The 144,179-nt window shown below is 39.8% G+C and overlaps 3 protein-coding genes across 6 annotated transcripts; 2 read left to right on the plus strand and 1 right to left on the minus strand.

Annotated features, from left to right (window-relative positions):
- Window positions 1-6,581: 6,581 nt before the first annotated feature.
- On the plus strand, window positions 6,582-64,209 carry axl.S (AXL receptor tyrosine kinase S homeolog). Its single transcript, XM_018233328.2, has 20 exons — window positions 6,582-6,901; window positions 21,522-21,723; window positions 23,249-23,349; window positions 23,440-23,622; window positions 27,698-27,778; window positions 33,631-33,746; window positions 40,837-41,032; window positions 43,060-43,199; window positions 43,678-43,816; window positions 47,075-47,101; window positions 47,588-47,723; window positions 47,814-47,905; window positions 50,764-50,859; window positions 52,846-52,923; window positions 53,667-53,759; window positions 58,998-59,119; window positions 59,469-59,578; window positions 59,715-59,874; window positions 60,594-60,730; window positions 63,234-64,209. The coding sequence occupies exons 1-20, from the start codon at window positions 6,838-6,840 to the stop codon at window positions 63,631-63,633; spliced, it is 2,673 nt and encodes an 890-aa protein (XP_018088817.1). The 5' UTR covers window positions 6,582-6,837; the 3' UTR covers window positions 63,634-64,209.
- A 9,556-nt stretch (window positions 64,210-73,765) lies between these two features.
- On the minus strand, window positions 73,766-84,442 carry LOC108700578 (olfactomedin). Its single transcript, XM_041575313.1, has 5 exons — window positions 84,392-84,442; window positions 80,318-80,470; window positions 77,914-78,129; window positions 76,959-77,112; window positions 73,766-74,963 (listed from the first exon to the last, which is right to left on the minus strand). Exons 1-5 carry the CDS (start codon window positions 84,440-84,442, stop codon window positions 74,140-74,142), a joined length of 1,398 nt encoding a protein of 465 aa, XP_041431247.1. The 3' UTR covers window positions 73,766-74,139.
- A 5,443-nt stretch (window positions 84,443-89,885) lies between these two features.
- Window positions 89,886-113,485, plus strand: hnrnpul1.S (heterogeneous nuclear ribonucleoprotein U-like 1 S homeolog). Of its 4 annotated transcripts, none has more exons than XM_041575315.1 (15): window positions 89,886-90,119; window positions 96,367-96,516; window positions 97,348-97,492; window positions 97,943-98,016; window positions 98,611-98,750; window positions 98,837-98,936; window positions 100,134-100,246; window positions 100,470-100,727; window positions 103,341-103,463; window positions 104,442-104,570; window positions 104,790-104,958; window positions 108,568-108,906; window positions 110,906-111,117; window positions 111,204-111,374; window positions 112,168-113,485. In XM_041575315.1, the coding sequence occupies exons 1-15, from the start codon at window positions 89,996-89,998 to the stop codon at window positions 112,369-112,371; spliced, it is 2,451 nt and encodes an 816-aa protein (XP_041431249.1). In that variant the 5' UTR covers window positions 89,886-89,995; the 3' UTR covers window positions 112,372-113,485. The 4 variants fall into 4 exon arrangements, with proteins under 4 accessions (XP_041431249.1, XP_018088819.1, XP_041431248.1 ...); XM_018233330.2 differs by having other exon boundaries at window positions 89,887-90,080; XM_041575314.1 differs by having other exon boundaries at window positions 89,888-90,119; window positions 111,201-111,374.
- The last annotated feature ends 30,694 nt before the right edge of the window (window positions 113,486-144,179 follow it).

Here is a 144,179-nt window from a genome sequence, read left to right on the forward strand (position 1 = left end):
ATAAGGGGATCATATAATAATCTCTCTAATGCTATATTTACCAGTAGGTCTTTCCAGCTGACACAAGGTCACCCATTCCGATTAGAAGAAAAGAGGTTCCACCTAAATATTCAGAAAGGGTTTTTTTTACAGTGAGAGCTGTGAAGATGTGGAATGATCTCCCTGAATCAGTGGTACAGGCTGATACATTAGATAGCTTTAAGAAGGGGTTGGATGGCTTTTTAGCAAGAAAGGGAATACAGGGTTATGAAAGATAGCTCATAGTACAAGTTGATCCAGGTCCCATTGCCATTTTGTAGTCAAGAACACATTTTTCTCCCTCTAAGGCAAAATGGAGAGGTTTCAGGTGGGTTTTTTTTTTTTTGCCTTTCTCTGGATCAACTAGCAGTTAGGCAGGTTAAAATAAAGTTCAAATGTTGACTTATGTCTTTTTCAACCTAACTTACTATGTTACTATGACTGCATCTACTCAATTATTTGCTCCTCATTCAATGGGATTTTCTATCCTGCCAGATATTATCCGGAAGGCCCTATACATTGGCCAATAAACTGCTGACTCGTTCTAGAGGGGCAGTTTTGGCAGGTATTATTGGACCTTTTGTGGCCATCCTAACTTTTAGCACTATGTACCAATTCCCTATATGTACTTTTTTTCCCCAACTCCAACCTTTGTCCATGTGCTTTATTCTTTATTTCATAATGCACAATCATTAAGGTTGATGGGCCACACTTCACTTTGTTGTTCCCAGGCTAAGCCCACCAGTCATCACAGGAGTCTGACATAGAATGAGCATTTCTTTTCAGCAGGAAGTATAGAGAGACAGTTAAGGGCATTTGAACCACTGAAGTTGACCAATGGGGCTCTAGTTGACCACATGCTCCTGATATATTTTGATAGCAAACGCAGATTTAAAAACACCTAATTCATTATGTAAGATGTAAGATGTTATCTGTAGTTCATAGTACCATTCTTTTCTACAACTTGTGTTATACACATGGTACAAGAAGCCCCTCAAAATATTTTGTGTTCACATATTTGAGATGTGTCTCATACTTTGCACCTGTGTGCATTCATTTTCATTCTCCGAGTTGTATGTGTATCTAAAACCTCTTTGATTGGTCAAAAGTGGCTGTCTACTTTTTTGGGTTCACTTTTGACAAGTTTTCCATCACCCCATCACAGCTAGGTTTAGGACTTAAAAGGCATGTTAATCTTCACCCAAAAATATAATTCAAAATCCTATCACATTAGTCAAGCAAAATGAACTTTAATTACACAATATAAATTATTTGAATCTTGTTTCCTTCAGTCTGGGAATTCATAATTATAGCAAGCTGGCAGGAGCCATTTTGTCGACACTGTTATTAAGACAAGTCTTGTATCATCTCAGAATCTTGTTTGTGCACCAGAATGGGGGACCTGATGTCCATCCCCATGCCCTGGCTACACAATTAAATGGTGAAGAGAACGGGGGAATGTGGGGAGAGCAGTGACACCTAGGAAGTGCTGAATGGAAATTGAAAGTAATTGTCTGCCTAAGGCATAGAGGAGGGGCAGACAATATTTGATTGACAGCTGAGATTTTTAAATGAGTTTACAACAGCTAGGAATGCTTTAATAAAAAATAGAAATTGGTTTTCATGTTTAATTTGAAAAGGACTTTAATTATACAGATTTTTGTTTCGGGGTGACAGGTCCACTTTAAAATACATTTGCAAAAAGTTGCCATTATAATGATGCTTCTTCTAGAATTCCAACATCATTGTAGGTGCAAAGAGCATTGAATGTGACACAATTAAACTGTGCCTGGTACAACTGCAGCTGCTTTGCCAAAATGCATGCAATTGAGTGTGTGCTTTGTTGCAATTGGACACAGTTGAGCTAAATATTTTCAAAGTCCAGCAGGTGTAATTTTCGGTGTTTCACATGAGTGATGTGTGCATCCTATTCTTTTGTTGTAACTGCACTGACGATTGTCAAAGGGTGTATCAGGAACCTTAGAGACACCGCCTGGTCAGGAGTTGGCAGTAGCTTCATGATTCCCGTGTGTTAATAAGCGCAATATCGCTTGATTTGGAACAGAAGGCAAGCAGGATGGACTGAGCACAACTATATGGATGTGCACTTTTTGACGTAAGTAGCTTAAAGGGGAAGGAAACCCGCTGGGCAAATGCCCCTAACTTGTTACTTACCCTTCTGCGCAGGTCCAGTCCAGGGAGTTCACAGACGACATCTTCTTCCACGCGATCTTCTTCCTGCTGTGAACGGCGCATGCACAGTAGGATCATTTCGCATGCGCATGCGCCAAAACGCCGTTCACAGCAGGAAGAAGATCGCGTGGAAGAAGATGTCGTCTGTGAACTCCCTGGACTCCCTGGACTGGACCTGCGCAGAAGGGTAAGTAACAAGTTAGTGGGGTGGGGGGTTTGCGCCGACTAGGTTTCCTTCCCCTTTAAATGAAAGTGGTTTTATGTGCAACTGACTGTGGGGAAAAACGCAAGTTGCCACTGCTCTTGCAGTTGTAGATGAGCCCTATGTACTCCTAGGCTAATGGCACACATTACTGTTTCTCCACTGCCTTATATTATAAGAAATAATAATAATAATACCCAGTAAACATTCTGTCAGCGGTGTAAATGCACAACTGAACATTTTTTATATCACAATATAAGGCTGATTTGTAAATAAATCAGATTATTGGTACATTGCAACCAGCACTATTAGCATCAGAATTTAATAATCATCCCCATAGCATCAGTTTATATGACAGACAACCCTCATTTTCTGCTGATTTGCAATGACCCCCAAGCTTTGCTTCTTAATGACTGCTCAAAGCACACTGAGCATGTGCGTGTCGTAGACACTCCTAACAAGATCCAAGATGGGAAACTCCTCTGATAAGTTTGAAGGCCTGGATCATTACTACTATAGAGATGCTGAACCTTTAGGCTTGTTCAATAAGTTTAGTTCATGTTAGGGTTTAATTTTATTTTAAACAAAACCCACCCAAAGTCATAGCCATAGCCAAATATTTTTCATCTGATCTTTACGGTAACTTTTAGTATGTTAGAATGGCCAATTATAATCAACTTTGCAATTGTTTTTAATTGTTTATTTTTTATAGTTTTATCGTTATTTGCCTTTTTCTTCTGACTCTTTCCAGCTTTCAAATGGGCGTCGCTGACCCCTTCTAAAAAACAAATGCTCTGTGAGGCTACAAATGTATTATTAATCCTACTTTTTATTACTCATCTTTCTATTCAGGCCTCTCCTATTCATATTCCAGTCTCTTATTCAGAGCAATGCGTGGTTGCTAGGGGAATATGGACCCTAGCCACCAGATTGCTTAAAATGCAAATTGAAGAGCTGCTGAATAAAAAGCTAAATAACTAAAAAACCTCAAATATTAAAAAACGAAAACCAATTGCAAATTGTCTCAGAATATCACTCTCTACATCACATTAACAGTTATCTCAAAGGCGAACAAACCTTTTAAGGATTAAAATTGCTTTGTGCATAATTTAATTTATTTTTTTGATCCCCCCTATGGTAACATATCATCCTTATATTGTTCCTGGAAAAAAAAAAATATCAAGTTCTACTTTAGGGTAAGGCCACACTGGGCGTTTTGAGGACCAATCTCCCCAAACGCCTTCCCTCACTCTGCGCTGGCTAAAATACATAAACGCCGCCATTAATCACACGCAGCGATTAATTTTTCGGAAGTTGCCAGAAGTTTCCTCGTGAGGCAACTTCGGGCGACTTCGGAAAACGAACCGCCGCGTATGATTGGCGCTGGTGTTTTTTCATTTTAGCCGGCGCAGAGTGAGGGAAGGTGTTTGGTCACTTAGGTATGGTAAAACATTCTACATTCTAGCTTGCACTATTGCAGCTGATCTATTGGCAATAAAATGCCTCAGTAGCTTTCCTTCTCCTTTAACTGTGGCATTGAATTGTACTATTGCTATCCCAATGTTTGCCACACAGAGATTTATATCTAAACGCCTATGTCTAGCTTAAAAGAAACAAGGTTTCGAAGTGGAGTGGCTCGGTGGGAGGAGGCTGAGCTGAAATTCTGCATCTTGCAGTTTATGAAAATGCTTCTGTTCAATTTTTGCAGTGTCAGGAGGATGCCACTAATGAAATTGACTACAGGAACAGGTTGAATTGGGCAGTTTGGGAGAGAATTCAGGAGAGAAGTAGAGCGGACTCCATGTGGGACTGTGTTAACGTTCCACTGAGGCAAAAACTCATGCGAATGATGTATAACCTCTCTAAAGTGTGTTTTAAAACATTAAAGGTGATCCGTCACCCAAATAAATTATTCATAATTCTATTTTATCACATTAGTCAAGCAAAATTAACTTTAATTGCACTATATCAATTATTTGAATCTTGTTTCCTCCAGTCTGGGAATTTATAATTATAGCAAGCCATTTTGTGGACACTGTTATTAAGACAAGCCTTGTATCATCTGAGAATCTTGTTTGTGCACCAGAATGGGGGACCTGATGTCCATCCCCATGCCCTGGCTACACAATTAAACGGTGAAGAGAACGCTGGAAAATGGGGAGAGCAGCGATTTCTAGGAAGTGCTGAATGGAAAGTGAAAGTAATTGTCTGCCCCGCCTCTATGCTCAGGGCATAGAGGAGGGGCAGACAATATTTGATTGACAGCTGAGATGTTTAAATGAGCTTACAACAGCTATGAAAGCGTCAATAAAAAATATAAATTGGGTTTCATGTTTAATTTGAAAAGGACTTTTACTATACAGCTTTTTGTGTCTGGGTGACAGGTCCACTTTAAATAAATGACAGAAAGCTATAATGAATGTCTATTAGGGCATTAACAGTTTAGTGTTAACATGCATGTTTTTTATTGAATCTTTTGCTGTGCATCTGATGTTCTTGTGGGGCAGATGGTCATCATGTGCAAATAATGATTAAAGGAAAGTGTTGTGGTCATATGGGTTGAATGATCAGCATAAATATAATCATACACGCATATGAATCTACAAAGAAACAATTACATCTTTATATAATGGGCCCATACATATGAAGGAATTCCCCTGGAGCTTTAAGAACAATTTTGAAGCATCCTGGAATGAAATAATCATGTCCTATGTCTCAACATGTCTCCCCTACACTGCTTTTGTCTATACAAAATGGTTTATTTCCCAAATATGGAAGGGGGGGGAAAGCAAATTTTGGCATCTTGTTTTGTTACTGCACACCATTCAATGTGGATTGGCCTGACTGCAAGGGCACAAGTAGCAAATTGTCCACTTTCTTCCGGCTGCTTTTTTTACACAGGTAGAGGAAAGCGGATCTGTTTTCATTCGCTCAATCCTGTAACTCCATTAGTATCAGCCTACACCTGTGTAAGAAATGCAGCTGAAGGAAAGCAGACAATATATAACATGTGCCCTTGCTCTAAAGCAATGGTCCCCAACTAGGGTTGCCACCTTTTATAAAAAAATTTACCGGCTGCTGGGGGCGGGGCCTCAAAGGGGCAGGACGTGACGTCAAAAGGGGCGGTACGTGATGTCAAAAGGGGTGGGGCTATGCCACGGACGCCAGAAGAGGCAAAAAAAAGGTAAGTTGCAGGGGATTGGGGGGCGATTGGGGGCAGGCCGAGGGGTCCTTTTGATCGTATTACAAATTTACCGGCAGTTACATTGCAGGGAAATTTGTAATAACGGCCCCGGCCTTGGCAGGTATTTTACCGGCAACCCTATCCCCAACCAGTAGCTTGTGAGCAACAGGAGCTTATTTTTGAATTCTGGGCTTGGAGGCAAGTTTTGGTTGTGAGCCTCAATGTAGGTTGAAAATCCATATAGGGGCTACCAAATGGCCAATCACAGCACTTATGTGGCACCCCAAGAACATTCTTCCTGCTTGTGTTGCTCCCCAACTCCATTTACTTCTGAAAGGTTGGGGATCCCTGCTCTAAAGGAAAATGCCATTATCCTTGACTGTCTCAAAAATGTATGGGCTGCACTTTCCTGAACTTCTGTTCTGTCAGAATAGTGAGAGCAAGGTAATATTCCTTCCACAATAGTGAGCCACATTACACTACTATCTGAATGATTCATACACCACACCCCAGCCTATTATTGTCCAGCTATAAACCCAAATTGGTGAGTAATCTGGTTGCTCTGTTGTCAATTTGGATGAAAGATCTTATGCTAACACACCCCTACAGTTCTTAGCTCCTTTAACAAGTCTGGATTGTAATGTTCTTGCACAGGGATTCCCATTGTACTATCTATTACCTTTACACTATTTTAGTTCAGACTCTGTAATCTTTCTTTGTTCATATCTGCCTTTGACTAAACACCCAGGAATGCAAAAACATATACAATCACTTTGTTATGATAAGAAGCTTTTTTTTGTGTGCCGTAATGTGCAGAAGAGTATAGAACTGCCTACATTCATCTCCCATTGTTTTGCCTATCTCCTTTACTTTTGTCTTGCTTTCTTAAATATCGTCTGCCCATTTCAGCATTTGTTTAGCCTCTCCTCCCTCCCTCTATGGTGGGATGAACTATTGGTATGGAATGCCTTCCCCTCCCTATTGTGCACAGTGCAAGAGAGTGTAAGTGAGTCACACACAGAATCAGAGTTCAGCCTTCTTACTAGCCCTCGACTCTCCCCCAGTCTCTCACACACACTCACTTATTCTGACTTTTCTTTGCAGAAAGAAATCTTTTCCTCATCTCATGGCCATCAAATCTTAGTTCTATACTGTTGCTTTAACTGGAGGGGGGTTTTCAGGAGTTCTGTACTTTTGGATTACATGGGAAGTTAGTGGTGCTTGTGTTCTCTGTGCCGGGATGGAACACATGCCTGCAGTATTGGTGTTACTGGCAATACTTGGAGCTGCCTTTGGAGAATACGGTGAGTGCAATTCTATTACCTCCCCCTATAATGAGTCCATAGGAAGGCACCTGCTTTACCTTTCTACTGATGAAAAAACAGGACACCTTTTTTTTCTTTTCTTATACACACAAACACAAGAGACCTCTCTGTCTACTGATTCAAATATATGAACACATCTATCTTCTCTGCACTTCTAATACACAGACATCCTTGCACTTGCCTTGCTACTCCTCAAATACACAGGTGTCCTGAACCTATCTCTTCTAATACACAGTCAAAAGGCCACCTTTTCTAAAAAAAAAACTAAAACAACTCGATTTTCCTGTTTTTCTAGTGGACAGTCTTCATGGATAAATACGCCCTAATACAATGATACCAGGAGGAAACTAATTTAGTTTCTTTACTATATATAAATCTATAAAGTTTTAAAAAAAAAATCTATAAATATATACATTTTCTTTAATATATACGTTTTTCCTGCTGAAGCTACAAGAATATGATAACCTTAATACACTGACCACAGGACATGCACTTTTCACATTCTCTGCATATATGGACTTCAACACATCAAGACTCATCTCTCACCTCCTCTTAACCACAGACATCAGGGTACCTGCCTCTCACCTACTCCTCGTACAAACACATGAGGGTACTGACCTCTTACCTTATATAGTGTACAGATATCAAAATGTCTTTCTATAGGTTCCCTTATTACACAGATGACAAGGTACATTTTGGTCTCTGTATCCTACTCCTATTACAGATGGATCAGGTATCCTCTCTGTATGTCTGAATGTGTTAGATCACAGCAGGGTATACAAATGTCTTACTCTTTAAATGAAAACATCAAGACGCCTATCTCATCCCTCCTCCTCACCTATTTGTTCTTCTAAGAGATAATACTCCCTTATATACAGTTGTTTTCTACTTAAGGGTATTGGCAGACTGGGAGATTAGTCGCCCAGAGCTAAATCTCCCCTACTTCGCGCAACTAATCTCCCCAAATGCCTTTCCATCAACAGGAATACGAAGTACCGGCGGGATGGCATACATTTCCGAAGTTGCCTCACGAGGAAAATTCTAGCAACTTCCCGTCATCCCGTTGGCGATTTGTATTCATGCAGACGGGAAGGCATTTTGGGGAGATTAGTTGCCCCGAAGTAGGGGAGATTTGCCGCTGGGCGACTGCCACTACCCTTATAGTTTTCCAAAAATCGAAAGACATTTGGAATCAGATTCCTCTGTTCCAGAAATCTGCTTGTGTCATCAGCTTTATACACAGATGGCATACCCAGTTCTCCCATTATCTTGCAGGCGGGAAGGCATTTTTGGGAGATTAGTTGCCTGAAGTAGGGGAGATTTGTCGATGGGCGACTAATCTCCCCATCTGTCACTAACCTTAAAGTTTTCCAAAAATCTAGACTCCTCTGTTCCAGAAATCTGCTTTTGTCAACAGCTTTATACACAGATGGCATACCCACTTCTCCCATGTATACTGTATACACTAGAGCCTGTAGTTTACATTTTCTAGGGAATGGCATGAAAATGGCATAAATTCCAGGAAAACATAATGTCTGGGGAAAAAAAGATACTGTATACAATAGAGCCCATAGTTTACATTTTCTTGGGGATGGCATGAAAATGGCATAAATTCCAGGAGAGCATATAATATCTGGGGGGAAAAAGACACTGTATTCCTCTATGTTGACCACAAAAAATTGCCACAATTTCGTAAAAATGAAAAAAAATTAAAAATGTTTTTGAATTTCGTTACAACGTTTAATGAAGGAAGTGCCGGGTTTTCAGTACCAGTTCTTGGGATACATTGGGCTCAACAAATCATGTAATATATTCCCTTTTCCTTCCCTCTAAACTTTTAGCTCATTGCTCACATCAAAATGTCACGTTACCCATCTTTCTCTGTTTAGGGTGACATTATAATAATGATTCCAGTTGTAATTCTTGGTCATTGCTATTTTGGTATTTGCTACTGTATCTGCTGATAAATAAGACTTTTAATGAACTAAAATGTGTCAAACGGATGCCCTACACAAGCACGTGATGTGGAAGGAGTTGGAGGTTTGCTGGGTCACTTCCACATTTAATTCTTAAAGGGATACTGTCATGGGAAAAAAACATTTTTTTAAAATAAATCAGTTAATAGTGCTGCTCCAGCAGAATTCTGCACTGAAATCCATTTCTCAAAAGAGCAAACTGATTTTTTTATATTCAATTTTGAAATCTGACATGGGGCTAGACATATTGGCAATTTCCCAGCTGCCCCAAGTCATGTGACTTGTGCTCTGATAAACTTCAGTCACTCTTTACTGCTGTACTGCAAGTTGGAGTGATATCACCCCCTCCCTTTTTCCCCCTAGCAGCTAAACAAAAGAACAATAGGAAGGTAACCAGATAGCAGCTCCCTAACACAAGATAACAGCTGCCTGGTAGATCTAAGAACGACACTCAATAGTAAAACCCATGTCCCACTGAGACACATTCAGTTACATTGAGAAGGAAAAACAGCAGCCTGCCAGAAAGCATTTCTCTCCTAAAGTGCAGGCACAAGTCACATGACATGGGGCAGATGGGAAATTGACAAAATGTCTAGCCCCATGTCAGATTTCAAAATTGAATATAAAAAAATCTGTTTGCTCTTTTGAGAAATGGATTTCAGTGCAGAATTCTGCTGGAGCAGCGCTATTAACTGATGTGTTTTTTAAAAAAAACATGTTTTACGATGACTTTAACTAAAAGTCACAACTTGTTTTCATAAATGCTTTGTGTTTTGTAAACAAAGTCTTCTTTGTAATACGTTTACATTACCTATGCAGTATTAAGAGGATTTTTGCTCTTTTTGAATCGTTCACAAGTTTAGGGTTTAGCAGGTTTTACATGCCCACTGACAAAGTAAAATTGAAAAGGTAATTTGTGGAGCACAGGAGTACATTTACTAGGAGAATTTAGGAGAGGAGGTAAAAGTATGTTAGTGGGGGGAATAGTAAAGGTAAAGTTAAGTTAGAATAGTGTGTTCTTAGGACAAAATCACACATCAGAATGTCACGTTTCCTATCTTTCTCTGTTTAGGGTGACATTATATTATGATTAAAGTTGTGATTCTTCATGGCCATTTTGGTTCCTTGATACTGTATCTGCTTTGATAAATAAGACTGTTACCAGCTTACATTGTTTACAAAGTGTCCAACGGGTGCACTACACAAGCAAGTTTTTGTGGAGGAAGGAGTAGGAAGATTGCTGGGTCGCTTCCACATTCAATTTATAACTAAAATTAACATTTTGCTTTGAGTTGGTTCTCAGAAATGCTTCATAAGTGTTTTGTAAACAAAGTCTTCTCTGTAATTGATTAAGTATGCAATTTAAAGGGGAAGTAAAGTCTAAAATAGAATAAGGCTAGAAATGCTGTATTTTGTATGCTAAATATAAACATGAACTTACTGCACCACAAGCCTAATCAAACAAATAATTTATGCTTTCAAAGTTGGCCACAGGGGGTCACCATCTTGTAACTTTGTTAAAGGGGTTGTTCACCTTCAAACAACTAGTTGGTTTCAGATAGATCACCAGAAATAACGACTTTTTCCAATGACTTTCCATTTTCTATGTGTGACGGTTTTTCTAATATTGAAGTGTAAAGTGTCATTTCTCTCCTTCTGAAGCAGCTCTGGGAGGGGGGGTCGCCGATCCTGTAAACTGTTCTAAATGGATACCTTTAGTTGATACATTTCTTATCTTTGTCCCTGCTGAGCAGAATCTCTGGGTTTCATTACAAGCAGCTGTTAGACTTGATACAATAGTTGCTAATACTCCAGAGATGCTGCTGAGAAATGGATCAACTCAATGTTGCAAAATTGTAACAGTTTAGAGTCTGCACCTGAATTACTGAGCTGCCAGACTCAAACACCACAGACACAAATATTCAAATTTAAACTTAGATTTTGGGAAAAAACATAAAAAATAAATAATGGAAAGTATTTGAATTTAGTCTTTATTTCTGGGGAACAATCTAAAAACAACTGAATTGAAAAAAGTGTTTGGAAGGTGAACAACCCCTTTAAACATCTTTGCAAGACCAAGACTGTGCACATGCTCAGTGTGGTCTGGGCTGCTTAGGGATCGTCATAAATTATCAAAACAGCACAAGTCAAATAATATCTTCCAGAAGCCGATACAGCAAAACTGATTAATAATCAGAATATACAGACTGCACTGGGTCCTGTGTTGTCATGTAATCTAATGTGGATTTTATAGTTTTTGTATTGTTTAATACAAACTTTCTCCAACTCCACAGAACCAGTGACTGCAGCAAAATAATCCTCCAAATAGAATCTCAGTTTATCTGATTAAATCTGGCTCCATGATCTTTATCCCTGCAGCTGGAGTTGGAAGCAGTAAAGGGGATGTAAAGGCAAAAATAAAATCCAATACAAATCACTACACAGTCGCCGACTGCTCTACAGGGTAACAAACAAAGCTGCTTGAGTTCTGGAAAGTAAGGCGGGGGCTCCCCCTGCTGTTCATAAGTATGATTGTTTACCTGCCCAGCAGTTAGGGACCGTCTGACAATTCCTATCCACAGCAGTAAATGAACGGAGAATTTCACTGCATACAGACAGGTTTTTATAAAAAAACAGTACACATTTTATAATTAAAGTATATTGGACATAGGTTTCTTTTTCATTAAAGAAGGTAAAATGTGATTTTATTTTTTTGCCTTTAAATGCCCTTTAAAGAGGTATTTTGCTCTTTTAGATCCTCATAACATTCTATAACAAGTTTCGTTAAAGTGGAGCACATGAGTAACTTTACTTGAGGAGTTTCTACAATCAGTAACAATGGGGGGGGGCACTGTAATATGTAGGAGAGGAGGTAAAGCTAGTTCAGCAGAGCACAGTGTGCTATAAGGAAAACATCACAATGCCCAGGTACAAGCCAGCAGTAGTTTTAAACTTGAGCTTTCAGCATCCTTTGCTAAATAGTCCTGGGATGTTGAATTGTATTGCTCATTGTGACATATGCTCTAATCTATTATGTTTTCTGTTATATTCACCCTCCCCTGTGGGTGAAACTTTGAAAGGTTGAACTTGATCGATTAGTGTCTTTTTACCCCAAATGACAATGTTACAATGTAATTGTATAACCATTGGTTGATGTGTGGGGTCCGCAAATGAGCATTGTGAACAATTTCTTTTTTTGATCAGATAGTTACAAGAGACCAAAACATATATATATGAATCAGCCAATGAACTAATATAATCGTCATAATCATGTGGGTGGAGTCATCACCAGCCAACCCCGGAACAAGGTTCTACATATCTACTGTCTGTTCAGTGAGATCAGTGTACATTTATAATTTAAATTCAAACAGGCTGATCTGTCCACGGGGAATTGGAGGTTTGTTCAAAATTTTAACGCATTTGTGCCGCCAGTTTAATGGTTCAATGGCATTATTTTGACTGGGTGGGCCAGAGGCTCATAGGCCTCTATGAAACATTAGGTAGATGCCCCCCTTTTTTGATTGTTCTCAAACACAGAAGCTTAAATATAGAGGAAGCAATAAACAATGTGACTGCATGGCACCTCTAAAGAAAAACAATCACAAAAAAACCTATACTTTCGAGACATTTATCCCTGTGAAGTACAATGTTTCTTGGATGAGAAATTAATAATAAATTCCTCCTCCTTTTAGATGTAAGCAAGCTGTGTTTAATAGCTTTTTGACTAGAGCAGTTCCTGTTTATTCCCAGGGGAGCAGGAATTCTGGAAATATTTGATTATTTGTTAACTTTGCTGCAGAACTATAGTTAACTTGATTGGGTTAATATTACACTGGTTCTATCTCTATTTCTACACTGGTTCTATCTCAGCAAAAACGTCTGTGATTTGATTTCTGAACAAATATGTATAAAATGTCTATGTTATATAAAATAAATTGTGATGGTACTCCTGTACCGGGCCTGGGCCTAAAGGGGACTGTGCTGCACCAAAGCCGTGCCGCCTCTTCCGAAGTCCCGAACTGCCGAAGTCCCGAAGCCGTGAAAGGAGCCAAAGATGAAATCCCAAAGCAGCGAAAAGACCTGAAGTCACGAAAAGAGTCGAATTTTAAGTTCCGAAGCCATGAAAAGACCCAAAGCCACGAAAAGAGCCGAACTTAAAATCCAGAAGCCGCGAAAAGACCCAAAGTCACGAAAAGAGCTGAACTTGAAGCCGTGAAAAGACACAAAGTCACGAAAGTCCTGAAGCCACAAGTTAAGTTCTACTGAACACCAATGTGTGTTGTTTTCTTTTTTTAAACCACTAGCCACCAATGTATTATTTTAATACTCTCCAAGAGAGTTGTCGTTAAACAAGAACAGGCAAAACCGCAGGTTAAAGGAAAACTATACCCCCAAAATGAACACTTAAGCAACAGATAGTTCATATCATATTAAGTGACATATTAAAGAATCTTACCAAACTGGAATATATATTTAAGTAAATATTGCCCTTTTACATCTCTTGCCTTGAGCCACCATTTCGTGATGGTCTCTGTGCTGTCTCAGAGATCACCTGACCAGAAATACTACAACTCTAACTGTAACAGGAAGAAGTGTGGAAGCAAAAGACACAACTCTGTCTGTTAATTGGCTCATGTGACCTAACATGTAGGGTTTGTTGGTATGTTTGTGAGTACAGTGAATCCTACGATCTCAAGGGGCGGCCCTTATTTTTTAAAATGGCAATTTTCTATTTATGATTACCCAATGGCACATACTACTAGAAAAGTATATTATTATGAAAATGGTTTATTTACATGAAGCAGGGTTTTACACATGAGCTGTTTTATGCAATATCTTTTTATAGAGACCTACATTGTTTGGGGGGTATAGTTTTCCTTTAACTGCTCAAACTTCTGTGTTTATTGTCAGCACTACAAGATAAGATTAAGTTTAACTGTTCAAACACAGCAGTTTGAGCAGTTAACCTGCAGTTTTGCCTGTTCTTGTTTAACTACAACTCTCTTGGATATTATTGCTGCACCCACGGCGGAGATGCTAACAAGAATTCGGCTACAGAAACGTTCTGCCTTTAAAGGTTACAGTCATACCCAATTATACATTGGAATTATTTTAATACTCAATAGGCCCCTGCCACCAATGTTTTTTTAAAAAAAAATATTCTCTGAGGCCCCAATGCTTTTTTTTAACTTGTGTGGGGGGCCCTGGCTCCAACATTTTTTTTAACTTATGGGGGGGCCCTGACCACCAATGATTTTTAAAAAAACTTTTATGGGGGGCCCTGTTACCAATGTTTTTTTTATTAACTTATAAGGGGGCCCTGACCATCAATGGCTTTTTATAACTTTTGTGTGGCAGGGGTTTACCATTTGCAGCGCTGATATCTGTGTACTCTTTCAACTGTGGTGTGGGTGAGCGGGATCTGGGGTGGGGCTTACAGGCTGGGGTGGGCGGAGCCCAGGGCCCCCCAAAAATGTTATTGTACATGGGCCCCCGTGATTTCTAATGGCAGCCTTGTGCAGGGTCGGACTGGGGGGCCTGGGGCCCACCGGGACTGCTGTCCAGGGCCCCCCAGCCCCTGCCTCCCCTTGCTGCTGCACCAGCGCCGGCTCCCCTTTGGCGTTGTCCCATGCCGGCGCGCATGCGCAGACGGCACCCGTGCCGACGAGAATGCGCAGACAGCGCATCGCGCCGGCTACGTTTTTTTTTTTTTTAACTATTACGATTGGGGGTCTGGCCCGGCGGGGCCCCTTGAAGGTCGGGGCCCACCGGGTATTTTCCCGGTGTCCCGCCGGGCCAGTCCGACACTGGCCTTGTGTACCACCCACCTTGACCTTAATTATTCATATCATTTTTTTAAGAGGGTCTCATTGCAACCTGCTCTTAATTTGCAAATCTGAATTAACCGCATAAACAGGGGGCAGGTGGAGAGAAGTTTACTTGCCTCCCTACTTCTACCCCTTACCAATACAATGCTGACAAATGCAATTAGAGTTGTATTTCTAGGGGAAGTGGCAGGTTTCATAGTGCAGAGACCTGTGAAAATTTGTAACCAGTAGAACACAATATGTAAAGTGCAAATAAATGGCCTTTATTTGCACTTTACACACCATGTTTTGTAATGTAAATGATCCCTCGTGTATCCTAATTTTAATTGAGAGTGTGAGAAAGACCAGTTTCTACAACAACGCTCTAAATTAGAAGACTGAAACTCACATTAATAGCCTACCGGTGGACGGGTCTAAAAATATACACATGTATCAGCCATAGCTAATGCTAAAGATCCTCCTTCTAACCGGAATGTGCAGGAGAGGAGGGCTCTGACATCATTCGTCAATGGTGAAAGCATCACCATTCTGCTAGTGGATAAAGAAAAATGCACAGTAGTGCTAAACACGTACGACTGTTCTTCAATGTAGCCACACTATTCAGTGATTCGTCATACTAGTGGTTGCAAGCAAAAAGGTATAAACTGCTTGCAACAGCTTAAAAAGAATAATGTCACCTGTGCAGCTTTTTATGGACAAGATGGTTGTAGGTTATGATGATACATCATTTTCACACGTATACTATAGGAGTAATTGAGAAAATCACTGAAAAGTATAACCCCCTCGGCAAAAAAACAAATCTCAACCTAGAACAAGTTCTTTTACTGGACTGTATGTTTTAACACAACATTATGATGAAAACATGGCTTCAAGGGTTCACTGTTGTTATATTCTACATGCAAGGGACTAATACAGAATCATTGATTAAGATATGTCGATGACACTTGCGTTAAAATTCGGAAACATGAGGGTCCAGCCTTCACCGACCACATAAACTCAGTGGACAAGAACACAAAGTTTAGCAATGATGATGTGAAAATCAACAAACTGTCATTTTTGAACTGTGAAATCTACACCAAAGAGCAGAATTCTGAATATTGAAGTGTGCATGAAACCCACCCATACTCAGTGTCGGACTGGCCCACCAGGATACCAGGAAAACTCCTGGTGGGCCCAGGTGTCAGTGGACCTCTTGTTTCAAAACATTTGGCCTATTTCATGGTCATTCCCTATTTCTTTATGCTTAATAATGGGAGAATATTGTAAGTAGATATAAAAGACTAGAAGAATAAAGAGGTTGAGTTAGTAGAGGAGGAATAATAGTTTGGAAAGGTCCACTGTCTAAGGTTCTCTGGTGGGCTCATGGTTTTAGGTTTTCTGGTGGGCCCAAGGTCTAAGAGTTTCTGGTGGGCTCCTGACATCCCAGTCCGACACTGCTCATACTGATCAGTATTTGGTGTTGCTGTTATTCCTATCAAAGGTATACTTGGGGTTATCAGAATCTACACTACTGGGTTGAAACTATAAATGCCTTAACTAAGCGCAAGAAATACAAAGGTCTCAAAGGAGTTTTGAAAACTGTGCCTTTGACCGTGCTCTTGTCAAAACAGCATCTAGGAAAAGCACAAATGCCCGTCCAATACACAAAAGGGAGGCAAAGAGAATTTTCAACAAACTTTACATTTAAACAACATACTAAGGCAGAAACTGACACACACATGACCCAAGGGCTAAGCACAAACAAAGTAATATGGTATATGCTGTCTAGTGTAGTGAACAGATCTATACATTGGGAAAACAAAACAACTTGCTCATTAAGCAAATGGTCCAACATAGGGGGCTAAATCCACAGGACATGAGTCTGCAGTCTATCTACAGCTAAAGGAAAAGAGACACTCTTTTGAGGAGAGCAATATGCATATTGTGGGTGAAGGAGATGGTTTGAAAGACATATGAAGAATGCAATTTATGATAAACTCCAGCAGCCATCCATAATCAGAAGAGGGGACAGTACTGCTTGTCAACTTCATACTATACACATTAACATTTTTACCTAAGCTGTACAGATAAATACAAACTGAGTAAGGTCATTGGTATGTTTTGTTTTTGGCCTGACAGCAATTCATGATATTTAACCAGAGGCTTATTACCCAGATATTAGGGGGCCACATGCTGAAATTATTAACTTCAGTTATAAAGTTGGAAACATACAGTATAGGGCTAGAAAAAGTCTTTTGCACTCCCTTCCACCCCAATTAACATACAGTTTGCAATTTAGAGTGCACTGTACCTCCCAACATGCCCCGAATCCACTCTGGCAATATCCAGTTTCTCATAGCCACCTTTGGATAATCCCCAACCATTTGAGGGTCCATGAATTGGGGCTGCCCTGCCTAAATAGGGGCAATGTTAGTGAATTAATATGTTGTAACACAAATGTAGCAGTGTTGAGAGAAAACAGTGTTTTGGGGAAGCAAGTTTTATCACTATATGTTCTCCAAAACTGAAAGCAGATCCTGGACTGCCATGTACACATCGCTATAAGATATCATAAGGTTACTAATTCTAAATGACAGCTTTTCCAGCTCAGCCAGTTAAGCTGATACTTTTTGTGGTTATGTGGGGAAATACATTCCCTGGTACATATATCATCACATCTGCTTTTGTCTAGACTGGTAAGGTGCTAATAGATTTGAGGAAAGTCAAATGTAATTCCAATATTTGATCTGTGTCCATAGTGTTCAAAGTTTAACATCTGGAGAGGTGAAATTATTTAAAGGTTAATTTTTAGATTCTGTTCAATATTGTGGTTTGGAGCACTCTGAGTAATATTAGCATGATTTATTCAGGAGCAGATCTTGCCAAACAAAAATATTTATTTTTTTACAGTGCAATGAGCAGAAAGCTTGGCAGTGGTGTTGTAGCAGTTTGGTCTACACAGGCTTTCTAAAGAGTGCCTTATAAATGAGTACTTTATAGAGATATAAATAGCTGGCTGACAGATTGTGTAAAAAAAGAGTAAGTCTTAATGATATGTTTAGACCAGAGCTATAAGTGGTATGCCACAGGGTTCTGTTTATTGGCTAACATTATTAAATCTATTTTTGAATGGCTTGCAAGTTGGTATTGAAGTGAGTGTAATGTATATGTGTCTTACAGAGACTCAGTACTGTATAAAGCAATGGACAGGGGCAGACCCTATGATTGCCAGGGGGCATGAGTGTAAGGGGGGGTCCAGTGAGTAGTTTCAATAGATCTTGGTAGAATTGGTCAACTTACCAATATTTAGGGGCCCTTAATTGAATTTGCTGTGGGGCCCAGTAACACCTAGTTATGCGGCCTTACGGAGGGGGGCGAGGCCCGGCTGCGCATCACGCACCAGGGCCTGCCCCCCTCTAGGATCGCTACTGGGTTTATCCCCTAGTTATTTACCCTTTAGAGTAAATCAGTTGAAAATTAAAGGGATTCTGTCATGATTTTTATGGTGTAGTTTTTATTCCTAACCCAACATGTGTATTTTTTTTAGTTGTAATATTGGTGTGTTGGCAGTAGTGATGTGCAGGTCGTGTAAAACCCGAACCCGCCCTCCCTCCGCCCGCACCCACCCGAGCCTGCCTGGCAGCTTGATCACCACAAGGGTGCTAACCCCCGACATCTCTCCTTGTTGGGGTCAAAAACTGCTCGCTAAAATAATCTGCCACTATTTTTCGCTCCTACAACGGCTATAACATAATCTCCTACCAGGACCCAGGAAAAGGGACATAGCTGCCTGGGTGAATCAAAGGACCTCTTAGGTGTCCAAATACAGGGGAAACAGGGGAGTAAAACATACCTAAACTTCAGGGTTCTCTATATAACAAAATAGATCACACAATCCTTGAAATGACTCAAGACTCAGATTTTTTCATGTAATGGAATGAATATTCTGTATGCTAGATGTTCTTGTTTGTATCATGATGATGATTCGCATGATTTCGGCCGAGGTGAAATGGTGCTCTGCACATCCACATTTGCTGCATGCACACTTACTTTTCCCCAATTAACTGGCACCTGAGTTGGAAGGTGATTGCTCTATTGTTTAGCTATTGGTCCTTTTCTCTGTCCATCTTAGATTCCCTTCTCCCAATGGCCCCTTTTGCCTTAAATAGTGGCTTCCCCTTCCCCTCCTTGGCCTAGCTGGCTTCTGTTTGTTCGGTTCCTGCTAAAGCTTTATTCATGATTGCTACTCTGGTTTTGACTCCTGCCTGCCTTTTGATTCCAATCCTGTCCATGTTTGATACTCTGGTTTTGACTCCTGTCTGCCTTCTGACTCGGATCCCGCATAAGCTTTGTCCGTATTGGCCTCCGACTCTTATCCGTGCTGCCTGTCCCAAACTTTGCCTGGCCATTGACTTTGATTCTGCCTTCTCCTTATCTGTACTGTGAGTATCCCAGACGTGTTCAGATTCCCTGTTGATTCTACAGCAGAAAGTCCAACGCCTCAAAAGGGCGTCGGTGAAGACCAGGGTCATCAGGGGTGACTTTGTTCACTGAAAAGTGCTTCCTAGCAGTCTCCTTGGGTTCCTTGTTAACTAGCATTACAATAAGAAAATTAAATCTATTTATGAATATCACATTTACATATTGAAAGTGTCAGAGGAACTCGATTGGCAACTAAGGAAAAAGGAACTAAATTGGCAATTACAGAGTTTACATCTTTATGGGAAGCAGTATTGAGCAAATTTTTTACATTTTCTTCATAGTAAATGATAATGTGTCATACTCATCACAAACAAGAAATAAAACATAGCACATTGTAGAAGAGTGCTGAGTATCTCAGCCTGCAATGGCATATTCTTCTAGCATGCCAACCAAGTGAGGGACACGTTTGTTCCCTTATTCATAGACAATTGGACAGTGATGACTTGGGAGTGAGTCAATGGCTTTCACTAACTGCCAGGAAAAGAACATAGAGCCAAAGAAGTCAGACTCCATTCAGTCTGATAGGAGCCAGCAAGCCAAAACCAGGGATTATTAGTTCAGAAGTCCAGTCCTAACAGAGTAAAGCTATTCAAGGACACTGACCTATGGTTGCTGCATCTCTGACCTGACCTATTAGTGGGAATTTCTGTAATGGTGGACAACTTCTTATATAATGTCCTTCAATCAGGAAATAGTATACAATGTTGAGAGAAATATATGTGTTGTAAAAATTCTATATATTTTCATACATTTCTACAAAACTTTATTTGAAATTTGTAATTTGGAAAACTGTTATCTACACTGAGGGATATAAAAATGCACTAGATCTGCCCACATGTTGTACAAGTGACAGAGTCTTCTTTTCTGATTTAAGGGCAGGGACACAAGGTCTTCTTCTGGGAGACTTATAGACAATAGTGAAAATTGGCTGTGCTTAGACACTACTTGTGTGTTAGCAGAGGGAATTATCAGTATTGTCTATGGCAGGGTATTTTTTTTTGCCATTTTGTAGCTGCAACTGTTATCTAGGTGTGAATTCTGTCTGTTTGTATCCAGTTTTGATCCTTGCCTGACTATTCTGAACTCTGCCAATCCTGACCCTTGCCTGCCTGACTATTCTGAGCTCTACCGATATTGACCCTTACCTGTCTGACTATTCTTTGCAAGCTGTCTGTACTGACCCCAGTCTGATTGATCCTGCTTTAACTCCGCCTGTACCGACCCCAGCCTGCCTGACTACGCTTTTCGTCTATCCCCTGAACCGTGCCTTCCATCCAAAACCTTTGAAATGCACATGCCCCTTTGCTCGTTCAGAACATCTGCTTTGCTCCTCTCAAGTTAAGACCTGGTGGCATCTGAGTCCTAGAGGCGGCTGCTACAGGCGGAAGATTGAGCTGTGACCAGGGAGCTTAGCACTTGTTCTGAATTTAGGGAGCCATATGTGACAGGAAGTTGGATGCCTTATGGCCTGATGCATTTCGGACCACTCCAGTCCTTATTCATAGGCATTATGCAAAAAGCTCACACACTGGAATAAATACAAAATTGATAACATCACATGACAATCACAACCAATGACAAGCTTAGAGCAAATAAAGGATGAAGTTTTAACTATATATATATGCATATGTGTGCAGGGAATTGTGGGGTTTGGAGAATGCAGGCTGAGGACAGCTGGCTATTGATACAAAGTAACAGTAGTAAGCCAGCTCAGCAAAGTAGTCAGACAGATCAGCAGGAGAACAGGGGGCGAGGCTTAGGGAACTGTCAGAAGCCATTAAAAATCATGAAAAGTCTTTATATTTTTAATTGATATGCATTGCAAAGTTGCTTGAAATTATGTTTACTTTTCAAAAAGCTTAAGTTATGTTTTTGTGGAGTTCCCCTTTCACCTTCCCGTGCCTCCTCACATGGCCATGAATGCTGTCACCAGCAGTAATAAGTGGCTTCAATTCATGCTTTATCTCTTTCAGGCACATCATCGACAGGTATCATCAAGCAGTTTTGCACCAAATGTTAATAAGTCTCTTGATCTTGTTTGTCTTGTGGGACATTGGCTTCAGTTCTAAGTGCACAGCTGTTGTTTCCCAGAAAGGAAATTAAAATCAGTCACAACCGGGAAACTGATTCCTCATTGCCAGCAAAATATTCCAAAAAATATACACAATATTATATAGTATTGTCAGGGAAATGAAATACAACATACATACATAGATATAGGTTATATTTAGGTTAGATATAGGTTCTATTTTCCTTCAGCCTTTCTTGATTCTGTGTTCGGAAATAATATGCACGCTATTCAATAACATTAAATATCTTCTGTTTGTTGTCTAGATTATCATTTTATGGAAAATCCCTCAAATATCACATCCTCTCTGGGAAAAGACATAGTTCTCAGGTGCAGTGTGAAAGTACAAGAGATTTTTCCTGATGTGGAATGGTTGCATAATGGAGAGCTTTTAGGATTTGCTGATATTAATCAGATCCAGATGCCACTGGATGAAGAAGAAGAATGGCTCGCCATCAGTGAATTGAGGTTAGTGGTGGAATGTCACTACTATGGCACAAAAACACCTGAGTACAGGAATTAGATGATGTTCTCTACTTCTATATTACTTGACATTTTAATTAGTGTATAAGTAGTTATATAAGTAAAATTTTAAAGCACTCAATAGTAAAGCCTAGCCTCATGTTTTAACAAATAATTAAACATGAACAAATGTCCCATTTAATTTGTTCTGGGCTGTGTGCACAAAAAATGTATTTGTGTGCAGGTTAAAATAAGTACAAAATTATGCATTTTCGCACATGATTCTATATGCATATCATTATTTATTACTGGGGCAGATTGATCAAGTGTCTAATTTCCAATTTGAAAAACTTCGAAATTTGAATTCAGAAAGATCAACTGAAATTAAATCGAAATTTTTGTGTGTTTTACGAATCAAAGTAATCGGGCATTCGATTCATTCGATTCCCAAAAAAACTTACATTTTTCAAAGTCCACCAATTGACTCCAAATAGGTTCTAGGAGGTCCCCTATAGGCTAAAACAGCAATATGGCAGATTTTGGCAGAGACAGTACATGATAAATTTCAAAATTCGAATTTTAGATTTTATTTCAAATTCGAATAGAAATTGGACTATTCCCATTGTCGAAGTACACAAAAATTAGCTCGAAATTCAAATTTTTTAATTAAAATTTTCACTTCGACCTTTGATAAATCTGCCCCATAATGTTGGTGCTTTATTAATATTTGTTAATAAAAAATAGTATATGTGCCTATACATATATATACTGTATTTATATATATATATATATATACAGTATATATATATATATATATATATATATATATATATATATATATAATAGCAGACATTGCGCTTCAGAGGGGGTGATAATAAAATACTTTTACTTTATTCACCTTAAGACCTGTGAGTGCAACTTCTTACAACTGCTATATATATATATATATATATATATATATATATATATATATATATATATATATATATATATATATATATATATATATATATATATATTCCTGTGCCATGTTGGATAAAGGCTTTATTGTTTTAAACAAAACCCCTGGAGTGTGCTACTACATTCTACTACATTTGTTTGCACATATACCTGTATATATATAATTCAATTATTATGTTCTTAACATATTTAGCATGAGAGGAGGGCATACTGTAAGTTAGAGCTGTCCTTTTGGCATATTTGCTTATCCACAAACAAAAAGTTTTTTTTGGTAATTATTGCTTTAAGTCTTATTACTTCTGTATATTTATAACCACTGCGATTGAAATATTTTTAGAACTTTTAAAGAAGTCATTTTGTTAAGTCGATAGTTGCTTCCTGTACCTTCTCCTTAGAAATAATAAATACCATGTCAAGAAGCCAATCATGGACCCACAGATGTAAGAGAAATGTTAATGGATAAGATATAATGGATGTAAACAGATTTTAGGATTCAGGTTGTCAATCACAGGCCATGAAATAGCTCAAACATTCGGGCTGCTCATTTTGTTTTCTGATTTATATTTTGCAGCATTCCCTCCCTGCAGCTTTCAGACTCAGGCCATTATAGGTGCGCAGTCACTGTTGAAGGAGATGAGATTCTATCTGAAGAAGCTTACTTAGAGCTGGAAGGTTTGTACCTACATATTTCATGTGTATGTATTGCATATTTCATGTTTATTTGGCATGTGTCTATCACTTTGCCTCTCTTAATATCTATAGGTTTGCCATTTTTTATTGAAGAACCCCAAGATCTACATACTTATCCAGATGTGCCCTTCAACCTCAGCTGTCATGCCCAGGGTCCCCCAGATCCAGTTTATGTTATATGGCTCCAGAATGGGGCCCCCCTCAATTCTCTCAATGATGCATTAGCATTAATGCCTTCTGTTCTAGAAATGAGAGGTAAGAGACAATATTCTGATTTTCAATTATGCCGCATGATTTCTAAACAGAGGTTCAAGTTTAGTGCAAACTGGTCTTCAACTGTACAGAGTGATGTCAGTGAATTCATAATAAGAATTATATATGTGTATAAATGTATATGTCCTTCTGCTTTGAGAATCTGTACACCGCCCATTTTGGAAAGCAGAGGGGTTTCAAGTCCCAGAATCCATCACAACAGATTCATTTCTGGAAGTTCAGATAGTGTTTATGCACCTTTTTAATATACCCCAATTGATTGAGCTCATGTCAGAAGATGTTTAGTTACCACCAGGTTGAACTCAACACAAATGTAGACATAAAAATATGAAAATTTTAGGGAAAAAAATCTTTTAGATTAACTTTTCCTTGCCGATCCTCGTACAGTCTCTCAGCTGCAGTCAGAAAATCTCCAAAATTATATATGGATCAGCACCTATGGCAACAGAGAAAAAAACAAAAAACATAAAATAGTGCAATATAGTTAAATATTGCGTCAGCACCCTTGTGTCAGGATCTATTTTTAGATGTAGTTCCCCTTTAAACGTTCCTCTCTTAATGGTGAAATGCAAGATTCCTTTACATCCAATCTTTTTCCACCACCATATGGCCGAATTGCCTACGTACAAGAGGGTAATGCGATATAATGCCCGTAGTATTAGCAGATCTCCGTTCCCTTCTAGGTCGGCTCACGTGCTCCAATGTGGAAAATATAAAGCCAGGATAGTGTAATACCATTTATTTAAAAAGGATTTTTAAAAACAAATTTAACACTCACATTTGTTTGAAGTAAATCACACATATAGGGGGTTATTTACTAAACAACGAATGCAAAAATCATGAAAATGTTGTGATTTTTTTTTATAAAATTGGACTTTTAAAAAAAAAAAAAGCACAAATTTTTTGGAATTTATTAAACCCAGAGGATGGAAAAGTCTGAATTTGAAAATCCAGCATCTCAGACCTGTCGAGGTTGCATATAAGTCAATGGGAGAAGTCCCAGTGATTTTTTGATGTGCTCTGGGTTTTTGGCAATACCCCAAAGTTTTTTGAGTTTTCGGTCAAAATTCTGAGTTTTCGGGGTAAAAAAATCCAAATAAATTGTGAAAATTGGATGAAAGTTCCGAAAAGATTGTGAAAATCGGATTTTTCACAATTTTCCGATATTTTTGCCGCAAACAAAATTTTCGGGAAAGTGTATTAATAAATAAGCCGAAAAAACTTGTGCGGATTTGGTCGGAGTTTTTTTTTCCAGAAAATATTTAGATAAATTCAGTCTTTGATTAATGACCCCCTCCTTTTTCTCCTTGAGGGGACCCTGTCAGCATGTAAATTACCCTTGTGGCTTTTCCTGTGATCCTAGCATGACGTCACTTCCTGCCTGACGCGTTCGCCAAATGGCTTCCTCAGTGACAAATGTAGACATCCCTGAATCTAGTTATTTACTCTTCCATCACACACTCATTTGTAATCCCCTGTTTTATATCTTGGTAAAATAGTCCATTGAACTGACATTATTTGAAAAGACTGCAAATTCCATCTCTTCTCAGTGTTCTTTTTGGATATCACAGCAGGGGCTTTTTTCTGTAATACATTCCCGCTCTATTTTTAGCTGGCATAAGTCTTTTTTCCTGTTTTCTGGGGGAAATTAATTTCTACTGACATCTGGCAAAGAAGAAGGATGGGGGCAGGAAATATTGAAAGCTTTCCGTCTTGGCAGAAATCAGGGAACTAGAAACTAGATTTAAAATTGAAGCACATTCTGTACCAAGGGGCTTAGCCAAGCATGGACAGAATATACAGTACATACAATGTACAAGTACTAATATAATATAGTTGTTATGTTGTATTATTTAAATACAAATTTTTCAACTAGTAGTGTACTGTAGTGATTATTTTACAGTCGGTTGCATATTTAGAACCGTAAGTGGTGCATTGAATAAGAATTTTAAAGGGATACTGTCATGGGAAAACCATGTTTTTTTTCAAAATAGATAATAGTGTAGCTCCAGTAAACGTCTGCACTGAAATCCATTTCTCAAAAGAGCACACAGATTTTTTTATATTTAATTTTGAAATCTGACATGAGGCTAGACATATTGTCAGTTTCCCAGGTACCCCCAGTCATGTGGCTTGTGCTCGGATAAACTTTAGTCACGCTTTACTGCTGCTCTGCAAGTTATCTTGCAAGTTGGAAAGATATAACACCCCTCCCCTAGTAGTGAAACATCTTCATTGATTACTCAGCAAGAAATCACACTCCAGTGCCATTGCAACAAGGAAATCATGTCACTCTTGCTAAGTAATGGTAACCAGAATATCCCCCGTGCCATGATCCATTGCATTATGATAATTTAAGTATGGAATTTTGTGCATGCACTATGGGAATTCTGGTTCCCTGCCTGATGCCACTGACCACAAGGCAGCTGTGTTGTTGTCTCGGTGTCTCTGTCTCTGAGGGACGAGCAAGATGGAGTAAGATCAGTTCCAGATGGAGGTCTCCTCTACACATCTGTTGAGGAAACAGGGTGACTGTGCTTTCATTTAAAGATTTTAGAAAACTGCCAGAGCTCAATGAGGGAAAGGAAAAGGATATGAACCAAAAAAACAACTTGTTGGCTTGCTAAACACGTGTCTGTTTGTTTATCAGATGTAACAGGGACTGTATAGGTCTGTGTATCATCTTTGTTTATGTGTGTGAATCAGTGCAGAAATGTGTGTGCTTCAATCAGTGCTGTCATTAGTGTGTATGTGTGTAATTTAGTAAGTGTGTGACTCAGTGTTTGGATGAATAAGACAAGTCACCCTATTAGTGGGTTTTAGTTTCTTCTGCATTTTTGCCTTCCTATTATCCCAATTCTACTCAACTTTCTCCTAATTCATTACTCATTGGCTGTAGTGCACTCTGCATTGTCTCTTCACTTCTTCTATAAAATCCCTCCTCCCACTGCATTGTCTCACATTCCTCACTCTCTGGTATTTACTCTCTCCCTCTCACGCTCCTCTAGGCCAAAGTCTTATGATTCTAAGATTTTTTCTAAGAGCTAAATTTAAACGAGACATTGGTTTTAAAACAAAACAGACAATTCTTACCCCATTCGAGTCACGAACAACATGTTGAGCATAGGAAATCTTGCACCTGGTTTAAATGCAGATCTTAATTGAACAGTTTAAAAGAACTTACACATTGCACAAAATGAATTATAGGGATGCACCGAATCCAGGATTCGGTTCGGGATTCGGGCAGGATTCAGCCTTTTTCAGCAGGATTCGGATTCGGCTGAATCCTTCTGCCTGGCCGAACCGAATCCTAATTTGCATATGCAAATTAGGGGCAGGGAGGGAAATCACGTGACTTTTTGTCACAAAACAAGCAAGTAAAAAAGGTTTTCCCCTTCCCACCCCTAAATTAGGATTCGGATTCGGTTCGGTATTCGGCCGAATCTTTCACTAAGGATTCGGGGGTTCGGCCGAATCCAAAATAGTGGATTCGGTGCATCCCTAATTACTGCTGATAAAGCAGCTTTTATTCACAATAAACAATGATAAAAATTGTTAACACACTCACTTGGATGAAAATAAGAAGTAAATATGCAACCGAATTGTGACCATTCACAGTCTGCAGTATTCATATGTTTACACCAAGCCACCAAGGCCATGTAGTAAATATTGTATCTTGTCTTTGCAACTGCCTGTCATGGCGACTTACTCTCAAACTTTCCAATTTAAGCTTTATAAAATTATTACTACAATGTATGAAGCACCTTTTGTGTCTCCTCATTCCTGATTTACTGTTGCAAGCAAACCCTTCAAATATTGTTCTCTGGGTTGGAATAGACTAGCAAGTGACATATATCACATTTTCATTTGTTCTCAACCCCTATCAAACTATTTTGATTACTATAAAACACAAAGCGTTGTGTAACTGTATGTTTGCAAAATGTTTGACCACCAATAACCACCAGTTATCTTGTCTCTAGATTGGGATCAGTCCCATTTAATTATGTTACGTGCTGTTTTCTTTTTAAAAATCTTTATTTTATCTTTGCCACCCCAGGCCTCAATAAATCTTCCTTGTTCTCCTGTGAAGCTCACAATGCTAAAGGAGTCACTACATCAAGAACGGCAACCATTAAAGGTAATATACAGTTAAATATATGGCGATGCGCCTTTTTATATAACCGTTGAGCAAGATCAGTTACATTATAGAATGTGGAAGATATAATATAAGGTGGGTGGTCTAGTAGCGTTTGCTCTGTTTTGTACCATGTGAGTTGTGTTTAAAAAAAAAACTCTCTATAATATAATAAGATAGAGCCATGGGTAGCGCCATGCCTCCCAAGTCCAGATCTTGCTAAACTCACACCCGTTTTCCAGGTGATAGGCCAGTGTCCGACGCAGAGTTTGCTATACATTAGAGGAAAAATCAGAACCAGTGGGCTTAACCAAGGGATCCCCTCAATGAGCATAATACAGATATAAAAACCCTTTTACTACAAACCAATAATGTTCCCCACTAATCATTCCCACCTGTCTTGAAACTGCATGACGCATTCTCCGGAAGAACCATGGAAAAGAATGAGGCTGATTCACTGGTTTAGATCTTCTGTGGTCTGACTCAGTGCCCACTGACTTGGCTGGTATGTGAGAGGGAGGTCACACATTATAGAACCTTGTGTAACTCTTTAATCACCAGTGGGCTCACCTTAGTCCTAAATGAATGCATTAGCAACACAATTTAGATATTATTATTTCAGATAATATAGTGTATAGTGTATTATATTATCTATATTCATCACATCATTAACCCTTTTTAATTATAATGTTATATAACCTTTAATAGTGTCATTAGATTTTCTTTTTATATTAGGGGGCAGCTTTATCAAGGGTCAAATTGAAAATTCGAATTTTTGAGTTTTTTTATGGTCAAAACTTGACAAGGGAGTTATTAAAATTCATTCGAGTTTTTCAAAAAATTCTCAGATTTATCATACATTGGCCCTTTAAGAACTCAAATTCGACTATTCGCCGCCTAAAACTGCCGAATTGCTGTTTAAGTCAAAGGGAGACGTCCAGGGGTTAATTTGGAGTTGTTTGTAGCCTTCCTGACATTCAAGTTTTTTGAATCGAGTTTAAAAAATTTGATTCGAGTTTTCGGGTCAGTGACATTCACCCGAGTTTAAAAAACTATATTTTTTTTATAATAAATTTCGATTGGTCGAATATCGAGTTCATGGGAGTTTATGGGAGTTTTAAAGAAACTTACATGAATTTGAAATTTCACTCTTTATAAATGTGTCAGATTTTACATATTTATATAGTTTTACCCCTAAAGTGCTGCATATCCTAAAGTACTGACACAGAAGTACCAGCTTGTCAGTGCTGTAGATTTTACACAGGATGGTTTCGGGTGAGATTGTAACTTTTGCTTTTGCGCTTTGATTATCCACATGCATCTCCAATTATAATTGTTAACAATTCTAATAATTGTTATTGAGCCTTTTATTTAAGTACTAAGTAGGGATGCAGTGAATCCAGGATTTGGTTCGGGGTTCGTCCTAGGATTCCGCCTTTTTCAGCAGGATTCAAATCCGGGCGAATCCTTCTGCCCGGCTGAACCAAATCCTAATTTGCATATGATAATTAATTTGCATATTCAAATTTGCACATGCAAATTAGGGACGGGGAGGGAAATCGTGTGACTATTAGTCAAAAAACAAGGAAGTAAAAAATGTTTTCCCCTTCCCACCCCTAATTTGTATATGCAAATTAGGATTCGGTTTGGTATTCGGCCGAATCGAATTAGGGGGTTCTAAAATAATGGATTCGGTGCATCCCTACTTAATTGATTATTCTTTTTCTTGTTTGACACTGTGTCTGCTATGAAATTCTGATGCACTTTAAAAAGATAGGGATGCACCGAATCCAGGATTTGGTTCGGGATTCGGCCAGGATTCGGCCTTTTTCAGCAGGATTCGAATTCGGGCGAATCCTACTGCCTGGCCGAACCGAATCTGAATCCTAATTTGCATATGCAAATTAATTAGCATATACAAATTAGGGATGGGGGAGGGAAATTGTGTGACTGTCAAAAAACAAGGAAGTAAAAAATGTTTTCCCCTTCTCACCCCTAATTTGTATATGCAAATTAGGATTCGGTTCGGTATTTGGCCAAATCGGATTAGGGGGTTCCAAAATAATGGATTCGGTGCATCCCTACTTAATTGATTATTCTTTTTCTTGTTTGACACTGTGGGGCACATTTACTAATGGTCGAATATTGAGGGTTAATTAACCCTCGATATTCGCCCCTCAAAGTTAAATCCTTTGAATATCGAAGTCGAAGGATTTAGCGATATTCGGTCGATCGAACGATCGAAGGATTCGAAGGATTTTAATCCATCGATCGAACGATTTTCCTTCTATCCCACATTGGCTAGAAAGCCTATGGGGACCTTCCCCATAGGCTAACATTGATGCTCAGTAGGTTTTAGGTGGCGAAGTAGGTGGTCGAAGTTTCTTTTAAAGAGACAGTACTTAGACTTTCGAATGGTCGAACGATTTTTAGTTCGAATTGTTCGATTCGAAGTCGTAGTCGAAGTAGCCAATTCGATGGTCGAAGTAGCCAAAAAAATACTTCGAAATTCGAAGTATTTTTTATTCTAGTCCTTCACTCGAGCTAAGTAAATGTGCCCCCGTGTCTGCTATTAAATTCTGATGCACTTTTAAAAGATAATGTTACTCCAGGTACATTCACATATACCATTACTAGACTTTCATGGAAGCTATTTGTCACCGCTGAAGCAAATGGATCTTTGCCTAAAAACTGTACACTTAAGAACTTTTAAGTAATAGAATCTAATCATTGTGACATCAACCAAAGAGTTTTTTTAAGAAGTAACTCTGTGCTTCACACAGTGGGGCTCATTTATCAACAATGGGCAAATTTGCCCATGGGCAGTTACCTATAGCAACCAATCAGTGATTAGCTTTTTGAAGCCAGCTGCAAGTAGAACAATGAATGCAGCAATTTGATTGGTTGCCATGGGTTATTGCCCATGGGCAAATTTGCCCAGTGTTGATAAATGTGTTTTTGGGGATAATTGTAATAGCTGGTGACACACTTATTCTATATCAGCTAAAGCAAGAGCCAACATCGGGTTATATTGAATCATTGGAGGACAACTCGGGAATTGAGTTAGCTAGGCAGTTATTATTTACTGGCAAGCTATAGCTTATAAATAACTTTACACTCTGGGAAAGGGAATGGTTAATCATTCATTCAAAATTGATACATAATAATAATTATAATAATAATAAAGAAGAAGATTTTTTTCTTCTTTACTCCAATACTTCTAAATATTACTGTTTTATAAATGATTGGCTCTCCACCTTTATATGTACTTTTATTAGGGCTTTCCCATAAAAACATGGAATTCTTGGGAATGCTCTATCCTGCTGAACTCCAGCATGGGTAACCATAGCCTTGTCCTATTTGTCCCAGCCATATCATATGGCCACAGGGTCCATTTTGATTGCATTTAGAGATTGAAATCCAACTCCTGGAATTCTCAACCAAGCAATATGTACTGTATTCTCCTTTAATATAAAACTATAACTTTAAAAAGTAGGTGGAGGTCTTTCAGGTCTTTTCAGAAAGGGGATGGTTAATCATTCCTTCAAAATGGATTAACATAATAATAATAATTATAATAATAATAATAAAGAAGAAGAAGAAGAATTTTTTCTTCTTTACCCCAATACTTCTAAATATTACTGTTTTATACATTATTGTCTCTCCACCTTTATATGTCCTTTTATTAGGACTTTCCCATAAAAACATGGAATTCTTGGGAATGCTCTATCCTGCTGAACTCCAGCATGGGGAACCATAGCCTTGTCCTGTTTGTCCCATATCATATGGCCACATGGTCCATTTTGATTGCATTTAGAGATTGAAATCCAACTCCTGGAATTCTCAACCAAGCAATATATATTCTCCTTTAATATAAAACTATCTCTTTAAAGAATAGGTGGAGGTCTTTCAGTTCCAGCTGTTGTTGAACTGTAATCCCTTCATGACGTAAGATGTATGTTCTACAGCAGCTGGAGAGCAGAACATCCCCACCCATGTCTTAAACTGCTTGTCTGTGCTGAGATACAGTTTCATGCTAAAACATTATGTAAGATGCTCAATGCTGCCCTATCCTTGGTTATTAAGAAGCATTTTAAGTATATTTCGTCAATTTATCTTACTGTAGTTTCTACAAAATAAGTTCCATTGGAATGGTCTGTTCTTGGAAGGAGAACTTTTGTTGATATCTCGTGACGCCACTACATATTTTCCTGCTTGTATCACTACTCAGCTCTCAGCACAAGGTCTCCTCCCAGATGTTGAAACACACTGGGTTTGGTTCTTATGTGTCTAAGTGCAAAATAGTATAAATCAGTTTAAAGCCCAGCTCTCTCAGGGGCTTTGTAACCAATATCATGCTATCCAAGATCTCATTTTATAATCTTTATTAAAGGAGAAGTAACATTTATTTAGATCACTAAAGTGATTTCATTAATAACGATAACAAAATGATTAGTTTTTGCAGTTGTGGTGCAGCAGGCTAATACGCTGAGTAGTTGTCCTGAACATGGCCTTATTACTCTGGATTAGTATCCGATAGCATTAAAATTTCGATGGTATTCGTTTTTTGTTATTGTTTAGCACTACTTTTTTGCTACAAGTATTGCAGATATTGTTTTGTGTGTGAATGTGTTCTGTTTCCAATCTATGTTGAATTTGATATCACATATCATTTGATCCTAGTATTAGCCCATGGGATGTGAATGGACCAGAGTTGCTGCAGGAATTGACTGTTTGCACTGTACAGGCTATTATTTATTGTCATATACATGAAATAGTATGTGCTAGGCTTCAGTTCTTATCATGAAGGTATCCATGTGGTTGCAATTAGTTGGTGCTGAGAGAAATAAATGAAAAAATTACATTCTGGTGACATATTTAAAACAGTTCGTTAAGTAGGGATGCACCGAATCCACTATTTTGGATTTGTCAGATTACCGAATTGGATCCGAATCCTAGTTTGCATATTCAAATTAGGGGCAGGAAAGGAAAAAGTGGAAAAATAATTTTTTGTGATGAAAAGTCACGTAATTTCCATACTCACCCATAATTTACATATGCAAATTAGAATTCAGATTCAATTCAGCCAGGCCCAAGGATTCGGCCGAATCCGAATCCTGCTTAAAAAGGCCGAATCCTGGCCGAATCCCGAACTGAATCCTGGATTCGGTGCATCCCTATTATTCAGGGAAGGATTACTCCTTCACACACCATTGCAGAGCTGCACATTAGTAGATTTTTTTTAGAAAAAAGGAGGTTAAAGTGAGCTGAAGTAAATTCAAAATAAGAGATTAAATGAAAAAGACGTATTGGAAAGATTGCCAGGAAACCTTGCAAAAAAAACCAACACACAATCTTTATGTTTTAGAGGCAAAATTTGCTTTGGAGGAGCCCTAGAATAAATAATTTTCCAGCTGCATTTTGAATATACCCCAGCTAATATTCCTATAGGCACCGGAGTCCAGGTTGTTGAAGATTTCATGCAGATGTAGCAGACTACACTACATAACATTTGTATGTAAATTCATTTTCTGCAATATATACCTGATGCAACAGCAAGTTGTGACCATGCATCACATTAGCAGGGGAAGTTCTAGCAGCTACAGTCATGTCCAATTCATTGTAAATTATACGTATAACATTATACGTATACCCCAACGGGCAGGTGCCTGTTCAAGATTCTTCTGCAGCATTGCGCCCTAGGCAGGTGCCACTTTTGCCTACCCCTAGTTCCGGCCTTGGTTTACACCACACTAGTAATGCCCTTTTATAAAATGAAAAGGAATTGCGAGGATTCATAACTCATTTCAATTAATCGTAGTTTCATATTTTTTCCATATTTCTTCTCAATAAAGTATTGCCAGAAAAACCAAGAGACCTGCAGTTACTGTCCCGGGGCCCTACAGAGCTTGAAATTTCATGGCAGCCTGGAAGAAGCGGAGTCCATCCACAGCATGTTTGCACAGTACAGGTAAATGTATAAAACTTAAAATTGTGATTGTGATTCTAGGCCAAGCATGCACCTAAATGTTAATGAAGTGCACTCACATTGGCAGGCAGTGTACTCTAATTCTGCTTGTATGACTGAATTTGTAGTTGATCATCCGACCAAAATGATCACCTTCCCAGTCAATATCTGACTGTGGCGATTTTAGATATCAGTTTGGCCAATTAGAAAATCTCTTCAGCAGACGACTGACAAGCAGTAGAATCTGAAAGATAAGTCAAAGTCACCAAAATAAGTCAAATCAAAACAATTTTCGGCACATGAACACAGAGAAATCCTGCATGGCCAGTTTTACTGTCTCTTTAAAGGAGAAGGAAAGCTACCAAGAGAGTTTATTGTCAATAGATTAGCCACAATAGGACAAGCTGTAACACTATATTTATTCTGTAGAATGCTCAACCATACCTGAATAAACAGCTCTAGAAACTCTCTGTTTGTTTAGGACAGCAGCTGCCATATTGGCTTGGTGTGACATCACTTCCTGCCTGAGTCTCTCCCTGCTCACTCATAGCTATGGGCTCAGATTACAGCAGGGCTGGGAGGAGGGAGGGGGAAAAGGGAGGGGGAGAGGGAGAGAGGAGCAAACTGAGCATGCTCAAGCCCTAGCTTTGGAGGTTTAAGCCGAGATAGGAAGCCAGATACAGTAGTCCATATGTACACAATAGAAGGAAAAAAATGTGGTGTTTCTTTTGACAGAGGACTCAGAGCAGCATTACTTTGAGGGTTTACTGGTGTATTTATATAGACCTTTCTGATAAAGCTTACTTCATTTTAGCCTTTCCTTCTCCTTTAAATAGAGAAATGACTGAATTACTAAACCTTTAGCCTCACTGACTAATTACCAAATAATGAAAGCTGAATTTGATTGTAAATTCTGCAGGAAAGACAGCTTGCTGTTGGTAAGTGGGTGAGCCAGTAGCCGTCCTTGAGCACAATGAATACATAGTGTAAGAAATGGATAGTAAAAGGAATGTGAGGGGGAGCAGGAAAGGGGATAGTTTTGACAAACTCAATAGGAATCTTTAAACAAATGGTACATGAAAAGGCAACCTGTGTGTGTCATATACTTGTTATTGGGTTGCCAGCTCATCCCATAAAAGGACCATTTAACTTATTTCAGTTATGGAATTGGAAAGCATTATGGGGGAATTCACAAAAGTGTCATTCTTCCAAAAGTAAGCTATAAACGGATCTGAAATGTAACAGAAAACTATCAAGTGCCACGTTCTTACACATCACATATTTGAAACCATCTACATATTTTATGTGCTAGATATCTTTTTGGACAGCAAACATGTGCAATTGTTACATTAATAGCAAAAAGGGACATTCTACTTATCAAACATCGGTAGCATGTGTGTGGTTTGTTGAGCACGACGCACACCAACAGCACTCGGATGCCTAATAAGTGCTGCATTCAGACAGAATCTCTCCTTAAATGCAAATATTTTAACACATTTCATGACAGTTTGGCACCCAAAGGATATACTTTCAATGAAGTAACTGCATGAGATTTAACTGCCTCATGAGCTACAGTATGGTAGCCCCAATTCAGGAAAAAGTAAAATATGCCATTACATTTCCTGGACATTATTAAACTATGAAAATATACTTTACTGAACAATTATGGAGAAATCAATGGTACCCCAACACTAGAAATGCTATGCCAACTCCACTCTAGTTTTATGATTTCCCAAGCAATACAGAAGGTGGAAATACAATTATAAATTACAGGTTTATAATAAAATGGGTAAAGCTTGTTGTTCATTACAATTTTGAAAATAATAGGGCTCACCAGTGGTGCAAATGCAACTGGAGTAAAGTTAGGAGGTGCAAACTTCAGCAAGGCCATCTGATACTTTTGCCTTGTGCCTCCTGAATGACAGGATCAGCCGATTTCGCCCACTTATCGGGGAGAGATCCACTCATTTGGCGACATCGCCAGACGAGAGGATCTCTATGTCTATGGCCACCTTAAATGTTACACAAGTAACCAAATAAAAGATGAGCAAGTGAAGTCTCAGTTCCTCTTCATTTCATGCTGTTCTGATTATCTAAACTATTGGCCCCAACCATATGGAAAGGTGATAATAGTTTTTATGACCCCTTAACCTCTTGATTTTACCCACATGCAAACATGCATCCAGCTTAAAGATATAGGGGCAAATTCACTAAGATTCGTAGTTGCTCCAGCATCCGCTTCAGCGCACTTCGCCAGGCGTATTTTCGCCAGCGCTACGCAAATTCACTAAAATCCAAAGTTGCACTCACCGGAAGCGTAAGGTTGTGAAGTTGCGCCAGCGTTAATTCGCCAAGCAAAGCGAAGTTACGTTAGTGATGATTAATTTGCATACGGCGCAAAATTGAAGTTACAATGGAGGAATATGTAGCAGCACTACACAAGCCTGGGAAACCTTCAAAACAGCAAATAAGATTTTTATTTTGCCCTACACATGTGCCCACTGTATAGTTAAGGTGCCATGAGTTAGGAAATGTAGGGGGGAAGGAGGGGAGCCCCCCAAAAAAATTCGATCTTTTTCAGCCTATCACCCATAAAAAAAGAAAAACCGCCAGGGACTCCCTATCTACTCTATTGCACTTCGCCTGGTCTGAGGTGGCGAAGGAAGTCTGGCGTAAAAGGTAGCGTTCAGAAAAATGTGCGCGTCAGTGAATTTGCGTAATTACGTCCGTTGCGCAAATTTGCCAGGCGTAAGGGTGCGAAGTAACACTAGCGAATGTACGCCTGCGTCCGTTAGTCAATCGGCCAATTAACGAAAATGCACTACGCTAGCGAATTAACGCTAGCGTTAGGCACTTTCGTCCTTTAGTGAATTTGCCCCTTAGAGTGTACCATTAGCCTACATGTGCCAGAACCATTGTCTCTTGTTTTTTTCATGTGCCCTAAGCCTTAAAGGGATAATCTGGCAACACTACACAGAAAAAAAGATTAAAGCCCTGGAGATAAACATAACAAGATTCTAGGCTGTTACTGAATACATATCTTATGAAAACAACCAATTTGCTGAGAAGGTCCTATGCTTTTATGCTGAAATGGAGAAATGTTTCTGAGACAATGAGATCCTTCATTTGCTATAGAACCTGTGCACATCTGTCAGTCTCATCAGAACCTGCACCGGAATCGGCAGAGGAAGTGAAGACAAAATACATACTGTATGCGCATAAAGGCAAAAGTGGGACTTTTGTATCCTAATAGCAAGGTCGCTGGTGTTGTTTCTGCCATGGTATTTTCTGCTGATGGAGGCAAAACTAATGCAGGCTTCAAGGACACATACTCCCATTTGCTTTCTAAGGAAAGAATTGCTGCTCATAAAAGGCAGCATGTTTCTACAACTCAAGTAAATGTTTGTTTTGCAGTAGGGCTTAACTTATCTGGTTATCTTATTATCTTAGATTAAAATACATGACATGTTGTAGTGTTTTGTGTATTTGTTTTCTATCTGATGTTCTCTTATCATCATCTAAAAAGCGAGTGTTCTGACATTTATTGCTGCCCCTCAGGGTTGCCACCTTTTCACCTTTTTTCCCTATTAATAACTTTGGGATCAGCCATCATTTTTACTGGCCAGGCCAGGTGGCAACCCTACTGCCCCTACAGGAAACCAAGGCATCCATTGTTTCTTACAGTAGATAGATCAAAGTTTATCAAACAATGCATTGTCACAGTAAATGTAAAGATTTACATATCTTATATAGGGTAGCTGTGTACAGTTGTCTCTCCTCTGTGTTGTTTCTGTGCAAGGAGGGGGAGGAGCCCCTATCCTCTATGAACTGACAGGAAGGAAGTAGGAGAGAAAAGCAGCAGAGTACAGTGGCGTAACTACCGGGGGAGCAAAGGGTGTGACTGCACCAGGGTGCGCTCCCCTTGGGCCTGCCGGAGATTGCATGGCAGCAGTAACGTAACTACAGAGGGGTGGGCCCGGGTGCAGATTGTGCAGCCGGGCCCACCGCCCTCAGGAAGCATGGGGTGTGGACCCTGGTACAAATGCACCCCCTGCTCCCCCAGTAGTTCCACCGAGGTAAGCAAAATGCTCATCTTTTGCATCTAATGAATCTAGTGCGCCTAGAGGGGTGGATCCTGGGTACACATTTTGCACTCAGCGTGGAAGCAGTAAGTTACGTTACTGGCAAATTACTGCAAGCGCCCAGATTTTTTCTGTGTGTAAAGTTAGTTGGGAACCCCCAATGGCAGAAAAGCGCACTCTCTTTAGGGTGCAGAAGGAAAGGGGGTCCTTGTGAGGGCTCTGAACAGCAATGCATGCTCTTCTCAGGGCACGGAAAGCCAAAGGGAGTTCTTTGAAGCAACTGCCACATAAGTGGGGACTCCCCTCAGCAGCTCAGAGATCACCAGCTGCATTGTTTCAGTGAATGGAAGAGAACAAGGTGCTCCAGAATATAATGTGACTCACCGAACAGTGAAAGTGGTCCGGGTGCACCAGCCCAGAGACCCCCAGCTTTAGGGAGTGGTATAGCAACGAATATTGAAGCAGAGCTGACCGGCACTCAAAACAGATCCACAGGACCAAAGGAATTCAGTTAAAAAATTATTTTATTTGTAGAAAAGTTAAAAGTATATTAGCATCTACATCTACCCTATGCGTTTCGCACCCCTCAGGGCACTTAGTCATGAGCCCATGACTAAGTGCCCTGAGGCATCTAATGATTTTTCATCTGAAAATTGTTAGAAAATCAATCGGCCAAGTTAGAAGATTTCCATTGTTCAAATGTTTGCAGGGCCAAGGAGGCAGTTTTCCTGGCTTCAACTAGACGACATCACTTGAAATGGTCTTTTTAGTTGATGGCCAAATCGTACATTTGATAAGCTTTGTCTTACGATAACAAAAAGATGTTAAAAATCTTAACATCTATGGCCACCATTAGTTGTAAGTAAATGTGGTCTGGAAGACTCAGGGTGACATTACAGAATATATTGTTGATACCAGGGACTCTTGGAGTAATAGCAGAGGCAACTAGCAAGGCTGGAGTTAATGATGAAGACCCTGGTAATAAATCAGGAATCTGCGGCTCTTTAACTGTTGCTGATTTCTGGAATGTGCGTGTAATTTCCAGAATCCCCCTGACAGCCTTTAGCTCAAGGAACCTCTCAATTGATGCAGGTCCAGGGCACAGATTGAGAGAGGCAGGGAATACTAAAGTCACTCTCCCTTCATCACTATCTCACGTGTTATTAGATCTGAACTTGGCCTTTGTAATCACTGTCCCTATGCTTATTATCACACTCAGGAATTCTAAAAACTAGAAATGACACCCTGCTCGTGTATATATAGAAACAGAAAGAAGAACCAAAGATTGCTGAATGGGATGGATATGCCGCAATTTCGTAATCTTCTGAGTTGTTTCAGGATGTGATACCCACTTATGGAAGGCCATGACAAATACCATACTGTAATATAGTTATAAGAAAAGCAAAGATGCAAAATTTAACCAGATAAAAAATTTTAGAAGGCTGCAAAAGAAAACGGCAACACATTAGCAGGTATTTTGCATACTCAGGGCTGGATTAATTTAGCGGGCACCCCTAGGTCTACTGCACATGCACAACATTTTCATCATCAGGTTGGGAGCACTGGGGATTGGTGCTTGAGAAATTAAAAAAATTATTGTATCTCCTGAGCAGCCCCAGAACTTCCGAACCAATGTGGATGTGGTTGGGCTGCATGCTGAAACGAAACGAAACGTTGCATTTTCTGCTAATAAACGCAAGGGTTTGTCCCTGCTTGCACCTGCCCTTTGAGTGCCAGTGATTACCCACAATATGAAATGGTACCATCTCAGTGGTAAACTGTGGGGAACCAGTGGGATTGTGGGTGGAACCTAATGGTCTAACAGTTTCGGGTGGGGTTCCTGTATATTTTTCTGCCGCTGCAGATTTTTTTTTGTGGTTGGTTCCTCATTCACAATACGTGCACAATAAGTCTTTGGGGTTTTTAGAGATGACATGAAAATCCACGAACAGCCTTTGATTCATTTTTTAGAGATTTCTGTAATTTCTACATACCAGATAAAAGAAGCCACAATCAGAGGCATAATGTGAATGATGTTGTGGAGAAAGGAAATCTTCTCTACAAAAGCAAAACTGCAAAATAGTCATTACAATCTTTGTAAGCATAATTAAGCTTCTGCAACTACACATAGTGGATGTGCTTCCAGGTTGTATTCTAGATAGCATTTATTTGGTTAATGGATGGGAAATAAATCAAATATGATTTGTCTATATGTGCATAGCTAGATTTAATTAAGTATTCTACGTTACTGTGTATGGTTATCAAACCCAAGTATGCCATGATAATAAGTATACAAAGTTGATATGCAGACTTAAGGCCCCCATAAACAGGCCAATAAAATCTGCCGACAGACCGAGACGGCAGCATGTGTGGGGCCATCTGACGGGCATCCCCGATTGATATCTAGCCGAAAGTCGGGCAGATGCCGACCGGGCAAAATCCCGTCGGATCGCGGCCGCAACCCTTCCGTTGATGCAATCCCTTGATTCGACCGCCCGTTTGGCCTCCATTCTGATCTGATCATTGGGCCCAAGGGGTCACGCACGGATCACCACGTTTTCACCCACTTCAATGTGGGCATATCGGGGAGAGATCTGCTCATTTGCCGACAACGCCAAACGAGAGGCTCTCTCTTTAGATTACACAGTTTTACAAAAGACTGGATTATTCAGTGGCGTAACTACCGGGGGAGTAGGGGGTGCGATTGTGCCAGTACCCGCACCCCCTCGGGGCCACCCCGGCAGCTCGCACGTCACTCGTAATTGGGAAATTCGGCCGTAAATGCTTCCGTTTCCGGCCGTACAGAGGGGGCTGGGCCCGGCTGCACGTCCCGCGCCAGGGCCCGCCCTCCTCTAGTTACGCCTCTGGGATTATATTGCTAGGAGGTGGGCAAATCAAACCCTGCATGTGTGGGGGGAGCATACATTTGGAGAGATCAAGCTGCAACTTAAATGGTGGAAAGGGAAGAACAGACATTTTCAGTAAATGTTCTTTTGTTTTCTATTTTCTAGGCTTCTCTCCCCCATTCAGGCTTCACCTCTGACCCCCATCATAAGATTTATAACCAGAACCTAAACGTGCCTCCTTATAGCCATGTGATTGGTAGCCTGACCCCATACACCACATACAATGTCCGTGTTGCCTGCTTGAGCAGTGAGGGTGTGTCCCATTGGACTGACTGGGTTGCCATTGAAACCACAGAAGGAGGTAAGACTGAAATATTGCACTGCCATCTCCCATAAATAACATTTATGTTTAAATTTAAATGTATGATTTAAATTATGTTTAAAATACTGTTTTACTGTAGACGTGTGCACTAGATGGACCTAAATGGAAAAAAATGGTCAAATTATTCCAGATATCTTACCTAGGGTTATTTCAACGGTTTCGTTTGCAGGGTTAATTTTAGGCCCAAATGCAAAAATTCAATATATTCTGCATTACATGAGATCATCTGGGGACATATTCCAAGTTAAAAACAACCACTAAGGAAAGTATTTCATGGCATCATTTATATATTTTCGCTGTTGTTGACTTAAAGTTTCTTTTTAGCTCACGTCTTCCCTCTGTCCATAGCTTCTGGTAACTTGCATTTCAGTTGGTTCATAGAAAGCAACTTAAAAGCAATTAAAAAAAAAACAAAAAACGTTCATTAAGGTAAAAGGTACTATAATATAGGAGTGCCGTGCCTTGAGAATTGCCACGCTTTGAGAATTGAATTCCTTTACATACTAAGCAGAAATTAAAGTTATTGCAAAAACGATTTGATTTACACTAAATGCTACCTGGCTAATAATTTAGTCAAATACAAGCTAAAGATTGCACTGTCCTTTTGTGTAGCCATTGAGAAACCACAAAAAAGCCTATCAAAATATTTACTTTATTATGTGGCCATTTGTGAGCCAATCTGGCTTTTATTGGGTGACCCATAAAATTTCCCCCCAGCTGTTAGTATTTTGGGTAACTGACTTCTAAAGACATGTACCCCTAGCGTGTTATAGGGATATTAGACTCCAAACTCCACTGGCACATGGCCTTGTCATGGTATATAAATAAACTATACTAATAATCGGGCATTTATAACAAATGGTCCAATATAATTTATTTAAAAAAATAAAATTGCAGTTTCTGCATATTTATAAGAGGGATTTAGGGGGGTACAGGATAATTAGAGATATGGAGATTCCTTACTGTAGCAAACTCCTTAGTGTAGAACCTCCTTTTCTGTGTCCCCACTTTATCTACAGTTCACTCATTTATTTGTCCCCATGTCTCTTTCCTTCTCTTCTCAGTAAAATCTATACACCATTCTCTTTAGCCGTCTCGCTCTCTCTCCCTTCCATCTATGCCCCTTTGTTTCCACCATGCTCTCTCTCACTTGGTTCTTTATTCTTTATTTCATTCTTTCAGAGTCTCTTTTCCATGCCAGGCAGTGTATTCGGTGAATACATCTTCCAGACTGCCTCTTTTCTCTATGGAAGCCTGCAGGTTAATTAATATCCAAGGCTTGAACCTCTTTGCGTGACAGCATTCCCACTGCAGCACAACGTTTGCTGACTCCACTTCAAGCTGTGGGACTGTGTTTATCTGAGTTCAGCATTTATCCGATAAACCATTCATTTTGCTTAAGCCCCACAATGCATAACAAGTAGATCATTTTACACTTTTCTTCTAGATATTGAGAATGTGACAACAGCAGCAGCTATCAGACATTTTCTACTTACTGTAATAAGCCTATGGTCCATATTACCATATTTGCACAATGAGTAGTTACCCTGGATTCCCAGCTGGTTCAAAAGCCAAAGCAGCTTTTGTTGCTTCAGAATGTCTGGATGATTTTAATAGCGTTAGAATTAGCTCAATTCACTGTAAAATTATAAATTTACACTGCAAGCTTTCCTCCACTTGGTACCTAAACAACAAAAGATACATTTATATAATCCTGGAGATCCTTTGCTAATTTGCAGAGAGAAATACAGCAAAATAAAAATGTTTTTTTTTTTTGTAGAGCTTGCCTATTCTGGTTTGTTGTTTTTATTTTCTAAATGCTAAAATTACAATCTATAATTCAAGTAATATAATAAAAATGGCTTTGATACCATCAGGAATTTTTAAACATATTTTTTTTAAACCAATGGGGTATAAATGTTAGGAATGGCAAAACTATTGGAATAGGTGATTCTAATGTAAACTCTTTGGTGCAAATGACAGCAAGTGTCTATCATTTTCTACAGTTCCAGCAGGACCTCCTGAGAATGTTACTGTAACAACAAATGGAACTGTAACAATTGTGATGTGGACAGAACCACAATCGCCCGTTAATGGAATTTTGCGAGGATATAAACTGGCATATAGAATGAAAGAATTGGAAGAGGTAACTATGCAGTATACATATAACCAACATTCAATGTGGAATGCCCCTCATACCACTTAACAATGGGTATCTTTGGTTTGATTAATATATATACATTGCTGCAGTTTTGTTTTTTTTTTAATTTATTTTTAACACTGGCCTACATGTTATAATTATAGTGATACTGACTATTTATAACTAGCAGCATTGGATTCCTGATATGTTTCAAAAGAAATTCTATTAATGCTTAATAATCATTTTTTTTTAATTAAAAGAATAGACAGAATGTATTTTCAGCATAAGTTTCAATTCTGAATTGTGTCTGGGTGTGGGGTTTCCCCTTTTACAAAGAAATTTTAAAAAAGTCCCTAAAAAAATCAGTGTATGTAAGGAAGATTCTAGCAGGTTTTTTCTTCTTCACGTCTGTTGTGCATACAGTGTAAGTCATATGTAGTAGTGTTGCACGTATGACAGAGAAGGGACTGTTCTGTTTTTGCAGGTTGTAGTTGATGCAGGTTTGACCTATAAAGAAATACTTGAGACAGATCATCCTGAAGATCTGACTGTAAGGGTGTCTTCATACACAAACGCTGGTGATGGACCCTGGAGTGATCCTGTGACTGTATCTCCTACATATGGTACAGATATTTTTGCATGTTTTCATATACATAAAGCTGAATGCAAACATTTGGGGCACCCTGTGCCAAATTATACGATGGGGAAGATTTAACATGAGCTTGAGTGAAAAAAAAACATAATCACAAAAAATAAGATGGAGGTAAAAAATAAATTAAAGTTACTTGAAATCTTCAGACTTCCTTCCATCTACAGAAACTCACCAACTTTTACCATACCAAGTGTTTTCATGCAAATGTTTGGCATTTATTTCTTTAATAAATCTCAACTATTTAAGCTTTATAAAAATATTCGCCAATATATTTGCGTTCACAGTTTTACTGTATTTTTTCTTGGCTTCAATTTTATCATCCTCATTTTTAAAAAAAATCTACCCCATTTAGTTAATTTTGTAAGTGGAAAGTAGTGCAACTACTACAGGAATCAGTGTGTTAAGATACAACATATTTTTTTTACTCTACTTCTTTTTTCTATTTAAAGGGCATGTAAAGTCTAAAATAGAATAAGGCTAGAAATGCTGTATTTTGTATACTAAACATAAACATGAACTTACTGCACCACAAGCCTAATCAAACAAATGATTTACAGTATGCTTTCAAATTTGGCCACAGAGGGTCACCATCTTGTAACTTTGTGAAACATCTCTGCAAGACAAAGACTGTGCACATGCTCAGTGTGGTCTGGGCTGCTTAGGGTCATAAACAAAGCTGCTTGAGTGGGGAAGTAAGGCGGGGGCTCCCCCTGCTGTTCATAAGTATGATTGTTTCCCTGCTCAGCAGTTAGGGACCATCTGACAATTCCTATCCACAGCAGTAATTGAAGAGAGAATTTTACTGCATACAGTCAGGTTTCTTATAAAAACGGTACACATTTTTTAATTAAAGTATATTGGAGATTGGTTTCTTTTTCATTAAAGAAAGTAAAAATGGGATTTTATATTTTTGTTCCTTTACATGCCCTTTAATGCATGTATTACAATACCATTGATTACTGTACTAGTAACTGAACATAAAAGGTCTAGGAAATGTATAACATGCTATAAAATTTAATAAAAACAATTTACAAAAAAAAAAAGATACAACATATTTACAAACTTTACTGCAAAGTTACATTTTATTTCACAAACCTCAAAACATAGGAACAAAGAAAATAGTAATTATGGCATGTGAAAACGTTGATAAACATTGATCTTGCAAGGTCTGTGACCCTAATTTTCTAATTAGACCTTAATAGTGATTAGGAGTTTTTACCTGTTAGAAATGGCAAAATCACGTGTTCCTAAATGATTGAGGATCTGAAAATGAAGCTGATTGATGTCTACAAAGTGGGGAAAGGCTATAAAAGATTGCAAAACGCTCCCACCTCACAATTTCCACTGTCCATTGTGTCTTCAAAAAATGGCAATTATGGGGAACTGTGGAAGTCAACGTAAGATCTGGAAGACAAAGAAAACTTTCACAGAGAACTGCTAGTATGCTGGTTGCAAAGGCAAAGATCTCTCATATGACTGCAGAGGATTAGCTGACACAGAAGTGGTGTTTCACTTTTCCATGGTGCAGTGTAGCCTGTGCATGATCTGCATGGTAGACCTGTCCTGCAACTTCATCAATGACAATGTCAAGTCATGCAAAACAGCATCTAGACATGACAGAGGCCGCTTGGGAACAAGTGCTATGGGACTGAGAAAGTCAACATTGAATTCTTTGGTCACAATCACCAAAGGTTTGTTGGAAGAAAGGAAAGAGCAGCTGATGGAAAAATGACTGTATCAACTGTTAAACATGTGGGTAGATCCATTATACTTGTCGGCTGTATGACAGCCAGTGACATGGGAAGCATTGTATATATAGAGGGAAGAATTGACTCCACCAATATGAAACAGTCAACCAAGAAGCTAAAGATGAAAAGGAGATGGCTCCTACAAGAACATTATCCTAAACATACCTCAAAAGTCACCAGGAGCTGCTGCTACAGCAAGCTGAAGATTTTGAAATGGCCCTCATAGTCCCCTTAACATCATTGAAATCTGTTGGTAGAGCTTTCCCATGCAAGACAGCCCAAAAACATTTTTTAACACACTTGGGGGTCCGTTTACTAAAGTGCGGTAAATCTGACTTTAAGTTTCCGCACGTTATCGCTGAGAATATTTTTACGCCAGAATATTCGCAGCGACTATGTTTACTAAACAGCGATACGCTCAGAAGTCATTGCGATCACTTGCGGTAACTACATTAAGGAACCAGCTTACGTTAGCGGTAATTTTAGCAAGTTGTGAATTTTCTGGCGAAAGTTTTTGCGAATATTTATGCTATAAAATAGTCTTGTTTTATGGCGGTTATTATGGCAATTTTTACTGTGACATTTATGGCCAGAAATGCATCTTCAAAACTCATAAACTTTATTGACTGATGATTATACCATCCAACAACATCACCAGATTAACACCAATCAAACATGTCTACATCATATAAACCCTTCTGCCAATAGAATGATAGGAACAAGAAATGATACCAGTCAATCTCTTTGCTTCATAGAAATACACAGTTTAATGTAGCCAATCACAATGAAACCAAAAAAGCGTAGAGGCTGACGAATCCTTGGACTGTGATGCCGCTGATAATAATACGCCTCTGAGCTGAAACTGCTGCTGTTGCTGAAGATAGAAGCAGAAGCCAAAACATCCTGTCAGCAATAGCTACAGATCTGTCTCCTGTCAGCAAAGAATGATGGGTAAAAATATAACAGTATTATGGGATATTTCCTGCCCCTTGAGAATTTTCTAGCGAAAAAAATACTTTTACGCCACTACATAGGTGGCGGTAAAAGTTTGCGAATATTCTGGCGTTGATTTTGTCTTTAGCACATTTCGCTGTTTAGTAAACCATGCGTTAATGTGTACGTAGCATTATTTTCAGCGAATGCGATAACTGGCAAACAATTATTCTTGCGCAAGAAAATTCGCAAATTTATATTTACCGCAGGTTAGCAAACTGGCGATAACATATTTGGCGAAAATTCTGTCTATATATTATGCAAATATTTTTAACGCACTTTAGTAAACGGACCCCTAATTCCTCAACCTTCAGCCTCCAAGAAATACAAAACCTATGAACCCCCAAAGTAAGTGAGGGAGACTTACAGTGCAACAATTATATAGAATGACACATGTTTCAATAGATATTTCTTACTACTGTGTTGCTACTTTGTCTTTAACAGTTAGATTATCATTTGTTTCTGATATATTTGCTTTGTACTTTCAGATACATCGACATCTTTTTCTTCTCCAGGTACGTAGCAGCACATTTTAAAGGGAGTATATGTATCAGTGCCCCTTATTTTATGTTTGTGTATACAAATGTAAATTGAATGAGAAAATCCCAACAAACTAATATCTAATCAGGAAATGTAGACAAACTGGCCACTCATGTAAATGTTGGTGTTTTACACTGCAGTTTGCGCTGTACTAATGGATCACTAATGAACAAGCTCCTCCTACATTTATTACAATATCAGGCTCTCTCTTACTGGCCAAATTATCTTAGCATTTTCTCTGGTTTCTGCAAAGTGTAGTAGTCTTTATAGATCTTTTTATGTGCTGTATCTATTCCATCTTATTCAGTGTTTGACTGAGCAGGGAGAGGGAGGAACTCTATAATTCATAGCTGCTTTCCAACACCATGATGCCTTCTTGCATAGTGAGCAATATATATACTTTCTATAGCAGTCATAGCAGTGTTAGGTCTCTTAAAAAATATAATTCTCTATCTTTTTAGTTGTAAAGGCGAATACTGCACCTCTTTTCTCCTGGAATTGGTGGTATGTGGCTTTAGCAGTTGCTATAGCATTTTTCTGTGCTATATGCATTGCCATTTTCCTGGCACACACAAGGAAGAAGGAGACACGCTATGGGTATGGCATTTTGAGCAACAGAAATATGAATTTGTTGGTTATATAAAATTATGTCCTGATTAATTAATTAATTAATGTCTGTGCTTTCAGAGAGGCTTTTGAGCCGACTGTGGAACAAGGGGAGCTTGTAGTGCATTATAGAGTAAAGAAATCATACAGCCGGCGCACTACTGAGGCCACATGTAAGTCACAAATATATGTATATATTAACTGGTGACATTCTAAAATATGCTCATTACTTGGGCAATGGTTATGAAACATCTCCATTAGGCAACATTGTTCATGCACAACAACGACACTGCCACTAACCTAGCTTATCAGAATTTTCATGCAACAGCAATAGTTTAGCTCTAACATGACACAAAACCCTGACCACCTTTAGAACCATGTTGGGCTTATTCTTTTAATAAGACAATGAAGAAGACAGGTAGTGTCCTACGGTCTCAGTATTCCAGGCATTTCCCTGCATTGTGTTCATCTTTTGTGGTATGTTACATTGTCTTATGGCCTGGTTGCTAGTTCCAAGGTGCATTCAATTGGGTTACATAGTTGATCCGAGGCTAGAATTTCTCCCTGTACCACCTCTAAAATTAACTTTGTATCTTATAGTGGCCCTCCACCCAAACCCAACTTGGAAAATAAAAGAATGAATGCAGCTTGAAGCAATATGCGCTAATTAAAAATTGTTTTTACAGTTATTTGTAAATATTATCGACCCCTTTAAGCACACAGTAAGTTCAGTGCTGTCTCATGGACAGAACCCTTTTGTTGCTAGTTGCCTGAATTATAAAATAACAGGCCACAATGTGAAGCTGTGAGTACTCTGCAGGCAAGTTTCCAATCCTAAAAAGCCCCACGTCTATCAAGTTCAACACTCAAGTTCAATCATATAATTACTGCAGCTTCACTTGGGATGTATTGCTTTTGGTCCCAAGTCAGCTCTCTGTGCCTGACTATGAAATACAGTCTGTGGGGAGTGGGAGTAGAATGGAATAACAGAAATAATGCAGAATACAGAAATGCTAATGAAACTAAATGTCCCTGTAATCATGTTCAGTGCTTGTTCTGTTGTCTACCTTCTCTGTCTCTCTGGGCATCCTACAATGACTGAGTAGTTCCCCAGAAGTCAGTGTGGAGTTCATACAGGACATTTGTGGGAAAGCAAATTCAAACAATGTGCCTCACCGTGTCCAACAATCAACAAATAATGATCCCTAGGGTGCACAAGTAAAGGATTACTTCTTTCCTATTCTCCTTTCCGGCCCCACTGCTTCTCAGAAGAGTGAATTAACAGCTGTGTTGGTAGATACCTAGAATGTGGAGGGTAACTGACAGAAAGAAAGCTGGTGACGTATAAATAGAGAATCTGTTCCCTTTCAGTCCACTTGGCTACTAACCAGGAAAATCCTGCTCATGTTCTGTGCTGGACACTTCACTCCAAATTGTTACATTTACATAGAGAGCCTCCTCCCTTCCCTGGGCCCCACCAGCCTATTACTGCATCTATTGAAACGTAATCGTAGGGCAGCAGGGACATATTTCTTAGAGCATTGCTGGAACTACGCTTTCTCGTGCCTGAGGGGCGATCGAGGGGTTGGAATGCTTTATTTAAAAAAAGCTGTTTTTGTTCCCATATAAATACACATTCAGCAGTGGAGCAAAACTGTCTCTCTTGTCAACTAGCTGTTTTCTGGTAATAGTTTCTAAACCCAGACGAATACAATCTTCCTAAATTATAAACATAGACTGAAGGGGAGGAAAGGCCTGTTTATTTTATTTCCTTTTTATGACCTGTAATAAAACCCATGCTTCATGCCAGGTCAGTGGTTTTTTTTATAGTTATAGTAAAAAAAAAAAAAAATATATATATATATATGTATATATATATATATACAGTATATATATATTATTTCACTGACATTTAGGTGTAACTGTTACAATATATCTACTGAACCTGCTAAATTCACAGTTCACACCTTTTTTGATTATTCCTCCTCATAGCAAGGTAACCAGCCTGTGGTTATGTTGGCCCATCATCAGCCTCTGTATGGAGGCCTCACAATGTGAGGGCGAAATAGTGAATAGTGAAATAGAATTTTTTCGGGCGAATTTTCGCGGGCGTTTCGTGAATTAATTCGCTGGCGGCGAATCTCACAAATTCCCTGCGAATTCGCGCCTGGCGAATAAATTCGCGAAACGCCTGCGAAAATTCGCCCGAAAAATTTCGCCGGCGTCAAAAAAATTCGCGAATTTTTCGGCGAAGCGAAACGTCGCAAATTCGCCCATCACTACTCACAACAGGCAGAGAGAGAAGAGAGAGAGCAGAGACCTGCAGAATGTCCATTGAATGGATTGCTGCCTATGTTAGGTAGCACTTGATCCATAAGGGGTGAGCTAGGGAGGCACATTGGAGTCCACCCACCTGTAGTGATGAGTGAATCTGTCCCGTTTCGCTTTACAGAAAAATTCGCAAAATGGTTAAATTTTGCAAAACACATCGAAGTCAATATGCGTTTTATGCACGGCAAATTTTTATGCACTCGACAATTCTTTTCACTCCAAATTGCATTAAAGCCAATGGGAGTTTTTTTTATGGCAATTTTTTTGTCCTAATGCATAAAAAGTCAACGGGTATTTTTTCTTATGGGTGGTTTTTATCGCAGCAAATTTTAAAAAAAAATTCGCACATGGACATATTCGGAATTTGGGCGTGAATCCATGGCTGTCGAATAAATTCGCTCATCACTACCCACCTGCCCACTATTCAAACATGCAAGTTAGTAACCAAACTCTGCAGGTGTTAAAGGCAGGGCTGCTGTACCTCCTGAGCACTTACATCCAAGAAATAAAACATTTTCCCTAAAACCTTAATGTAGGAGTGGCTGGCTGAATCTTGTGTCCATATTGTTATTAATTAAGCCATATTGCCTTGTTTTTTTTATGCCCGAGACATGAAGGATTAACTGTAAAGATAAACGGTGGCGCTTTAAAATGCAGAAAGACATAATAAAAAAAGGTTCTCGTCTATTTTTCCCACCAGTAAACCGACTGGGTATCAGCAATGATCTGAAAGAGAAGTTACGTGATGTTATGGTAGATCGGCACAAGCTGGCACTTGGCAAGACTCTTGGGGAAGGTAGGTGCTCATTTCAATAGCTCAGTGGGGCGAGTGTGAAATTTAATGATTTGAGGGTGTGTATAGGTTATCAGGGAGCAATATATCAATGACTTATTTAAAAATAAAAGCAATCACATCTTGGAAGACGATGTTTGACTTCTGTTCACACAGTGCCCTACCTTGGAAGTTGAATGACAATAGAAAGGCCTGCTATGATTAAGTTATTTTGTCTCTGAATTTATCTGAAATATTCAGGGCCACTTTCCAGTGTTCAAAACTGTTGTCTGGCAAAAAAAAAAAACTGCTTTCTGATCAATAGGACAGCCACATGCTTGCTAAAAAATTACTGATGACAAAAGATGAGAAGCTAATAAATTTGATGGATTTCCTCTTAGTAACACTGCTCTCAGTGACAAGTGAGACTAAATATGAAGTGTGAATGCCCTCCAGTTAACAGTACTGGGAACTGATAAATAAAACCATTAGTGAGACAGCTTCTGGTGTTTCTGCAGTCCCTGTGTGGGAACTTCTGTTCTCTGTATTATCCTACACAATCTGGAAAAGCAATCGGGAAACAATCTGAGGACTAATGACTTCCTCTCACTTCCTGATGGAAGGCTGCAGCCAGAGCTGTCTTTTTCTCCTGCGGGGCACTCGCAATCGCACAGGCACCAAAACCTAGCAGCTATCTCATGATACTAAGTATTTTACAATGTGGAGACAGGGTGAAAAGTACAACAAGATAGCTCAATCTGCTATGTTTGTGCACTATGCACTTTCCTTTCCATGTTTGTTGAAGTGCTGCAGGTCTCTGCACTTTGTTTTGTAACAGAGACTGGTGGCCACCCATTTTAATATAAGCCACCTGTATAATTACAGCATTGAATTCATGAGGGCTGGGCAGAGGGAGGCACATAGGTGTCCCCTCTCCCATCCCGCAATGGAAAAGTTACAAAGCACTAGTGGGCACAGTCTGCATTGCAGCCCTGTACTTGTCTCCTGCCCTGTATGCTCTGTGCCATATTGGTTGAGCTCCAAATTTGTCTTGATAAGGGCCCTCCTTCGTGACCCAAAAATATGTTCAAATGGTTAGGAAAAGGACAAGGTGCTCCAGAATTAGATATATAGTCACTCACCAAATAGTAAAAGTGGTCCGGGTGCTCCAGACCCCCAGCTTTAAGAAACGGTACAGCAAAACATTGGAAATCAGAGCTGACCGGCGCTCAAACGGATCCACAGGACCAGAGATGTTCAGTTAAAAAATTATTTTATTGATAGAAAAGTTAAAAATATAACTGTATCTCCATCCACCCTACGCGTTTCGCACCCCTCAGGGTGCTTAGTCATGGGCTCCGTTTGAGTGCCGGTCAGCTCCGATTTCCAATGTTTTGCCAAAAATAGTATGACTTCAGTAACCAGGAGTCTCCTTGTATCAGTCATGCACAAATTACCAAGAATTACCAAGAATTGCTTGTTGGCTATTTCAAACAGTTTCACCTCTGATCTAGGCATAGGTCCTCTGATCTAAAGGTGGCCATAAACTTTAAGATTTTTAAAAGATCTTTTTGGTTATTATAAGACCAAGCTTATCTTGAAATGATCATTTAAATGTACGATTTGTCCATCAACTAAAAAGACCATTTCAAGAGAGATCATCTAGTTGAAGCCAGGAAAACTGTGGCTAGCTGCCTATAAACAATTAGAATATGGATAAATTTCACTATGGACAATGAAAATTTTCTAACCTGACCAATGTCAGATGAAAAATCATTAGATGCATGGTCGTTTGGTGGCCACTAAACTCACGATAATTTGATGAATTTATTGGATCGCACTAGAATTGGTTGTTAGGGAGAGAAAAATCTTAACATCTATGGTTACCTTAACGCTAGGTCTTTGAAGCCCTGTCACTGGAGCCTTTGTCTTTACACAAGTCATTCTCACTTTGACTCTAACATGGCAAATAATATAAATGCTCTGATGTTTTTTACCTGTATTCCCTAGGGGAGTTTGGCTCAGTCATGGAAGGTCAGTTAAACCAAGATGACTACATCCTTAAAGTGGCTGTGAAAACAATGAAAAGTATGTATATCCAAACTATTACCCCTATTAACTTGTCACCTTGTAATAAGAGTGAAACATTTTTATTCCTTTTATATTCTCTCTTTCTGTGTTACTTTCATAATATTGCATATCCTATAACTGTTTTAACTTACTATGTGGAATGTGCATTGGGGCTGTGTCTCCATTACTTATTGTGCAAAAACTCATTTACTCCCCTATATGCCCACCTTGAAGGTGGATGATATTGGGCTGATCGGATCATAATGAAAGCAATACAGGCGGTTGGATCGCGGGACCACAGCAGCCAACAGATGCGATCCGGGATCCAATGGGATTTTTACCCCTGAAGATCTACATCTGGCCAACTCTAGGCCAGATATCGTCCGGGGAAGCCCAACGGAGGGCCCAACACACTGGCCAATAAGCTTATATCATTACTTGTTTTGCCTCTAAAGTGTGTAAAGAAAAACCTTATAAGCAAATAGCCTACATGTTTCTTAAAAGTACAGTATTTTTCGTCTATTACATTTTTCGGTTGATTAACCCTACCCCTAGCAGGCTTCCTCTAGGTCTTATGGCCTCAGTTTCACAACTTTGAGTCTAGATTATGATCTGCTGTAAATGTTTCAGAAGTTGTTCATTGGCAAAGGTGAATGGCATAAGGTCCAATTTTTACACTTTTTCCATCTAAGTTGTACATTTCTCCAAATTTCCAAACTGTTTAGAAACTGTGATTCCATTTTCTCTTTGTTTCTCCCCAGTTGCTATCTGCACTCGTACTGAAATGGAAGATTTTCTGAGTGAAGCTGTCTGTATGAAAGAATTTGACCATCCAAATGTCATGAGACTTATAGGTAAATCTGTTTTACAGTTTTCTTCTGGTTTAATCCGGCAGTAGACAAACTTAAGGTAGGCAAAGGCTTAGTAGGCATACATGCAGACATCTGCTCGTTTGGCGAGGTCACATATCTCTTTCTGATAACGGTCGATATCGGGCTGATCAATCAGATCACAATGACAAGAATACAGGTGGTTGGGCAGGGGACCACACCATGAACCGATGTGGTCCTCGATTATTAAACTTGTCAGATCGACATCTTCATGTTTTTCAGCCAGAGATCAATTGGGGGAAGCCCATGGGAAGGCCCCATACTCTGCCCAATAAGCTGCTGACTTAGTCTGTCCTCAGCTTATATCCGTTTGTGTGTGTGTGTAGCTTTAGGCATTTACAATACTGCAAAACTGATGTGCCCTCTTAGCAAGGCTAAACTTGTAGTATTTTTGTGGGGTACCTTACATACAGTGCACTCTGGTGTTACTGTGCATATTGGATTCCAGGCAAGGGGGCCCAACATTGACTCATGGGTTGATTATTAGGTTCTGATTCTTTCTGGCTGGTTTCTGAACTGCCACATCATGATAATCTGAATAGATTACTAATTGGCATTGTATTGGGACTTTTATATTCCATATATACTAAATATTGTGAGTTGATCCCTAAGTTCAGCTAGCTGACAGGAGCACAAAGCATGCGGGAGCTATTGGGGCAGCTTTTGAAATATAGATCTTCCATGCTTACAAAGCGCTAGGGTAGCTTTGGGCTGGTACACAGGGGCGTAACTATAGAGGAAGCAGACCCTGCGGCTGCAGGGGGGCCCAGGAGGTATAGGGCCCCCTGAGGCCCTAATTCATATACAATTTCAATAAATATTGGAGAAACAAGTCAACCTCTAAACATTTTGGGGGTCTGAAAAATAATTTGCTGTGGGGCCCAGTATTATCTAGTTACGTCACTGCTGGTTGAGAAGCATAGAACATAATGTCAAGCATGCTTAGCCTAATTCTTTGTTAAAAGAAAACCAGCTCAAATTAAGCAACAGATGCTCATGTTAGCTAACGTATGATTTGTTTGTGTGGACTGTGAATCATAGGATCCCAAGGGACAGCCCTAATTTTTGGCAATTTTCTATTTAGAATTACCCTGTGGCTCATACTACTAAACACTTATAATATTATGAAAGTTTATTTACATGAAGCAGGTTTTACATATGAGCTGTTGTATGCAATATCTTTTTATAGAGACCTACATTATTTGGGGTATGGTTTTCCGTTAAGCATGCAACCTTTCTGAGTTTTAAAGTGATAGGCTGCTGAAGAATAGGCACCTTTGTGATAGGTATAGCGATCTATAGGCACCACAGTACAATAGGCAGGCTAATGTATTGGGACCTGACTGGAAATTTTTCACTTGAGACAGCACTTGTTCAGGTGCAGCAAAGAGCTGACTGCAGAAGAAGTCACATGCACTTCCTATTTCTAACTGGAACTTTGGCTCTTATTACTGCTAGTGCACAATGTTGTCTCTATAAGTCTCCACCTTTTACCAGCCCACAGATTATTCAGACAACCTCCCTGAGCTGGGCAGCTGAACAGTTTGGCTAAATAGCGGTACTATATGGCTATTTAGAGGGATGATGTTACTTAGTATTTGGTTCTACTGATTTTTAATTGGAAAAAAGGAACCAAAAACCTTTCAGTCATGATCAAAACAAGGTGCTTCATTCATTGCAGTATTGTGTTACGGAATTGTCCCCCAAATTTGGAAGATATACTTGTGGCCTGTTGTTTGAGATAGCTGGGCTCATTTCAACTCCCAGTTCACAGGAGTGAAATTAATTTGTTTTGTTTGCCTTGCTACACAGAAATGCGAGCACAATGTTAACCAATGTATTGTTTATTAGATGATCATATTTAAAGGGATTCTGTTATGATTTTTATGTAGTTTTTATTTCTAAATTACACTGTTTACACTGCACATAATTTACTCTACCATATACAATTTCATTCCTGAACCAGCAAGTGTGTTTTTTTAGTTGTAATATTGGTGTGTAGGCGCCATCTCAGGTCATTTTGCCTGGTCATGTGCTTTCAGAAAGAGCCAGCACTTTAGGATGGAACTACTTTCTGACAGGCTGTTGTTTCTCCTACTCAATGTAACTGAATGTGTCACAGTGGGACCTGGATTTTACTATTGAGTGCTGTTCTTAGATCTACCAGGCAGCTGTTATCTTGTGTCAGGGAGCTGCTATCTGGTTACCTTCCCATTGTTCTGTTGTTAGGCTGCTGGGGGGGGGGAGAAGGGTGATATCACTACAACTTGCAGTACAGCAGTAAAGAGTGACTGAAGTTTATCAGAGAACAAGTCACATGACTGGGGGCAGCTAGGAAACGAACAATATGTCTAGTGCCATGTCAGATTTCAAAATTAAATATAAAAAAAATCTGTTTGCTCTTTTGAGAAACAAATTTCAGTTCAAATTTTCTGCTGGAGCAGCACTATTAACTGATGCATTTTGAAAAAAACATTTAATTTAATTTATTGCATGTGTCAGCTCTATTGTTTGTGTTGATGAGAACAGTTATACTGGTCATTCACATTTATTTCGAAATACCATAACCTTACAGGAGAATAATGTAATGTCATAGGACTTTGTGGCACCCTGTCCCACATGAAATTGTTTAGACTGCAAAATCACAAACCATGAAAACCAATCCTTGTTTTTGTGAACTTGTTGTGAACTTGACTATTCAGTTTTTTTGTTCTCTGGTTCTGCCCTGCCACCTACTGGCAAAATCACTGAGATAATAGTATTTTTCTCTATGTATTTGAGTTTTAAATATTGTTCTTTTGGCTGTTCTTAAGAGTTTAGACTGGATGCTGGCTAAATATTGGTTACTGGATTACTGATTAGTATTTTTCATTCATTGTGTTTTATTTTTGCATTTGAGACTTAACACCAAAAATTATTTACACTAAAAGGGCATGTAAAGGCAAAAAAATAAAATCCAATTTTTACTTTCTTTAATGGAAAAGAAATCTATCTCCAATTTACTTTAATTAAAAAATGTGTACCATTTTTAGAAGAAACCTGACTGTATGCAGTGAAATTCTTCCTTCATTTACTGCTGTGGATAGGAATTGTCAGACGGTCCCTAACTGCTGAGCAGGGAAACAATCATACTTATGAACAGCAGGGGGAGACCCCGCCTTACTTCCCAGCCATGCAGAACTCAAGCAGCTTTGTTTTTTCCCTGTTATGACGATCCCTAAGCAGCCCACACCACACTGAGCATGTGCGTAGTCTTGGTCTTGCAAAGATGTTTAACAAAGTTACAAGATGGTGACCCCCTGTGGCCAACTTTGAAAGCATAAATTATTTGTTTGATTAGGCTTGTGGTGCAGTAAGTTCATGTTTATGTTTAGTATACAAAATACAGTATTTCTAGCCTTATTCTATTTTAAACTTTACTTTCCCTTTAAATGTGTTTTAACTTATAAATACTCCTTCATTTAATATAAATAAAAATACATTTATACAAAGGTCCTAGCACAAGAGTAGTAGTAGCTTTCCAATAATGACAACTAGATGTTTATAGTTGACATTTTTGCAAGCTTGCAGCACCTATTAATTTTTTTTTTTTTTTTTTTTTAATGATATTTACTATTAGAGGTAGTATCAGTTGGCTCTCAAAATCCATAACCAAATAGTAGAGCAGTAAATGTTAAACAGTCACACAGTAATTTTCACACATTTTTGTAGATTGGATCCAAAAAGATGATGAGACTTTGCAGTGAAAGGTCATGTCTTATGTCTATCTTACCATTTCCAAAAATACTCATCTATTTGAATAATAAGAGCAAAGCACAGTTTTTAAGGTTGAGGCCCATGGACCTAGGGATTTTAATAATGCCCTGTTTTAAAAGGGACCTGTCACTAGTTATGTGCGGGCCGGCCTGAAACCGGGGGGGGGGACCCGCGGGTTTACCCGATTTCGTCTGGGTTGAGCTCCTCTCCCGTCCTCCCCCGCTCGCGACCAGGTCCGGACTGAGAATTAGAATAGGCCCTGGCATTTCAGGTACACAGAGGCCCAATCAGCCCACACAGAGGCCCAAAAAGCCTCCACCAGCCCACTAAATACTGACTTTCTATGGGACCTTATAGCAGCCCCTCTGGCATTTGCCAGAACCCACAGATTGCCAGTCCGGGCCTGCTCGCGACCTAGCACTTCTGGCTTCCGGTGCCAAAATTTATAGACTTGCGGCTGCCCCACCCAATTTGTGATGTCACTGCGGGGGGTAGCAGCGGGCTGGGCCGGGTGCAAATTGGGAGGGGGCTGGTTAGGGTTGGGTGTGGGTCAAGAAATTCTCGGCCCACACACCACTACCTGTCACCCTAAGAAATAATTCTGAATCCTTTTCTATTGTATTTAGGGTTGCCACATTTTCCCCCAAAAGAAATCCGGGGGAGGCAGGGCAGTGATGCAGGGGGGGGGCAGGGCCGTGACACAGCAGGGGTGGGGCAGTGACAGGGACAGGACTATGATGTCGGGGGTGGGGATAAAACGTGGTGATCAATGATCACTGCATCAATCTCTGGAAATCGTGCCTGGTTTTCCTAATTTGGAAGACCGGGCAGCCAGTTTTGACCCGAACAGCCCTTCAAAAAACTGTCTGGGTTAAAACCGGACAGGTGGCAACCCTAATTGTATTAGTCACACAAAATAAACTTTACTTACACTATATCAATTATTAGAATCTTGTTTACTTAAGTCTTGGAATTCACAATCATAGCAAGGAGGCAGGGGCAATTTTGTGAACACAGTTATTAAGGCAAACATTGAATTATCACAAAATCTTTTTTATACCCCTGAATGGGAGACTTGGTACCCATCCCCATGCACTGACTACACAATTAGATGGAGAGGAGGGAGGGGGATTGTGGGGAGTGCAGCCCCACGTAGGATGTGCCAGCCAAAAGGCAGGACAGACAATATATTATTGACAGCTGAGATTTTTAAATACGTATAACAGCTATGGATATCTTCATTAAAAAATGAATTTGGGTTCCATATTTAATTTGAAAAGAATGTTATTAATACCGCTTCTCATAACTGTGGGACAGGTCTGTTTTAATTGCCTTGTCTATTTTGTGATAAAAGGATGTCGTTCTTTCACAAGTTTGACTCACTGTTTATTCGCTGTTTCTGTCTTTGATTCCTCATTATGGTTCTATGTGCTTCTTATCATCCAGGCGTTTGTCTGCAGAATACTGAAAATGAAGGCTATCCATCACCCGTGGTCATTTTGCCCTTTATGAAGCATGGAGACTTACATAGCTTCCTCCTTTACTCGCGACTGGGCGATACACCTCTGGTAAGTATGAAATGCTAGATATCTGACCACCAGTAGATGATCCTGGCTCTTTTTGCACCAACATCTGTACACTTTTTTATATTCTGCATTAATTATCCTCCACTGGGTTACTTTTTCGTATACAGAGAATGATTCTAATATGCCCTGAAGGTTAACCTGTTATTTGAATGATCCTTGTAAATTAGCAGAGCTGTTGAACTTGTGAAAATAAGTAGAATTTCTGAATGTTTCTGGATGTTTGGAACACAAAATTGTGCTCATAAACCATTTACCAAATGCACAAAACAGCAATAATCTTTAATATAAAACCTAATTTTAATGACTGGTGAATTTTGTTCCCTGCCTGTAGTTTCTACCCACGCAAACACTGGTGAAGTTCATGACAGATATTGCAAATGGTATGGCCTACCTGAGTGGCAAAAACTTCATTCACAGAGACCTCGCAGCCAGGAACTGCATGTGAGATATACATTCCTCTCTCCTTCCTACTTTCCTCATTCATTCTTCTCCATTCTCTACTTTTTCTCTCAACATTTCTGCTACCACTTATCTTTTATATCACAAGCTCTTTATAACACTATACATTTCCTTACAGGCTGAATGAGAACATGAACGTCTCTGTGGCAGATTTTGGCCTCTCCAAAAAAATCTACAACGGGGACTATTACAGGCAAGGCCGTATTGCAAAAATGCCTGTTAAATGGATCGCAATAGAGAGCCTTGCAGATAGAGTCTATACAACAAAAAGCGATGTGGTAAGCAATGATTTAACAGCAGTTTTGGGGGAAAGTAACTCAGTGGTAGATGCACATTACATGGGTTAACTCTATAAGAAAGTTAAAAATGCTGCCATGCCCAATGAAGGCTGCATATCTGTAGCTAGACTGAGCTGAATTACCAAAAACACTTACAAATTAATTTTAGGGCCCCCAACATATCCAGTGTTTGTCCTGTTTTACCAATATATGTTCAAATTGCTCATCAATGAGAGCCTCATGGGGCCCCCTGTACCTCCTGGGCCCCCCTGCAGCCGCAGGGTCTGCTTCCTCTGTAGTTACGCCCCTGGTCCTGAATCTTTATTGCTGCCTACAGCTAGAATTGTATATACTGTCAGATGAGTTATAAAAGCACACAGTGATGACAATTAAAATATATGTATGAAGGATAAGTGCGATGGACTTGGTCACATCAGCTTATGATTACAAAATTGATGTTCATAACTATTATATCCTAATTAGTATATGACAGTCCTGTTTGCTCCCACATGCAAAACTTCTGGTTAAGTGGCCCCTGGTAAAAGTGATCATGGTGGATTGAACGCTGTAGTAGGCAAGGACTGATGGGAATGATGTACAATATAATGTCTGTCAAGTGCTGCAGAATATTATAGCACCGTGCAAATAAAGAATACTTATTAATTACGGTGTTAGGGACAAGGCATGTATTTTTTTAATTTTTTTTTTTACAACAACAGTGGTCTTTTGGGGTAACTATGTGGGAGATTGCAACCCGAGGTCAGACACCATATCCTGGTGTAGAGAATAGTGAAATATACGACTACCTGCAGCAGGGAAACCGTCTGAAGCAACCTCCAGATTGTCTAGATGGACTGTGAGTATACACGTTCATAGTTCCGCTGTAACAAATATTACTTACACATTTGGCAAAGGTTTAATGAAGAATAAATACCTCATTTGTATGCCTGATTTTTGAAGTAGCTTTAAGTAATTAATTGTATTTAATCCAATAGAATATTAAATACATTTTTATTTCTGTCAAATTACATTATATATATATATACACACTTCATAGATCTACCGCACACCGCTCACAAAAAAAGGGGGCCCAGGTGCTTCCTCAATAAATTTTGTAGATTTTGTAGATAAATTTGTTGGTTACATTAAAACAGTCCTGTTTTAATGTATCAGACAAACCAAATAGACCGCTCCAAGGTCACCCTCCCATAGGGGTAAATTTATCAAAGAGTGAAGTTCCGCCACTAGAGTGAAATTCCGCCACTCTCCATTCATTTCTATGGGATTTTGAAAGGTGTATTTATCAATGGGTGAAAGTGAAATTTCACCCTTTGATAAATACGCCTTTAAAAATCCCATAGAAATGAATGGGAAGTGGCGGAATTTCACTATTAACTTCACTCTTTGATAAATATACCCCATAGGCTGTTCTATTCCCTCCTTGTTAGGTGCTCAGTCTGCATTGTCCCCACCGCTTAGGGGCAAATTCATCAAGGGTCGAATTTCGAGGGGTTAAATCCCTCAAAATTCGACTGGGGAATAGAATCGAATAGAATCGAATAGGCAATTCGGCCGAATTTACGCGCTGGCGAATAGTCGAATTGGCGAATATTCGCCAGGCGAATAGACACTCGATCGAATATTCGCTCGAAGGATTTTCATTCGATCTAATGCCTTTTTATTCGATCAAAAACTTGGAAATAAGCCTATGGGACTTTCCCATAGGCTTTTAAAGCAATTCGGTAGGTTTTAGCTGGCGAAGTAGGCAGTCGAAGTATTTTTAAAAGAGACAGTACTTCGACTATCGAATGGGCGAATAGTCGCAGCGTTTTTGCACTCGATCCAGTACTTCGACTATCGAATGGCGAATAGTCGCAGCGTTTTTGCGCTCGATCTATTCGAATCATTCTACTCAGGCGAATTTACGCCAATTCGATAGTCGAGGAGCACAAAAAAACACTCGAAATTCGAAGTTTTTTTACTTCGAATCCTTCACTCGAAGTTAGTGAATCGGCCCCTACCTTAGTGTCAGTTCAAGGCCAAAGGAATGGACGGCACTCCATTCAAGGAGGTAGCAAGTTTATTGCAGGCTCCTACAAGGATCTTACGCTTATGGCGTAAGATCCTTGTAGGAGCCTGCAATGAATTTGCTACCTCCTTGAACTGAGTGCCATCCATTCCTTTGGCCTTGACCTGTTTTAATGTAACCAATAAATTTATGGATTTTTAATCTACAAAATCCCAGCGTGCACCCATTTTTCGGACAATATATATATATATATATATATATATATAGATATATATATATATATATATATATATATATATATATATATATATATATATATATATATATATATAGGGAGGCCTCAAGTAACATACACCCAACTTACATACAACTCATACTTACAAACAGAGGCTATTATACTGTGGTTTGCTTGGCCTTTAATAAACCACTTGCCCCAATCCCCACTGGCATGTGTTCTCTACTGCAGAGCACAGAAAGGTAAAAAATAAATACTCTCTTAAGACAAAGATCTGTCTTTTTGCATTTAATAAGTAAATGTATCAATGTGTTTCAACTTACATACAAATTCAACTTAAGAACAAACCTACAGACCCTATCTCGTACATAACCCGGGGACTGCCTGTATATATCCACATAAAGAAAACACATAACAGACGTCCACATGCGCTTGAGTGCACAAACTCCAAAGATTGAATTGTGCATAAATGTAGAGGAAGAGTCACACTTGCAGGTCTTATGAATGCTGGGAATTTTAATAACAGGAGCTAGTACTCTAGCCTTTCTCAAATTGATAAATATATATATATATATATATATATTGTACAGTATATACTTAAAATGAGGTGCAGACCATTAGTAGTAAATAAATCCTGGGGGCCAGTCCCCAAAACGATAAACATAGAAGCCAATTGACAGCACTCCAAGGATGTTCCAACAGGATAGAAATCAAACAAGTTTAGGGTTTATTGTGTCCAACGTTTCCGTTAAACACAGGAACCTTTTTTCCCTGACAAAGGTTTCTGTGTGGAACGGAAACGTTGGACACAATAAACCCTAAACAATAGCAAACAAATACAAAAAAGAGTAATTAATGCCGGGTACAAGTCACTCCAGTGTGCCACCCTTTGTTTTATAGACTAATTTGCCGTCAGTTTAGGAAACTATTGTATGCCTTTAGAACAATTAAACTGTAATTTGTAGATAAAAAAGATTATGAATTAAGGATTGAATGCACTTTGCACTCCTTTATTAATATTAATATTAAAATAAGAACAGCAGTTTCTATTTTTATTTTGATCTTACTGTGTTATTTGTTATGTTTTATGACAAGGTATGAGCTGATGTCCAGCTGTTGGCAGCTGAATTCCAAAGATCGTCCATCTTTTGATACAATGTGTAGTGAGTTGGGGAAAATTCTCAAGAACCTTCCTCCGATTAAAGATCCTGAGGAGATTCTGTATGTTAACATGGAAGATGCCTCCTCTCCTTTGTCTGAAGAGTTAGGTGCAGTAGGCGGCCAAGATGCCAAGGATCTTGGAGATGATCTTTTCTTCAAAGCTGGTCCAGTCACTGCAGAGGTTCACCACTCTGAAAATTCCAATCGTTATGTCATGTGCCCAGCCCATGAGACGACAAGACTTTTGGGGACAACACCATCTACAGAACACCCATCTTACAACTCTGCACTGGAGGATGGAACTGTAGAAGAGGTTGTAACTTCCAGACAATAATCCAAGCCAAGTTGCATTATTATGTGTTACTCCAATGCACTTTTACAAACTTGTAGTGTTTTGTTCCGAAAACTTTTTTTTAAGGAACTTTCCAACCATTCCAGTTTAAAGGCATTACTTTTTGAAAACTCACCACTGATCTTCTTGCTTGTGAGTTTTTCTTTTTTTGACATACTGTCCTGGTCATGTGTTGAAGTAGTTCAAGTATCTTAGACGTTCTGGGATGTGATTATGGAGATTCGTGACCAAAGACTGGATGGAGCTCGTAACTGCCATGATCAGCTTGCAAGAATGTAGCCATAAGAATTTTATTTTTTTTATTTGACTCCATTAATTGGTCTATTTTTATGCTTTTATATTGACTGTGGTCCTTTCACATTTGATATTTGGACCATTTTGTATTTTACATCTGATTTTCAAACTAAGAGTTTCCTGTGCATTTTGAGTGGTATTCCTCATCAATATGAAGAGGGATTGTTTGTATCTTAATTACATACTGCAGTTACAGTTTATAACTACGTATGGAGAAATTATTCTCCCGGCATTCTAGTCCTATTATAGAGTAATGTGCATTAATGACAGAGTCATGTTTAATTAACTAAAAATGGTTTATTGGGTGTTTCTGATGGTTCAGTCACATGTAGTAATATAATGACACGCAATGTCACATACATAATTGTGTAGGGGTCACCTTGTAAAGGGATCTAGTGCTATTGAAATATCTAATGGGTTAACTTATTCGCCTTGTGTGTAGTATACTGACCTAATTAGAATCACATATATTTTGGTTTAAAAGATTAGTCCCACGGAGAAAAACAGGGACTAACTTGCAGCAATATCACTTAAAGGGTATGTCTGTAGCAGCAATGTGATCCAAAGACAAAGGGGCAAATTCACTAAGCGCCGAAGCGCCGAACGCTAGCGTTAATTCGCTAGCGTTTGGCATTTTCGTTACTGCGCAAATTCACTAACGAACGCTGACGTAGTTTCGCTAGTGTTACTTCGCACCCTTACGCCAGGCGAATTTTCGATAGCGACGTAAGTACGCAAATTCACTAACTTGCGCAGTGTACTGAACGCTACCTTTTACGCTAGACTTCCTTCGCCACCTCAGACCTGTCGAAGCGCAATAGAGTAGATAGGGATTGTTTCAAAAAAAGTCAAAAATTTTTCTAAGTCCCAAAAAACGCTGGCGTGTTTTCTACATTATGGGTGATAGGCTGAAAAAGATCGAAAAAATTTTTGGGGTTCCCCTCCTTCCCCCCTACATTTCCTGACTCATGGCAACTTACCTAGACAGTGGGCACATGTAGGGCACATGTAGGGCAAAATAAAATTTTTATTTGATTATTTGAAGGTTTTCTTGGCATTTGTAGTGCAGATACATGTTCCTCCATTGAAATTTGAATTTGGCGCCGTATGCAAATTAGCCTTCGCTAGCGTAACTTCGCTTTACATAGCGAATCAACGCTAGTGCAACTTCGCAACCTTACGCTACCCCTGAGAGCAACTTCGGATTTTAGTGAATTTGCGGAGCACTGGCGAAACTACGCCTGGCGAAGTGCGGCGAAGTTGCGCCTGGCACAACTTCACATCTTAGTGAATTTGCCCCAAAGAGAGTACAATAAAGGAGTAACACAACTTGCTTACAAAGAAAAACAAATCCATTCCAAAAGCTAACAACAGTAATATTATTGGCAATCACATCTAAACCAGGTAAGTGAATATCAGAAGCTCCTTTCCCTTATTCTTGACTGAATGGTTATGTTACAAACCAGAATATTCACACATTTCTGATTGCCGCTCCTCCCAAAACTAAAAGCAAAACAAAAAAGACGCCGTTCAAATCTGGCTTTGGAAATCTTTCATCATTTCTGGGGCAATTGCTTGACTGCTAACACTATGAAGGACAGTATTATCATTTTTATACTTTGTATTTGCACTAGGATATCCATTTTTATATATATATATATAATCGACTGCATTTGTTGGCAATGCACATTTTTATTTTAAAAAGACACCCGTGTATGTTTATTTCCACTTTTAACGTGTAATTGAAGTGACTGACGTTGTTCTAGTCTGCATTTTACAAGGTTTCAACTCAAGTGTTCTATAACAAATTGTTGCTGTTTTGCCCTGCAATAGGGAATATCCAGAATAAGTTACAAAAAAGAAAAACTTACACTCGCACACCCTGGCCGTCCGAAGTCAAACGAACTCCAGGTGCTAGATGTTTAGAGGAATTGGACAACCTCGGAAGCAGTATAGATACAAGACACACCAGCACAACATGGATAATTCCAGCAGGATTTGACCTTGCTCGTTTATTTGCGGATGCAACGTTTCGGGGCGTGATGCTTGAGAAAGGGGTCACGCCCCGAAACGTTGCATCCGCAAATAAACGAGCAAGGTCAAATCCTGCTGGAATTATCCATGTTGTGCTGGTGTGTCTTGTATCAATATCCAGAATAAGCCATGGAAGGGAGGAAAAGGTCCATCTGCCTTGGGGGCCGATTCATAAAGCTCGAGTGAAGGATTCGAAGTAAAAAAACTTCGAATTTCGAAGTGTTTTTTGGGCTACTTCGACCATCGAATGGGCTACTTCGACCTTCGACTACGACTACGACTACGAATCGAAGGATTCGAACTAAAAATCGTTCGACTATTCGACCATTCGATAGTCGAAGTACTGTCTCTTTAAAAAAAACTTCGACCCCCTACTTCGGCAGCTAAAAGCTACCGAAGTCAATGTTAGCCTATGGGGAAGGTCCCCATAGGCTTGCCTAAGTTTTTTTGATCGAAGGATATTCGTTCGATCGTTGGATTAAAATCCTTCGAATCGTTCGATTCGAAGGATTTAATCGTTCGATCGAAGGAATAATCCTTCGATCGTTCGATCGCAGCATTTGCGCTAAATCCTTCGACTTCGATATTCGAAGTCGAAGGATTATAGTTCCTAGTCGAATATCGAGGGTTAATTAACCCTCGATATTCGACCCTTAATACATCTGCCCCTTGGTGTCCTTTTGTTTCTTTCATTATTGCTGCCCAGTGAGATGCACAAAATCTATATATTTTAGTCTCCCTGTGTTAATAATAAATAGGCTACAGGTGTTTCAGTTGGTAGTGGGAAGCACAAATATGTGTTATACTACCTTTTTTCTGTTGTCATCCCACAGTAGGTGGGATTTAATGCACTTGCACTTAAAGGAGAACTAAACCCTTAAACCCTTAACTAAAAAAACCCTACCCCCTCCCTGCTCCCCCCCAGGGTAGCTGTTACCTCTGGTAAATACCCCTAACTCTTTACTTACACCTCATTGCAGATTCAGGGCATCTGAGTTCACAGGCGACATTTTCTTCTCTTGGTTAATCTTCGGGAAGAGAGCGGTATATCGGCACATGCGCAGTTGGAGCAATCTTCCATTTCGTGACAACTGCACATGCGCCGAAAGTCACAGAAATCGCCGAAGCACCGAAGATTTCTGAAAAGAAGAAGATGGCGCCCCGTGAACTCTGATGCCCTGAATCTGCACAGAGGGTTAAGTAAGAAAGCTAGGCTGGAGCAGGGAGAGGGGTCTATATAGGGTAGAGGGGTAGGGTGTTTTTTAATTAAGGGTTTAGATCTCCTTTAAGTTGCCATAACTTCAGTTGAAGGGGAAATATTCTAAACAGGTGAGTGTATCACTGTTATGTTCAGTATTTTCTGTTATTAGTTTCTAATATCTTCCTTCAGTCACCAGGGCATAATATTTAGGGGCCGATTCACTAACTTCGAGTGAAGGATTAGAAGTTTTTTTTTGGGCTACTTCGACCATCATTCCGAATGGGCTACTTCGACCTTCGACTACGACTTCGAATCGAAGGATTCGAACTAAAAATTGTTCGACTATTCGACCATTCGATAGTCGAAGTACTGTCTCTTTAAAGAAAACTTCGACTCCCTAGTTCGCCATCTAAAAGCTACCGAAGTCAATGTTAGCCTATGGGGAAGGTCCCCATAGGCTTGGCTAACTTTTTTTCATCGAAGGATATTCCTTCGATCGTTGGATTAAAATCCTTCGAATCGATTCGAAGGATTTTATCGTTCGATCGAAGGAATTATCCTTCGATCGTTTGATCGAACTATCTGCGCTAAATCCTTCGACTTCGATATTCGAAGTCGAAGGATTTTAATTCCTAGTCGAATATCGAGGGTTAATTAACCTTCGATATTCGACCCTTAGTGAATCGGCCCCTTACTGTTTATAGACACTTGTACTTAGCCAAGTCCTTCTTCTCCTCCCCACTAACATCTTTTCTTTGCCTCATTTGAATCCCCATGCCGAGATTAGTAGAATCCCGTTTAGACATGAAACTGTCTATCTCAGTGTAGTCACGTAGTGCAAATCCTCCTCTCTGTGTATCCTGACAGAACATTCCATTTTCAGCACTTTTGAGTCATTTAAGTTGCACTGCCTTCAATGGGTACTGTCATGTATTAAAGTACAGCCACTGGTTACTTTCAGTAATATAAGAGAAAAGGGACAATGCCACTATTCATTGCAATATAGACATCTTTAGCATGATACTGTCTCAAATATATCACAATTCCTTGCAATAGAATCTTCCATGAATCTCGTATTTACTCTGTGCTGATAAAAACGAGCATTTAATGTAGGTAAAACTGTGATTCAGCATATTTCTCTACCGACTGCCGCTAAATCGAGGATATGCAACTTAGACAGGCTTGGACCACTAAGGTTTTTGGTACCAGTAAATATTTACGTTCAGAGACCATTCCACTGTTTTATCATGCTAAATACCTGTGTATTCAATATTTTCAAGAATTCTACCAATAATGAACCTCTAGTGCTGATATTAACCAACCATCTCTATCTGTCTCTATCGATTGCTGTTTCCCAGTGTCTTTACTTTACTTTAACCTCCCTTTTAAATTCATCCAGTCATTGTCTTGACAACACAAGGAAAATAGGAGTTTGATACCTGAAATGGTATTAATATTAGATATTATTAATATTAGAATGCATGTGTAGTTATTTGGAGTTTTGTTTTAAATATGGCGTAACTATAGTTGTCTGCAGGGCCACCATCGACAATCGTGGCTCCAAATTTTAGCAAACACTCACCTTGGCCCCCTTGAGTGGTGGACCCTGCCAACAAGTAAAATAAGGCACCAATGGCAATAAATGCCACAAGACATGGCCATCATCTGCCCTGACCACTGCCAAGTTATGCCAATCTTTGACCACACCCCACTCCCCATAAGCCCCGCCTCTGAGTGTCAGTGCCTATATTGCTTAATAGTATTGTCTGGATTCTGTACTTGCTGATTCACTGATACTGAACAAAGCAATGTTTACTAACCATTCTGAATATTGTCGAATACAGCATACCTCTTCATTCCTTAGAATAATGGAAGTGACTATTAGGGGGTAATTTATCAAAGTCTGATTTTATCTAAACATTTTCTGTTACAAACTCCGATCAAATCCGCTCTGGTTTTTTACACTTATTTATTATCAGATCAGATCAAATCAGGATTTTTTTCACGGTTTTTTCAGATTTTTCACCCGAAAACTCAGATTTCTTATGCTTTTTTGCCCAAAAACTCTGGGGTATAATGCACGGCGCACATCAAAAAATCATTGGGATTTCTTCCATTGATTTATATGCAACCTCGACAGGTGCCGAATTTTCTAATTCGATTTTTCCATCCTCGGGGTATAATAAATTCTGAAAACTTTGTGATTTTTTAAAAGTCAGATTTTATAAAAATAATTATGAATTTTCTGGGATTTTTGCATTCCGAGTTTAGTAAATAACCCCCTTATATTTCACTGCCCAGAACAGATCTGTTGTTCGTGTGCCTTCTTTCAAAATGTAGAGTATTACATTGAAGATGCGTTTTGGTTTCCTGTTTTTTTCCAAACACTTCTACAATCATTTTTTTTAAATATGAATGTGTATATATATATATGTTTTTGTACATGAAATGAAATATATATTTCTTTACACTTTGCAGATAGAAATGCTTAAACTGAAAAATAAAAGCTTATTTTAATCAATTTCTCTCTGAAATCTGTATTATAACAAAAGTCTAAATCAGGTTTAGGGGAGCAGTAGTAAGAGTAAGGGAAGATATATGAACAGGTCAAACTGAAAGATACTCTTGACAGGCAGGTGAACTTAAAATGGTCCATGACTTATTTTTTCTTTATACTTTTAATTATTGCCTTTTTGTATCCAACAACTAGCATCATGATCAAATCTCACTAAAGAGTAATTTTCCTCAAAAGACCTTTATTTTTGAGTACATAAACACTTGGGGGGTTATTTATCAAAGTCCAAATTTATCTCAATATTTTCTGAAAAAAACTCCGACCAAATCCGCACGGGTTTTTTTCGGCTTATTTATAAGTACACTTTCCCGACAATTTTTTTTGCGGGGAAAAAACGTGAAAAATACGTATTTTACAAATAATTCACTTTTCAATATAAAATTTAATTCCTGAACCAGAAAGTGTATTTTTTTTAGCTGTAATATTGGTGCGTAGACAGCCATCTTAGGTCATTTTTAGTGATGGGCGAATTTATTCGCCAGACATGGATTCATGGTGAATTTCCGCACTTCTCCACCTGCAAATTATTTAGTGAAACTTCTGGAAAAATTCACTGCCACAAAAAAAGCTGCACGCGCAAAAATTGTCGCTCTTAAAAAAATTTTGACACCCATTGACTTTAATGCATTTGGACAAAAAAGTTGCTTGTGTAAAAATTGTAGTGTGCATAAAATAATTTTGATGACCATTAACTTAAACGCATTTGCAAATTGTTTGCCGTTTCGCAAATTTTTTTCTGAGCTTCGCTAATTTTTCGGTGACAGATTCGCTCATCGCTAGTCATTTTGCCTGGACATGTGCTTTCAGAGTTAATTAAAAAGAATGAATTATGGAACTGCTTTCTGCAGGCTGTTGTTTCTCCTACTCAATGTAACTGAATGTGTCTCAGTGGGACATGGCTTTTTACTATTAAGTGTTGTTCTTAGATCTATCAGGCAGCTGTTATCTTGTGTTAGGGAGCTGCTATCTGGTTACCTTCCCATTGTTCTGCTGATGGGCTGCTGGGGGGAAAGGTAGGGGGGTGATATCACTCCATCTTGCAGTACAGCAGTAAAGAGTGACTGAAGTTTATCAGAGTACAAGTCACATGACTGGAGGCAGCTGGGAAACTGACAATATGTCTAGCCCCGTGTCAGATTTCAAAATTAAATATAAAGAAATCTGTTTGCTCTTTTGAGAAATGGATTTCAGTGCAGAATTCTGCTGGAGCAGCAGTCTTAGCTCATAGGTTTTGAAAAAAAAAATTTTTTTTCACCATGTCAGTATCCCTTTAAGGTGGCCATAGACGCACCGATAATATCGTACAAAACAAATTTTCATACAATATTTGGTGCGTGTATGGCAGGAGATGAGCCGACTGATATTGGCAGAAGACTTGGATATTGGTCGGCTCACCTATCGGCCCAGGTGGAAAATTTTGATCGGGAGCCTTTGAAGGCATCTGAACATCAGCCCCTGTTTAGTGCTGAATCGTCAGATACAGGTAGAATTCTATTGTTTCTACCTGTATATCTGACTATTCAGCTCTACACCTGTGTTTCTTGGAAAGATCTTTTCCTGGAAAGATCATAATTGTTATGACTATGACCAGTGTCGGACTGGCCCGGCGGGACACCGGGAAAAAACCCGGTGGGCCCCGACCCTCGAGGGCCCCCGCCGGGCCAGACCCCCTCTAATAGTATAAAAATGTTGAAAAAGCTTCCAGCGATGCGCATCGCATCGCCGCTTGCACATCGCCGCTTGCGCACCGAGAAGCGCCGCTCACGCATGCGCATGGCGGCGTTCGAGCGGCGCAGAAGGGGGGCGGGGGGCCCTGGACCAGCAGTCCCAGTGGGCCCCTGGACCAGCAGTCCCAGTGGGCCCTGGGCCCCCCAGTCCGACCCTGACTATGACCACCTTTAGTTAGTCAGCAACTTAAAGAGGATCGCATGAGACATAACTGTTCAGTTAGTTTGCTTTTGAACCATAGCATGTAAGTTACAATCAAAAACCCGGCGTATATAGTGGAAAAGTAAAAACAACTGTGTGTTATTAGCTTTAAAATACTGAACAACAGGAAGATAACAACCTAGTAATACAGTATAATTATACTAATAGAAACTAAACAGCATTATTTTAATGATGTGCTATAGAGACAGAGACTTGGTTATTAGCTAAAGCCTGGAAACTACACATACTTCTTAGTTTCAAATGGACATAAAAAGACAATCCTCTGGGGTAGGGATTGGCTAAAAAAATAGATGTGAGTAAAGGAACAGTAACACTAAAAAAACTGTGTTTTAAAATAATGAAAATATTAGTTACTGTTGCCCTGAACTGGTAAAACTGGTGAGTTTATTTTAGACTGATATACATATATACCAAGTAGGAGCTAGTCACCCACCATCCACCTATGCCGCCCTATGCGTTTTGCAAACTCCTCAACTTCCTCAGGGGTATAAGTAACAGGCGCGTGTTACCTCCGGGTTTAAATGGGTATCTAATTGCTTCTGAGTTTCCGTAATCTCGAAAAATATTTCCTTATACATCATTTTCAGTGAACCGTGGTTCGCGTCAGACAGGAAGTGTGGGGCCAATACTTGCTCTGTAGTCGTATGTGTTGCTCATACTGTCACCGGTCTCTAAATAACCAATTAGTAAAATATTATTTTGCCATTGCTTATTCTCTAATTGAGCTTGCGACAATTGCATTGCCATAAAATTACTCTTATGTTTTGTATTTTAAAAAAAACATCCTGGGTACTGTTCTAATTATCTATCCTATGAATATTCTGTTCAGTGTCGGACTGGCCCACCGGGATACCAGGAAAACTCCCAGTGGGCCAAGGTGTTAGTGGGCCCTCCTGCTTCTAACCTTTTGGCCTATTTCAAGGTCATTCTCTATTTCTTTATTGGAATAAAGAGGCTTGATAATGGAAGAATAGAATATTGTATGTAGAGAAAAGAGACTAGGAGAATAAAGAGATTGAGTGAGGAGAGGAGGTATAATAGTTTGGAAAGTGGGCCCTCAACCTAAGGTTTTCTGATGGGCCCCTGGTATCCCAGTCCGACACTGATTCTGTTACATTATTGAAACTGAAACCAAAATCATTCGACAGCTAACACAAAAGAAATGATATCCATTTTTGGCTGGGAAACCCCATGTTCTTTCTTGATAGTACAAATGTGTGTGCAATTGCTTTTCAGTACATGATCTGAATTGAGCAATCAGTGAAATTATCCTTCTGAGCCTGCAGGAAATGACAACGAGTAGAATATTTGTTCCAAGGTTACTCACATTGGTGGCATAATTCCGATTTTATCAACCCACTGTCAAGCTCTGATTCTGGGTTTCTCAACTTACTTTATATCTAAATAAATGTCATTTTTAAAAACAAATAATTTTATAAATGTAAACCTTTAAATAAAGGTGTGTTAAAGATTTCTCATATATGTTTTAACTTTACCTTCAGTAGCTTCCAGGGTGCGATACTGGATAATCGTTTTACCTTCCACATTGCCTTGCAGTGGTAACCTGACCTATGAAGTTGTACTGGCAGAGGAACTATTTCTTTGGCATAGCCCACAGTCTTACTTTTCTCCCAATCTCCTTAGGAGAACAGAAGGACAAAATTACAATTGTCTAGCATGGATAGAAGAATGTTGTAGCAATGTAAGTGGTGGCTTAAAAGGGTTACCCAATCGATTAGTTGGAGGAGAGTCATTTTCCAAGGTAGAAGTAGGTGAGCACTTGACCTTCAGCAACAAAAATGAGTCTCCAGGTTCCAATTTAAAATGTATTTCTCCACAAATAAAAGTAAGCCGAGTCTCAAATAGGAAAAGAGAACTTAAAACACAGAATCTGATATTGACTTTATTTCTCTCTTGCAATTAGAATTAACACTTGTCATGATTTGGACAGAACATACAAAGTTATGAAAGAAACAAGATAGCATTTAGTGCACAACATGACAGTAACCTGTATAGATACACACACATACAGTCCCTACATACTTCTTATTGGGTGTACAACTTGAAAATTATAAAGAAAAGATGCAATTTTGCCATGCGGAAATAAGAGAAATTCATTGGTTATTATTAAGGCTATCAAAGGTTGGGATTTCAGTATGAAGAGTTCAGCTAGTTCAGTTGACTTTAAAATTATAGAATTGTTATTAACTAATTTTAAAGCAAATAAATGCCAATTTAAAGGTAGCAGACCAGCACCTCTGATATACATGTAGGCCGGCAAGAACCAAGTACCTAATTATTATACATTCATCTGAGCAGGCATTGTGTTAATTTTCATATAGTTTGATTTTGTGATGAGAACCTAGGAAGTCCTTTAAGTGGCAAATACTTGATATAAAAAGTAGTGGAAAATTTAGTAGGTGAAGAAGGGACCTTAAGGCTTCAAGGCAACATCATAGGACATTAAAACGCCCTCCGTATACATGTACAGCTTTCGGTCATTAGAGTTGTAACTTAGACTCTGCACTTTTTCTGATATCTTATCCATAATAATGCTGACTCTTACTTCCTTGCCTGTCTTAGTGTCAAATGTGTAGAAGACCTCGTCTTGCTTTGGGCTGAAGGACCGTGTAGCATACAGAACCCCACAGATCATAAAAGCATTGCTAACCTCAGTTTTCAACTGAGTGGTGGGCCAACTATTATCTACATTGAAGGTAGCAACATTCACTTTGCCTATTACAAGCTTGCCTGCATTTTCCTCTGTAGTATATAAGACCCACAACCCCCTCTCATCTGAGATAAAGTCAATATCCCGGAAGCTGACACCAGCATAGGAGTATCGGTTGTTGAACACCGCATTTAGAAGGGTTTTGCGTTGGGTCAAAAAGCTGCTTAGATTGATCCTACACATATCTCTACTATTGTAACAGTTGTAGTACAAGTGATTATTATGTACAATCATTCCAGAACCTTGGCCAGCCATGGTGTAGTTCCACTTGTTTTTCATGAACATAGCAAGAGGCACATCTACTGCACTTCTGTTCAAGTGCATGTCATACAGATTTGAATAGACTCGCACAGACTCCAGTATTCGACCATCAACATTCAGTGGGGCGACCCAGTACATTAATTTCCTAGTGGTGTTCCAAGCTGCATCTTTACCCCAAGCTCCAGATTTGTAACCAACTCCTTTCCAATTGACTCGAATAATGTTTGGTTTGCCAATGCGAGCTAAGCCACGGTGCTGGCATGAACCTGAAGACAAGGAGAAAACAGAAAATGATATTAATCATCATTTTCTTTACTAATAAAAGATTCAAACTAAACTATACTTAGTTTAAAAACTCCTTAAATAAACATACTTCCTGGGATAAATCATACGTTTCAAGACATTGTTTTTCTTAATCTCTGGTGTAACTGCATATATTTATATTTAGACTTTTTTGCAATGTTGTTTACCTTGCCTGTAGTATGTACACAAGGCACTAGTGTAGCACAACAACAACAGTGAAAGGCTTGCCCAACTGTTTGCCTTTTTTCCTGTTATTTCATACAATAGGGGGCACATTTACTAAGGGTCGAATATCAAGGGTTAATTAACCCTCGATATTCGACCATCGAAGTAAAATCCTTCGAATATCGAAGTTGGAGGATTTACCGCATTTAGTTCGATCAAACGTTTGAAGGAAAAATCGTTCTATTAAATCCTTCAAATCGAACGATTCGATTAGAAGGATTTTAATTCATCGATTGAATGATTTTCCTTCGATCAGAAATTGCTAGGAAAGCTTATGGGGAAGGCTAACATTGGTGCTCGGTAGGTTTTAGGTGGCGAAGTAGGTAGTCTAAGTTTTTTTTAAAGAGACAGTACTTCGACTATCGAATGGTCGACTAGTCGAACGATTTTTAGTTCGAATCGTTCGATTTGAAGTCGCAGTCGAAGGTCGAAGTAGCCAATTAGATGGTCGAAGTAGCCAAAAAAAACTTCGAAATTCGAAGTATTTTTCATTCTAAACCTTCACTCGAGCTAAGTAAATGTGCCCCCAAATGTCTGTGTTGCTCTAATTGACAAGGGTTACTAAAGAATCAGATAGCTCCTTTAATAATCTGAGCATTTTAACCAAGGGCAAGAAAACAGATGTATCTGAAAATACAACTTGTAAAAAATGACTAACTTTTTTAACTATTACATTGGCATTTGTTTACACTAGAAAAAAAGATGAAAAAAATTGCACCCAAAAGTAAAGGTGGTCATACAACATAAGATCCGCTCATGAGGTTGCCATATGAGCAGATCTTAACCAGATATATATGCCCACCAAATCGGATCAAATTACACCAAAGGAAATGGGCGCCGATGTGGTCCTCTATCGCAAGGAAAAATCAAACCCGTCCGATTAATATCTGGCTGGATCTTTGGCCTGATATCAATCAGGAAGACCCGTCGGAAGTCCCCACACATGGGCAGATAAGCTGCTAAATCAGTTTAAAGGACCGGTATTGCCATCTTTAATCTGCCTGTGTATGGCCACCTTTAGGCTTAGGTTGATATTTCATACTAGCCATTTAAATTCTATAAATGTTATATTAAAAGGAGAAACCTTAACCAGATTTTTTTTTCACATATAAATTAATCTTGCCTTAGTGTTCTGTATCATATGCTGCTATAACTCATTTTTATTGCTTCTTAAAATACCTATTATTACCTAGTGTAACTCATTTTGTTGTTCTGTTCATCTTGGTGGTTAACATTGTGTATCTCTATACTGTAACTACTCTTATTGCTCCAAATAATAACTACAGGTATGGGATCTGTTATCCAGAATGCTCGGGGCCTGGGGGATTCCGGATAAGGGGTCTTTGCATTATTTGTAGCTTCATGTCTTAAGTCTACTAAAAAATCAAATAAATATTAAATAAGCCCAATAGGCTGGTTTTGCCTCCAATAAGGATTAATTATATCTTACTTTGGATCAAGTACAAGTTGCCATTATATTATTACACAAGAAAAAGAAAATCATTTTTAAAAATTTGGATTATTTGATTATCATGGAGTCTGGGAGATGGCCTTTCCATAATTCGGAGCTTTCTGGATAACGGGTTTACGGATAATGGATCCAATACCTGTACTATTATATGTCTGCTTCACAATGCTTTTTATTCTGTACAATCTGTATTTTCAACAATAATCTTATGCAAACCCCCAATGTGTCTATATAAAAAACTGTAAGATAGTGATATTTTACTGACCTAATGGTATAGTGACTGGTGTCTTAATCGCTTTGAGGTTCTTCTCACAGTCCACAAGCTTCTTCTTAAGATTTTCCATGTCCTTCTGGATTTTGAGAACATTGTTTTTGTCCATAGTTTCTAGTTGCCCAACTATCTTCGAGATATTCTTCACCTAGCAAAAGATGCAAGTTCACAGTATATAATAAGGGCAAGGTCTGAATAATGGTGGGTCTTAGTCCAATGGCTGCCTTGCCAATCCTTATTGGGCTGAAAGCATCCACTCAATCATTAATTTTCTTTGTACAAATTATTTCAAGGCTCAAAATAAGTAGACCACTCACTTATCTCATATAATCAAATCAAATACTACAGCAAAACATCATTAGGGTGACTTCTCCTTTACATATCTTGTATCAGGAAAATGATTTAAGAGCTAATTTATGATATAAATAGGTAGCTGTTACATGCAGATGCAATGGGTGCTATTTTGTTATTTATACCGTTGAACCCAATTCCATAGACACAAAAAATGGGTTGCATTACAAGTGAACTATTTTATTTGCATACATTTTACATCCCTACCCCCTTTTAGTAAGCTCTGTAGGTATGCAATAAGTCACATGTTCTTACATAGGAGCTAATTTACTAAAAAAAAAAAAAAGGCAAATTTGAACTAGTGGCAACAAAAGAAATATTTGCTTTCATTGATTTCCCTAACTTGAAACAGAGTGGTTATTTTAATTGGCTGGTGAGGTGCATATTTGTCCATTGTTGATAAATGAGTCTGATACATCTGAGTGCTGAATTATTAGATAGTCAATTGCTATAACTTATAACTAAACATAATTTTAAAGCCTTATAGTCTTTCTCCATTCTCTTCCCTCCCAGCAAAATCTATCCCCTTCAATGTCTGTAATCATTCCATAAAATATCTCAGTTTTCAAGATGGCTTCTCATATTTTACATTAGTTACCTCTGAATGTAAATTGTCAACATGAGTGGCGTTTCCTTTAAGCTTGGTCTTTAGTTCATTAACAAGTCTTTCCATTTCCAGTAACTCCTTTTTGAGCAGTACATAGTTGATCTCCACCAGGGCCTCCGGACGCATTTTCTCCAGACGTTCCAGTCGGAAGGTAAAATTAATGATCCTGTCCAAGTATGATTCTAATCTGATTTCTTGCTCTTCTAACTATAAGAAAATGAGTGTAACTATAATTATACAGCTTCTCCTATGACATTCAGATTTGTGCAGAAATTAGCATTTAAAGTATATATCATTACATTCGTCCTAATGTAGAATGACAAGCAGAAAAATATAAATATAATATTGAAATAATCCTAATTTAATAGGACTGTGACAGCTGCTAAATTTGGTTGATATGCTATTTTCTTCTTCATTTGTTAGTGTTGGGTAAAAACTCTTGCTACTGTGTCCAAAAAAGAGCGGCAATTGACTACATATTAACTACAAGTATATAAATATGATGAGGGATAGTGATGGGCGAATTTATTCGCCAGGCGCGAATTCGCGGCGAATTTGCGCGAATCGCCGCCAGCGAATAAATTCACAAAACGCCCGCGAAAATTCGCGGGAAAAATTAGCCGGCGTCAAAAATTTTTTTTTTAGAAAAAACTGACGCCGGCGTCAAAAAACGGGCGCCGGCGTCAAAAACGAGACACCGACGCTGTTTCGCGAATTTTCGCAAATTCGCCCATCACTAATGAGGGATTGAAAAATGCACATTCCCTGGTCCCCTGTCTCTTAAGTAAACTAGTATGTATGCAAGTGCATTACAAAAACAGAGGTTTTTAGTTACAATACAAAAATGGGGGGGTTTTGGGAGCACGCCAAGGCTAAGTAAAAATATATAGACACAATTTGTATATATAGACAGGGCCGCCATTAGAAATCACGGGGCCCCGTACAACAAAATTTTTGGGGCCCCCTGGGCCCCACCCACACTGACGACCAAGTTCCACCCCATATCCCGCCCACTCCACATCGCAGTTAAAAGACCACACAGACATCAGCGCTAAAAAAGTAACCACCCCCCACACAAGTTGTAAAAAGCTATTGATGGTCAGGGCCCCCTTATAAAAAATTGGGGCCCCAGAAAAAACATTGGTGGCAGGGGCCCCCTTATAAGTTAAAAACAAATTGGGGCCCCAAAAAAAATTTGAAAAAAAAAATAAAAAATGTTTTGAAAAAAAAAAAAAAACATTGGCGGCAGGGGCCCCCTTATAAGTTAAAAACAAATTGGGATCCCAAAAAAAAAATGTAAAAATTTTTTTTTGAAAAAAAAACTGGTGGCAGGGGCCCCCTTATAAGTTAAAAACAAATTGGGGCCCCAAAAAAATGTGAAAAAAAAAAATTTTTTTTGGAAAAAAAACATTGGCCTTATAAGTTAAAAACAAATTGGGACCCCAAAAAAAATATAAAAAAAAATTTTTTTTTTGAAAAAAAAAACTGGTGGCAGGGGCCCCTTACAAGTTAAAAAAAATTGGGGCCGCCAAAAAAAAATGTTTTAAAAAAAAGATTGGTGGCAGGGGCCTATAGAATATTAAAATAATACATTGGTAGCCAGAGGATTAAAAAAAAAAAAACACAAACTGGTGTTCAGTAGAATTGAACTCATGGCTTCAGTACTTCAACTTCGCCTCCTTTCGTGACTTCGGGTCTTTTCACCGCTTCAGGACTTCAATTTCGGCTGTTTTCGTGACTTCGGGTCTTTGCGCTGCTTCAGGACTTTGGCTTCGGCTGTTTTCGTGACTTCGGGTCTTTTCGGCGCTTCGTGACTTCGGGTCTTTTTGGCGCTTCGGGACTTCGGCTTCTTCTGTGACTTCGGGTCTTTTCGGCGCATCGGCTTCGGCTTTTCGGCACTTCCGCAAGAGGCAACGCAAGAGGCAAGACGTACGGCTCGGGCGCTCGTAAGGGGGGCCCGGATCTTAAAAAAATGCAGCGCTGCCGGGCCCCCTTCATGCCCGGGCTCGGTACGCTTGTCCCCCCTGTCCCCCCCTGATGGCGGCCCTGTTTATAGATATTTATATTTGGGGCATTTCGCTTCGCCGAAAAATTTGCAAATTTCCTGAGAAATTTGCGAAACGGCAAAAAATCTGCAAAACGGCGCCGGCCTCGAGTTTTTGACACCGGCATCGGGTTTTTTTTTGACGCCGGCGTCCATTTTTATGACGATGGTGAATTTTCACGGCGGTTTCGTAAATTTATTCGCCGGCGGGCGAATCGCAAGAATTTGCCGCAAATTTGCGCCTGGGGAATAAATTCGCCCATCACTACTAGGGATGTGCTTCTTCTGCCTGCCCCTAGTTCTGGCCCTGATATCACACCACAATATCCTTAACTATTGTAACTTACTCACCTTTTGCATTTCATCTTCCACTCGGTTACCTAGCCGCTGAGTTTCATCTTCCAGAGCTGCTACCCTCTGGGCTGGGAAAGTTCTGTCTGGTAGAACAATTTCACAGACACAGTGATCCTTTCCAGAGAGAACACCTGAAGCATTTTTGGTCACCTACAAATGAAAAGCATACATAAAATGCGTTCACTTTTGGCATAACAGTCAACAGATAAATGTTAGTGAAGCTCTGTGCAGCACACTATAATTAAAAAAATAAAAATTGCTAATATAGTCATCAGATTACAGATGTAAGAATGGCTTTTTTCAGAAGACAGGGGTCCCCGAAGTTTCTTACCCATGAGCAACATTCAGATATAAACAGAGTAACGGAGCAATGCAAGTATGACAATGTTCCTAGGTGGTGCAAAATAAGAGCTGTCATTGGATATTTGGTAGCCCCTAAGTGGACTGGCAGCCTACAGCTAAATTGTTCCTCCAAGCCAGAAATTCAAAAAAAAAGCACCTGCTTTGTGGCCACTGGGAGCAACATCCAAGGGGTTGGTGAGCAACATGTTGGGAATCACTGCTAACACTAGGAATAAAACGAATGTGCATCAGTCTATATCAGTCAATGTATAGGCTGGAGTTCAGTGTTTGTCACCAAGACATAAAAAGCTATATAATAAAAGTTCTTTGAGAATTAAAGATAAAACTTAATTTCTATTTTTTTATTAAAACATACATACCTGTTATAAATGTGTTTAAAAATCTGAGCTGTCAATCATATATTGCCTGCCCTGCCTTTATGCCTCAGGCATAGAGTCGGGGCAGGCAATTATTTTGCATTCTGTACTTCCTAGATGTCACTGCACCCCTCTTATCCCCCCTCCCTTCTCAAGGTCTATCATTGTGTAGCCTGTGTATGGACATGTGCACTATGTTTCCTCTGGTACATGCACAAGATTTTGGAGTGATACAAAGCTTTTTTTAATAAACAGTGTCCACAAAATGGCGACTGCCTGCTTGCTGTGATTGTGGTTTCCCAGACAAGATTGAAATAATTTATATAAAATTTCTTTTGCTCAATAATTACAGGATTCGGAATTATTTCTTAGGGTGACAGATCCCCTTTAAAAGGCTTAATCCATCTGATCACGGCTTACACAGACAAACCCACAGCCAGATAAATCTTTTGTACTATCAACGAGTTTTCCTTCATAAATCACCAAATGTCCCCTTTTATCCCCTGTACTTTTTTTCATCCAGGCCTTATGTTTATTATAGTAAGCAATCACATATTTAAAAAATCACATCTAGTATAATAACTTGGTCACAGGCATTAGATATTAGTTGTATACATTTTAAATTGCCTCCACAAAAGATTAGTATCAAGTGGAGTGGAATATTTTGCAGTTTTCAACAGGCTTTTGTTAAGAAGAATCAGCAGTAAGTAACTATCACGTTTGAGGTGCAAAAACGCCACTACTTTTTATATAATGGGCAGAATGTATCCTATACTACATATGCCATGGATATATATAATAAAATGATGATTTTATCTAATAAAAGGTAATTGAAGCTTTTAAAAAAAAGTCATCAAAATGATTACATTTAGCCGATAGACCTCATATGGTCAAAGAGCTTTTCAATGACGGCTAATACCCTCATAATTTACAGTAAAGGGTTTATTATATAGTATATAATCAGTTGATTTCACTATACAGAGCAGTATGATTATTAGGGAAATCTACATACACTCAGGTCATTTTATGGTGCAGCTTGTTGACTGTCAATCTATTTATTGACAATCAGTACCATTATTCCACACTGAATAAATACACAGTACATGGGTATAGAACCAAGTCCTTATCGTCAATGAATAGATAGCATTAAGCATTATACTGAGGAGAGTGTGCTCTGTCAATGTAAAATCAGCTTTTTTTTGGACAACATGCTACTTTGACATATCAAATACCTGTACGTACCAGTAAACAGACTCACATGAAGTCATTTCCTAAGCAAGAGCAGTGGCAAAGTGCACTTTCGGACACAAATCAGCATGTTTTTTATTCAACAATTCCAGCATAATTGTGAAAATGCTGCAAATGGTATCCACCACAATTGCACCCAGTGTGTCGAATGAATACAGTTGTGGTTGCTTTTTGGCAAAAATCAGCGCCAAGTTGTGTCTAGCATTTACCCAAGGGGGGTTGTGCTACTTCCGGAACACATGTACAAAATGGTTTTTGCATCCTATTCACTTGGGGCACATTTACTATTGGTTGAATATCGAGGGTAAATTAATCCTCGATATTCGACCATTGAAGTAAAATCCTTTGACTTCGAATATCGAAGTCAAAGGATTTACCGCATTTCCTGCGATCGAACGATCGAAGGAAAAATCGTTCGAATGAATCGAACGATTTTCCTTCGATCCAAAAATGCTAGGAAAGCCTATGGGGACCTTCCCCATAGGCTAACATTGGTGCTCGGTAGGTTTTAGGTGGCGAAGTAGGTGGTCGAAGTTTTTTTTTAAAGAGACAGTACTTCAACTATCGAATGGTCGAATAGTCAAACGATTTTTAGTTCGAATCGTTCGATTCGAAGTCGAAGTCGTAGCCGAAGGTCGAAGTAGCCTATTCGATGGTCGAAATAGCCAAAAAAATACCTCGAAATTCGAAGTATTTTTTATTCTAATCCTTCACTCGAGCTAAGTAAATGTGCCCCTTGGTCTTGTCTGGCTACTGACACAATCCGCTGTGGAAACACTGGAGCTACCGCCAGTTCCAGAGTAGTGGAACTTTAGGGTTCCGCAGCATTAGTAGGCAGTTATTGTATTTTTTAAACATTCAGTTGTAGTATACGGTATAAATATGAAACCAATAGATAAAAGTGTAATTGGATTAAATTGAGTTTGTAAAGGTTATTTTTAAGTACTACTACAGTTGCACTTACTTATAGGGAGAGCCAAGGCCATTTATAGAATTTTAGCACAGATTGTAGACCAGGCATGTCCAAAGTGCGGCCCAGGGGCCAATTGCGGTACGTTTTCAAATTTACATTTCACTAATCATTTCACTAATGTGCCCAAAAATTACTGCTATGATTACTCGATTCCTGTAATTTAATGTTAATCGTTCAAAGAATGTGGGGCTGAATGGTCGGCCCCCACAAATTTTCCCCCCACTAAATCTGGCCCTCGTTGCAAAAAGTTTCGGGACCCCTGTTGTAGACAGTAAATAAGAAACAAGTTTGACTCTCTGGTGCCCTAAACATGTAGCACAGTAGGGCCTCCTGTCAAATACAAAGGGGCAAATTCCCTAAGTGGTGAAAATTGGCTATCAACGCCTTTGCAGCCATGGCAACAGTTCGCCAGGCATAAATTCACCAGGCCAATTCTCTGAAGTGCGAAGTTGCGTCCAGGGCACCAAATGCTGGCGAATTTTCACTAGCATTACTTCGGCAATCAAATCGAAGATGCAATATCGTTGCCTAATTTGCATACGGTGGGGAATGATAAAGTTGAATGGACGTATATGTTGCAGCAAATACATTACATTACACAAGCCCAGGGAACCTTAATAAATAAAATATTGTTGTTATAATGCCCTACACATGAGCCCAGTGCATAGTTTATGTTCCATATGTTAGAAAATGAAGGGGGGAACCCGGTTACCCAAAAAAAAATTTATGGTCCATTGCAGGCTATCACTCAGACGGCAGCGTTTTTTGGGAAAAAAAATTTTGCACTAAGGATTGAGGAAGTCAAATGCACTCCATTGCACTTCGCCTGATCTGAGGTGGTGAAGGAAAGTCTGGCAAAAAAGGTAACGTTCAGTAAAATCCACATCTTAGTGAATTTGCGGAGTTACTTCCATTCGCCAAAATGAAAATTTGCCTGGTGAGTGCGAAGCAACGCTAGCGTCTATCTCCTCCTTTTTTATCTGTCTAAATCCAATGTAGATTCAGTTAAAGAAATGACCCTGAAAAGACAACTGAATATATACTAAGCATCATACATATTATACAGGAATGATTTATACAGCGCATGTGTAGAAGTTGGATGGGTATAAGTGGGGAATAATCGATACTTACAAAGCTGGCAGCAGTGTGCAGTAGGAAGAGGATCAGGATGCAGGAAAACATAATTTCTGGTGCTTCTCTGTAACATGCCCAGGTTTATATAAAGGGTGCCCACCTACCTACACCCCCATTCTTGTTTGGGCTTTCTTATCTTAATCTCTTAAAGAGTGAGTGTTAATGGAATAGAATGATATGGGCAATAAGATCGGATTCCTAATCACTTGGAATTAGTGATGATTAATATAATCCTGTGGTTGTTGCCAAGGATTATTTGTTGTGTGTGTTTCCGGAAATTTGTTGCATGAAATACAGTGAAGACAAAGAATTCTGTATAATAGACACAATGTTGAGAAACATTTGGCTTTTGAGAAGACCCAGTAAGTATGCCTGGAACAGAGAAAAGCCTCTTGGTGTCAATAGCATTAATAGCTGTTTATTGGACACCAATACAGACTGTACAGAACACGCTTTAATGCATAATCAGGAGGTCATTTTTAGTGCTTGTCTTAGGCGTTCCAAGACGCTATCTATGATATCCATGACTAAATGAATGTTGGCAAAGCAGACATGGTATTGGTTATTGCAGAATTTCCATTGGCATTTTAAACTTCTAAAGAGGTATTACTAATAAAAAGAATTTTATACCCGGTTAAATGAAAATAATGTTCATCACTGAAAAACTTTACTTACATTTAGGGAGGCATAGAATCCTCCTTTTTTGGATTTGGCAAGATACTAAATCAGAAAATCAGCAAAGATTCAGCCAAATCCCAAACCAAATACATGTCGTAATATTCAAATTTGAGAAACATTTTTTAAAAATGCTGCTTTTAGATTCACAGAGCTTCAAAGTCACCTGAATTGTGGCTGAGGACTTAAAATTCAGACAGACATATGAGCATAGGACGCACTTATATACAGAATAATACGCAAATTACTTTCTCTCGTTGCTTTGCGGACACCCCAATATACTGTTTTAGAAACTCTGTGATGTAGAAACATTTGACAGATTACAGATTAACATCTTTTAGAACTGTAACACTATCTAACATATGGTCTTTTGACCTATTGTATTATTATAACTGACTATCATGCTTATGTTACAGTACGATGGTTTTCTGAATACACTTAAATATTCTTCTACAGTAGAAGTAAAATGTAATTTATTAGTAATTCTAATTTTAATTGTATCATGGATCATGAAGCTGGTTTTCACACATAATCCCGGTCTCATTAAAGATTAAGAAATATAAGGTGACTGTTAACCATAAATTCATTTAACTGCCGGAATTCATTTCACAGTAGGATCATTTCGCCGGTACAGATCTACTGCGCATGCGCCAAAAGTCACGCACATGCGCAGTAGATCGTACCGGCGAAATGCTCCTACTGCGCATGCGCCGTTCAAAGCAGGAAGAAGATCGCGTGGAAGAAGATGGCGTCGGTGAACTCCCTGGACTGAACCTGCGCAGAAGGGTAAGTAACAAGTTAGGGGCATTTGCCCAGCGGGATGGGTAGGCCAGGGGGGAGGAGGGAGGGTGGGCAACAAACGGGAGGGGGGGTGGGGGGTTTGCACCGACTAGGTTTCCTTCCCCTTTAAGGTCGAAACGCGTTGAGCTCACCTTTTTATTTTTAATTATGTTTTGTATATTACTTTTGTTTATTTTTTTCTTCTTTTTGTAATAAATTCATTTTGCTTTTCAAATCGGGTGTGCTATCCATTGTTTTTAATATTTGCAATAAAGTAGATAGGACTTGGTCAAAATACAGTTGACATTTTTTCTAAGTCCCAAAAAATGCAAGCGTCTTTTACTTTTTACAGGGTGATAGGCTGCAAAAGATCGTCATTTTTTTGGGGGTACCCGGCTTCCCTCCTACATTTCCTAACATATGGCACATAAACTATACACTGGGCTCACGTGTAGGGCAATATAACAACTCTAGTGTATTTTATTAAGGTTCCCTGGGCTTGTGTAGTGTAATGTATTTGCTGAAACATATATGTCTATTTAACTTTAACTTCCCGCCGTATGCAAATTAGCCAACACTAGTGTAACTTCGCTTTGCTTGTCGCAGTAATGCTAGTGCAACTTCGCAAGCGTTCAGCACCCTGGACACAACTTCGGATTTTCGTGAATTAGCTCTGTCCTGGCGAATCTACGTCTGCCGAAGTGTTGCGATGTCATTGAAGCCGTCGCTGGCGCAATTTCGGAGGTATGTAAATTTGCCCCATTGTTGGCACAATGGGCCAATTCACTTAGAGCAGCTGCCTCTGTGCTGCATCTACTGCAGCGGTATCCAAAAGGTAGATCGGGATCTACCAGTAGATGTTGGTAGACAGAGTAGTAGTTGGTGATCAGTAGATCTCAAGACACTGTCAACAAACAGCTTCACTAAATGACCCTTCTGTTTTATTCTTTTCATTCCGATATTTCTTCTGTCAAGGTTACATAAGAAATAGTTGTTTGTTAAATATAGCAATATAAATTCTCTTATAAATCAATATAATATTTTATTCATATTTTCCATGGAACAGAATGCTAACAGTAATATTATGGATGTAGATCAGAATGGGACAACATCACAAGGAAACTTCGGGCGACTTTGGAGGGATCCGAGTGCCATCCTGCCGGCGATTTAGATTTTAACTGGCGGGAAGTTCGGGGAGATAAGTCGCCCGAAGGAGAGACATTTTGATGCAGAGCGACTAAATCTCCCCAAATCTCCACGTGTGTCTCTGCCTTAAAAGTAGACCCTGCATAAGTATGGACACTCCTTATCTATTGCAGTTGCATCTGATTCACTATCTAATTCGCAAGTCTGTCTGGTGTCATTTCCAGTGTTTGCCATGCTAGTGAGGTCTGCACACACTCCTTTAGGTGCAAGTATGTGAGCCTTTTGACTCAGTGCATGAAAGGAACCCTTGAACTATCGCCTGGTCAGAAAGTGGCAGTAGTTCCAAAGGTACTTTTTAATGAAAGGGGTTTTATACACAATTGACTGTGGGGGAAACGGGGGAAAGCACAAGCTGTGAACTGCACTTGAAAACAGAGCCAGGTCAGGCCCCGTAGGCCGTAGGCAACCTGCCGACTGGGCGTGCGCGCATTTTCGAATAGACGCGCGCTTTCACAAGCGGACAATCCAGCAGAGATGGGACCAGACTAGGAGGCTAGAAGTACAGAACAACATTGCGGGGGGTTTGCACCTGATGAAGGGAGGTGCAAACCACCGAAACTTTATTCTGTACTTGGAGTGGTAAAACTGTCTAAAATATAGGATTATTTGCACAGCAAGAAGTGGTGAAGTGCTTGCCTTTCCTGCGAAATTTTGCTGAAGGCACCCATCACAACCACCATTTATGAGAAATTGTCATGGCCTAAATGTTCTAGGTTTTGGTGAGCAGCTATACAAGATTGACAGCTTGTGCCTACCCCACTGAGCTCATAAAGCATACATTTAGCTGAATTTCTTAACTTCTGTAATATGAGGATTTATCTGAAAATCAAATATTTAATTGTGCCCCACTTATATAAATGGGATTATGGGATTAATACTAGGACACTCATCAGGAAACTGGTATCTGACCCTCTCCAATTAACTCACACCCTTAATATGACACCTAGATGCTTTTCTTCATATACCACGTTCAAGCTTTCTGCTTAATGTGTAACCCCTTTCATGCCAGTACAGACTCGAAGTAGTAATAATGAGATTCATTGTTTTGATGCAGGAACTTCAGTATCGCTGTTTTTCTTCAGCTGTGAATGGCTCCAGGATCTTTATGTTCTAATAAAATGTAAACTCAAGGGGTTTGTGGTTTACTGTAAAGTACTGCATGGTTGCATATAAGAATTGTTTCTCAAGGAGATCTCCTGTTTTATTTTGCTATAGGGGGTATAGGGGGTTGTTTAGTGGTATACAGGGCATGTTCATAAATAATATGAATGTAAGTAAGTAATGCATTTGTATATAAATGGATTATTAAGTATACAGAAAATGTACACATATCTACAGGGAATACACAGTTATTTACTGAGAATAATAAGGTTATTTATTATTATTATTAATATGGTTATTTACTAAACTCTGAATGCAAAATGAAGCAGATAACAGTGCTGCTCCAGCAGAATTCTGCACTGAAATCCATTTCTCAAAAGAGGAAACAGATTTTTTTTATATTCAAATTTGAAATCCAACATGGGACTAGACATGTTGTCAATTTCCCAGCTGCCCCAAGTCATGTGACTTGTGCTCTGATAAACTTCAATCACTCTTTACTGCTGTACTGCAAGTTGGAGTAATATCAAAAAAACTTTGAATTCTAAAAACTTAGCCAAATGTTGGCTATAGGTTCTAGGAGGTCCCCATAGGCTAACATAATATAATATATATACATAATATATCAATTCGGCAGGTTTAAGGTGGCAAAGTGGCGAAGTGTCGAAGTTTTTTAAAGAGACAGTACTTTTGAACGATTTTTTGAATGGTCGAATATTCAAAGTTTTTCAATTCGAATCGAAGTCAGGCACCAGGCACCCTAGGCAAGCCTGGCAGTAGCGGGAATCTGCGCATGTGCGAATCTACACTCGCGTGCGCATGCGCGAACCTGCGCTCTCGTGCGCATGCGCGAAATGGAGTTTGAGCGCATGCGCAGAAGTGGAAAAGACGCAATAACAACCAGACAGTCGGGCAGAGAAGGGAACCGGACTTGGGGTAGGCGACAGAGGAAGAACGTGCCTGGCGCTCCCCCAGCTTTGCGCCCTAGGCACGTGCCTACTCTGCCTACCCCTAGTTCCGACCCTGACTCAGAGGCCCAAATAGTCCTCCAGTAGCCCACTAAATAGTGACTGTCTATGGCATACCTCCCAACTGTCCCGTTTTGAGCGGGACAGATCCGCTTTTGACAGCTCAACCCGGTCACAGATTTGTACTGAAAAGTCCCGGGTTTCTCTTTGATCTGCTGCACTGAACAGCCAGAAACAGATACAAAAAAGTTTCTAACTTAATTATTTATTGGCAGAGGGCCCAGAGTAGATACTTGACATACTTCTGTGACAGTTTGATAAGAACTTAAGACTCACAGCTTAAAGGGCAATTCACCTTCATTTGCAAAACTCTAATAACATACAAAAACCACAAAAATATGTTTTATGTCTAAACCTGCCAAACTATGTAAAATGAACAAGGTAATCAGGGGGTGTGGTCACAAAAATCGGGCGTGACCAAACAATTGTTGGGAGGTATGCTATGGGACCTTACAGCAGCCGCAGTCCGGGCCTGACTTGAAGATCAAATTGATTATCTCTAATACGGACGATATTGGGTGTACCAACATGGCAGCCCCAGCCATCAGTGTTCAGCTTTATCATCCTCGTTAGACGTGGTGTTGCCATAGGAAACAGCTATCCTCGGTTTCTATTGGACATTTTGTGTCACCGCCCAGTCGATATCAGCAAATGAGTGTTGCTAGAGGCTATTTCGCTCATTCTATTGATTAGCGTTCCCTGTGTGTCTTAGCCAATCAGCGTTTGTCTGTGTTGCGCAGGTCGGGAGGCCGGTGCAGCCATTTTGTTCACCATCGGTGGAGACCCGCGTATTTGGGAGGCAGCGTCGACGATGGGGGATCACCACGCACAATACCACCGGGGAGGATATCCTCCAGGGCCGCCTAGAGACTATCGCAGGGAAGGGGAAGGCCGCTGTAAGGACTGCAAAGCTGGGGATAGACAATGGCGGGCAGGTCTTTGAATCGGGGGATGTGCAAAGAATGGGGCTTTGTGGGATCTGTTTGATTAAAAGCAAATGTCGCTAAAGCAGAATATGGGGGAAATGAACGATTTTGAAAAGCTCTGTAGTCGGGATTTATAGGACGGGCTGTAGATTTCAGTAAGGCCGGGGGGAGCGGCTGGGGCTTATTGTGGTATCAGGGCTAGTAGTGATATAATGGGGCAGGTATAGAGAGTCATTTGTGTTCTATTCTGTCCAGTTTATATTCTATATTGTGAGTCCTGTTCTTTACTGGCTCCTCCACGCATTTAAACTGCTTAATACTATTCCCTAATACTTCATTCTATCCTACGTTCCATAATGTAATGGACCTTTAACATGAGTGATGTCAATGATTCTCCTGCTGTATAAATTAGGGATGCAACAAATCCAGGATTTGGTTCGGGATTCGACCTTTTTCAGCAGGATTCCGATTCAGCGGAATCCTTCTGCCCGGCTGTACTGAATCCTAATTAGGAGTGGGGAGAGAAAATCACATGACTGTCACAAAACAAGGAAGTTAAAAATGGTTTCCCCTTCCCACCCCTAATTTGCATATGCGGATTTGGTACGTTATTCGCCTAAGTCTTTTGCGAAGTATTCAGGGGTTCGGCCGAATCCAAAAAATCGTGCATCCCTAGTATAAATGCACCCTGTATGTTCATTTGTTATGCAGTAACATACCTCCCAACTGTCCTGTTTTGAGCGGGACAGTCCCTCTTTTGACAGCTCTACCCCCAGTCCCTCATTTGTACTTGAAAGTCCCGATTTCTCTGCACTGAACTTATTTTTTTGGACTTAAAGGAGAAAGAAACCTGTTATATTAAAATCCCCACCCTACATAGACCCCCCTCCCTGCTCCCCAGCCTAGGTGTTACCCTCGGTAAATGCCCCTAACTCTTTACTTACCACTCATTGCAGATTCAGCGCATCGTAGTTCACGGGCGCCATCTTCTTCTCTCCGGTAAACTTTGTATCTTCTGACGCTTCGGCAATTTCTGACTTTCGGCACATGCGCAGTTGTTAAAAAACTGCGCCGATACGGTGCTTATTTCGAGAAGATTAACGAAGTGAAGAAGATGGCGCCCGTTTAATCTGATGCCCTGAATCTGCAAAAAGGGGTAAGTAAAGAATTAGGGGCATTTACCGAGGGTAACACCTAGGCTGGGGGGGGGGAGCAGGCAGTGAGTCTATGAAGGGTAGGGGATTTTAATATAAAGGGTTTGGTTCTCCTTTAAAGGGGACCCGTCACCCATAAAAATGATTCAAAATCCTATTTTATTACATTAGTCAACAAAATTACCTTTAATTACAATATATACATTATTTGAATCTTGTTTCCTTCAGTCTGGGAATTCATAATTATAGCAAACCGGCAGCAGCCATTTTGTGGACACTGTTATTAAAGGAGTTGTTCACCTTCAAACAACTAGTTGTTTTCCAATTACTTTCTGTTTTATACGTGTCATCTGTTTTCTAACATTGAAGTTTAAAATGTCTTTTCATGTTCTAAGGGCTCTTACTGACGAGCGTTTTTACCTGCACTCCCCTGCGTTCCGTTTTTCGGCGTTCAGCCGCAGGGGAGCGCAGGAATAGACGCATTAAATTTTTTCCAGTGGGGCTGTTCTCACACAGGCGCGTGTAGGCGCCGAACGCAGGAAAAATGCAGCGTGTTGCGTCTCAACCTGCGTTCAGCGCCTACACGTGCCTGTGAGTACAGCCCCATTGGAAAAAATGTAATGCGTCTATTCCTGCGCTCCCCTGCGGCTGAACGCAGAAAAACGGAACGCAGGGGAGCGCAGGTAAAAACACTCGTCAGTAAGAGCCCTAAAGCAGCTCTGAGAGGCCCGACCCTGTAAACTGTTAAATTGATACATTTAGTTGATACATTTCTTATCTTTGTCCCTGCTGAGCAGAATCTCTGGGTTTCATTACAGGCAGCTGTTAGAATTGATACAATAGTTGCTAATACGCCAGAGATGCTGCTGAGAAATGTATGAACTCAATGTTGCAAATTGTAACAGTTTAGAGCAGGGGTGTCCAAACTTTTGGCTTGCCGGGCCACATTGGAAAAAGAAAAATTGTCTGGGGCCACACATAAAATACACTTTTAATTGTAAAAGTAAAGGAAATAAACAGAAAAGAACTACAATGCCAGTTGGATAACCAGATAGAGCTATACAATGGAATATGGGACACCTGGATAATAAATAGACGTATTATTATATTATTATTACTAACTGGGCAATGGGCAGAGACCCCCCTCCTCCTATTTCCTCGGGAACCAAGAGTTTCAAACTGGGCCGCATTCATATGCATCCTGGGCCGCATGTGGCCCTCGGGCCGCAGTTTGGACACCCCTGGTTTAGAGTCTGCGTCTGAATTACTGAGCTGTCAGACTCAAACACCAGAGATTTTTCAACTTCAAACTTAGATTTTGGAAAAACAGTAAAAAAAAATTAAATAATGGAAAGTAATTGAAAAACGTCTTTATTTCTGGGGAACAATCTGAAAACAACTGAACTGAAAGTGTTTGGAAGGTGAACAACCCCTTTAAGGCAAGCCTTTCATCGTCTCAGAATCTTGTTTGTGCACCAGAATGGGGGACCTGATGTTCATCCCCATATCCTGGCTACACAATTAAATGGTAAAGAGAGAGGGGGAATGTGGGGAGAGCAGTGACATCTAGGAAGTGCTGAATGGAAAGTGAAAGTAATTGTCTGCCCCACCTCTATGCTCATGGCATAGAGGAGGGGCAGACAATATTTGACAGCTGAGATTTTTAAATGAGCTTAGAACAGCTATGAATGCTTTAATGAAAAATAGAAATTGGATTTCATGTTTAATTTGAAAAGGACTTTTACTATACAGCTTTTCGTGTCTGGTTGACAGGTCCATGTACAAAAAAATAATCTCTCCATTTCCATATAAACTGCTGTCTGAATGCTGGGCATTCCTAGGAAGAAGACATTTGAGTGCCAACATGAGGCAGAAGTAGCTTGGGTAGCAGAGGGCTTGAAATAAAGACAACCTATAAAAAAAAATGGTATAATCTTTTAAAGGACATGTAACCCCCCAAAAAAATATATTATCCGAGAACAGCCTCTTTAGATAACTGCCACTTTTGTTGTTAAAAGGTTAACCATAAGGCTGCAGTATCCCCTTAATCACTTCTTCTACTCCTCTAACCCACTCTCTCTCCTCCCTTAGGAATTTATTTTGGCTGTTGGCTCATGAGCATGCTCAGTTGTTCTCAGCTCAGATTACTAAACACACCCTCCAGTCTAACAGCCAATGAAGAGATAGCATTATTTCCCATAGAATCTCTATAGTATAGGCCGAACTGCCCAAGGAACATGCATTGATGCACACTACTGTATAAATGAAAGTGCAGCAAACTTTCATAGTTGCTGTGCAGTGACTGCAGCCCAAAATATGTGGCACCGTATTCCCAAAAAATATAATTATTAAAAGAAAAACCTATCGGTATTGTTTTTCTCTTTGGCAAGAGGCAAAATAGGCAAATAATAAAAAAAAAAAATTAAACAAACTGGAAAGGTGAAATTACCCATTGAAATTGACACTGAATGTTTTTACTGTTGTTTTATCCTGCAATACCTCACCGGCATACTCTTATGGGTTATATTTGCCCAGCATTTCTTTTAATTAATCGCCTTTTTTCACATGACATAATAACTCCACATTTATACATCACAAGGAGACCATTATTCCACTAATATGTATGTGCAATTCTGAGATAACCAAGGGGTTATCTAATGAAGATTAAATAATAGCTAAAAAATAAACTAATAGGATGCGGTGCCATATTTGGAAAGTGTTTACATTACACATTTCATTCAAAAAAGAATAACTACAAGACTTGTAGACGGACTGAATAGAAAGATAAGCACTGAATGTAAGAATGATTAAACTGAAGCCTTTGTCAGCCAGAGGAATAACTGATAAAAACAGTGAAAACGTTGCTTAGCGTAGGCTGTCCTATAAAATAAGGTTTTTTTCACGTTGAACTTCCTCTTTATGTATTTTGCTTGTCTTGCTGAAAGCATTCTTTATTTTCTTCTGATTCCCAGTCTAGCAGTTTGGTCTAGTCTAGTAGCATTGAGAATATGCATATATAATGTTGCATACGGGTAGTTTTCTCAAACTGAGACTTGATATTCAATAAAAGAAATAGCGGGGCAAAAACATGAGCCTTAAAATTGTATCCTTAAAGGGCATGTAAAGGCAAAAAAATAAAATCCCATTTTTACTTTCTTTAACGAAAAAGAAACCAATCTCCAATATACTTTAATGAAAAAATGTGTACCGTTTTTATAAGAAACCTGACTGTATGCAGTGAAATCCTCCCTTCATTTACTGCTGTGGATAGGAATTGTCAGACGGTCCCTAACTGCTGAGCAGGGAAACAATCATACTTATGAACAGCAGGGGGAGCCCCTTACTTCCCAGCCATGCAGAACTCAAGCAGCTTTGTTTATGACAATCCCTAAGCAGCCCAGACCACACTGAGCATGTGCACAGTCTTAGTCTTGCAGAGATGTTTCACAAAGTTACAAGATGGTGACCCCCTGTAGCCAACTTTGAAAGCATAAATCATTTGTTTGATTAGGCTTGTGGTGAGGTCCGGACTGAGAATTAAAATAGGCCTTGGCATTTCAGGTACACAGAGGCCCAAACAGCCCCCACCAGCCCACTAAATACTGACTTTCTATTGCACCTTATAGCAGCCCCTATGGCATTTGCCAGAACCCACAGATTGCCAGTCCAGCCCTACTTGTGGTGCAGTAAGTTCATGTTTATATTTAGTATACAAAATACAGCATTTCTAGCCTTACTCTATTTTAGACTTTACATGCCCTTTAAAGGGGTTGTTCACCTTCCAAAAACTACTCAGTTAAGTTGTTTTCAGATTGTTCCCCAGAAATAGTTTTTTTCAATTACTTTCCATTATTTATTTTTTACTGTTTTTCCAAAATCTAAGTTGAATGTTCCTGTCTCTGGTGTTTCAGTCGGGCAGCTCAGCAAATCAGGTGCAGACTCTAAACTGTTACAATTTTGCAACATTTAGTTGATCTATTTCTCAGCAGCATCTCTGGAGTAATAGCAACTATTGTATCAATTCTAACAGCTGCCTGTAATAAAACCCAGGGATTCTGCTCAGCAGGGACAAAGATATCGACTAAATGTATAAATTTATAACATTTTACAGGATCGCGACCCCCCTCCCAGAGATGCTTTAGAACAGGCATGTCCAAAGTGCGGCCCCAGGGCCAATTGTGGCCCTTTATCAAATTTACACCGGCCCTCAGCCTCCATCGTGAAATTAAAAATAATGTGGCCCCCCAGCACAGTGCAATCAGGAATTGTGCACGTACTGGTACATAGTGACGCGCCGCTCTCACATACTTCTTTAGTTTACTGTACTGGCACATCACTACTTCGATTGCACCTTCAGCCCTAAAGACGTATGCAAGAGTGGTGCGTCACTACATGCCAGTACATGTCTATTGCTAACACCTTCAGCACAAAGGCAGCAGTATAGACAAAGTGGCAGATCATTTCACTAATGTGCCCAAATATTACTGCTACGGATACTTTAAATGAGTTTAATGGTGTTAATGGTTCAAAGAATGTCAGGCTAAATGGTCGGCCCCACACATTTTCACCTCACCAAATCTGGCCCTCGTTGCAAAAAGTTTGGACACCCCTGCTTTAGAAGGTGAAAAATTGCACTTTACGCTTTAATATTACAAAAACGGTGACACACATATAATAGAAAGTAATTGGAAAAAGTCGTTATTTCTGGTGATCTATCGGCAAACAACTAGTTGTTTGAAGGCGAGCAACCCCTTTAAAGGAACAGTTCAGTGTAAAAATAAAAACTGTTTACATAGGCTGTTCAAAATAATAAATGTTTCTCATATAGTTAGCTAAAAATGTAATGTATAAAGGCTGGAGTGACTGGATGTGTAACAAAGCAGAACACTACTTTTCAGCTCTCTAACTCTGAGTTAAGGGGGGGCCACATGGGACATACCTGTTCAGTGAGTTTGCAATAGATATCTATTTACCAAGTTTTTATTTTTACACGGAACAATTTCTTTAATATTGTTTTGCATTTTCTGTACCACTCTGCAGTTGCTCTTGTGGAGAAACACTGTAGTGTAGATTTCTAATTACATGTCTTTCTCCCCCCCCAGATTATGGACAGCAGCCTTCAGAAAACTATGGAATGTCTGGTGGTTTTCCCCCATTCAGGCAGGAAGGAATCAAGCAAGAGCGAGATCAGGGCTATGAGCGCTATGATAGGAGACCTGCAGAGCCGCCACCACCTCTCTTGCCAAATATCGGTACTATTTCTCTTACATTCTAAAGAAATGTTGCTGATTATTATTTTACACAAGCTGCTGTAGTGTATACTGAGCCAGTTGCTCTTTCTTTTTATTTGTCATCTGTTTGCAATCCTAATTCCCCAGTGCGAAAAAAAAGATTTGTTATATTAGTAGGATTGTACTGCAGATACGTGGCTACACAGCAGCTTGTTTATATAAACTATAGTAGTACTTATCTGTTATCTGCTGTGTATCCTGTGCTTGAATGGCTAACCCCATGGCTACACAGCAGCTTGTTTAAACTATAGTAGTACTTATGTTATCTGCTGTGTATCCTGTGCTTGAATGGCTGCCCCCATGGCTACACAGCAGCTTGTTTGTATAAACTATAGTAGTACTTATCTGTTATCTGCTGTGTATCCTGTGCTTGAATGGCTAACCCCATGGCTACACAGCAGCTTGTTTAAACTATAGTAGTACTTATGTTATCTGCTGTGTATCCTGTGCTTGAATGGCTGTCCCCATGGCTACACAGCAGCTTGTTTATATAAACTATAGTAGTACTTATCTGTTATCTACTGTGTATCCTGTACTTGAATGGCTGCCCCCATGGCTACACAGCAGCTTGTTTATATAAACTAAATTAGTGTTTATGAAGCAAACACACCAGTTTTCCCAGTGCAGAGGAACAGTATATTTTATACACTTTCAGTTTTTTATAGTAATTTTTATTAAGCAAACACTCCACTTTTACCAGTGTAGAACAACAGTATATATTAATTACTTTGATGCACTTTGTTATTGGTGTTACTGTTCTTTTAACGACCCTATTCTACCTTTGTCTTGTAGCTTTGAAAACCGAGTTTAAGCAAGAGCAACCAGATCCAGGTTATAGGGGGCCCAGTGCTGCTGGCAATCAGCCACCATTTCAAAACCGTAAGAGAGGATTTGAGGATCGGGGCCGTGGATATTATGAACACCGAGATGAAAGAAGGTATGTACTTCTTGCACATCAGGTGAGGTGGAGCACAAATAGCCAGTTTTATTATTAAAACATAGTCTTAAGTTGGCTGCACAAACAGGACCTTGGTGGGTCCCATCTGAATAAAAATTGTGAAATATAAATGCTGATGCTTTTGTGTCCAAGTTGACTGATCACCCCCATTGGCATTAGTAAAGTAAGATTGCTGGCCAATAACAGAATGTCTAAAGGATTGATAATCTGATAGGTCAAGTGTGGTGATTGGTTAAATCTTTTCAGTGCAGCCATCCTTAATTGGCATTACTCCGCAATATTTAGTATTGGTTAAAAATGCGTGTGCACCTTTACTGCAGCTACTTTAGCACTGTTGAGAGACTGCGCAAGAAACATCCCCCTTCTAATACAGTTTAATGTGGAGGATGCAAAAACTGTTTTCATTGTAGTTTGTCTTTTTACCTACAGAGCTCGATCACCACAAGGTGTTGGAGTTGATGATGATGACGTGTTTGATGAAAATTTTGTTGTTCTTGATAATTGTGAGTATAAGCACATAATTGTTTTTCATAGGTTGTGCCATGTAAAGCATTTTTGTTGCCTCTCCTTGCACCAGATCACATTCCATTTAATTGAATAGGAGACATTATAAATACAATGGCACCTATTAAAGAGTGGGTAGAAACAAGGTGGTACTTTAAGTGTATTCAACTTAGTTTTTCTTGTTTTATGCTGCATATACAATTCTATATTAAAAATATTAAGGTAATTATTTGTGATATAGTTAATTAAAGCGGTAGCCTTTATTATGATGCAGACATTGATATTCTGAGACAATTTGCAATTTTGTGGTGATTATTTAGCTTTTTGTTCAGCAGCTCTCCAATTTGATATTTTAGCATCTACCTGGTTGCTAGGGTCTTATTTACTCTAGCAACTAGTAATATATAATATAGTTTAAATCTACAGATCGTAAAGCAAATTTTAGCTTATCCATTAGTACATGCTTTTATATTTGAAATGCCTCTTTTTACTTAAATACATGCTTGTTTTGATTAAGATCAATTAGTGCCTGATTCCCAGGTTATAACAGGTTGTTGTGTAACATGCCAACAATTATTCTCATTCTTCCCTAGACAATAGTGATCTGCATTTCAAGCTTGATAAAGATCGAACTGTGGGCTACCCGCTAACCATGGAAGGCTTTGCTTACTTGTGGTCAGGGGCCAGAGCTACTCATGGAGTCAACAGAGGTAGAGTTTGCTTTGAGATGAAGGTAAATAATCTCTCTCTAGTTCAGAAATATTCAGAAAACTTTATGGAATTTCTATATTTGGATTATTTGTTGTATTTTTTCTTTAGGTCACTGAAGAAATGGCAGTGGGCCATTTGCCCTCCAGTGAGCCAGATCCACATGTGGTCCGTGTGGGGTGGTCTCTAGATTCATGCAGCACCCAATTAGGTGAGTTCTGAAAAAGGTTAACTGACAAATTAAAAATCCATTTTATATTTAGAATTTTTTATTTAAATATGCTGAATAACTTTCTCTGTACATTAAAGGGATACTGTCATGGTAAAACATGTTTTTTTTTTTTTATAAAACACATCAGTTAATAGAGCTACTCCAGCAGACTTCTGCACTGAAATCCATTTTTCAAAAGAGCAAACAGATTTTGTTCAATTTTGAAATCTGACATGGGGCTAGACAAATTGTCAGTTTCCCAGCTGCCCCCAGTCATGTGACTTGTGCTCTGATAAACTTCACTCTTTAATGCTATACTGGAAGTTGAAGTGATATCACCCCCCCCCCCCCCAGCAGCCTAACAGAACAATCAGAAGGTAACGAGATAGCAGCTCCCTAACACAAGATAACAGCTGCCTGGTAAATCTAAGAACAGCACTCAATAGTAAAAGCTAGGTCCCACTGAGACACATTCAGTTGCATTAAAGGAACAGTAACGTCAAAAAATAAGTGTTTTAAAGTAATGAAAATATATTGCAGTGTTGCCCTGCACTGGTAAAACTGGTGTGTTTGCTTCAAAAACACTACTATTGTTTATATTAATAAGCTGCTGTGTAGCAATGGAGGCAGCCATTCAAAGGAGAAAAAGCTCAAGTTACATAGCAGATAGAAGATAAGCTCTGTCTGATTCGTTAACCTGTGCCATATAGCCGTTTCTCCATTTCTCCCATTGCTCCACAGCAGCTTATTTATATGAACTATAGTAGTGTTTCTGAAGCAAACAGATCAGTTTTACCCATGCAGGGCAACACTACGTGATATTTTCATTACTTTAAAACACTTAAATTTTTTGGTGTTACTGTTCCTTTAAGTAGGAGAACACAGCCTGCCAGAAAGCAGTTTCATCCTAAAGTGCAGGTACAAGTCACATGACTGGGGGCAGCTGGGAAACTGACAATGTCTAGCCCCATGTCAAATTTCAAAATTAATTATAAAAAATCTGTTTGCTCTTTTGACAAAATAATTTCATTGCAGAATTCTGCTGGAGCAGCACTATTAACTGATGTGTTTTGGAAAAAACATGTTTTCCCATGACAGTATCTCTTTAAATTTCTCCTGGTATTAAACTAATCTTCATGCATCCGCTATAAATGAGTGTTTAATTAATTTGACTTTATTCATACTGTTGCCACACAGGGGAGGAACCTTTTTCTTATGGCTATGGAGGGACAGGAAAGAAATCTACCAACAGCAGATTTGAAAATTATGGGGAGGTCTTTGCTGAACATGATGTTATTGGCTGTTACATTGTAAGCTTTTTTATTTTTTTTTGAGAATGACTTTACTGTGAATGATACACCTTTATTGGAGGCCTTGCTCTAAATGTAAAATGAACAGTTTCACATTTTGAATGTTTGCCCATGTCCTTCTAAATAACACCTGCCTATTTCCAATTCATTATAGATAAGTTGTGACATGGCAATTTCTGTTTGACAACTTTTGACCAATTCTTTAATCTCCTCTAAAATATAGGACTTTGAATCTCATGCAGAGGCTGAGATATCATTCTCAAAGAACGGACGTCCCCTTGGTGTAGCATTCCGTGTGCGCAAGGAGACTCTTGGCGGACAGGCTTTATTCCCCCATATCTTGGTCAAAAACTGTTCTGTGGAGTTCAACTTTGGCCAGCGTCCTGAGCCGTTTTGCTCTGCAATGCCAGGATTCACATTCATACAGTGTGTCCAAAGGGTCCGGGGCACTGAACCCCCTAAAAATAAGGCAGAGTGTGAGGTAAGTTCTATTTTAATATTAGTCTAATAAAAAACATATTGTATGGTCACACCTTGATAAAAGTATGTACGTAATGTACACAAATGTAAGCATTATATTTCAATTCTGTTTAATTTAACTGTATAAATAATCGGTGACATTATGTTTAAGGCCTGTGTAGGTTTTTATAAACCCTGATGTTGATTTTGATTTTTGTTGTTTTTAATTCTAAATTAGGTGTGCTTAAAAGTTTGTAAACCCTTTAAAATGTTTAAAATATTTTTCTATGAATGTGACCTAAAACATCTGATAGGACATGAAGTCCTAAAAGTACAGTAGATGTAGAAAACCTAGTTAAACAAATATATTGAATAAAAATTATTATAACTGGTCATGTATTTATTGAAAATAATATAGCTACCTGTGGTAAAAGTAAGTAATTCAGTATCCACTTACTTCCACAAAGTGTTTGATGTGACCCCCTTGTGCAGCAATAACTGCAACTAAACGTTTGTGGTAAATGTTGCACATCGACTTGGAGGAATTTTAGCCCAGAACAACTTCAGGTCTTGGATGTTAGTGAGTTCTTTCCACAACATTTCAAATTGAGGATTTCGTCTGATTTCACCTTCAAATGATATGATAATCCTAGGGATTAAAGGGATGCTGTCGTGGAAAAACATGTTTTTTACAAAATGTATCAGTTAAAAGTGCTACTACAGCAGAATCCTGCATTGAAATCCATTTTTCAAAACAAGAAATGGATTTTTTTATATCTAATTTTAAAATTTGCTATGGGGCTAGACATTTTGACATTTCCCAGCTGCCCTCAGGTCATGTGACTTGTGCTCTGATAAACTTCAGTCACACTTTGCTGCTGCACTGCAAGTTGGAGTGATGTCATTACCCCTCCCTCCTACAAGCTGCTGTAATGTAAATAGAACCCTGGAAAAAATATTTTATATAGATAGTTTATTATATTTGTTTACACAAAAATGAATGGCAGAAACACAGGAGTACACTCCCAGGACTGATGACGGGGAATAAAAAAAAAAAAAAAAGGATAAAATAAGGAGGACATACTTGAAAACCAGAGGAAGTCTAGGAAGGGTTAAAATAGTTCATGAAAAGGAGGCAGTAAGTAGTTAATGTAAAAAGAAGTATTGCAGGTAGGAAAGGAGCGCAGTTTGTGTGAGGTGGATAGCAGAGGGAACTCACAGCTCCTTTACCTCATCTAGTAACCAGTAAAACTAACTAGGAAGGCAGCAAGGAGAGAAAGTTCCCTCCTCCAAAGGAAAGCAGAGAACAAACTTACAGAACGGCAGGAGCTTTGATAGTGTCTGTGGGAGGAGGGGCTGCTAGTGCAGCTGTAGAGCAGAACAGGAAAGTGAAAGTAATTGCTTCCCTGCAAACCATGTGACCTCTCTCCTCCAAACATCACACGCATGGGCAGAGAGGGGAGGGGGAGTGTACAGCTAGATTCTCATGTCGTAGTGCGACCTGGCTTTTCATTACAGAGTGGCTGCCTCCAAGCACACGGGTAATGCTGTGCCTGCTGTTAGAGCAGCACAGGATGAATGTGTAATGAGCACAAATGGAAGCCCCCATGACAAAATACAAACTAAAATAACTTATGCTTGGATTTGTGGATTAACATTTTATTTGCCAGACAGTGTTTATGGATGTGTGTTTTTTATAAAAATGCAAAAAAAAAATTTTTTAAAATGACGACAGATTCCCTTTAACTTTCTTTTGCCACATGCAGATATGTTATTGGATCTTATTTTTTTTCTAATAAATACATGACCAAATATAATTTGTTGCATTTGTTTAACTAGGTTTTCTTCATCTACTTGTTTGAAAATCAGATGATGTTTTAGGTCACATTCATATAAAAATAGACCTTTTTAAAGGGTTCACAAACTTTAAAGCATGAAGCTTTCTTAGCTGTAATATTGGTATGTAGGCAGCCATCTCAGGTCATCGTGCCTTATCCTGTACAGCACACAATTTACAGCTCTTCACAATGGAGCTGCTCTCTTATACGATATTGTTTCTACTACTCAATGTTATTGTCTCGGGGTACTTTTTACTAATTGAGTGCTATTATCTATCTTTACCATGGAGCTGTTACCTTCCCACTGGTCTGTTGTTAGGCTGCTGATGGTATGGCTCAAACTTGCAGTGCAGTAGTAAAGAGTCTCTAAAGTTTATCAGAGCACAAGTCACGTGGCTGAGGGTATCTAGGAAACTAACAATATGTCTAGCCTCATATCAGATTTCAAAATTAAATATAAAAAAAAAATTGGTTTGCTCTGTTCTGAAAAACTGATTTCAGTGCAGAAATTGGCTGGAGCAGCTCTCTATTCAAGCCCAACTTTATGTATTATTTTTTTTAAAGATAGGCGTTACTTCCATTAAGGAAACTTCTACATAAATAGAAAGTTGGCATAATATATGTAGGGAAAGCTTTGCAAATGTATTCAGCAAATATAATGGCTGTGTGGAGTTTTCCCCACAGGGTTATCATTGCAGTTCTTTTGTAGCATACGGCTTTTATTGATTGGATTTGTCTTTGCATTCTGTAATTTGACTTGCATTTGCTTTTATTTGTTCGTCTTGCCTTCCATTAAGATTTTGATGATGGTTGGCTTACCTGGTGCTGGAAAGACAACTTGGGCTGTGAAGCATGCTGCTGCACATCCAGAAAAGAAATATAATATCTTGGGAACCAATGCAATCATGGAAAAAATGAGGGTAAGACAAACTAACAGGTACACTATGTATATGTGATTGTTATAACCATTCCAAAGTTACCAGCTGCTAGTATGAAATGTTTTTTTACTGTTAGTTAAAAATAAAACACTTCCTCTATTCTCTTTACAATCAGTTGGGAAGCTCTGAACAGGTTTAATTAAATATATATAATTTTTTTTTATGTTGAAATAAATAAACAAAATACAGTACTTGCTTAAGGCTATAGTTGACATTCCACCCCCTCTGTTTGTCCTGTTTGCATTACATTGTTCCTACAGGCCCATGTGCAACTTTGGATAGGCTTCATTTTAGCAGCTTTCAACCAAAAATTAAAATTTTTATTGACCTTGCAGTAGGAAGTTCCATATCTCCTAAGCATGATAATACAAAATACATATAGTTCTGTTGAGATTTATTAAATCATGTCACTTCAACCTAAGGAACATATCCAAAATATGATCATTTATCACCTAAGATGCTGCCAAAATTCTTATTCACTCTCTCGTCATATCATGTCTAGACTACTGTAACTCTCTCACCCACTTAATTCTGATCTTGCCCACTCCCACACCTTGTGTATTAATCCCTTCCCTTCAGATTGTAAGCTCTTTCTGCGCAGGGCCTTCCTCACCTTTTGTATTGATTGTGATGTATGTATACATATGTTCTATGTATGTAATTCATGTGATTTAGTTGTATAAACACGTACTTTACAGTGCTATGAAATATGTTGGCGCTATATAAATACATGTTAATAATAATAATAATAATTTCTGACTATTCCTTGATATTTTTTTTACAACCAAATAGTCCCTACATGTTTTGGGCCTCAGTCAAGGAAGTTACATCCTGGCTTAAAAAATAAATTAATTTGTGCATTCTGTCTCCATAATCATATTTGTACACACACATAAAAAATGTTTTTAAAAAAAGAGAGAGAATCTTCTCTACAATTCTCGTAATGTTATCTCCGTTCAGGTAATGGGCCTTCGAAGGCAACGTAATTATGCAGGGCGCTGGGACGTCCTTATACAACAAGCAACCCAGTGTCTGAACCGTCTTATCCAGGTTGCTGCCCGTAGGAAACGAAACTACATCCTGGATCAGGTAAGATAGATGAATAACCTAATCTAGATTCAGTCTTCTGTTACAGTGCATGACCGGTTAAATTAGTGACGTGTGGGCTAACCTGAAATCCACAGGTTTTAGCCAGCATAGGTGGGGCCCTGATTTGCATTGGCTGGTTAGGGCCAGTTGACCTTTTTTGTTGATCCACAAATCACTAATGCAGAAGTATGACCAGTGTTGACTTTTTTTTACACCCAGACAAATGTTTATGGAACGGCTCAGAAAAGGAAGATGCGTCCATTTGAAGGCTTTCAGCGCAAAGCCATCATAATCTGTCCCACAGATGCAGAGTTGCAAGATCGTATAGTAAAACGTACAGATGAGGAAGGGAAGGATGTTCCAGACTCTGCTGTGTTGGAAATGAAAGGTAACTTCCATTTGCATATTCATTTCCTATATGTTTTATAACATCCTTAATATGTAAGAATGTTGAAAAAAAAACTGTGTAAATGTTTTTACTGCCACTTCAAAGATTCTATGATTGACAATAATATACTGTTGTGCTGCACTGGTAAACCTGGTGTGTTTGCTTCAGACACTGTACAATGGTTTATAAAAACAAGTTGCTGTGTAACCATGGGGCAGACCCCATGACCACAGGATACACAGCAGTTAACAGATAAGCTCTGTAGTATACAATGGGATTCTTCAGAACGTATCTTATCTATTGTTTATCCTGTGCTTGAATGGCTGCCCCCATGGCTAAACAGCATCTTGTTTATATAAACTATAGAAATAGAAAAAACCCTCACGGCTCTAACCAAGTGAATTACATTTCACTTATATGGCAATTATGAGCCAAATGGCCACCCGGTGATTTAATTGACTTGGGTGCGATGCCCCAAGTCCGTCACTTTGGGTGAGATGTAATAAACCGTATGATCCAAAGCATATATCTGAATCAATATGGAAATGCTTGCACTCACCAATGATAGGGGGTGGCCCGGGTGCAGCGCCCCAAACCCCTAGATGTGTGGAAAGGCATGCACTCCTGCAACCACCAGGTTTGTAAAAATTAGATCTTTATTCCAATGGTAAAAACAAACATTACGCGTTATTCGTCAGGACGTTTGTTTTTACCCTTGGAATAAAGAGCTAATTTTTACAAACATGGTGGTCGCAGGAGTGTGTGCCTTTCCACACATCTACTTTATATAAACTGTAGTAGTACTTATCTGGTATCTACTGTGTCTCCTGTGCTTGAATGGCTGTCCCCTTGGCTACACAGCAGCTTGTTTATATAAACTATAGTAGTACTTATCTGTTATCTACGGTCTCCTGTGCTTGAATGGCTGCCCCCATGGCTACACAGCAGCTTGTTTATATAAACTGTAGTAGTGTTTCTTATGCAAACACCCTAGTTTTACCAGCAGGGTAACAGTACATTATATTATCATGCCTTTAAAACACTTTTTTTGGCATTACTGTTCTTCACTGAAAGTCTAAGTGGAAGTTGTCTAGCAGTTCTATTGTGTGTAACAAAAAGACAGAGCTGTAGTCCTCAATGAAAATAAAACTACATCTTGGGGTCTTTAGTGTCTCAGTGAAAATTTGAGCTTCACTGGGCAATAGTACAGGTACATCCTGAGAAAGAAAGCACTGGTGAACTCGGCAACACGAAAAGACCTGGATGTCCATGGAAGACAGAGGTGGATGATCATAGAATTGTTTCCATGGTGAAGAGAATAAAAACCCTTCACAACAGCCAAACAAGTGAACAACACTCTCCAGGAGGTAGGTGTATCGATATCCAAGTCTACCATAAAGAGAAGACTGCATGAAAGTAAATACAGAGGGTGCACTGCAAGGTACAAGTCACTCATAAGCATCAAGAATAGAAAGACTAGATTGGACTTTGCTAAAAAAAAAAAACATCTAAAAAAGTACGTGTGTGTGTGTTCATGCGAAACACGTTCGGCGGATTGTCCAGTGAATAAAGATGTTCTAATCACACGGCTGTTCTGTTGAGTGCGTGCTGCAAGGGAATCATACCACATCATCTACAAAACATGGCGGAAGCAGTGTGATGGCTTGGGCGTGCATGGCTGCTAGTGGCACTGGGACACTAGTGTTTATCCATGATGTGACACAGGACAGAAGCAGCGAATGAATTCTGAAGCGTTCAGAGACACTGTCTGCTCAAATACAGCTAAATGCAGTCACATTGATTGGGAAGCATTTCATAATACAGATGGACAATGACCCAAAACATACAGCCAAAGCAACCCAGGAGTTTATTAAAGCAAAGAAGTGGCCAAGTTGTATTCTTGAATGGCCAAAGGTGGCCATACACGGGCAGATAAAGCTGCCGATATCGGTCGTTTGGACCGATTTGACAGCTTATCTGCCCGTGTATGGGGGCTTCCGACGGGTCTTCCCGATCGATATCTGGCCACGATATCGATCGGGAAGGTTGGATTTTTACCCGACCGACCCGTCGGAGCCGCTTGGCGCATCGTAATTCGATCGTTCGGCCATACGGCCGAACGTTCGAATTACCCCCGATATAGCCACGCAGTTTAGTGGCATATCGGGGAAAGATCCGCTCGTTTGGCGATGTCGCCAAACGAGCGGATCTTGGAGTCTATGGCCACCTCAAGTCAGTCACCTGATCTGAACCCAATAGAGCAGCATTTCACTTGTTGAAGACTAAACTTCGACAGAAAGGTCCACATACAAACAACAACTGAAAGCCGCTGCAGTAAAGGCCTGGCAGAGGATTAAAAACTCAGAATCTGATGATGTCCATGAATTCAAGACTTCAGGCTGCAAAGGGTTTTCAACCAAGTATTAGAAAGGAACATTTTATTTTCAGTTTTTTTAATTTGTCCACTTACTTTTGAGCCCCTGCAATGAAGTGATTGTGTTAAAAAAAGGCTTTAGTTCCTCACATTTTTAGGCAATCTTTTTGTTCAACCCACTGAATTAAAGCTGAAAGTCTGCAGTTCAACTGCATCTGAGTTGTTTCATTTAAAATTCATTGTGGTAATGTACAGAACCAAAATTAGAAAAAAGTTGTCTGTCCAAAGATTTATGTACCTAACTGTATATGTATGTCCAAGAGAGTAGCAAAATGGGGAACCAAATCTGGTTATGGTGATTGGCTGAAAGGAGCATGACCAGATTTGGTTCCCCATTTGCTACTCTCCAAGTCCTACCTCTCAGAAGCCATGTTCAATATCTTGCACTGATGAGTTCTAACAAGATCGAAACAGGCTGTCTGCAAGTTTGGATATATGGCTCTGAACCATTAGGCTGTATCTGTGCTATAATCCAGCGGTTCTGGATGCATAGTTGGCCAAAGGGACACAAAGGAGTGATTTGCATGTCTCCGCCCATGATGCTTTATGGGAGAATCAAAACTCTCATTTTTGTTATCTAGGCAGTGCTGTGTGTATGGCATGAGACAAGTAAACACCTTCTGATTCCAGAAGGCATCACTTTGCATATGTCAAAAAGAGAGGAGCACTTCTTTTTACTCGAGGATATTAATTTATCAACTGGTAGATAGAGATCGTGTACCACATATAACCAAGTTAAGTGTTAAAGGGATATTTCAGTTTTAAATTGAATTTGTGTGATGCTGCCATTAATAATCTAAATAATAAAACACAAAAATAAAGACCAACTGCAAATTATCTCAGCTTTTGCTCTGTAGTTCTCCAAATTGGACTCTCAGCAGCTATCTTATTGCTAGGGTTCAATTTACCCCTTACAACCCAGTGGTTTTTTGTTGTTTTTTTAGTCTAAATAAAGATAAATAAATATTTGTAAGCTGGAAATTGGCAAATAATTCAAAAGCTTTATAAAATGAAGACCATTTAAAAATACTGTTTTGTAATCTACTAAAATTTAACTAAATGTGCACTACCCCTTTTAAGTTCTAATAATATTAAATGAAAAATATTCATTATCCCTTTGCATAGTGGGTTTGGCCCAAAGTGCTTATCTTGTGTTCCTTCTTGTTTGCACACAGCAAATTTTTCTTTGCCTGAACCTGGAGAATTCCTGAATGAAGTTGTTTATATTGAGCTCCAGAAAGAAGATGCAGAGCAACTAGTGCGGCAGTACAACGAGGAGGGGAAAACAGCTGGGCCACCACAAGAAAAACGTTTCAGAGGCCGTGGAGGTGGACCCTCTTTTGGGGGAGCAGGAAGAGGAGATGGAATGGGAAGAGATGGTGGAGGGAGAGGAGATGGTGGAGCAAGAGGAGACGTTCAGAGGTTTGATAGTCGTGGTCCACCTGCAGGACACAGAGGAGGTTTTCAAGGAAGAGAAGGAAGCTCTGCTGGTGGTTACCGAGGAGGTGCTGGAGGTGAGCAAGACATTTAAGATGATTTTTGGGGTCTAAATATTCTGCATTTTTCAGGTGTGTAATATGTACAGTAGGGGTACTTTAGTGACAAGTAGTCAAGCTGCACCTCACCCTAACCAGCCAACTCTCAATCTGATCCAGCAAGCCATCTGTATTTATAGACCCACACATGACTTGCCCAGTTCTGATGGCACCATAGGTTGGGAGGTGAAGTAGGAGCTAGTGTGTAAATACCAACTGCTGGAGAAGGACATGGGCAGAGTAAAGGCTAAAAACATGTGTGGATGTCATTCCAAACCTGCAGGTTTTAGGCCCACACATTAACCATCTTGCAGTTCATTTACTAGAGCAGATTTTCTGTGCGCAACTGCGTTGATTTAAGTTTTCCCTCATGTTGTTAAAGTATGGCTTGGGTAGATTTATAACATTTGGGGCCATGTGAGCATATAGCATATGCACATGTACAGTGGGCCTTAAAGGAAAACAATGTACGTCTCTATAAAAAGATATTGCATAAAACCGCTCATATGTAAAACCCTGCTTCATGTAAATAAACCATTTTCATAATAATATAATTTTTAGTAGTATTGGGTAATCATAAATCAAAAACTGCCATTTAAAAAATGCTGCTGCGAGAATGCTGCTTCTTGTGGCACAGGTAATTCATGGTGTTTTATGACCCATTTGTCAATACCTAAAATAAGTTGTGGTGGATGCTTGATAATTTTTTTTTTTTTTTTTTTCCAACCCCTTGGATATTGCTCCCAGTGGCCTCAAAGTAGGTGCTTATTTTTGAATTCCAGGCTTGGAGGCAAGTTTTGGTTGTATAAAAAAAACAGATGTACTGCCAAACAGAAGTTTAATGTAGGTTGACATTCCACATAGGGGCTACTAAGTGGCCAATCACAGCCCTTATTTGGCACCCCAAGAGCATTTGTCATGCTTGTGTTGCTCCCCAACTCCTTTTACTTCTGAATGTTGCTCATGGGTTCAGAAGGTTGTGGATCCCTGCTCTAAAACATGTGGCATGGTCTGTGTTGCCGCTAAATTTGCTGATCCGTGTGGGGGTGTAGTACCACGGAATATGATCTTATATTCTCTCTCATTAGAGACTGCACATATAGATTTTTTTTGGCCGTGTACCATATGTATGACCAGAATTTTTCAGAGATTGTAAGGCCTAGATCTTGCTCCCATTTAGCCATATAGGGTTGGTGTATATCTGTAGTGTCTGATGCTAAGCTTCTATATAGGCTGGAGATCAGATGGGCCGGGTAGGATCTGTTTTGGCAAATGGCTTCAAAGTTGGTTAGTGTGTGGTTCATTTTGGTTTTGAGTGTAGTTTCCACATAAGTGAGCGTAAGCATATTTGCTTCTATCCAAGGGGTAAAGTCTGTTGGGGTGCCACCTGGCGTGAAGTCTGTATTATAGAGGGTCCTACATCTGGAGTTAGTGCTTAGTTTCATTTTTATTGATGTTGAATCCCATAGATCTAATGCTTGTTCTGCTATAGGTAGGATAGTTGGGTTAGTTCTGAAAGTTTGTTATCCAAAATAGATGGGCTAGCTGTAATGGAGTTGTGAAGTGGTTCTTAGTTTCCTTCCATGGCTTGTTGTTTGGGGCATGTATGTGGATCATGGTTTCTAGTCATATCGGTATATGTTCCAACCCTCCAAAAGATTTGGGCTTAGTCATGATAGCTGCCTCGATTCAGGGTCTTTTACCTTCCCAAATAAAGTCTAATATGGCCTTTTGGAGGGTGTGTGCTGTTTTTTTAGAGAAGTCTATTGGTAGTGTTCCGAATAGGTATAATAACCTCGGCAGTAGTGTCCTCTTGATTGCTGCTATTCTGCCAAACAATGAGAGGTGGTATTTGTGCCAGGTGAACAGATTAGGGTAGTTGCCTCTGTATACGGTGTCATATGATGGAGTCAGGGCTTGTTTTAATCACAAATAGGGTTTATCATTTTTAAATGAATGTTGCCTTTTTCTACTTTAGGCTTTAACAGAGATGGGCATAACCAACAACCCCAACAGAGCCGCTGGTCTGGGAGCTCTTATGATAATGGCTCAGAATCTAGAGGGGGCTATGGTTCTAACAGCCAACAGCAGCATTATAATCCAGGAGGTAGCCAGGCTGGTGGATATGGAAACAGTGGTCCATCATCAAATTCCTTGCATAGTGCACCTAGTAACTACAGCCAAGGGCAGGTAAGTGAAGGCAATTATTTTCAAGTAACGTTTAACTCCTAAACATGTTCTCCATCTTATTTTCTTTTTGCCACTTTGTGCAGCAGAACTACGGGCAAGGTGGCTACAGCCAGGGTGGTGGCAGTGGCTATACTCCCAATTACAACCAGAGCTACAATCAAGGGTATAGCCAACTACCACCTCATCAAAGTTCTCCGCCTGCCCAGCCACCCAACAGCCAGAGCAGCTACAGCCAGCAGTATCAACAGCAGCAACCGGTAAGGTTTGGTAGTATGCCAGTCATTTCTTAAGGAAACTCTATTCTGTTTTTTAGAGGCTGTCTAGATCGCTATTGGGTGGTATATTGTCTTGTGTTTTTAAAGGAACAGTAAGAAAAAATTAAAGTGTATTAAATAATGAAAATATAGCACTGATTACACTGCACTGGTACAACTGGTGGAGTTGCTTCACAAACACAACTATAGTTTATATAACAATCTGCTTTGCAAAAGCTACAGGATACACAGCAGATTAAATACACGCTGTAGATGGGATTCTTCAGAACTTATCTATTATCTACTGTGTATCCTGTGCTTGAATGTCTGCCCCCATGGCTACACGGCAGCTTGTTTATATAAACTATAGTAGTACTTATCTGTTATCTACTGTGTATCCTGTGCTTGAATGGCTGCCCCCATGGCTACACAGCAGCTTGTTTATATAAACTATAGTAGTACTTATCTGTTATCTACTGTGTATCCTGTGCTTGAATGGCTGCCCCCATGGCTACACCGCAGCTTTGTTTATAGTAGAGTTTCTGAAGCAAACACACTACTTTTAACAGTGCAAATCAACACTACATTATATTGTCATTCCTTTAAAAACACTATTCATTTTTTGGTGTTACTGTTCCTTTAATGCTGTTGCAGGTAATCATTTTACACTTTCTAATCAATGCCGTATAATTTTAAATGTTCTGCAAATAGATGTATGCATTTGTGAGTGAGTAAAGTTATGATTATTTGGGTGTCACGTTGTGAAATGTATTCTTGTTTCCACATATTTCTAAAGTATGGAGGACAACAGTGGAGCCAGTACCAATATCAAAGCCAGGCTTCTCCCCAAAATCCTAGTTCAAATCAAGGTCCTCCCCAAGGTCAAGGGCAGTGGAACCAAGGTTCTTCCCAAGGTCAAGGGCAGTGGAGCCAGTGGAATTATAGCAGTGGTGGATATGATCACCCTGGGAGGTATGGATCACAAGGAGGAAGCCACTGAAACCGGAGTTTGAATCCCCAACAGAATCATCAGTCATTAAATGAGAAAAGTGACATTTCATCTGTCTGACACCAGACAAGTCAGAAGGATTAAAACTGGATTGGTCCAATTCAGGACTATTAGCAACAATTGATACATTTGCCATGATTTTTCCCCTCCCAAAAACCAAAACCACCAACAATCGACCTGTCTGCATGCGAAGGATACAAAAAATATATCCCAAAAACTCTACAATTCAGTTAAAAAGTTAATCTTATTCAACATAGAATTAAAAGAGTAGCCAATCGATATTCCGCCTTACGTATTTCATACCTGCTGGTACTTATTCATAGGCATTCGGAATAAGTACCAGTGGGTATGAAACGCGTAAGGAGGAATATATATTGGTCTGTATGCCTACTCTTTTAATTCTATGTTAAATAAAGATTAACTTAATTGTAGAGTTTTTGGGAGATATTATTTTGTATCCTGTGAACTGGGGGCTATATCCCAGCAACTGGCCCTTTAGACAGGCCTTATAGACTGCAGCAGACAAGCGCTATTATATTTCTGGATGCATGCAAAGGAGCCTAATATCTGGAACTTTATTAATTTGTCTTTTAATATTTAGCGTTCGCAAGTACACCATAAGTTTTTGCATCTAAGTGGGTGAAAGGAATTCTTTAGTTCTGAAGAGCCATTTAAAACTAATCATACATTTTAATGTGAATTCTGCTCTTTTCTGTCTTAAGAATAGATAATTTATCAAAGAGCAATATTGCCTTCAAACATTGTAACAATCTGTGTTTCTGAGACCGCCACCCTTTCCTTCAAAAACAACTACAACGCTTTGTTTTTACATTCGTACGTAAGGTGCATTGTGTATTATAATATAACTACCTTAAAAAAAAAGCATCATTCTGTTTTAACGTAGAATAATAATGTTTTATTGTGGTGTCAGTTGTTAAATAGTTTTGCCATTTCAAATTCCTTTGTGTATGTCCAGGTAAAAATAGGCAGTTTTCCACATCACATTAGCAGCTAATCCGTTGAGAGCATTTGTAACTGTTTTGTTTTTATTCTATTTTTTTTTTTTTTAATTTGGGAATAAGTGAATATTGAATTTTGAAATGTTTACACGATTTCCTGTGTTCATTATGAATTCATTTAAAAGCACTGCTTAAAAAGAAATTAATGTATCATGCCAAAATCTTACAGAACTATAAATGTGATGGGTTTATGAACGAATAGGTAGATTGCTAGTCAGTTTGATAAACTATAGCAACCAACCATAAATTTGCTTTTTACATTTTCTAAGGGGTAGTTCACCTTTTAATTAACTTTTGCAGGGGAATGTAATTAGTCGCAAAGCACAAAACCATTTGCACCTATAAGAATAAAAATCCACATCTCACAATGCAATATTGTTCCTTAAACTGTTGCATTGCGAATTTTAATTGCGCATTGCGAATTTTAATTGCGCACTCTTAAAGGGATACTGTCATGGGCAAACATGTTTTTTTCAAAACACATCAGTTAATAGTGCTGCTCCAGCAGAATTCTGCACTGAAATCCATTTTTCAAAAGAACAGATTTTTATATTCAATTTTTAAATCTGACATGGGGCTAGCCATATTGTTGTCAATTTCCTAGCTGCCGCCAGTCATGTGACTTGTGCTCTGATAAATTTCAGTCATTCTTTACTGCTGTACTGCAAATTGGAGTGATATCACCCCCCCCCCCAGAAGCCTAACAACAGAACAATGGGAAGGCAACCAGATAGCAGCTCCCTAACACAAGATATAAGCTGCCTGGTAGATCTAAGAACAGCACTCAATAGTAAAAGACAAGTCCCACTGAGACTGATTCAGTTACATTAAGTAGGAGAAATAACAGCCTGCCAGAAAGTAGTTCCATCCTCAAGTGCAGGCACAAATCACAAGACTGGGGCAGCTGGGAAACTGACAATATGTCTAGCCCCATTTCAGTGCAGAATTCTGCTGGAGCAGCACTATTAACTGATGCGTTTTGGGAAAAAACATGTTTTCCCATGATGGTATCCCTTTAAGAAGTGCTTGAAGGTATTGTAATCTTTGGGAGAAAACATTTCAGTAAAAAGTTTTTACATTGACTGCGCATAAAATTAGCATTTTCCACTGCCGGAAGTGGTCACTAAACAGTTTCCGGCCTCGCAAAAGCTATTTTACGTTCGCACAAAGCAAAATATGTTCACGCAAAGGCATAACTTTTCGCATTGTAAGGAGCAGTGAGCAGTTACAGGAAGTGCTCTGCAGTACTGACACTTCCTGCATTAGGGATCAGTCACCTGACTGTCTGGCAACTTCACAGGTTACAGCATGGCGGAAGTTTCTTTGAACAGGTGGGACATTTTACTGAGCAGGGATCACATACCCACCCTTCTCTCCTGGACAGTCTCTCTCTCCTTGAAAGTGACTGAAAGGAATCTTTTATAACCTCAGGTAGTTGCTTCCCCCCCCCCCCTCCGGCTAGTTTGATCACTGGATTGAAGCATGGAAGAGTAACATCCAAACATGAGTGTTTTAAAGGAATAACTGTATAATGTATTGTTGCCCTGCACTGGCAAAACGAGTGTATTTGCTTCAGAAACTCTACTATAGTTTATATAAAAAAGCTGCTCTGTAGCCATGGGGCAGCCATTCAAGCACAGGATACACAGTAGATAACAGATAAGTACTACTATAGTTTATATAAACAAGATGTTGTGTAGCCATGGGGGCAGCCATTCAAGCACATGATACACAGTAGATAACAGATAAGTACTACTATAGTTTATATAAACAAGCTGTTGTGTAGCCATGGGGGCAGCCATTCAAGCACATTTCATTTCTTTGCTTGCTTTGATGTGACCAAATCCTTTGATGTGACCAAATCCTGCTAAAAAAAAAAAAGGCAGAATCCTGGATTTAGCCCTTGTTTTGTCCAGAGCAAAAGTTAAAAAAATTGTCCCTTGTTTGCAAAAGCTACACTGGAAACCTCTAGGAGGGAAATAGAGCTTAAAATTGTCTTTTAATCAATTTCACCCAATTTCTTCTATAGTCTTGCTTGTTTGTCCCTAAATTTGAGAATAAACGACAACATTAAAGTGGACCTGTCACCCACATATAAAAAGCTGTATAATGAAAGTCCTTTGCAAATTAAACATGAAACCCATATTCTTTTTTTTTTTTTTTTTTTTTCTTTAAAACAATATCTTTTATAAACTCATTTAAAAGTCTCATACATTGCCTGTCCCTCCTCTATGCTTCAGGCATAGAGGCAGGACAGTCACTACTTTCCATTCAGTACTTCCTAGATCTCCCTACATTCCCCCTCCCTCCTCACACTCTATAATTGTATAGGATACCATGCATGCTCATTATGTGAATTCCAAGACGGAAGGAAACAAAAGGTAAATAATAAATATAGTGGGAGCAAACTTAATTTTGCTCAACTAACATAATGGCAAATAATTTGGAATTATTTCTTAGGGTGACCGGTCCCCTTTAAAAACTGGACCACATCTCAAAATAATTGCAAGTCTGTTTAATGAGAAATTTGAGTGACGGTTGATGTTATCTAACTCCTCAGTAAAAGTGAAAAATCTTGCCTCTACTGGTTTTCACTAAAGCCCCTTTTGGGGCTCCATAACTATCTGCTGTGGAATGGACAGAGAACTTGCACACTTTGGAGTTAAAGGAGAAGGACAGGTACTGAAGCAGTTTATTGTCAGTACATTAGCCACAATAGTGCAAGCTATAACACTGTTTATTCTATAGAACTTCTCTGTTTGTTTAGGATAGCAGCTGCCATATTCACTTGGTGTGACATCACATCCGACCTGAGTTTCCCTGCTCTGGGATCAGATTACAGCAGGGAGGTGGAGAGGAGCAAACTGAGCATGCTCAAGCCCTAGCCCTGGAGGTTTAAGCTGAAAACAGGAAGTCCGATACAGAAGCCCATGTGTACACAATAGAAGGAAAGAAATGTGTTTCTTTTGATAGAGGACTCTAGTCCTCTAGTGTATTTATATAGACCTTTCTGATAAAGCTTACTTAATCTTAGCCTTTCCTTCTCCTATAAGACCAGAGTATACAAAGTACAGAAAAGATCAGGCAATTACTTTTGGTAAATCTTACCTATTTTCTGCTTTTTGAAGGGCATAACTTTCACATAGAACACTGGGACCCTCTAGTGCCAGATAATAAAAAATTTCATCAGGCTTTTCTTTGCACAAAACAGTTTCCTTTCCTTTGGTCCAATTGGGAGCAGCGGTTCTGGTAGCGGCAGGTATTGTTGGCAACCAGGGGGGTGGGAAAGGTGTCCCTTTTTGTTCATTGGCACACGAGCAAGTAAAAATAGGCCTTTTCTTGCAATGGTCTTGTTTCAGGAAAAATGTATAGTTTAATGAACACACGAATAAGTGAACATCCCAGGGTCCTAGAAGGCAAATTTGACAAATACTGCTGCCAATTAGTATCAAGTTACAATAATTCTCAAGCTGCCTTGATACTCAATAAGACCCCTAATATGAAGAGCAATGACTCTTAAATGTGATTGTCATCCATTGCTCTAGTGACCCCCCCCCATTTGTGTGGCCCCCACGTGAAGGTCTACCTGTTGTGATTCCTTAGCCTTAAAATTGTGACAAATTGGCTCATTTATACAAAAAAAATGAGACCCTAATCAGCCCCTACACTACAGTCTTGTCTGGACCTGATACTGCATCAACCCAGGAACGACACAGTGACCCCCACCCCACAGACATTCAGAGACACAGTGACCCCCACGGACATTCAGAGACACAGTGACCCCCCTTTCCCGAGATTCGTGACGTCACAATCTCGCAAGATGAGCGTTGACTTACCCTTCCGGCAGGAGCCAAGAAGCTAGCAGTGAAAACAGTGTTGTGGGACATTTAAAGGGGAACCATCTTTCAAAATGAAAATTTTGTGTAAGCTTCAGCATACTGAAATAAGAAACTTTCTAAATACAATCAATGAATAATTCTATATAGCTTCTGAAATAATCACGTTTATCTTCACTATTCCTCTCTCCGCATCTGTTTCTCTTCATTGTCTCTTGGGCAGCAGTTGGGTGTCAGGTATTCATTGACAGTTAGATCCAATATATCTTATGGGGGGGAGGGGCTTCCTTTCCCAGCAGATGAATTAGAGCTCTCGCAAATAACTGATTCCAGTACAAATAAAATGTAACAAAATAACTGCCTTTTGCACAAATTCTGCATGTAGAGAGACATGATGTCTGGTGATTTTAATAAAGTGAGCTCTAATACATCTTCTAGGCAAAAGCACTTTCCTATAATGATGATTCACGTGTCTCTTCATTGAACCTGTTCAGAAACGATACCTTACAGCAATGGCTTTAGCAGGATGAAGCAATATCCCAATATAGATAATTAGCCTGTCACTATAAGCTGCTAAAGTCACATTTTGCACAAAGGAACAAAGATTATAGTTGTGCTGGAAAATGGCCATGAGAGGGCAGCATGGTCCTAAAAAATTGTTTCGAATGTTGGCCTGGAATGCATACATTTTCAACTAAGAGGGGGACTAATGACCAGCTTCTCTTGTAATGAACAGTTGTGGGAGGCTTATTGCAGTTATTCACTGAGACATGGAACAGAATTTAACGCTCCGCAATTTTTGTTATGTTCTGCCTGTCATTTATCTCCTTTATCTTAATTTTTATCCTTGCGCTTCTGTTCTGACTCCTCCACCCCCCCTCTTCTATCATCTATCTCCCTGTTCCCTCTCAGTTGCTTTCACATATTTCCTACATTTTCTGTAAGGCTCATGTGACCTGTCTATTGTTTGTTTCCCTTTTTCTCAGATAATTGTAAATAGAAAAACTCATATAAAAAGCTCTATGACTTTCCACACAGAGGTAATATCTCTTCCACTGACCATCCTTGACTTACAGCTGCATCTGTGCTTGTATATAATATTCATCCATGTTTCAATCATTTTATCAGTCTCTTTGTTTAAAGGGGAACTCCGGCTTCCAACCAAAATTTGATAAAGAGGCCTACATAACACAGAAACTCCTAATATACCCATCACAGTTACCTGTTTCTTCAAAAAGTAGGAATAAATGCCATTTTCTATGCTGAAATCCAGCTGTTTAACAGTTCTTCTCTTTCTGCATCATTTGACATCCTGGCAGGGAAGGAGGGACTGAACACTGATGTTACAAATTGTAACAACTTCTCCACAGCTTACAGACAGCATGCAGGAACTACATAACCCACAATGCATTGCACTGTGATGTTCCTTTCCATTGAAATCACATGTGCAGGGAATTGTGGGGTTTGGAGGATGCAGGCTGATGATAGAGGCTGTTGATACAAAGTAACAGTAGTCAGCCAGCTCAGCAAAGTAGTCAGACAGATCAGCATGGGGCTAGGCTTAGTTGCAACTGTTGCAAACCCAGTGCCGTTCCTGCCATGAGGCAAGGTGAGCACCTTGCCTCAGGCGGCAGTGAATGACCAGTTGCAAGGGGCGGCAAAAAGCCACCTCCTGTAACTTTAAGAGCTGAAAAATCGGCTCTGCTAGTGCAGAAAGCGCAGTACGTGCTCACTGCACCAGCGATGCAGCCCCTTTGACCCACTCCGACGCTAAACTTTTAAGCGCGGAGTGGGAGACGGGGGAGGCATTGGGGTTGCTGCCTCAGGCGGCAGCAGCCCGTGGATCGCCCCTGTCCAAACCATTCAAAATCATATTTAATTGATGTATATTGCAAAGGTGCTTGAAATTATGTGGAGTTCCCCTTTAATTAAGTTTTGCGTTGCAAAATTCCTGTTTACATATTTCCATGTTCGTAAATCTCCATAGTACCAGCAACTAGGTTACATTCAAATACATACAAATGACTCTATTACAGAATAAACAAATGACCTTTATGTGGAAACTAGTCTAAAATTATCTTTTCCTGTTTTGCTCCACAATGATCCCCACATTCCATTATTTTGTAAGTCCACGTTAATACAAAATAGGGGAAGTTTTACGTTATGAATATGTAATTAGGCAATTTAATGCAAAGTGCAGCCATTAGTGCTCAAAATCCTCTTTAGCATTCAACAGCGACATTTTTTAAAACTTTTGTTTTGCCTGAGATAAATGCATGTGGTTGTCTCTTAAGGAATTGTGGGGTATATAAACATTAACAAGTGAATTCTTAATTGGTATTCCTGAGACTAGGGATGCACCAAATCCACTCTTTTGGATTCAGCCGAACCCACAGATCCTTCGCAAAAGATTCTTTCGCTGCAAGCAAATTATTTCGCGAAACTGGGACAAAAATTTGGTGTGTCAAAAAAATTTTAAAAATCAAAATTGTTGTGCTTCAAAATTATTCGGACGCCCATTGACTTTAACGCATTTGGCCCAAATAGTCGCATATAAAAATTGCCGCCCGCGTCAAAATTAACGTGCATTTAAATTATTTTGAAGCCTATTGACTTCAATGCATTTTGCGAATTTTTCACCGTTTCTGCAAGTGGGGAGGAACCCTGCATGTTTATAACATCATAATGCAACATTTTGGGATATACAGAAAACTTTATAGAAATAGACCGAAGCCATCTGCATGTATTTATTAGCTTTCACTCTGCCCATTCCAGGAATTCTATCTCAATTAGCAAGTTTTCCAGGATTTAACAGTTGGTAAGTGAATCATGGAAGATTGTAGAGAAGATGTATCAGACGTTAATGTTACACGTGGTTATAGAAAGAAAAAAAAATGATTTGTTAAGTTAAAGGGCATGTAAAGTCCAAAATAGAATAAGGCTGGAAATGCTGTATTTTGTATACTAAACATAAACATGAACTTACTGCACCACAAGCCTAATCAAACAAATAATTTATGCTTTCAAAGTTGGCCACAGGAGGCCACCATCTTGTAACTTTGTTAAACATCTCTGCAAGACAACGACTGTGCACATGCTCAGTGTGATCTGGGCTGCTTAGGGATTGTCATAAACAAAGCTGCTTGAGTTCTGCATGGCTGGGAAGTAAGGCGGGGGCTCCCCCTGCTGTTCATAAGTATGATTGTTTCCCTGCTCAGCAGTAAGGGACCATCTGACAATTCCTATCCACAGCAGGGTCGGAACTGGGCCGGTGGAACACCAGGAAAAAACCCGGTGGGCCCAGGCTCTTTTGGGCCCCGCCAGCCCAGTCACTCCCTTTTCTGCACTAAAAATTGCAAGCGTGCATGTGCGCATGCAGTGGGGGTACACAAGGTATTGGTGGCACTTGATAGTTTGCAGCAGGGGGCCCCAGACCCGCTCCTGCAGTTCCTCTTCTGCAAAAAAACCTCACCACCATGCATGCGCTGTTGAGGGGGTATAGGAGGTATCGACTGGGGTCCCAGACCCGCTCCTGCACTCTCCCTCTTCTGCTTACCAGTGCGTGTGCATGCGAACGCAGAGGAGGAATTGGTGGCATAGAGTAGTTTGTGGCTGGGGGGGACGGTGTGAGGGGCCCCTGAGGCTGCAGGCCCAGTGGGCCCCGGCCCTCCCAGTCCGACACTGACAATATCACTCTCTACATCAAAAAAAGTTAACGCAAAGGTGAGCGATCCCTTTACAACTGCTCGCAGAAAAGTGAGACGGAATATACCTTCGACCATCTTTGTTTCACAGTAAACTCCAGGCGACCAGCAAGTGGCAGTGGTGCTCCATAGACAATGGGATTAATGAGGTCGGCATATCGTGAACTACTGGGATTCAGTCGTCCTCCTTTCATTTCCTACTGTAGGGGATAATTCTGGATAGTAAAGGTGGCCGTAGATGTTAAGATTTTTAAAAAATCCTTGTTATCGTAAGACCTAGTTTATCCTGAAATATTGTTTAAATGTACGATTTGTCCATCAACAGCTTCTAAGCACGGGGAGCCCTTCAAATTCTGCTCTGAGATTCCTGGTGCTGTAACATGTGACCTCCTTCACTATATGTGGACGATCATAAACTCAAACTGCAGAAAAGACTGATATGGTAATAAGGGTTTTAGTCCCTGTAGGATGCAACACAGACTTTTCCTTATAAGTAAATGTATAGATTAGAGTCCTTCCTTTTTCCTTATTTTTTGTCATTTTTTGTTTTGATGGGTTTGTAGGCAACAGGATGTTACCAGCACATAATGATGACACCATAATATTTGTCATTTCCTGTATTACACTATTAAGTTTGCCTCATTTAACTGCAATTAATCACTTAGACTGTAAGCTCTACAGGGCAGGGACCTCCTTCCCACTATGGGGAAAATTCACTAACCTCCGAAAATTCACCAGCGACGGCTTCGCTCACATCGCAACACTTTGCCAGGCGTAGATTCGCCAGGACAACGCTAATTCACTAAAATCCGAAGTTGCTTCCAGGGTGCCGAATGCTGGTGAAGTAGCACTAGCGTTACTGCGCGAAGCAAAGTTGCGCTAGCGTTGGCTAATTTGCATACGGCGGGAAGTTAAAGTTCAATGGCCGTATATGTTGCAGCAAATACATTACGTCACACAAGCCCAGAGAACCAAAATAAAATAAAATTGTTATATTGCCCTACACATGAGCCCAGTGTATAGTTTATGTGCCATATGTTAGGAAATGTAGGGGGGAAGCCGGGTACCCCTGAAAAAATTTACGATCTTTTGCAGCCTATCACCCTGAAAAATGAAAAGTCGCTACTCGCCAGCGTTTTTTGGGACTTAGAAACATTTTCAACTTTTTTTTTGAGGAAGTCCTATCTACTCTATTGCATTTCGCCTGGTCTGAGGTGGAGAAGGCAAGTCTGGCGCAAGAGGTAACATTCAGTAAAATCCGCATCTTAGTGAATTTGCGTAGTTACGTCCATTCGCCAGTTCACAACGTCGCCAGCCGTAAGGGAGCGAATTACCGCTAGAATCTCCTTCGCTAGCGAAATTACACCAGCGTTCGGCAAAGTAACAAAACGACGTCACGCTGGCGAATTTTCGATGACGTTCGCCCTTTAGTAAATTTGCCCCTATGTCTCTAACCACATAGCACTTAAGCTCTTTGTCCTATTATGATTTCTGTGTATATTTATTATGTAATTTGTCTTCCTCGTGTATACTTTTATATATATATTGTACTTTTATGCACTGCAGCTCCTTAACACGCTTTACAAATACAGTTATACATACATACAATTAACCTATGGCTTAATGTAGGTGCCTCCATTGTCTTTATTTGGGCAACATTGTTATTATACTAATACACAGTAATCTATGAATTTGTGAGTGTTGTGGTGTTTTATTTTGTATGTATTTACATTTTGTATGTGTAACTTTGTTTATAAAGCGCTACTAGCATAAGCAGCACTGTACAATTGTAAAATTTAGAAGAGTATACCCCAGGAAGACAAACATTATGATAAATATACAGATATTTACCCCCATGTGTAATAAAAGGCACTAAGGTGCCCAGTAGTGACTGAAAATTCAGGAAACAGCGGAAAAGTCGCCAAATGCATTGAAGTCAATTGCCAGAATATTTTTTTTTTGACGCACAATAATTTTTTTCACCTACTCGAGTCTAAGGGTGTCTTTTTTGCGTCGAAACCTGGCAAAAAAATCGCTCATCACTACCCAGGAACAGTTACACATACCAACCAATAAGTTTGCATTTAAACAAGTGACCAGCTGCCTGTTGATTGGTTGCTATGAGTGGGTAAAATTTGTGTCTTTTATTACATAAACCCATTTGCTAAGTAATAGGGATGGGCGAATTTGACCCGTTTCGTTTCACCAAAAATTCGCCGCTGGTGAAATGTCGCCGATGCCCGTTAAAGTCTATGGGCGTCAAAAAAATTTAGTCGCACGGCGAATTTTTTTTGAAGCGCGTCATTTTTACTTTGACGCACAATGCCATACAAGTCTATGGGCGTAATTTTTTTGGCTCAACAAGGCAAAAAAATTCGCCCATCCGTACTAAGCCAACACAGTGTGTGTGTGGGGGAAGTCTCTTTCATATAAGGGCAGAGACACACGTGGAGATTCGGGGAGATTTAGTCACCCGTCGACAAATCGCATCTTCTTCGGGTGACTAATCTCCCATAACTGCCTTCCCGTCGGCTAGAATGTAAATTTTCAACGGGTTGGCACTTGGAGCGCTTCATTTTCCAAAGTCGCTCGAAGTCTCCTCGTAAGGCAACTCCGTGACTTCGGAAAACGAAGATTAGTCTCCCAAAGAAGAGATTTGTCGCCGGGCAACTAATCTCCCCGAATCTCCACATGTGTCTCTGCCCTTCATTTTATAATCTATATAGTCGAATAAATAAATAGGCATAAATAAGAGGGCAGAGGTTTCATTATCTAATCTAATCTTAAATTCTGAGACTGGACTAGACAATGTTATTGTGCCCCAGAAGGTAGAATATATGATATTATAGTTCAAAATAAACATCAATAGTCGTACAGCACTAAGACTGAATCAATAGAAGGAAATTCTTATTATGAGATTGACATTTCAGTCTAAACACAGACCTATAGGAAGATGTACATATAGGTATAAAACAAATGAACTAACTTGCAGGACTCACATTATAGTGCATTTGTATTATATCTTTCTAGCTAGCTGTTTGTCCTTTTGCTCTCAAATGCTGGCTACCTGTTCTTTCTCTGAGCCACTACCATTGTAGGCTTTTTGAATTGGAAGCAGATGTGAACCATATCCAGATCTCTCCATTTAACAAGCACATGGTTTCTTTTAACAGTGATTAATAAGGGCATTGCGACAAGTTGTACTCTGTTCCTTTCAGACCCCCTGCTGTGACCTTAAGCACCATCCAAAAGTTAATTCCCAGACTCGTGATTTTGGGCATGAAAGAGATCAGAAGACCAAGTCTGACTCATTTTATAGGAACTAATAATGGGTTTATGTGTCAAGTAATCTGCCCCTTAAACAGACATGATGCAATCTCTGTGTCATATATACAGGGACCCATACACCTGGCAGATCTATTCCTATATACTGGTGATTCTGCTCTTGTGCCAGCCTGAACCAACCTTCTCATACTGCCTCTCATTCATTAAAACTGTGTGATTGTGCTGTCTGCACTAAAAAAAAACCTAAGATTCAGGTTAAAGAATATCAATTTTCATCTTGCCCCATGTCAGGAGCAGCCCTTTCTTCTACGTCCCTCCATGTCAGTACACATGGGGGCATTGCCCCTCCCAGACCTGGAGGTAGGACCTATAACATAGCCAATCAAAATGAATCATGACCTATAAGACCACATGACTTCCTCCTCACCACAGTTATTTTTTGTCCTACTGGACAGGGAGGTAGGATCTCCCTCCTCACTTTTTATTTTTTGTTGAATTTTGAGAGAAATCAAACACAGTTTTTGTTTTTCTTTTGCATTTTCTTTTTGTTTATTTATTTATTTATTTTTTACCTCTGTGTAGACACAGAGGGATGATTCCCAGGTAATGGAGAAGATTTTACCTGATGCCTCAAGACGCATAATCTGTAAATTATCGCTTATTGGGAAGAAATGCAGGTGTGGGCATATCCATGGTCCTAGCCCTGTGCTAAAATAGCCCCCCTGCTATATGCCCAGCGAGGCACAAGATTAAATCTAGTGCTTTTTGGGAAGAGACACAGTTGTGGGCTTCCCACATTATTACCTGTGAGCCTTTTGTTTTTTCTTCTGTATTTTTATTTATTTATTTATTTTTGCTTATTTTTTACCTCTGTGTGGACACAGAGGGATGATTCCCAGGTAATGGAGAAGAATTTACCTGATGCCTCAAGACGCATAATCTGTAAATTATCGCTTATTGGGAAGAGGTGCAGGTGTGGGCATACCCATGGTCCTAGCCCTGTGCTAAAACAGCCCCCCTGCTATATGCCCAGCGAGGCACAAGATTCAATCTAGTGCTTTTTTGGGAACAGACACAGGTGTGGGCTTCCCACATTGTTACCTGTGAGCTTTTTGGACTCCCCTTTTATTTTGAGTTATGTGAGACTTTACAGAACTCTACAGAACTTCTGCAAAAGGGCCGTGGGTATGCATATGGGCTAGTTATAACTGCCTGAAGCTGGTGAGTATGATTCTTCATTATCTACTGTGTGTAGTGCACTGGGAAGTCTGCATGCTAATTAGCTAATTATGTCCCTCAGCTGAGAGCTATTGGGGCTTTGGCTGGAGTTTCCATCCAGCTAATTAGCCACTCTGATAAGGTGCAGGTGTGCCTTTGCCCCGTTTTGCTATTGCTGTTTAATATTTTAAGCCTTGTATGGGTGACCCTGCATCCTCTGTGCAGACACAGAAGTTATATTGGCAGCTCCAGGAAGGGCTAGAGGTTGCACTGCTCAAGTAGTATGGCACCTCCTTCCTTCTTATGAGTCTGCTCTTAACAAGCAGTGTTCCACCTGGATATTCCTGCTGACAAGCCTGAGCTATCTGGTAAGGTGCCTGTGTTCCCCTGACTTCTTGTATTATCTGAAGTCTCATGTTGTGAGCTGGCGTCCTCTGTGCAAAATACAGTATTGGCTCTTGCTACACTTTAAGTACTGGCTGGTGAATCCCTCTGCCTAAGCAGTGTGGTACCTGAATCCAGAGATTTTGATTTCTCAGTATCCATTGTGTATTTGAAACATTAATTTCACTGGGAAGTCTGCATGTTAATATGCTTAATATGTCCCTCAGCTGAATGCTATCAGGGCTTTGGCTGGAGTTTCCATCAAGCTAACTAGTCACTATCTGGTAAGGTGCAGGTGTTTCTTTGGCCCATTTGCTATTGCTGTTTAATATTTTAAGTTTTGTATGGGTGAACCTGCATCCTCTTGGCTGACACAGTGGTTATATTGGCTCGTGTGCTCAAGCAGTATGGCACCTCCTTCCTTTCTTATGAGTCTGCTCTTAACAAGCAGTGTTCCACTGGACTGGATATTTCTGCTGACAAGTCTGAGCTATCTGGTAAGCTGCCTGTGTTCCTTCTTATATTATATGAAGTCGTATGTTGTGAGCTGGAGTCCTCTGTGCAAAATGCAGTTACACAAGGTACTAAGTCTGCATGTTAATAAGCTAATTATGTCCCTCAGCTGAAAGCTATCCGGGTTCTAGCTGAAGTTTCCAACCTGCGGACTTTTCATTGCTATCAGGTAATGTGCAGATACTCCTCAGTTTGCTTCTGTTGTTTCTATTGTCCTCTGTGCAGACACAGAGGTTATATTTGCCTTTTATTACACTGGGTGCTTGCAGGGTTGGCTGGAGGCTTGCACTGTTGAAGCAGTATGGTAGCCCCTTCCTTACATTGAGTCTGCTCAGTGCTGTAACCTGATGTCATCCAGAGGTTGTGCTTTTTTTACCAATACGTATTGAAATTGCTCTTTATTTGGGCCTCATGGGTCCCTATACCTTTTGGGCCCACCTGCAGCCGCAGGGTCTGCTTCCTCTTTAGTTACGCCCCTGAGTCTGCTCCTTAGAAGCAGTCTGCCACCAAGGATCTGTCTGGATTATTCCTACTGTCTAGCGCATATTATCTGGTTAGGTGCCTGTATTCCTCTGACTTCTTGTATAGTTGTCATCTGAGGTCTTAGGTTTGTGAGCCCGAGTTCTCTTTCGCAGACACAGTAGGCAAGTGTGCTCTTATTACACCTGGTATTTCCAGGACCGGCTAGGGGTTTGTTCTGCTGTAGCAGCATTGTACCCCATTTTTTCCTATGATGTTTCCACACTTAACAGGCAGTGTTCCGAGTTATATGGTGTCTTTTTGTGTGATGTAAGCCTTCTTAGATATTCTATTCCCATCTGGTGGCTTTTGTTGGGAGCTCAGTTGTAGTTATACTACATCTACTGAGTTTTTGTGACTGTAGGTTTCCCTTCTTTAATTGTTGGTAGATTAAAGGGCACTTACTGTTATGTCTATTGGCACCTTAACATGCTTGAAGCCAGCTTGTAGTCTATGGCCCTTTGTGTGGCCTCGGGCATCTCGCCAGGGAGCTGGGTTTGTGTGGCCTCTAGCTTTCATTATGGCCCTTGGCTTGGGTTAGAGCCCTTGTTTTGGTCCATGGCTTTTTACCATGGTCCTCAGCTCCTGGGTCTGCTGGCCTTTTACAAGGGCCCTTGTTCTGCTGGCCTGTTGCATGAGCCTTTGGCTCATGTGGTCTTTTACCCTTGGCACATTTGTTTGGTTATCCTTTTACCTGGGTTATTATGGCTGCGGGCCTTTTCTGTGGCCCCTGGCTAAGGTGGCCGCTAGTTTTTATTATAGTCCTTGTAGGCTTGTGGCTGCCAGTCTTGGCTGTGACCTATGGTGCATAGGTCACCAGCCAGGCTGTGGTGGCTGATAGGCATGGTTACTATTCTTGCTGTGGCCCTTGGTGGGCATGTCTGTTTGCCTTGTGGCAATCCTTGGCAGGACAACAGCCATTGGTTTTGTCTTGTCTGCAATCCTTGCAGGTATGGTTCTGGTTACACCAGCAGTAGGCATGATTGACTATTTGGTTGGATCTAGCATGGGTTGTACCATCAGCTGGTGTTTGCTCTGAGTTTCACAGCCCATAGCTAATTTTGTTGCTGATTGGTATTCAGCAGCTGATGTTGGTCATATGTTGGCTTACAGCTAACCTTTTCTTCTGCCTTACATGCATTGTTTTTGGTCTTGTATGCCACTGCTTATTATCAATAAGGCTGGCTTGTGGACCAGGGTTTTGCAAGTTCAACAACTGACGTGCTCCGTTGTTGCATGTATGGAAATTGACTTTTGTGTCAGGTGCCAGTGCAGTTGGTTACCTTGTCCCTAAGGGTGGCATTCACAATAGCTGGCTTATTTACTATTGCTTGTGTATTCGAATTCCACTCTGTTTTTTTGCAAACACTTCAGCTGACGGGCATCTTGGCCTGCTAGTGTGACAATGGCCTTGCACATCTATGTTGGAATACATAATAGCTGGCTGGTCCACCACTGGTTGCATGTATGGTGGCTGGCTCTCTGCCAGTGGATTGTGCATCATTGCTGGTTGGTACCAGTTTTTGTAGGCTATAAGCTTCTGGCATGCCTGATTTTGGATTGTGATCCCAGCTGTTGGCTGGTTCAGTAGCTTCTATGTATGGTCACAGGTTTAGTTGAGTTTTTGCATAAACTGTAGCATTGTGCAGCTTGAGCTGTAGTGGCCTCGGCTTTTGTGGGTGTTTTCTAGAACTGTAATTGGCTTGGGTCCCATTGCTTGCTTGTGTAGCAGTGGCTGGGGCAACAGCATAGCTTACTGGTAGATGGCTTTAAGTCACATTGGTTGGTTCAGGCAGCTTATCCTTGTGCTGTTGTATACCCAGTTTAGATTTGGTGGTTGGTGGAGCTACTGGGCTGTACCAGCTTGGCTCTACAATGGTTACAATGATATGCTGATTTATGATAACCCAGAGTTGGTGTTCATTTAGTTAAGTCTTCATTAGGTATTATTAGTGGATCTTGGACTGATCTCTGGTGTAGAGGTGACTCCGGTCAGCACTGGTTTGAGCTGCTTCCATTAAGATGCAGGACCAGGCTAATGTGGGCCAAGTCTTTTTAGGGCCACTTGCTATTGCTGAGGATCGTGTATTTCTCCAGCACTGGTGATAGATGCATTCAAGTTGTGTTTAGTTTCTGATCTGATTGATTTCCTGGTGGTTTCTAGGGTGTTTTAGTTCTGAGATGGCTATTGCCATCATTCTGGTTTTGTCCTAGGCACCTTTTTGTTTTAACAGTTGCAGGATTTTTGTTCTTCCCCAGGTGGGGTTTGTCAGATAACCATATTGCAGGTATCCCTCTAGTCACTGAGGGAACCTTTTTAAACAGAATATGTTTATTCTTAATCTGCAATGCTTGATCCTCAAGTACCGGTCTCTGTAATTTTGTGGTTGATTTTGTAGCTCTTGTTAATCGTTTACCATGTCCTAGGACATGTTGTTATTGTGCCTTTTATCTACCATTTTCAGGAGATATACATTTATCAGCTCCCCTGTTGGATGGATGTGATGCTGGCCTTTTCTCAGGGCGTCCATAGCATCAGTTTGGTTTTTGCATTATGTTGGTTATTCCCACCCCTTGTTTTCGGTGCATGGCTTGGTAGATCCCATGTGTACTGACATGGAGGGACGTAGAAGAAATAGAGAATTTTACTTACCTACTTGACGTAAATTCCTTTTCTTCTAGTCCCGACATGTCAGTACAGGGTTTCCCATCCCAATTATTTATTTTGGTTACTGTACTGCTATGGCAAAAGTATAACTGTGGTGAGGAGGAAGTCATGTGGTCTTATAGGTCATGATTCATTTTGATTGGCTATGTTATAGGTCCTACCTCCAGGTCTGGGAGGGGCAATGCCCCCATGTGTACTGACATGTCGGGACTAGAAGAAAAGGAATTTACGTCAAGTAGGTAAGTAAAATTCTCTATTTCTCGCTTCTACTTATTACACTGCTCTCCCCACCCACAACCTTACAAATGGCAACTTCCGGGTTGAGACACACGTCCCGCCCCTTTTGTGACATCATCAGCGTGGCGGGTCTATAAAAGGAACCTGGAAGTCAGGCTCAGGCTGGCGCAGGTGGAGGCGGGTGGCGGGTCGGGAAAATCCCGACCCACACGTCACTAATAGGAACTGGTAAAGTATAGCCACTTCTCTCCTTTTAATATACAGTCATTGATTAGTGCAATTCTTTTTTTAAAATATACAGTGTGTAGTACACACCCTTATTTTCTTAAAGAGGAAGGTGGGATAATTCTCCTATAACTCCTTGGGCTCAATGGTTCAACGGGGTGGACAAAATAGGGGATTTTTGTGGATGGGAGAGCACGCACGCCTGAATGTGAAGGTGCTGCAAGTCTCATTATCTGAGGGAGGTCTAGCTCTACCCAACCTTAAATTATACTTTCTTGCTGCCCAATTAGTATATGCCCACTGTTGTCTAATGCAGATAACCCAGCAGTGGTTTTAGAAGCTGCAACAGTGGGCTCTTTCGAAGCTCTGTCCCAACTTCCTTACTGTGGAAACTCTCCCTACTATCCAACCACAGTTATACAGGCCTTCCAGAAGGCATTGAAGATCACTAGTGGTTCTTCGGAGGCTTGATCTCCTTGGACCCCAATGTCGGGTAACATTCATCTCCCTCATTTTTGCATTCTTCCAGGTATTGCTAGGTGGGCACAGCTGGGTATTAAAACCTTAAGCGACATAGTCACAGGGGATGAATGCAAATCATATGATCTAATCCAGCAAGAAGACCAGGCCCCTCCTGACATGTTATTTAGGCACCTGCAGCTTCAGCTCCCCTTTAATATAAAACATTTTGGAAATGGATTTACCGTTTTTAGCGCTGATGTCTGTGTGGTTTTTCAACTGGGATATTGGGTGGGCAGGATCTGGGGTGGGGCTTGGGTATGGGTTGGGAGGGGCCCTGAAAATGTTGTTGTATGGGCCCTGGGATTTCTAATGGCGGCCCTGATCACAACAAACAGTTATAAATATTGCAACTAGGGCATTTGTCATGACCACTGCAACTGCCATAGACTCTTATTAGGAGAAGCTCCTGGCATTCTGACCCTGTATTTCTCCCCTGTGAAGCAGGTCATCTTCACAATAGCCCATTAAACACCATATAATTTCACCATTATTAATGTACAAAAGCGGAAAAAGCAGTCACGTTGAGGAAAAACATTTTGGAAATGCTGCTTTTTCAAGGGGATTTCTAGTGTAAAACACAGCTGGGGGCGAACAACCAGTGTACCATATCCCCATGAATGCAAATAATGACCCTGGACTGCATCTGTTACACCAGAATACTACAGTTATCATGATCAGACTAAGCAGATGATAAAGCCCACATTCAGCTGAAAGTTTAGTTGCATAGTAAAATGATACACACTCCATGCCCCTGCTGATCCAAGCTGCTTCTGCCTCCATGAACACACAAGCATCAAAGAGGAGCCCAAAGATGTCTCCTTTCACGTATTTGGGTTGACCTCCACTTCTGCTGCGTGTGCGAAAGCAGGTGGAGCTAATTCAAATCAATGGAGCAGGGGCACAGAGCATATATTTGCAGGCGCCCAGAGCTCCGTGTGCCCTTGCCCTAAAGGTGGCCATACACGGGCCGATAAAAGCTGCCGACAGACCGAATCGGCAGCTTATTGGCCCGTATATGGGGGCCCCCGACGGGCTTCCCTGATCGAAATCTGGCCGAAAGTCGGATGGGACTAAAAATCCCGTCGGATCGCGGCCGCATCTGTTCGTCCGACCGCCCGTTCGCGTTCACTAGGATCCGATCGTTGGGCCCTAGGGCCCACAATCGGATCAGCCCGATATTGCCCACCTCAAGGTGGGCATATCGGAGGGAGATCCATTCGTTTGGCCAAACGAGCGGATCTCTCCATGTATGGCCACCTTTAGTCATATTTCAGTGGTAGGACCTGCACACAAATACATTGCACACAGCATTGCCTGGCTGGAGTGGGACTGTGCTGATTTGCTTGGTTTAACATGTTTAGAAGTGTCTCTGGGTGTCGTAGGCAGGGATACATTTCTGAAACAAACAGCTGGCTTTGCGGTTGAGCTATGTTATTACTGCTGGCATTTTAATTTAAATGTAATCCTACCCACGGGCAGGCCCTGTCTGCAACCGTATCTGGCAAGCCTACACTATGAGCCTCTGCTACGACACCATCTCTTACAGTTAACACCCTTCAATCGCATGGGCTTCCACTAACTTTCCAAGTAAAACAATATTCCATAGTACTTACCTCTAGGATTAATACATTGGCCAATTTGAAAGCAGAGAGCTGCTCCAAGTAACATTATACTTTGTACCGCCTATTGGAAAGTACCCGGTGATGTTTATCTGGTTCACTATAACCAAAGAAGTATGTTGCGAAATATAAAGTGAGGGATCAGATAACTGGCCTACTAGTTGGGCTACAGAGCACTAGACAAGAATAATAACGCAATGAAACTTTATATCAGTGGTTCCTGCACTGCCTACGTCCCCTGTCCCCCATCCCTCCAGGTGGGCTGGACCAGTGGCAGGGGTGACTCTTTGCTAATAAACAGTGGGAACGTGTTCTCTCTTAGCTGTGCACACGCACACACCCCAAATTGTGGTGCACACAAAGAATTTTGTGTGAATATTTAGAATTTAGAATTCATACTAAATCATCTATATATTTGGTTATATATTTAACATTCGTATGAGCTAAGCAAGCCCTTTGTAAGACGCGCCAGGAGATTTTCTCCTGTTCTTGCCTCCTGGCACATCTCTGCTCGTCTCAAGGGGCGCAGGCACTGACTTCACCAAAAGATAATGAAGCCAAGCGTCAGGACTCCCACGTTTTGACACCTAGCGTCAAACGTGGGCGCAAATACTTAATAAAAAGCCCAATCTCCATTTTTAAAGTGCCCTAGCTAGGCTTCAGTTTATCTGTTCCTGTTCAAGCTTAATTCTGTGTTTTGACATCCTGGTTTTGACCTTTGCCTGATCTTTTGACTACAATTCCTGCCGCCTGCCTTGAACTCCGACTACGCTTTCTCTTGATCCCTGCCGGTACCTCGTTTACATTTTTTGGCTACACATGTTCTTGTTGGCTTCCGCAGCAGAAAGCCCGGGGCCCCAAAAGGGCGTCGGTGAACACCGGAACCCACAGGTTTCTCCTGTGCATCCAAAGGTTCTGTTCACTACACAAGGTTCCTATTAATGAGATTGTTACACCTAGGGATGCACCGAATCCAAGATTCGGTTCGGGATTCGGCCAGGATTCGGCCTTTTTCAGCAGGATTCAGATTCGGCCGAATCATTGTGTCCAGCCGAACCGAATCCGAATCCTAATTTGCATATGCAGGTTAGGGGCGGAGAAGCAATTTACAGATTTTCGCGGTTTCACTATTTCACGATCCCGATATCTTACCCATTTTCACGATTTTAGGGTTAATTCTCCAAAAATTTAATTTCAACCTTAGGAGTGGCACCAACTAGATACTGTGACACGTTTCACCTATATCAAGCAGTTGCATACCATGCTATTAAGGGAATAATGTGTTCCCCGCTCTTATATATAAGGATATTAGAAGTCACTGAGGTGTTCCAACAGTTCCATGACCATTTAAAAAGACTTTTATACCGATCATGAAACTCTGCAGTGATTTATAATATGTTACAACTGGGGATGAAAATAGGTTTTATAAGTTTAAATTAGTCATGTGACATCACTAAGCACCAAGTGACATCACTAAGCACCATTTCTAGGACTATATTTTACAGGTTATGGAAACTTATGGTTGCTACTTCTCTAGTAACCATTAGCAACCAATCAGTAGTTAGTATGTACTGGTAGTATGTGATTGGTTGCTATGGGTTTTTATTTGCAGTCAAATGTAAGGCTTTTCATTACTTTTCTCCAAAAATCTCTGTTGATTTGTTTTTTTTATATTGCTATTATATTTATTATTAATTTGAGAGTATCAGAGTAAGCAGTATAATGTGTATAGTAGTATGAAAGGTGCCGCAACAGCACAAACTCTGCATGCCGGCTAAATAATGTCCATATATTTTACATTTATAGACTCGTTAGTGGAAAAGTGTTTTTTGCTTATATTTCCCTTGGGAGTGGCGTGTGGTCTCCCTCTATTTGTGGTGCAGTGTAAGTACATGTTGTAACTTGTATCCATGACATAGGTGTGCAGCTCTGTGTGGGTGCATGAATGACTAACCCACAGTGTGTCACCGGAGTTCCCCTCTTACTCACCAGCAAATATTAGGGTAACACAGGCTACCAAACAAGGGCTGATGACTATCCTGCTTCTCTTTGTAATTTTAACTAATTTCATCCCAACCAAAATATTCACCTTACAGTCCCTACTGATTTATCTGCTACTTTGTTACATGAAACATCTAAGCCCTGCAAACAGAGTTGTTTCTGATTCCTTTGTTATATAACATTTTCTGTTTCTCCCAGGAGCCTCAGTATCTCTAATGCAGTGCCATATTTTCCTTACTCACACCTTCCTAGTCTCCCACCATTCACTGCCCCCTCTCCAGTGTCACCTATCTTTTTAACATACACATAATAGTTCACAATATGCCCAGTCCCTTTTAATCCATTTCTTATTATCCCTGCTTTCAAATTATCCTCCTTAACTTCCATCCACCATCACCTCTCCATGTCTGTGTAGTCTTTAAAGGGATTCTGTCATGATTTTTATGGTGTAGTTTTTATTTCTAAATTGCACTGTTTACACTGTAAATAATTCACTATACAATATAAAATTTCATTCCTGAACCAGCAAGTGTATTTTTTTAAATTTGTAATATTGGTGTGTAGGTGCATCTCAGGTCATTTTGCCTGGTCATGTGATTTCAGAAAGAGCCAGCACTTTAGGATGGAACTGCTTTCTGGCAGGCTGTTGTTTCTCCTACTCAATGTAACTGAATGTGTCACAGTGGGACCTGGATTTTACTATTGAGTGTTGTTCTTAGATCTACCAGGCAGCTGTTATCTTGTGTTAGGGAGCTGCTATCTGGTTACCTTCCCATTGTTCTGTTGTTAGGCTGCTGGTACAGTAGTAAAGAGTAGTAAAGAGTAGTAAAGAGTGACTGAAGTTTATCAGAGCACAAGTCATATGACTGGGGGCAGCTGGGAAACTGACAATATGTCTAGCCCCATGTCAGAATTAAAAATTAAAGATAAAAAAATCTATTTGCTCTTTTGAGAAACAGATTTCAGTGCCGAATTCTGCTGGAGCAGCACTATTAACTGATGCGTTTTTAAAAAAAACATGTTTTCCCATGACAGTATCCCTTTAACTATGTTTCCGAAAGTAATGTCTCCCCCTGTTTCCCCTTTTCAGACACCTTAATTTTCTCATATTTTATTTCCTTTGCTTTATCTAACTTACCTTCACATGTCCAGTCTTGGCTTTAACCAGCAGTTATTTTCCCCAGCCCCAATATATTAACTAGCTTCCATCATTTCCCATTCTCTTGCCAAAACTTTCTGGCAGAGAATAGCAATCAAAACCTTCCCTGGCCACTGGTCACTGCTCCTAATATTATTGAATAAAAATTATTCTATTTGATGGACCGAGGTCTGTCTGTCTCCACTCTGCATGCATCAGTAAAACACTTCACATTCACTAATATTAGGAGTGGTAACAGGTAGACATAACCTTATTTACATTACTGTCCTGCCTCTGCGAGGACTCACCTCTCTGCTCTCCTGTTATTTATGACTTTACACATTTTTACTCATTTCCTTGTAATCCCACTAACTCTATACCTTTTAATATATTACTTTCCATATTTTGTCACCCTTACTTCCATCTTGCAAGGAATACTTTTTGTTTTATTATGACCATCCCAACTTGTAGCACCCTAACATCTACAGTACATCATTTCTAAATCCCTCCATTTGTTCCCTTATATCAGGGATCCCCAACCAGTAGCTCGTGAGTAACACGTTGCTCTGCAAACCCTTGGATGTTGCTCTCAGGGGCCTCAAAGCAGGAGCTTATTTTTGAATTCCAGGCTTGGAGGCAAGTTTTAGTTGTAAAAAAACCAGGTGTACTGCCAAATAGAGTCTTAATGTAGGTTGACAATCCACAAAGGTGCCACCAAATGGCCAATCACAACACTTATTTGGCACCCCAAAAACATTTTTCATGCTATTGTTGCTCCCTAACTCCTTTTACTTCTGCATGTTGCTCACAGGTTCAAAATGTTGGGGATCCCTGCCTTATAGAGAGATTACATCCTAATTTACAACTAGGGTTTTCTTTGTGTTGTGTTACAAATGAATGTTAAAACATATGGGCAAAGGTAATTGAGCACTACTTCTATAGTTCCACTGCACTGCACGGCAGCAGCTTCATCTGCCAAGTTACAATTAAACAAGGTCACCACCAAGCCTGGAATTTAAATACATACACAGTGTTTATGTGTTTGCAGAGTATTACACTTTTGTACACCGATTGTAGAAAATGTAATTATCAAATCCCCTCCCAGTACCCAATGTTCTAGCAAGATTCCTCATCTTCTATCCATGCCATCCCTATCAGTTTGCCTATTGATGTACTTAATAAATAATATATTACAGTTTCCACTACTATCTTATTTACAGGTTCAGTCACACACAGAACGGATGGAATTGTATCCAGCCTCAATAGACAAGAATGGATTGAATTTCATCTTATTCTGTGCTCACGTGAGAACAAAACAGATCATGCAGTCTCTAGTTATTGCATAAATGGAATTGATAAATTAACTGTGAGGAACTTACCTGGTGGTCTAGTGGGGGGGACGGCAGGGACGCCTGCCGCCCCCTCGGCGGGGACACCCGCCTCGCTATGCAGTCTCAGTTAGTAGGCCGCAGGCGTCTGCTCTCTAGGGCATGCGAGGCACCCTGCTGATCCAGGGCGCGTAATTCAAAAGTATAAATAGCCTGAAAGGGCTTCCAGACCTTGCCCGTGATAGGAGTTTGTTCCTGGTGCTTCTTAGCGTTTGCTATTCTGCTTTTTGAACCTGTTTGATTCCTGTTGTGACCCCTGCCTGGCTTATGACTATTCTGACCTCTGGATCCTGACCCCTGCCTGAATACCGACTACCTCTTCTGATTCACCCTCTGATTGACTTCCTGGTTTGACCCTTGCCCGCCTGACTACGTTTATTCTCTGCCTGCCCCGACCTGGCCTGATCTGACTACTCTTTTGCCTAAACGCCTTGTACTACGACCTTCTGCCCATGATTTACAGTCATGCCACTCTGCCTATCCAGAACCTATAGCCTTGCAACTCTCGTTTAAGTCCTGGTGGCATCCAAGTAGCTGAGGGCTCCTCCCTTGTCCAAAGGCGGCTGCTACAGGTGAAGCGCAAGCCAAGACCAGGGTGCTTGGCATTTGTTCTGGTGTTGGGTGCCGACCGTTACATTGACATTCCCTGGACCCATTTTATAAATAGTAATTTCTTCTTTGCAAGTGCATATATTTTCAGAGGTGAGTTTTTATTATAGAAATATATCCAAGACCAATACTTTTTTTAACTCCAACACGGGTTATTTTGATCTTTCTCTTCCATGTTTTTCCACATTTACAACTGAATGTATTACCATGGCAGGCAAGCAGGCAGTTATAGGGATTTTTTCATATAAAAACACACATTAACTGATCAAACAGAAAATATCAGCAAATAATAAAACAAAACAATATAAACCACAATAATCCAAATCCCTTAAACCCACCCATACCCCTCCCCACCCGCAGATTCCACCTTTCTGTCCATGGGCAACATTCCAAATAACCCCACCAAACCACCAATTTCAAAAGGCCAAACTTGTAAAGTCTTGTGCAATCAGGTATGGCCTTAAATATGAAGAGGTGTAGACCACATATAGATCAGACCAAAAGTTGGTAGATAAAAACGGATAACCTTTATTTATACAAACATCTCTCGACTAACACGTTTCATGTCACTGGGACACTTAGTCATGAAGCCTAAGTCTAAATGTCCCAGTGACATGAAACATGATAGGCGAAAGATGTTTGTATAAATAAAGGTTATCCGTTTTTATGTACCAACTTTTGGTCTGATCTATATGTGGTCTTCCAGAGTGCCTTGCACCAACACCTGTTTGTTTGCATACGGATTATCCGCTCCCCTGAGCTGAGGGCCTGGGGCAGGAGCACCAGGGCCACTGGTCTACTTTGGTGAGTTATTCTACAAAGATTGGTCATGTTTTGTGCTTAAATGTTTCAGGTATTGGCTTAAAGCATAACGTAATGGATTTGTGATGCTACAAACCACAGGTTTGGCTATTTTTCCTGCATATCCCTGCAAACTACTAAAATTCATTGAAGGGTGTGGAAGCACTTTAAGGGCTGGTTAAAGTATGATGGAAGTGTGACTGATCTGGACACAATTGCTTTAACACAAGGCTATTTTTGCCAGATCACTTTAATTAGCGGTAAAGTGCTCCCGCAAATTCCTTTTTATCTTAGCGTACTTATGTGTTACTTATCATTACTTGGTGACCACTGTGTGGGTTCCTTGTCTCTGCACACAGAATGATGATGGTTCAGAGACTGTATGCGAATTGCACAGCTATCAATAATTCTACTCTGCATAGCCTGAGTCAGAGTAGTAGTCACCACACTGGTTTAATATATTGGGAGGTAGAGTTGCAGGGGGTCTTCATTTTCCATTAGTGAATGTGCAAGCAATGGAGCTAAACTATGTTGAGCTCATCAGGAAATAGTTATTATATGATGTATGTAGGAAGAGTGTCCATACACAGAAACAGGGGTAGGTAGAACAGGGTGGTAAAGACAAGCATTAAATGGGGGTATTCTATATATGTTTTTAACTGTGGCTGGAATGTAGAAGAAATATATCCTGCTGAGATGTTTATGGCCTTGTGTGCAGTAAAGGCCCCCATACAAAGCTGCCGACAGACAGGGGTCCCTGATCAATATCTGGCCGAAAGTCAGGCAGATGGTGATCGGCAGGTTAAAAAATCCCATCAGATGGCGACTGCATATTTTAGTTGATGTGGTACCGCGATCTGACCCCCGTTTGACCTCGATTCTGACCACGATTGGATCAGCCCGATATCGCCCACATCAATTGAGCATATCGGGGAGAGATCCACTTGTTTTTTGCCAACATCGCCAAACGAGCGGATCTCCCTGTGTATGGTCACCTTTAAGACAAAACCAAAATCTTGTGTATGTGCACAACTGCTATATGAAATATGAAGAGTGGCATCTCATAGATGTGCGTGTGAGGCTTATATTCAGTTGTTGGAGCCAATATTGTTTATAAATCAGTGGCCAACTAGGGTTGCCACTTGGCCGGTATTTTACCGGCCTGGCCGGTAAAAATGATGGTTGATCCCAATGTAATTAATAGGGAAAAAAGATAAATATATAGGAAGGCCGGTATTTTTTTCCAGAAAAGGTGGCAACCCTATGGCCACCTGAGATCCCCATATGTCCTGGGACCCCCGACAGTAACAGGGGCACGTTCATCTATAATTACACCCCTGGATGTTGCTTTGCATCACAAGGTAATGCTGTAGAGCTGCATGTAATGTACGTGTAAGGGGGAGATCCTACACAGCATTGTCTTTCTCAACCAGAACAATGGTTGGCAACCACCCCACGGACAAAGATATTTTAAAACCAATATTTTACACAACAGTTCTTGAAATTTTCCATATTTAGAACTTAAAGGAGTTATTCACCTTCCAAACACTTTTTTCAGTTCAGTTGTTTTCAGATTGTTCCCCAGAAATAAAGACTTTTTTCAATTACTTTCCATTATTTATTTTTTACTGTTTTTCCAAAGTTTAAAATTGAATGTCCCTGTCTCTGGCATCTCAGTAATTCAGGTGCAGATTCCAAACTGTTATAATTTTGCAACATTGAGTTGATCCATTTCTCAGCAGCATCTCTGGAAAATTAGCAACTATTGTATCAATTCTAACAGCTGCCTGTAATAAAACCCAGGGATTCTGTTCAGCAGGGACAAAGATAAGAAATGTATCAACTAAATGTATCAATTAAGAACAGTTTACAGGGTCAGCGACCCCCCTCCCAGAGCTGCTTCAGAAGGTGAAAAATGACACTTTACACTTCAATATTAGAAAAACTGTGACACATAGAAAATAGAAAGTCATTGGAAAAAGTCGTTATTTCTGGTGATCTATCTGAAACCAACTAGTTGTTTGAAGGTGAACTACCCCTTTAATGGAACCCAAAAGGTGGTTGCCTATCACTAGACATTAAGTTGTCGCACTATGGGGCAAATGACTAAAGGGCGAAGTGGCTAACGCTAGCGAAAATTCGCCAGCGTGTCGTCATTTTGTTACTAACGGGTGCTGGTGTAAATTCGCTAGTGAAGTGGACCTACTCTAGTGCTACTTTACACCCTTACATATGGCACCTAAACTACACAGTGGGCACATGTATAGGGCAAAATAACAACTCTATTTTATTTTATGAAGCTTTCCCAGGCTTGTATAGTGTAATGTATTTGCTGCAACATATACGTCCATTGTACTTTAACTTGGCGCTGTATGCAAATTAGGCATCGCTAGCGTAACTTCGCTTTGCTTGATGAAGTAACGCTAGGCAACTTCGATACCTTTCGCCTCCCTGAGCGCAACTTCGGATTTTAGTGAATTAGTGGCGCCCTGGCGAAACTTCATCTGGCGAAGTGCCGTAAAGCCAACGCTGGCGCAACTTCGAAGGTAAGTAAATTTGCCCCTATGCATTTTGCTGGATGATGGTGGGTGGCCCTATTTGGGAACGTTCTATACTTGCCAGTTGGAATGTGTGGGTTAATACAGGTCTGCTAAAATACCTGTTCACCCACACCCTGCCTAGTATAAATATATTAGCCTGTAAATACAGAAAAGATTCCTCGCACCTCTACCTCCCCAACAGGGATGGAATTAAAAACATTTTAGGAATTCCAGTTATTTCAAACTCAAATCACCTGGAGACAATCGTTGCAACATTGTGTTATTATTTGGGCTTTTTATAAGGCAACATTCGGCAGTGTTTTGTGTTAACTGCGCTGTGTGCCCTGAGGCATAAACTATACATTGACACCTGGTGCCTCAAAGGAACAGTAACTGTTAAATACCACTTTCCTGCATGTACGCAGGAGCATGTTGGAACGTTTCCATTAAAATAATGAAAGGAGCTACATATGATCGTGTGCCTACTGATGGAGGAAAGCAATTTGACAAGACTGTCACTTCCTGCTGTGACCATATTGGAGCATAACTGTCTGCCCAGGAAGGGAGGGATACTAAGCAAAACTACTTGGGTTTGGGTCCTGTGAGTATATGGAAACATTGGTGTGTGTAACTGTCACATGGTCTGTTACATATTTATTCTTATACCCAAAGGACCCAGTTAATTTGGTGTATCTTCTGTCTTTCTTTCCTGCCTCATTGCCTTCGCTCTCCATCTTTATTTTCATTTCTTCTTCAGGCACTTTCCCACCCAGTCCTTCCATAACTCCGCATGTATGTCCATTGTGCCTTCTACTTTCTCAGCTCTGCTTCTCATTACATGACTTCCACCCACCACTCTTGTTACATTTCTGACTCATTATTTTTCTCTTTCCTTGCTGCTAATGTTTTACTTTAGCTCTGTCTTCCATTCCTTTAATCTCTCCTCCCCTCTCTCGCCTCTCCCCCTCCTGTTTTCTACCAAAAGAGTTAGGTTTCCCAACTTGGCTTTCTTGCAGTCTCTATGTGGGGACTTACAGCATGAGAAAGTATCTGCGGGTTTGATCCTGGGGGGTAAAAAGCAAAGTCATCACTGGGCCACTCAGACGCTGTGCCTGTGGGAAAGAAAACTTACTAGATTCAACCTCCCTCCACAATTAACTCTTTCCTGGGTCACTTCAAAGATTCAAATATTTCTGCTGTAGTCCTTACTAGAATCACATAAATATAAACTTTGAAAGAATACTGCTGCCTTCAGTCCTTAAATAACCCCTATCCATGAACATGATAGAAACCTGCAAGCACTATGTGGTCTCTCTATAGTCTCTTCTAAGACCACTCTAGAAGCCCTCAGTCTGAATGGAACTACTTTTGTTTAAAGGAAAACTATACCCCCCAAACAATGTAGGTAGCATAAAACAGCTCATATGTAAAACCCTGCTTCATGTAAATAAACCATTTTCATAATAATATACTTTGCTGGTAGTATGTGCGATTGGGTAATCATAAATAGAAAATTGCCATTTAAAAAAATAAGGGCCACCCCCTGGGATTGTACGATTCACTGTGCACACAAACATGCCAAACAAACTATACTTAGATCACATGAGCCAATTAACAGACAGAGTTGTATCTTTTGCTTCCACACTTCTTCCTGTTACAGTTAGAGCTGCAGTATTTCTGGTCAGGTGATCTCTGAGGCAGCACACAGACCATCCCAAAATGGTGGTTCAAGGCAAGAGATGTAAAAGTGCAAGATTTACTTAAATATTTATAGAACATGCTCTTAGTTTCTCTGGTGCCATCAGTCATGTGTCTTGTGATCTGATAAATGGTAAAGCGATTCTTTTAACCCAGTAATTACTGGTACCAAATTTAATATTTAACCCATTGAATTATTGCCTTAAGCACTTGTCTATTTCCTATTTGGTTTGGGGTGTGGAAGGAAGGGGGGTCTTACTTATTTTCTCTTGGTCTAAGCTTAAATTGAATAAGTAATACACACCTCAAAGTGATTTGTTTTAATTGGTAAGGTTCCTACAAACCAACCTTTGTCAAATTAGTGTCCACAAAATTGCTGCTGCCTGCTTGCTGTAATTATGAATTCCCAGACTGAAGGAAACAAGATTTAAATAATTTATATTGTGTAATTAAAGTTAATTTTGCTTGACTAATGTGATAAAATAGGATTTTAAATACTTTTTTTTGGTGATGGGTCCCCTTTAAGTGGCATATTAAAGGTTATATCTATGTGCTTAAATAATTAAAAAATACTTTAAAAGTATTTACTCAATGGTGGTTGAATTGTGTTTTATATAGCTGAATTTAATTTAAACATTCTCTTATAGAACTCAGCATTAGCACTCAGCACTTTTAATGCTTTACAAGCAATTATGTAATGATTTAAGCACATAGATATCACCTTTGAACCCATTAATTACTGGTACCACGTTTAATATTTAACCCATCGAATTGTTGCCTTAAGAACTTTTCTAATTCCTAATTGGTTTGGGGTGTGAAAGGAAGGGGGGTTTTTACTTCTTTTCTCTTGGTCTAAGTTTATTTTGTGGACACTGTTATTAAGATAAGCCTTGCATCATCTCACAATCTTATTTGTTCCCCAGAATGGGGGACCTGATGTCCATCCCCATGCTCTGCTCTTTAAATGGTAAAGAGAACGGTGGGAAATGTGGGGCGTGCAGTGACATCTAGGAAGTGCTGAATGGAAAGTAATTGTCTGCCCCACCCCTATGCCTAAGGCATAGAGTAGGGGCAGGAAATATTTGATTGACAGTTGAGATTCTTACAACAGCTAAGAATGCTTTAATAAAAAATAGAAATTGGATTTCATGTTTAATTTGAAAAGGACTTTTATTATACAGCTTTTTGTGTCTGGGTGACAGGTCCACTTTAATATGATGTAAACTTTCTGTTGCTTTTTTGTTCATTTTGGGGGTATAGTTTTCCTTTAAGCAGCCCCTAAAACACCTAATTACTGTATAGGGAAGTGTTGGATCCTTAGTACATACAGTATGTAACCCCTACCTTAATAAAGCAGTCGTGGGATCCTCAGTCCCTATTTCTTATTAAAGAATCCTGGGAACATCCGAGCCCTAAGAAACCTACTTTTTTCTATGGCCCTCTAAAAAAACTTGAATCTTTGTGTAACCCTATTTCTTGCTAGTGCAGCATTAAATTCCTCAATCATTATGCAAATTCTGGACCCTAAATCCTTATTTAACCTCTTCCCAGTTTTCTCACCAGTGTGGTTCAGAATGGCCGATCCCTATGCATTCCCACGCTGCCTCTCTAATGAATGATGACCAATATCTGTACAATGCAGCAAAGTATGTCAGCACAATGTCAATAGAGACCAATAATAATCCCTCTGGAACTCTTTCCTTGCTGAATCAGTCTAGGGCTCTTTAATCACTTTCAAACTCTTTCCACAATAGAACATTTTAATAATCCTCAATCCCATAAAACTCCTTCTTATCTTAAGTGATGTCAGAACATTTCTCAGCTGTTCCATGATGGATTATTCTGGGTCCCTGAACATATCTTCAAAATGTTCAA

The sequence above is a fragment of the Xenopus laevis genome, chromosome 8S (assembly GCF_017654675.1).
Source record: "Xenopus laevis strain J_2021 chromosome 8S, Xenopus_laevis_v10.1, whole genome shotgun sequence".
NCBI classification, from domain to species: Eukaryota; Metazoa; Chordata; class Amphibia; order Anura; family Pipidae; genus Xenopus; species Xenopus laevis.

Excerpts from the sequence above, each read along its gene's own strand:
- LOC108700578 (XM_041575313.1), bottom strand. The coding sequence starts at position 84,442 with ATGTTTTCCTGCATCCTGATCCTCTTCCTACTGCACACTGCTGCCAGC. Across the intron at positions 80,471-84,391 it reads TGCACACTGCTGCCAGCTTT|GTGACCAAAAATGCTTCAGG; the intron begins GTAAGTATCGAT and ends TTTCATTTGTAG. Across the intron at positions 74,964-76,958 it reads ACCAGTCACTATACCATTAG|GTTCATGCCAGCACCGTGGC; the intron begins GTCAGTAAAATA and ends CCTTGTCTTCAG.
- axl.S (XM_018233328.2), top strand. The coding sequence starts at position 6,838 with ATGGAACACATGCCTGCAGTATTGGTGTTACTGGCAATACTTGGAGCT. Across the intron at positions 23,623-27,697 it reads TTCTGTTCTAGAAATGAGAG|GCCTCAATAAATCTTCCTTG; the intron begins GTAAGAGACAAT and ends TTGCCACCCCAG. Across the intron at positions 59,579-59,714 it reads CTCGCAGCCAGGAACTGCAT|GCTGAATGAGAACATGAACG; the intron begins GTGAGATATACA and ends ATTTCCTTACAG.
- hnrnpul1.S (XM_041575314.1), top strand. The coding sequence starts at position 89,996 with ATGGGGGATCACCACGCACAATACCACCGGGGAGGATATCCTCCAGGG. Across the intron at positions 90,120-96,366 it reads GGATAGACAATGGCGGGCAG|ATTATGGACAGCAGCCTTCA; the intron begins GTCTTTGAATCG and ends CTCCCCCCCCAG. Across the intron at positions 98,751-98,836 it reads GAGTTTGCTTTGAGATGAAG|GTCACTGAAGAAATGGCAGT; the intron begins GTAAATAATCTC and ends TTTTTTCTTTAG.